The sequence below is a fragment of the Pongo pygmaeus genome, chromosome 9 (genome assembly GCF_028885625.2).
Source record: "Pongo pygmaeus isolate AG05252 chromosome 9, NHGRI_mPonPyg2-v2.0_pri, whole genome shotgun sequence".
Classification (NCBI taxonomy): Eukaryota; Metazoa; Chordata; class Mammalia; order Primates; family Hominidae; genus Pongo; species Pongo pygmaeus.
Window position 1 is genome coordinate 41,631,331 of NC_072382.2, and position 144,179 is coordinate 41,775,509.

A 144,179-nucleotide genomic window follows, 5' to 3' on the forward strand; every position below is an offset into this window, starting at 1 on the left:
ATAAGTTCCAACTTAAGGTCATTTTTTTGTTTATGCATATGAATATAAGTTGTCAGAAGCAGCCAGGTGACTTCTTGAATGCTTTAATGCTTAGAAATGTCCTCTGCAAGATACCCTAAATCGTCACTCTCAAGTTCAAAGTTCCAGAGATACCTAGGGCAGGGGCATAATGCAGCCAATTTCTTTGCTAAGGCATAAAAAAAGTAACTTTTGCTCCACTTCCCAATAAGTTTCTCATTTCCATCTGAGACCCCATCAGTCTGGACATCACTGTCTGCATCACTATCGGTGTTTTGGTCAGAATCATTTAACCAGTCTCTGTGAAGTTCCAAACTCTCTCATCTTCCTTTCTTCTTCTGAGCCCTCTCCACTCTTCCAATGTCTATCTGTTCCTCAATTCCAAAGCTGCTTCCACATTTTCAGATATTGTTATAGCAATACCCCACTTCTGGTACTAATTTTCTGTATTGGTCATTCTTGCATTGGTATAAAGAAATACTTGAGATTGGATAATTTATTAAGAAAAGAAGCTTAATTGGCTCACAATTCTGCAGTATGTACGGGAAACAAGATGCTGGAATCTGTTTAGCCTCTGGAGAAGCTAACATTTATGGCAGAAGGCAAATGAGAAGCAAATGTCTTACATTGTAGGAGCAGGAGCAAGGGAGAGAGCAGGGAGTTATCATACATGACTTTTAAAAAATCAGATCTCTACAAGAACTCACTCACTATCACAAAGAAAGCACCAAGAGAGATGTTGCTAAATCATTCATGAAAAATCAGCCCCCATGATCCAATCACTTCCCACTGGGCCCCACCTCCAACATTAAGGATTACAATTCAGCATGAGATTTGGTGGGGGAACAGCTCTAAACTATACCAGGTTCATTACATAGGCTGAATATATTTTCTGTAAGTGAGCTTGGTTTATTTAGTAAATGGTATTTGAATTCCTTGGTAGTTTTGTTCTTAAAAATAGATTTAGAAAACTTGAAATGGATTATGGAGAATTTAGAGGCATATTGAATTGTCAGCCTGGGTGTGTTTAAATTACTTTAAAATGACCAGTTATTTTCAGCAGCTTTTCCTAACGGATAATATTGAAGTCACATAGAGAAAGCAAAGGATATACCTGTTCTGTTCCATTTTCATGCAGCTTGAAATTGTGCCTCATATTGTTTAATGGTATAGCAAAAATTAAAGAAATTGTGCATTTTATTTTAATTTTCACTTAGGAATTAAGACTTAATGGTCAATGTAAATTTGTTTTCAAATGTCTTCAACTTCTAAGTGTAGCAATATTCATTTTTTTCTTAATGAGCTGAGGGAATGGAAAGCAAAAATGGCACGCAATGGGATGTCTTGCTAAGTTTCTTGCTGTTACACTCACATGCACGATCCCTTACCAGGGAGAGTTATTCAACATTAACATTGTCTGGGGACAATAAAGAAAGGGAATATATAAAAACTAAGCTCTAGAGCAGAGGAGAGACAATAGTGTAAGGATTTTCAAGTTAAGTATGTTTTTGTTTGTTCTTTTGGTTTGTTTTAGAAATTTGGGAAACATTCATTTGTCCTTATTCCCAGTGGTTATCATATGTGTGACATTTGAAGGCTTTCATAAGCTTTTGACATTAGCTTGATTAATTTTATTTTCTAGGTTAATTGTGGTTTGCTCTAATTTGAACCACAGAGCACATGTCCAGAAATATCACTGTGGCTGCACTACATCAAACACTCTGGAAAGTTTGGCTTCATACAAACGTTTCTCCTTACTATGGCATTTTTCAAAAAGAAGCATGTGTGCCAGTAGATATTACAAACCAGGTGAATAGTTTTCACATTTTTTTTCAGACTAAATGACTACTTTCCTTATTAGATAGCTGTTCTATACAATATCTGATCTAAGAACATGGGATAATGTGAAGTATTTTCTTACCATAAAATTTGTGGAGATCTAAAGAAATATTGGGGCCAATTTGTTAATTTTGAAGAAAATAAAGAGAAGCTATGTTAACAGAGGAGGTCACCAAATCAATAATATACAAATATAGATATCCATAATTATGTCACCTTCCTCAGAAAATTATTAGCTTTTGCCTCTGTGATCCCCATACTATTTGGTTTACACATATATTTTAGTCTGTTTCACAGACTAATCTGCATTTCTATTACTTGCATAAAGTTTATTTTATATAATAGATTTTAAGCAATTTGAGGAAAAGGACAATAAGAAAATATTTATATTAAGCACCTCTCCAAATACATGTTAGCAGAAGCTTAATGATAATTATCAAATGAAAACATACAATTTTCAAGAAAGATGGGACTGTATATTTCAACAAATTGGACATTTTCACTTTATAGGTGAAGATATTAAATTTCAGAAAGGATGTGTGACTTGCCCAGAATTGCAGTCAGTTAGAAAACATATCAATTTTGAAAGTATATGTCTAGTGTAACATATACTGATTTACCATCAGCTATATCAACTGCAAAGAGAGACATTGCCATGATTAGTCATCGTTTTTTATCTTTGAACTTTTTTCTTTTGTTATTTGAATTTATGATTAAAAAAATTCAAAACAGTGCTAAATCAGCTTTTTTTTTTGTAATACTTGAGACACCCATTTGGTACACACTGGTATTATTTCAGAAACATGGGCTCAAAATATACCTTTTCAAGCAAATTTTTCTTAATTGCATATTTGATATTTTTCTTTTTATGTAAATAGCAATTGCATGTTAGTCTCCAACTTTTAAATAAATAAATGTTATTTTTTATTTACTGTATTTGTTGGTTCTCATGCTGCTAATAAAGACATACCTGAGACTGGGTAATTTATAAAGAAAGGAGGTTTAATTGACTCACAGTTCAGCATGGCTGGGAGGCTTCATGAAACTTTCAATAATGGTGGAAGGGGAAGAGGAAGCAAACAGGTCCTTCTTCACACAGTGGCAAGGAGAAGAGGAATGAGAGCCCAGCAAAGGGGGAAGCCCCTTATAAAACCATCAGATCTTGTGAAAATTAACTCACTATCATGAGAGCAGGATGGGGAAACTGCACTCCCGATACAATTATCTCAACCTGGTCCCTCCCATAACATGCCGGGACTACAGGAACTACAATTCATGATGAGATTTGGGTCGGGGCACAGCCAAACCATATTATTTACTTATGTGCCTTATTTTATTCTGCTATTATTTTATTTATTATCATTTATTCTTATATTTCTCATGAAAAGAATATTCAGGTCTCCTTTGTGAAAATATATTCAAATTGGATGCTTTATATAAATATTTTTACTTTTATTAGATCTTCTAAAAGTCTCTTTGCCTTGTTGCTCATATCCCATAAACTATTAAATATCAAATGGAGTCAAGAAAAGCTCTGGTGAAACGCAACCCTGACATTAGCTAGGGACCATTGATGATACCCAACTTGAATATTTTCCCATCAAATTGATGTGAAAATGATATCCTGTATTTCAAACAATAACATTTATATGTCTAATAAATATATTAATGATTTATGTTTTTCCAATAAGCAAACAATATGTGTTTTATTTAAATCAGAATCAGAAGATTTGTTTTTATTCTCCCAGTGCTCAAAAATTTTAACTAAGTGAATGCAACAATTTATTTCCAAGTGATAAAAAGAATAATGTATAACTAAAATATATTTATAGATTTTAAGGTAGATTTAGTTTGCATAATTTCCATCCTAATCCCTTTTGAAAATTTCCGTAGAGATAAGTCCCCTTTAATGGGAAAGTACATATTATTAATTATTACTATAGATAAAGTGATTGAGTCAGAACTACAGACATTAATGCATTCCCTTGGAGCAAATGGGCATTCTTAGTCTACTCTAGAAATTTCCATATTATAAACAAATTTTTGTTTTAATCCATACTTGCTTTATCATTTTCTTTATGCATCATTATCCTTCTTCTTCTGGTGCTGTTAGTTTTACTCCAAAAATTCTGTTCTTCTGGTGTACACTCTTGATAGGAAACAAAGTCAAATCTTAGCTATATCATTAATTAGCAGTAAGACTTTTGAGAAGTAAATTAACATTTCTGGATTTCAATACCCTCATCTATATCAAGTAGGACATTGACTCAAAGGTTTGTTTTAGGTCTAAATTTTATTCTATAGCTGCATAAATGTAAATAATAATTACCTGCTTGTTCTATTTAGAATAAATTGACACTGAAGTAAAATACTATTTCTTTCCTGCTTTGGACATATGAAGAAGTGTGGTTTGAGAGATTGGACCACTTTTTGCATTCTGCGTTTGGTACCCATGTTAACATCATTGAATGTTAATGACAATTGAGTTCTTTTTAAGACAGTTTCTTGGTTTACTTTGTGAAACTATTGCAGTGACAAAAACTTTAAAGGAAGAAACATTTTTAAATGAATGTGTCATGTATGTTACATAAATTATAAATAAATCTTCCCCACTCTAAAAGAGAGTGACAATTCTCTTGAAAGTTAGAAAAGTGTATTTTAAAGGTGATTATGTTTCTTCGATCTCCAGGAACTTAAAAATATATGACTTTAACAGAGGTCTGTGTGGTGGCAAATTCTTCTTCCCTGTTTTATACTAGTTACTTATTTAGAAACAGGATTAATCATCCATTTTTCTGGCCCTATCATGTAGTTAGGTTTTGGGCACCCTTCTGTTCTATCTAGTTCTCTCCCCACCTCCAAACTCTCTTCACTTACTTTTGCTATGAGGCAGTGTTTGTATTTCACCAGATACTCGTTACTTATCTTAAAATATATTACACAGGAGAGGCACACAAGTATGGATTTGTACCATTTAGACTAGTTACATATGGCATAACATGGGGAGAACTGTATAGATTCTGGAAACATGAAACCTGTGTTGAACTGCAGCATTTATTATTTATTACATAAGTTATTTAACTTCTTTATATCTCACTTTACTCCCCTTTTCCAAGAAATATAAATTATTTAATCATAATATAATTAAATAATTTTGGATATATAAAATGAATTCAATTTATGAGAAGAAAATATTAGGTGCAGAAATTTTGCTAATGTTCCCAGCTATTCTTTGCTTATCACTGGCACTTAAGGCTGATTTATTAGTTTTCTAGCTGCTTTTCATTATTTATCACAACCTTGAGCTTCCTTAAACTACTCAACACTAATCCCCAGAGAACAGACATCATTCCCTTTCTGTGGTCACTGCTTTACTCCAGACTCTGGTTATTGCAGCTCAGACTTTATGTAATAAGCAGACACAGCCCCAAAAATCTAATTTTGCTTTATAATATGTGTCTGAATCTTTGTTGGCCAGACTGTACCTGATTAACAAAATCTGATTAACCTGGCCATCATTGCTCCAGATGAAATCCTATAACATTTCTTTTTCTGTCCCAGGTAGATATGCCCTTTTGGCTTCATTTATAATTATAGAGCAGAGCTGCAAGAACCTGGAACTTGGCACCCATGGGAACATAGGAATAGATGAGAGGGAAATGGAAATAAAGATCAGAACACAGGTTTTTCCACAGCAGAGGTGCCATGAACGTTTTGCTAGGAGTTGGAAGAGGAAAGCACAATCTATTATGATAAAGTTAATTGTATCCATAAGGTCGTACATATTGCTTACCTTTGCAATGTCCTTCATTTTGAAAAATCAGGTAGGTTTACATTTTCAGGGGACACATACAACAATTATTTATGTTTCACAGCTTCTATGGGTCTTGTTACTTAATGCCACATTTTTTTTTCTTTTTCTTTTTTTTGAGATACAACCTCAGTATGTTGCCCAGGCTGGAGTGCAGTGGCTCAATCTCAGCTCACTGCAAACTCTGCTTCCTGGGTTCAAGTCATTCTTCTATCTCAGCCTCCTGAGTAGCTGGGATTATAGGCACATGCCACCAGGGCCAGCTAATTTTTGTATTTTTAGTAGAGATGGGGTTTTACCATGTTGGCCAGACTGGTCTCAAACTCCTGACCTTAAGTGATCCGCCACCTCAGCCTCAGCCTCCCAAAGTGTTGAGATTACAAGTGTGAGCAGCTGTGCCCAGCCTTAATGCCATGTTTCCTGTTTTTTTTTTTTCTTTTATTTTTTTCTCATTTGATGGGCCATTGGGTTTTCTCTCCTTTAAAATTTAGGAAATTTACCTTATTTGTGTTTTAATATCAGAATATGACTAATGCTGCACTTTTCTTATCATCTTGGTTTTGCGTGAAAGATTTTCCTAATAGTTAAGGAAAACTGAAAGACATACATAGTGGTTTAGAGAAGGCAGAAAAATAACTAATTAAATGAGAGTTATAGGGACTTCTCTTTCTGCTAGGGAACATGACCTTATATAAAGCTCAAAAATGGTTTCAAACCTAATGCTAATTTGTGACTAAACATTCCTTGTATGGTAAAAAGAACCAGTTCTTGCTCATGCACTATAAGTTAGTATCTTTGGTAGTCACCAAAGGTGATATTTATTTCTAGGTGACACATTGAAAAATACGTGTTGATTTGCATTTCTCTGATGGCCAGTGATAATGAGCATTTTTTCATGTGTTTTTTGGCTGCATAAATGTCTTCTTTGGAGAAGTGTCTGTTCATATCCTTTGCCGACTTTTTGATGGGGTTGTTTGTTTTTTTCTTGTAAATTTGTTTGAGTTCATTATAGGTCTGGATATTAGCCCTTTGTCAGATGAGTAGGTTGCGAAAATTTTGTCCCGTTCTGTAGGTTGCCTGTTCACTCTGATGGTAGTTTCTTTTGCTGTGCAGAAGCTCTTTAGTTTAATTAGATCCCATTTGTCAATTTTGGCTTTTGTGGCCATTGCTTTTGGTGTTTTAGACATGAAGTCCTTGCCCATGCCTATGTCCTGAATGGTATTGCCTAGGTTTTCTTCTAGGGTTTTTATGGTTTTAGGTCTAACATGTAAGTCTTTAATCTATCTTGAATTAATTTTTGTATAAGGTGTAAGGAACGGATCCAGTTTCAGCTTTCTCCATATGGCTAGCCAGTTTTCCCAGCACCATTTATTAAATAGGGAATCCTTTCCTCATTGCTTGTTTTTGTGAGGTTTGTCAAAGATCAGTTGGTTGTAGATATGCGGCATTATTTCTGAGGGCTCTGTTCTGTTCCATTGATCTATATCTCTGTTTTGGTACCAGTACCATGCTGTTTTGGTTACTGTAGCCTTGTAGTATAGTTTGAAGTCAGGTAGTGTGACGCCTCCAGCTTTGTTCTTTTGGCTTAGGATCGACTTGGCGATGCGAGCTCTTTTTTGGTTCCATATTAACTTTAAAGTAGTTTTTTCCAATTCTGTGAAGAAAGTCATTATGAGATACCATCTCACACCAGTTAGAATGGCAATCATCAAAAAGTTAGGAAACAACAGGTGCTGGAGAGGATGTGGAGAAATAGGAACAGTTTTACACTGTGGGTGGGACCGTAAACTAGTTCAACCATTGTGGAAGTCAGTGTGGCGATTCCTCAGGGATCTAGAACTAGAAATACCATTTGACCCAGCCATCCCATTACTGGGTATATACCCAAAGGATTATAAATCATGCTGCTATAAAGACACATGCACATGTATGTTTATTGCGGCACTATTCACAATAGCAAAGACTTGGAACCAACCCAAATGTCCATCAATGATAGACTGGATTAAGAAAATGTGGCACATATACACCATGGAATACTATGCAGCCATAAAAAATGAAGAGTTCATGTCCTTTGTAGGGACATGGATGAAAATGGAAACCATCATTCTCAGCAAACTATCGCAAGGACATAAAACCAAACACCGCATGTTTTCACTCATTGGTGGGAATTGAACAATGAGAACACATGGACACAGCAAGGGGAACATCACACTCCAGGGACTGTTGTGGGGTGGGGGGAGTGGGGAGGGATAGCATTAGGAAATATACCTAATGCTAAATGACGAGTTAATGGGTACAGCACACCAACATGGCACATGTTATACATATGTAACAAACCTGCACATTGTGCACATGTACCCTAAAACTTAAAGTATAATAATAATAGAATTAAAAAAAAAGAAAAATTTGTGTTGAAAAATGTTTTGACAGGAATTGGTATGAAAATGGTAGTTATTATTGCAAAACTTTATATAAAGTGATATGAGATCATCCTGGAAAGAATACTTGAGCATAAAGAAGCTTACACAAGTGAGGATAGTAGTTCGAACCGAATCTTAAAAGTTGAATTAGGCTTATCAGGCAGAGAAGAATCATGAACTATTTTAGAAGACGTAAAGCAGTATATGGCAAGACATAAGTAAATGGAGTTATTCTGTAGAATTATATTGGCTTTAGACATAGAGAAGGCTAATTTTCCTTATGGCAGTGCATAGACATGTCTCTAATTTTTTACTCTTTTATATCTATATTTGCAAAACTAATTATTTGGACTAAAAAAGATTATTTGGACTATAAAGTTAAGACTTTCAAAAATGTAGTCATGCAGATAAAGTTCAAACTAGAAACACATCTAAAGTTGCATACTAAGATTAGAAATCATAGGCTTTTTACCCTAATTCCTTAATGCAGTGGATCTCAAACTGAAATATGCAACAAAATCCCCTGAGATGGCTTGTTAATAAAATTAAAAGCACATTCAGGACCTTTAATATCAGAGATTCTGCTTTAGTAGATGTAGGATGATGCCAAAGAGGCAGCTCTTAATATGTCCTATAGTGTTCCCAACGTATTTCTGATGTGAATTTTTCTTTATATAAATATGATGATACATTTGTATTGTTATTAAAATATCAAAATTATAAAAACATTCTAAGAAAATTGACAGCAAAGCTAGCATATATTTGTTTATTTTTCTATGAATATGATGCAAAGGATTGAGGATGTGGTACAGACCCAGAGTTATTCATACTAAGTCCTTACTTCATTGTAAAATCTTAATCTTTTAAGATATCATGTAGTTTTTTAACACTCAAAAATTAAAAAAAAAAAAGTACAGATTCTTTTAGCTGTTGTACACTTAACTGATACACCAATTTACCAATGAGCTCTATTCCGTCTCTAACTCATATAAACCAAGGATTCTAGGCTAGTAATTTACATTCTAAGATATCCGTGGGGTTGTGTGCTTATTTATTAAAAATAAATTGGCCATTCCTAAAAATAATGATTCCACTTGTGCTTGTTATTATAACATAATTCAATTAAGTCAATATATAAGTAAATATTCATCTAAATATGTGCATAATTATAACCAAAAGAAATTTATTTATATGAGGGCTAAAAGGACAGATGAAAGTAAATTAGTAAAAATAATTGCTTCTGATTTGTTGTGAGGAGTATCCATACAAAATTGGGGAAAAAATCATAACAGTGTAGTAATAGTTTGCACTCCAATTGTTTCTTAAATGTTTTAAAATTCTTGTCTATGTAAAAGAAACTTTGATGCATAATATATGTAGTTTGTGCAATAAAAGATGAGATAGGCCTTCAGTTTGTCAACCTAAGAAAAGTTATCATCTGAATTTAAATATGCATCACATAAAAGCTTATGTATTTTAAATTAAAATGTTTGCAAGATATTTGTATTATGTTTAGTGGTCCTTCATTTTAACTAACTTTACCTGTTAACTGACTCATTACTCTTCCTAATCACATTGGATAAAAAGGCTCCTTTGGTCCATCTAATAAAGAGTACACTAAATGATAGAAGTTCACTATTATACTTAAAACAAATAGCTCACTGATAAACTGTAAAAATCAGAAAAGAGAAAAATAAACTTGATATTATTTGGTTTATAATGCATTGATTTATTTCCTAACGTCTCACATAGATAAAATCGATACATTTGAACTCACTAATGTATTAAAAAAATCATTTGTGTGAATTTATTCTGTCTAAAGACAACCATAAGAGAATTATTTGAATTTTATAGACTGTGCTTTCCTTTTGGAAATGTTTTATTGCCAAAGAAATCAGAGATAACAATTTATATCTCAATATAGAAGAAATCATAAAATAGATCCATGGTTAATAGAACTATATACATCTAGTATTTTAAAAAGGAGTTTAAAGATCGGCACATCCTTCTTTTACCAATAGGATCTAGCAAAACAGATAAATTAGAGGAAAAGATCTATTCTATATGGTGTATTAAAAATTAAGTTGCTGTGAATGATCATTTGGATTCATATCTCAGAGAAAGTTTTGAGAGTTTCTGATACGGAAGTACTCTCCCTCTCCTTTTTTTGATATTTCTAATTGACTTCTAAAATCGCAGTTTTTCTAGTGAATTAGTATTTTAGCTGATACCTAAAACAACATTTCAGAATAAAAGTCTAACATTTCACAGCTGATTCTGTAGATTTTCATATAGCCTTACTGAATAAAATACTCATATGCTTAAATACATACATCTCATTTCCTAGAATAAATGTGATGTAGGTTTTCCTTGCATTAAAATGTATATATCCACACAACCTTCTCAGCCTTTGGTGTCTATCATTTTAGTCTGTATTTCCTTGAGATCAACTTTTCAGCTTCCACATATTAGTGAGAACATGGAATATTTTACTTTCTGTGCCTTGCTATTTCACTTAACATAATGACCTCCAGTTCCATTCATGTTGCAGGTGTCATAATTTCATTTCATAATTTGTATGGCTAAGTATTATTCTATTTTGTGTGTGTGTGTGTGTATGTATATATATATATATATATATATATGCCACTTTTTTATCCATTTATCAATTAATGGACATTTAGGTGGAATGCATATCTTTGCCATTGTGTATAGTGCTGCAGTAAACATGTGAATGAAAGTATCTATTTGATGTACTGATTTATTTTCCTTTGAGAATAAGACAGAGGTTGATCCGTGGGTATAAACATACAGTTAGATAAAAGTCATAAGTTCTAATGTCCCATAGCATAGTAAGGTGACTATAGTTGACAATGATGTATTGTATATTTAAAAGTAGGTAGAAAAGAGACCTTGAAGTGTTCCCAACACATAAAAATAATGAATACTCAAGGTGAGGGATGGATAGCCCAAATACTTTGGTGTCATCATTACGCATTCTATGGAACAAATACTCACATGTACCTCATAAAGATGTAAAATATTATGTGTCAGTGAAGAAATTTTATATCCAACATAAAGAATGAGTTAATAAACTATCAAATATATTGCTTAGTTCAAGTTAGGTGTTTAAAATTAGTATTTCTTTCTCTTTCCCTCCCCTATCCCTATAAAGTAAAAGCCTTTGAGCTGTAATATTTATCTGTTTAGCATGTTTGTGGTTTAATGATGGTTGTGATGAAATGCTATGTCTGTAGCTTTTTGCTGTCTTGCCAGAAACAGCCTGTCACCCAGCAAGAGTTTGATGACTGACTCCTTGATTTTTAAGTCAGAAAATAATATCCAAATTGTTTCTGCATTTAACTAATTGGGTCATTAACATTTTGTACAAAATTAATTGCGATTTGGTGGTTTTGCTCTTTGGATTCCTTCTGTGTTAAATTCCCAACCAAATGTTTTTAGAGGTATATGCTTTCTGATTTGTCACTTCAGAATTATTTTGTGATCATCTGCCTAGATCTTCAATGATTGTGGTTGTCTTCTCTACAATTATTTAGTAATAATTATTTATATTTGTTGGCCATGTTGAGGCTTTTCTAAAATAAAATTGTATATAACTGACCTTTCAAGAGTTCCACAATTTTTTTTTAATCTCCAATACATAAAGCATCAATGCAAAGCAACATTTTAAGAGCCTAGTTTAGCTATCCAGACATTTTCAGTAAACTGAAAAATATCTTTCTCTGTTAAGGAGTGGGCATTGATGAATTATAGTGTAAAATCTATAACTATTGCATTTTTCTCACTCTGATTCAAAGTTCTAATGTGAATAGCTGAGGGGAGTTTGATGTAAGTACATTTAATATTTCAAAGATGTTTCCTTTGAGGGTGGGATAGAGTTGAACATATTTTCAGAGTCTTGGTCAGTGTTGATTTACCCACGGCCAGGCATATCGACAAAATTTGAAAGACTGTGAGACAGACTCTTAAATGCAGTGAACTCACTGCAGTGAAGCGTCTCAAAAGAGAGCAATTATCTTCTCTCCTCCAAGTTTAGCTTTGATATTTAATCTCTAGAGTTCATATTTTGGTTATTTCTTTGTATCCTTCTAAGCCAGAACACAGCTGTGCTCATAGCAACTTACTTTCCTGTATCTGGAACTATCACTTGGAACAAATCTTAGAAGTTTACATTGAGTGAAAAATGTCACCTTATTTTAAAACATATCCACCTAATGAGTCACTGCAGATTGAAGAGATGCTGTGACCTTCTCTTAGGGAGCAAGGCAGAGTGGGAAAACCATGGACTGTGGAATTGGAAAACCAAAATTTTAATCCTGTACCAGGGTGGTTTGAAGCAAGTTGGTTTAGCTTTCATATACTTATTAATTAAAGTATATTTAAAGTATATTAGTCACAGCTAATATATACATTTTATTAATATATACTTCTTACTAATTATATTATTGGGGCTATTCCAAAATGGCTCAAAGTCCAACAGTCAATATAGTGTTTTGCATTTCTAGGACTCAGTATTTAATCATCTTACACTGCTCAAGCTGTTACTGATTTGGAAAGCAAGGTCACAAAATAGAACTGTCTCTTATAAGAAGTATTACATTTATTTTATCATCACTTATTTTATGATTTAAATGAGATTATTGAAGTTCTAATAAAAAATGATAGTTTAAATTTCCATTTTACCTGAATATAAAAATAATATTTTCTTATTATCGTGTTTTCCAAAAGGAAGAATAGTATTTCAATATGAATTGGCTTTTTAATCATCATTCCAAAATGCTAGGAATTATGTCAGTAACACAGCATGATAATGCATGATTCAAAAGAATTGGTAAAAATTACAGATAGGTGTTTTCTTTTTTATTTTATTTTATTATTATTATACTTTAAGTTTTAGGGTACACGTGCACAATGTGCAGGTTAGTTACATATGTATACATGTGCCATGTTGGTGTGCTGCACCCATTAACTCGTCATTTAGCATTAGGTATATCTCCTAATGCTATCCCTCCCCCTTCCACCCACCCCACAGCAGTCCCCAGAGTGTGATGTTCCCCTTCCTGTGTCCATGTGTTCTCATTGTTCAATTCCCACCAGTGAGTGAGAGAACATGCGGTGTTTGGTTTTTTGTTCTTGCGATAGTTTGCTGAGAATGATGGTTTCCAATTTCATCCATGTCCCTACAAAGGACATGAACTCTTCATTTTTTATGGCTGCATAGTATTCCATGGTGTATATGTGCCACATTTTCTTAATCCAGTCTATCATTGATGGACATTTGGGTTGGTTCCAAGTCTTTGCTATTGTGAATAGTGCTGCAATAAACATACGTGCACATGTGTCTTTATAGCAGCATGATTTATAATCCTTTGGGTATATACCCAGTAATGGGATGGCTGGGTCAAATGGTATTTCTAGTTCTAGATTTCTCTGTATAATTTTTTAATGTGTAGTGTAGATGGAGAATTGTCTGATCTGAAATTCTGTTTGTGAGTCCAGACTTTGGTATTTCTTTTTTTATTTATATGTTTATTCTTTCATATTCTATTGAAATAGGGCTTTCCTAGAGTCCACATGTTCTCAGGAACCTGTAATCTTATTCTTCATTATCTGTAGGTTTCTATGGTAGTTCTAAGACTGATATTTCTCTCCAATACATTCTTTTGTTTTTTTTGAATCAGAGTCTGGCCCTGTTGCCCCCGCTGGAGTGCAGTGGAGCGATCTCAGCTCACTGCAAGCTCTGTCTCCCGGGTTCATGCCATTCTCCTGCTTCAGCCTCCCTAGTAGCTGGGACTACAGGCACCCACCACTACGCCCGGCTAATTTTTTTTTTTTGTATTTTTAGTAAAGGTGGGGTTTCACCGTGTTAGCCAGGATGGTCTCGATTTCCTGACCTCGGATCCACCCGCCTCGGCCTCCCAAAGTGTTGAGATTATAGGCGTGAGCCACCGCGCCCGGCCTCTCCAGTACATTCTAATAAATTCAGGCTAATTTCTCTCTTTAGCTGTTTGTTTGATGCTAAGGTGCATCCTTAAACTGTACATTCTATTCTCTTTGCATTGAATTACAACGTTGCTATAAATTGTGGCAAGAGGTTTTTAAAATAATTCTTATTGACATAAAAACAACTTTTGAAATGACTTTTGACCTGTAAATACAAACCACTGTCCACTCCCACACCCTAAACTTATAGAGTTTACTTGGATGCTATGCATCCTCTGAAAGTGCACCCCTTTGTGTTCTATAATATGAGCAATGTTTTCCAGGCTGTAGTATTTCTGAACAGAGTTACTTAACCAGTGTCCTTCAAAATGTGTTTCCCTAAATACTTCTTCTGTTCAATATTTGCTTTTATAGGGGTTCTTTGACAGATTAAGTTTGGGAAAAACTATATTCATTTTTTCCCCTTGGAAATTCACAGTACATTAATATACTAAAGGTTCTAGGAAGTATGGGAAGAAACAAACACACAAAACAAACAAAACATTTTTAATGTTGTCCCAACCATGTTTTCCCAGGGTTAATTTAATAGAATACATTTTGACTCTATCATGAAGTACATCTCAATTGTCTTCAGTGAAATGGACTTTAGGAAACGCACATAATGACACATTTTCTATAAGTAATTTGATATATTTTGTTGTTTGTCATTTATATTTTTCAAATTAGACACTTTTAATAATTTTATTTTGATTTCAGAGAAGTTATGTTTTTGCTTATTTCTTGCTACTGGAATTTATTCTTTGATACAAATATTTCACAATAGTGGTAGTATTTATCTTTCTGAAGATATAAAAAAAGTCCTGGTTAATTTTAGTTCCTTACTCTCCATCTGTGTCAGATAAAGGATTATTGTGTTTTCTTAAAATAACTCAGAAAGGTCATGTGAAGATGATATTGGAAGTAGAGAACAGAAAGTCCAGTGCAATATTAGCAAAGCAAGAAACCAAATGCCACGTGTATTTACAGATTTTAAAAATCTAGTCATGCCAAGGATCCTTTAGTAATTGTTCTTATCACATGAATGGCCAGATACTTAATATTTTCATTCAAATAATACCTAAAGATTGACATGCTGGGATATTAATTCAAAAAAAGAACTCCTATAGTACTAGGCTTCATAAAGTTTACAGTCTAATTTGAGCATTTTCAAACAAATGTCAACATACAGCGATACACACTTTTAACCACTGAAGTTAAAGGCCTAAGTGTAAATGTACTAATTTCTAATATATTGCTTCCAGGTTCACTATTTTAGGTTATGTGTGACATGTGTGGGTCAATTAAATATAAACTGCTTCCTTAGATAGCAATTAATATACCCTAATGTATGCTAGTACAAGACAAGCACACAACTGTAGGTAATATTATGGGACTAATATTTATTCATCATTTATTTTGGTATAACATTTATATACTTCCTTATTGAATCCTCATACCAGCTCTACAAAGTCTATAAAGAAGTGACATATACTGCTACTAACCTGTGCATTTTTTAACTTCTTCCAATATGCCCAGTCTTCTGATGGTTTATGATTGGTCAAAGCCAATCAAGACAGTCATGTTCTGGGATGTCTGTGCCTTCCTTAAAGCCAGAGGTTTACCTTACATTTTAATTTACTTTGTTTAAAAATGTAAATTAGAAGGGAAAGATTTGTGCGTAGATAGAACATAAATCTGTAAGTCACTTAATTTACATAGTTATAAAAGTGAGCCTCAAATGTTTTCCATTGATACCATTTATCAAGTACCTACCATATGTCACACAATACATTGTTCCCCGAGCCCCGCTGTCTAAATCCTGGGCAGTATTAACTGAGAGGGAATCTTCTGGGTGGTGGATAGAATCTGAAAATGCTTCTGCTTTCCTAACAAATGGCAACATAAAGAGACCAATCTGAAAGCATCTTTCCTCCTCTGCTCTTTACCATGAGCCCTGTAATAATAAATGTGGACTGGTAGAAGCCATTTGGTGACTTTGAAATAACAAATACTGGGATAAAATATAGCGCTGTAAGAATGATATGGTAGGAACACAAAAACAGTTTGGGTTTATGCTTTCGTCAAAAAGAAGTTCGATCAACAGCAGTGATGTATGGCTTCAGGATTTTTAGTCAAAAAACTGACTCCTGTTTAAATCAGTAATTGTGGTCATTGTTGTTGCATGTAGTTAATTACATTTCTAATAAATGTATTACTATTACATATATGTGTGGAGGATACTAGGGGAACTAAGGACTAGAGACACTAAATGACTCAAGGTTACACCAAAGTAAGTGAAGGAGCTGAGACTTGAGCTAACTCATTCCATTACATATTCTGTATTGTTAAGAGTATAGTACAACCATTCATTCAGGGGATCAAAGGGGATGTTGGAGAAGTGGAGTAGCAAGATCTTCCAATGGGAAAGTTACACTGCTGATATTGAGACAATCATTGTTATTGGAAGACACTTAATGAAGTCTAATCTTGTCCAGAAAAATAAAAAAAACTAACATGCACACATATGTGTGTGTGTGTATATATATATATAAAACTAAAGACTAGGGAAGAAGTAAAGAAGTACTGGAGCTTGGTGTACATTTCTCTGTTTCCATTTATTTTGCCAAAATTAAGAATTTCCCTTGGCTTAGCAAACATTCTTTTCTAGGCTTTTTAAAAATCATGGGTAGGTTGGGTGCAGTGGCTCACAACTGTAATTCCAGGACTTCGGGAGGCTGAGGTGGGTGGATCACTTGAGGTCAGTAGTTTGAGACCAGCCTGGCCAACATGGTGAAACCCCATCTCTACTAAAAATACAAAAAATTAGCCAGGTGTGGTGGCGGGCATCTGTAATCCCAGTTACTCGTGAGGCTCAGGCAGGATAACCGCTTGAACCCAGGAGGTGGAGGTTGCAGTGAGTGGAGATCGCACTACTGCACTCCAGCCTGGGGAACAGGAGTGAAACTCAAAAAAAAAAAAAAAATCGTGGGTAAAAAATTTGTTCTTATTTATGAAGACAATGGGACATCTCTGATCACACTGTGACTTTTCTGCAACCAATGAATGATTTGTTGACAATTTATATGGGCTCTTTACAGAGTCAGCCTTAGTGGGGCTAAGCCAGGTATTGTGCTCTCTGAAGGCCATTCTTTTCTGTCTATTTATACCACCTAACATGGTAAACCAGAAGGGTAAAATAAATTGTGAAGCAAAGCAGACCACAGTCTTCAGTAGCTAAAATATGGACAGTGTGACCTCAGAGGTCATTCTCATCATGAATGTGCATAGATCTGTGATTTTTCCTTGAGCTTAAATGCACTCTGTTGATGTAATTGTTGAAAACTTTATTTTGTTTGAGTGAGTTTTCTACAATTTTCAGCAAGCTTTTCAACTTTTCAAGATTTATTACTGCTATTCCCTTCCATTAAAGTATTCGTTTTCTTTCTTTTTAGTTACCTTATGAATACGTGGGATTCCTTTCCTTTTTTTTTTGTTTTTTGTTTTTGTTTTTCTTTTTCGTTTTGAGATGGAGTCTTGCTCTGTCGCCAGGCTGGAGTGCAGTGGCACCATCTTGGCTCACTGCAACCTCCACCTCCTGGGTTCAAGTGATTCTCCTGCCTCAGCCCCCTTATTAGCTGGGATTACAGGGACACGCCACCATGCCCAGCTAATTTTTGTATTTTTAGCGGAGACAGGGTTTCACCGTGTTATCCAGGAAGGTCTCGATCTCCTGACCTCATGTTCCACCCGCCTCAGCCTCCCAAAGTCCTGGGATTACAGGCGTCAGCCACTCTGCCCGGCTAAGATTACTTTTCATATATTTTCACTTTAAAAATTTGTCAAGCAGTTGAATCAGTTCATTTTTCCTCTAATAAATACTTGTGTGTGTGTATTTTTTTCATGCAGTACAAAATTAAAGGCAGCTTTTAATTCAATAAAATAGCCTAAAATAAAACGTTTTAAAAGTGTAATATTAATTGCTTAAAAATGTAAATTAGAAGGGAAAGATTTGTGCATAGATAGAACATAAATCTGTAAGTCACTTAATTTACATAGTTATAAACGTGAGCCTCAAATGTTTTCCATTGCTACCATTTATCAAGTACCTACATATGTCACACAATACATTGACCCCTGAACCCCACTAGCTGCCAAAACCACTATACATATATAAGAGACCCAGCTACAGTTAGCCAGTTGCTGCTTAAACATTGTCAAGGTTAGGGAAGTCACCATATCACAATTCAACTGACTCTTACAACAAAGAATTTGTTTCACACTAATAATTTGGGTTGAACTTACGTTTCCTTTTTTATATTAGTCAAGTTAGTTGAATTCAATTTAAATTGGTTAAAAATACAAGGTGCCTATTGAATATATTAATTTGGGGGCACATACATACAATCTATACAGGTAGAAGCCTGTAATTTATTTCTTTTTTGTTATAAATTAATATATTTTTAGCAAGTGCTTTTACCTTTTCTAATATCCTCTCCTTTCAATGCGTGTGGATGCTTTGCTAGATCTCTCGCTATTCTTGGCCCATATCAACTGTGAAGGGTTATAAGCATTGTTATTTATATTTGTTTTTGCAAATTGCTCTAAATCTGACATTTTCAAGTGCTCCAAATTAACTTTCAGATATGTCTTAATTAAGTATCTTGATAAATTATTTGTTTCTCTGTAATGGATTTAACAAAATGCTGGCTATTCTGTTCACTTAGGAATGACTGTGATGGTTAATACTGAGTGGCAACCTGATTGGATTGAAGGATGCAAAGTATTGTTCCCGGGTGTGTCTGTGAGAGTGTTGCCAAACGAGGTTAATATTTGAGTCAATGGGCTGGAAAAGCAGACCCACCCCCAACCTGGGTGGGCACCATCTAATCGGCTGCCAGCACAGCTAGAATAAAGCAGGGAGAAGAAAGTGGGAAGACTTGACTTGCTGAGTCTTCCAGCCTTTAGCTCTCTCCTGTGCTGGATGCTTCCTGCCCTTGAACATCAGACTCCAACTTCTTCAGCTTTTGGACTCTTGGACTTACACTAGTGGTTTGCCAGGGGCTCTTGGGCCTTCAGTCACAGACTGAAGGCTGCATAGCTGACTTCCCTACTTTTGAGATTTGGGGACTTGGGCTGGTTTCCCTGCTCCTCAGCTTGCAGATGGCCTATTGTGGGACTTCACCTTGTGATCCTGTGAGTCAGTACTCCTTAATAAACTCCCTTTCATATGTACATTTACCCTATTAGTTCTATCCCTCTAGAGAACCCTAATACAGTGACTTTTTGAAATCTTCCTGACGTAGACACTCTGGGTCTCTGTTCTCTGTTGCAGTCTCCTGTTTTAATGTCAGAGACATTTTGATGCAAAAGTGGGCCATCTACTGTTGCATGTGAAAGACTCATATCTGGATTGCTGCTCAATTAAGAAATAAATGTTTTGCTCCTCTTGCCTATTGTTCTTCCTCACTCTATATAACACCGTTCCATACCTAGTTATTAGCCAAAACATAGCATTGCTACTTTCAACCATTCATAGCAAAACTTTAAGCTTTGACTTTCACACTGAGGACAAGTTTTGTTTAATAGATGTATTAATCCGTTTTCACACTGCTATAAAGAACTGCCTGAGACTGAGTAATTTATAAATGAAAGAGGTATAATTGAGTCACAGTTTAGCAAGTCTGAGGAGGCCTCAGAAAACTTAGGATCATAGCAGAAGGTGAAGGGGAAGCAAGGCACCTTCTTCAGAAGATGGCAGGAAGGAGAAAGAACACAGGAGGAACTACCACACACTTATAAAACCATCAGATCTCATGAGAACTCACTCACTATTATGAGAACACATGGGGAAACTGCCTCCATGATTTAATTACCTCCACCTGGCTTCCCCCTTGACATGTGGGGATTACGGGAATGATGGGGACTACAACTCAAGATGAGATTTTGGATGGGGAAACAGCCAAACCATGTCAATAGATATTTGTTAAATGTGTGGAAAAAGTGGTATGTGAGGTAGACAGCTGTTAACAAGCTAGAAGCAGAATTTTAACATCAGTAATGCCAAGGAACAGGGTAAAGAATTGTGAGTGCTCACTGTTTCTTAAAAGGTGTACTGAATATATGAACATTCATATAATTTGATTTCTAATACCCATTAACTATTCAGAAAAGCTTTCACCTGTCCGGGAAGGTTTTCAAATGGCTTCTTTATTTCCTTAGAAAAATAACAGTAAATTAACATTAGTTTACTATAACATAGCAACATGATTTACATTATCCTCATGTTCGTCTTGAACAATGTTTCAATATTTCCAAAGGCTTTGTAAGAGCCATGCCAACAAACTGGAAGAACAAACCATACAAGCACCTGAAAAGACACTGTGGGAAATGAAATGAGAGAGGTTATTTTTGATAGCTGTCTATTCATGCAGAGCTTTCCTAAGTCAAAACATAAGTTGATTTATGGCAATCCTACTCTGTTTCTCTGCGTTTATAATTATGATTTTTTTTCTTAGATATTTCAAAGCCTTTTGAATCAAGAGAACAAAAATGAGAGAACAAAAGAGTCAAGGTATTTCTTCTTTAGTAACTAAAATCCTTGGGTTCCTTGAAAAGATGTATTTATTTATGTATTTATTTATTTATTTATTTATTTTTGCTTAGTATTTAGCAACCTGGAAAGTCTGCTAGCAAACAGAATGTTATTTTTAAATACAGCACAAGAATGTGGAATGTTTTATTTATTCTACCTCACCTAGGTTCTAAGAAAGCTGTGTTAGCTATTTCTACTCCACAGAAAACTAAATCTTTTTTTGGATTTCTCTACTCTAACTCTAGGTATAATTTGCTTTGGCTGCAAGTTTTATTAAATGCCTCTTATGATGAAAATTATAGTACATAAAACATGGCACACAGCTTATTTGGTCATATCTTGGACCCAGTTATTACCAGTGGTTAGGATGAAGCTACAGATACTTTTTTAAAAAATTAGTTTAATTGTATAGCAGCTTTATATATACATATATATACACACACACACACACGTATATATATGTATATATAAAATATATACATACATACACACACACAAGTATAATTCTGTTTTTCTTTCTATTTTTTTTTTGTTTTGAGACGGAGTCTCTCTCTCACCAGGGTGGAGTGCAGTGGTGCGATCTCAGGTCACTGCAACCTCCGCCTCCCTGGTTCAAGCAATTCCCCTGCCTCAGCCTCCTGAGTAGCTGGGACTACAGGTGCATGCCACCATGCCTGGCTTTTTTAATTTTTTTTTATTTTTTTTATTTTTTATTTTAGTAGAGACGGGGTTTCACCGTGTTGGCCAGGATGGTCTTGATCTCCTGACCTCGTGATCCACCGGCCTTGGCCTCCCAAAGTGCTGGGTTTGCAGGTGTGAGCCACCATGCCCAGCCTAATCCTGTTTTTCTTAGTGTACAGTCAATTAAATGAATTTTGGTATTGTTCTATCTTTTCACTATTTTGTTAGGTCAATTTTCATTGACATATGTTCACATCTATTCTAAAATTTAGCAACAAAGTGTATAACTCAGTTGTTACTTGGAATCACCTAGCCACTATGATAGTAATTGTATCTGTCAACTTGACTGGGATACAAGGTGTTCAGATATTTCATCAAACATTTTATTTTTTGTGCTTCTGTCAGTGTGTTTTTATATAAGATTAACATTTAAGTTGATAGACTGAGTAATCATATTTCTCTCCTAATGCTAGTGGGCCTCATCTCATTAGTTGAAGTCCGGAATAAAACAAAATGATTTATCTTCTCTGGATTAACAGAAACTTCTTCTTCATGCCTGACTGATTTTAAACTGATACATCAGTTTCTTTCCTACCTTTGGAGTCAAATTTCAACATTAGCTATTTCTGGCTCTTGAGCCTGCTGACCTTCAGGCTCGAACCATACCATTGGCTTTCCTGATTCTCAGGCTCTCAGATGTAGACTGGAACTACACTGTCAGTTCTCCTCGATCTCCAGCTTGCCTACTCATCCTGAAGATCTTGAGATTTGCCAGTGCCCATAACTGTATAAGCTAATTCATTGTAGAAAATACACACACACACACACACACACACACACACACCCTATTGGTTCTGTTCCTCTGGAGAACCCTGTCTAATACAGCCACCATGAGCTAACACAAATATATGTGTCACTTTAATTAATGACCCCCTTGGGGACGATTCTCCCTCTATATGGCTAACTCTATTTTGGAGCTCACACCCTAAGCTACAGAAGAGAAGGAAGACAGTGTTACTTAATATTGTGTATTCAATACATAAGATACCTCAAGAAGCTTATGTTAAAGGAATATAAAAGTATGTATAAGACTTTGATAGGGGAGTGACTTTAACTGATACAGATCAGATAGCAAGAGTGTTTCATATGTTACTCAAAAAATGTGGACTTTGCCCTGGAAGTAGGAGTCTATTAAACCATTTTGACATGCTTGTGTGTTTGCAAGGTCACATAGCAGAAATACAGAGTAAAATTGGGAAGTAATAGAAAGCAATAGAGAAAGACTATTGGGAGTTTGGAAATAATCCTGAAATGGAGTGTGCTTTTGCCAGAAGACACAGTAAAAATCCTATTAACCTATAAGTTATGTGTAAAATACAGGAACTTAGGGATCCTTGTGTCCAGAGACAAGCAGTCTATATGAAATGTCATAATTTTGACAAGGGCTACTGATCAAGAGGACAAGGTAGGGCTGTTGTTCGACAAAGCATATGGAGAGGAATATGATTGACAACTAGATGTTACACTTAGGAGCCTCTTTCCCAGATATGATGGTAATGCCACAACCCTGGTCTAAAAAGAGCATAGTAAACAGGTATCTGGTTGTCTCAAAAGTGAGAAACTGGTCATATCACCTGTTAAGTCACTGAAACTAGCAGAGATTGTAGCTGAGGACAAGGGGGATTTAGAATGGATAAAAGAGGAAGCAAATGAGTATAGGTTTCTGCTCAGAGACCAGCTACAGTGGTAGGGGCTCTAGGTCATCACAGTAATCACAGTAACTTTCCTCTTCTGAGTCACCCAAGGAAAAAAAATCTCTCTGGAATTTTGGAGGAGCTGTTGCCCAAACAGATATGAAAAACTGGATGTGAATAGCACAACGGATGAAATAGGGTGGGCATGGAGAGTATCTGCCCAATCATCATCAAGAATAGACTTGTGGTCCCAGCAATCTGCAGACAGCTGCCAGATAACAGATCCATCATGGTTTGTCTCAGCTGCAAAGAGCCACCTTGCTGAAGGACACGCTCTTCCCTGTAAGGCCTATACCCAATTACTTGAGTGGGATTAAATGTTGGCACAACATAAAGCTTTGATGAAACCACTTTGATAGGGGAGTGACTTTGACTGATATAGATCAGACAGCAAGAGTGTTTCATATGTTACTCAAAAAATGTGGACTTTGCCCTGGAAGTTAAGTCTATTAAACCATTTTGACATGCTTGTGTGTTAGAAAGATCACATAACAGAAATATAGAGTAAAATTTGGAAGTGATAGAAAGCAATAGAAAGAGAGACTATTAGGAGATTGGGAATAATCCTTAAATGGAGTGTGCTTTTGCCACATGACACAGTAAAAATCCTATTAACCTACAAGTTACGTGTAAAATACAGGAACGTAGGGATCCTTGTGTCCAGAGACAAACCATATATGCTATATGGGTAGGTGAGACATTTTTGTCACTGTGTTGCATTTTATCTCTCCTTCTACCCAAGACTTTTAAACTTATAGAAATTTCATTAATCTTCATAAGAATTATAAATTTAATGAATACATAACTGCTGGTTGTAATAACATACAATCACAGTATTGTTGTGCAGTTTGGCTATTTGTAGTATTTTGGTTTTCTTTTAATGAGACTGGGCATTTTACTTTGTTTCTGTGAGTTACATTCTGAATAAGTTTCCTAGGGCCATCTTACTAGGTCAAACTATTTAAATGTCTTTGTAGCTATTGCTTCACATTACCTCATTGCTTTTTGAAGTGTTTCTATCAATTTGTGATGCTAGGAGTACTTTCATTAAAACTTTGATAGCAGTAGGCATTACAATTATTATTTTGGTTGTTTAGTTAATATAAAATATTGCCTTGTTATCATATGTATTTTTTTATCTCTCAAATTGGTAAACATTTCAGACAGTGTTTACTATTTGTGTTTTCTTTTAATTAATTGCCTCTCATATGTATAACTCTTCAAAATTCAGCACCAAATAAAGAAGAATAGGCATTTCCTCTATTTGGTAATCTTCCATTACTTTTAATAATAAAAGAAAAACAAAACATCTATTTTGGGGGCATTTCTATTAGGAGAGATACTAAATATATTAAGATAAATGATACCTCCTGATGTAATGATGTGGTGTATGATTGATGACTGAAAAAAATGAAGGAAAAACTCTATAGAGTATGTTTAGGATTTCTTCATATTAGAGGTTCTTAGGCTAAAGTGACTCTATTGACTGTTAAATACCTAAAGGGAAAAATTAAATTGAAAGAATAAATATGACAAAACAGCATTTGAAAGTCTAAGCAAAGGAATAAAATGTTACATGTTGAAATGACACCTAAAAAGCAGATTATAATTCTTCATAAATTCATAATGCAAATAACATGACATTTGTTTTAAAGTATAATTAATTGCACTGTTTTCAGGAAAACATAAATCAAGAGAAGAACAAAACAAGGAAGAAAAATAGAAAAATAATTAGAGAAAGAGATACTGTCAGGAGAACAATAAAAAGATACTTAGTTGTTAGAAATTACTTAAATTCTTATTGTTTTCTATAGTCAATGATGTCTAAAGTCATTAGACACTAGTACTGAGATTGACAAATATCATACCGACTGCTCTCCCCTTCCGTCACTCCCTCCTGAGTCAAGTTACTCTTCTGTATTTCCTTCAACACAACCAGGTACACTCCTGATTTAGGGTTATACGTTAGATTTTAAGATAGGTTAAACATGGCTAACTAGACATGTCAGTTCTCTCTAGAAAGAAGCAGCACTTTTATGAATATTGCTAATCATATATTACCATACCTCAAATACAATATGAAGTAGAGAACATTAGAACCTAAAGGAAAACCAATGAAAAAACCTGCTAAACAGAAAAAGAGTGAAGCATGACCCCCAATTCTGATGAGATCCCTAGGAGCCTGTATTGCAGGGAAAGGATGAGAGTGTTTTGATGGCCCTCATCCCTGCTGCAGCCTGCCAGGATTCTAACTAGGAGAGAACTCCTCTGCCTTCCCAAACCCTGATAGTAGTGTGGGTGGTGACCTGGAGACCCCTTGAGGGCATTGCCCCAGACTGTGAACTCATGCTGGGTCACTCACTCTCTCTCCCTGCAAGACTCTAGTGGCTGTGGGCGCAAAGCCTTCAGGGGGCTGAATCTTGCCCTTGGAACTCCAGCCTTTGTATGTCCACATTCTGGGAGCTTCTGCTGACATTCCTCACTACGTACACAGAGGGTTGCAGCAACACAGTGTGAGCTGGACCCAAAGGAGCTACAGGGTTCCCAGTAATCTACCCCTCAGGAAGTGCCACTCCTAGGAGATAGGAGAGGGCAGCACACCAAAAAGACAGCTCTTGGGACAAAGGAAATCATACCCAAGAGCTCCCTGCTTGGGCACAAACTCCCTGCCCATGCTTCTCTAAGAGTGAAATCCCCTCCAACCGGCTGAGTAGCTTCTGTGCTTCAGTGCAGGCCTAGAGAAGGAGATTCCTCCTCCCCTTCTGCACATTGCTGCAGGCACAGCCTCTATTACTGGCATAGGAAGTTGACATGGTTGAGCCAGAGGGCTGCCTCTCTCAGGCAAGAGTGGCAACTGTGACCCCACTGATGGCATAGCCTCCAGACGTGCACCTAAAACGAAGTTGGGGCCCTCTCCCGCTCTTTACAGTCCTGTAGCACTGCTGCCACAGAGAGCAAGAGAGCCTGAGAGCTCCTGTTCTGGGCTGTGCAAAGTGACTCTGACTTCAGCAGACAAACTGTGTGCTGGGCTTTAAAGGTGAAGGGTTAAATCCCCTTCTACTGGGCAAGCGGGCTGTGCTTGCTGGGACTTAGGAGCAGAGAACAAGAACACTCTCCAGCTTTCACACATCCCTGAAGGCATGGTCCCTGCTGCTGCACTAGAAAGCTGGGGCAAGCAAGCCAGCAGGTGGCCCATCTGGCTATGAGGGGTGATTGCAACTCCACTGGCAGCATGGCCTCCTGGCCTGGGCTTGCACCTTTCCCTCTCGGCATGGAGCTGCAGCGCTGCTATCACAGAGAGCAGGAGAGCCCAAGGTCTGGGTGTTTAGGGCTATGAGCAGAGATTCCACATTGCACCCACTTCCAGGTGCCAGAGAAGTTTAGTGTTGAGCCAATGGGCTGGAGTCTCCCATAGCCCTGAGCCACATTGCAGTCTAGAAGCAAACTGCAGTGCCTAACCTAACCAAATATCCTGAACACTGGGACAGGAGCACACGAGGGAAACAGATCACATTCCTGCCTGCTGAGAAATTGGTGCTGGGACAACCCTTCCTCCCTGAGCAGAGAACTCAGTGACCACACATCACCTCCCAGCTGTTTCTCCAGGGGCTTGGAGACTCCCCTGTGACCCCCACAGGAGCTGCTGCTTGCACCTACCATTGGGGGACCTGAGTTCAGGCTTCCCTAGTCCGGCTCTGCCCAGTTTTACCACCCTCCTCCTAGAGGAAAGGCAGAACCCAGGCCTTTGAGCACTCCAGGGCCCAAGCCACAGTCTAGGACACTGGAGCATTTCTGCAAGATAACAAATGCTAAACATAAACTTTAGTTATCACACCTGGCTCTTATGTGCAAGCGTCGCCTACTGGCCTGGAGATCAAACCGTGGGTCCGTTACACTATCTGCAGACACAAGTTCACAGCACTCAGAAAAAAGACAAGTTTCTTTCCACCTCTGCTACCACCATCTCCACACCATCCTTGCTACCCAGAATGCAAACCAACTCACCCATTGATATACCACCGCGACAACCGGCATTCAAGAAAACCATCACACTAAGGCTATTTATAACAAAGGAAATCATACAGAGTCTTCATCACTGAATGCACTCAGAAGCAAAGCCAAACAGCCTTACCCAATATACGTCAGTCACTTCCTCAAGGAAAACAACAACAACAAAAATTCTCATTGCAAATAAAGTAAATTAAAAAATAAGCAGCAACTGTTCCTCCAGATACAAAGAAATCAGAATAATAATACTGTGAATGTGAAAAAGCAGGATGTTATCGCACCCCAAAAGAAATACAGTAATTCTCTAGAAAAAAATCCTAACCAAAAACAAGTTTACAAAATGTCAAATAAATAATTCAAAATATTGATTTTTAAAGAAGCTCAATGAGATGCAAGATAAATCTTAAAACCAATGTAAGGAAATCAGAAATCAATTCAGGACATAAACTAAAAATTTACCAAGGAGATAGGCACCTTAAGAAAAACAGGAAGAACTTCTCAAAAGGAAAAAAAATTATTGATGGAATTACAAAATACATTTGAAAGTTTCAACAATAGATTAGACCAAGCAGAAGAGAACATCTCAGGACGTGAAGACAGCTCTTTAGAATTAGTCCAGCCATACAAATAAATTAAAATTAATTTTAAAAATGAACTAAGCCTTTGAGAAGTATGGGACCACATAAAATGACTGGATTTATGACTCATCGGTTCTCAAAGGAGAAGAAAAAGTAAAAAGTTTAGTAAAACTGTTTAAAGAAATAATTGATGAAAACTTTCCTAGGCTAGCGTGAGATTTAGACATCCAGATATAGGAGGCCCAACAAACACTAGTAAAATACATTGCAAAATGGACTTAACTAGATACATAGTCATCAGACTGTCTAAGCAAGTGGTTCCCATGGGATGGGCTTTGAGGAAGATAATTTTTCCAGGGACTAGGGTAGGGTGGGGATGGTTTTGGGATGAAACTCTTTCACCTGTGATCATCAGGCATTAGATTATCTCAGGGAGCAGATCCCTCACATACACCATTCACAATAGGGCCTGTGCTCCTATGAGAACCTGTGCTCCTATGAGAACCTAATGACGTTGCTGATCTGACAGGCGGTAGAACTCAGGCAGTAATGTGAGTGATGGGGAGTGGCTGTAAATACAGATGAAGCTTCACTTGTCCACCTACCACTCACTTCCTGCTGTGCAGCCTGGTTCCCAACAGGCCACAGACTGGTACCAATCCATAGCCCAGGGGTTGGGGAACCCTGGTCTGAGATCAACATGAAGGAAATAATGCTAAAATTAGCAGGAGAAAAGCACGTACATCTATAATATTAAGAGTACCCTATCAGAATTACTGACACTCCTTATGTGCACAGTCTGTCTGGAATACACTGTGTTATGTCAAGGGGACAGTGGACATCTTTTAGATGTCCAAGGGAATCAGAGGCAGATACTTCATGTTGACACTCAGGAAAATAAATTAATACAGATACTATGTATTAAAATTTTTCCTGTCTTTCTCCTTGGCTCCTAGGAAGTAACTCCAAACTAAAGGAATTTCCTCAAGTGAGAGGAGTGTTTTTGTTTATATGTAAATTGAATAAAGCATAATTATTGTGCTTCCAGGATTTGCCCATTCAGTATAATATTGGCTGTGGGTTTGTCATAAATAGCTCTTATTATTTTGAGATACATTCCATCAATACCTAGTTTATTGAGAGTTTTTGCATGAAGTGGTGTTGAATTTTATCGAAGGTCTTTTCTGCATCTATTGAGATTATCATGTGTTTTTTGTCATCGATTCTGTTTATGTGATGAATTACATTTACTGATTTACATATGTTGAACCAGCCTTGCATCAGGGGGAGTTTTGTCCAATGGATCCTCATTGGAACTTAAGAAGTCTTGATAAGGACCTGGAATTAGCATCAAATATGGAACTATGTCTCCACAATTTTGTTTCATCTAAGAAATAAAGGAAAAGTTAATATGAAAACATTGGAGGGCTTTAGCAGAATACTGGGGGTATAGAATTTTTAAGAATTAACTTATTAATTAAAAAACCAGAGCTATACTGAATAAAATTTTAAGGATTTAGCAAAATATATGAAAATAATTTGTGCAAACTTTGACACTTTCAGCCTTTGAATGTGTAATATAATAATTCTTAATCAGAAGATATGGTTTCTAGTCATGTTTCTTATATTTGCTCAGCTGGAAAAAATAACCGAGAGTATCTGTTGTATTTTGCATATTTTCAATAACTTTGTTGACAATTCCTTACATAAGGAAGGAAACCAATAATTATTTGTTGGAAATTTGTTACATAAGGAAAGAAAGAAAGATTTGTCTTGCTTTCTTCAAATAAATCTGTCTCTAAAACTTTTCTTAGTATGCATGAATTCACTAAAAGGAAAAAAAAAAGACCTAGCCCTGTGATTTTAAACAATTCTAAAAGAAACCCAGATGAAATAATAATTGTGACTATTCATTGAGCACCTATGAAAATTTGACATTAATAAATTTTAGCTTATTTGTTGACATATTTCAAAATTAATTTTTCTTTTTTATATAAAAGAAAAAATTAACTCTAGTAGGGGATATTCAAGAGATGATTCAAGCAAACAGCTTGTTTAATATGTGTTCCACAGATAGCAATTAGGACATATTTTATCCATAGATTACAGGAAAAAAAATAATCTTGCTTAAAAAGTCATTTGGTACTCTGCGGACTCTGTTAAGGCCAGAGGAACTTCTGTTGTTAGTACCTCTTTATTGTTTTCTAGGTAGTTGTCAGCATATTCATTCTAAGGAAATAACCTGAAATGGTGTAACAGCAATTCTTAAGGGAACTGCATGAACACTTTGCAAAAATCTAACATGCAATGCCACTTAACTTCTCAGGTGTCCTGGGACTGTTCCCAACTATTTGTTCGCATATTTGCTTGCCTCAATCAATACTCTATTAGGTGCAGCAGTTTTGTTGCACTCAGTCATAAAATGGTATGACTAGTTTTTCCATCCTGTTGCTTCATTAAAGGACAAGGAGCACCCCCCGCCCCATGTAATGTTACTAGAATACGATAGACAATAAGTCCATGTAATGATAGTGAACAAAATCAATCTTGTCCAATATTAAATTTAATGAAAAGCAATTCCCACAATTACTAGTAGATCATCTGGGTTTTCTTACTAGTTTAGATTTGTTCAAGGAGCCATTGACACCCGGAATGCACTGCTATATTTTTACAGTGCTCTAAATGACTCACAATTCAAAGTACATATATATATAAAAGCTGCTGAGATCAGTTCTCAGAATGCAGACAAATTATTATTAAGTCAGCTTAGTGAGATATTCACAACAAAATTGTCCTGCTTTATAAGAAATGCCTCACTGAGTTTCACATGGTTCACAGAGTTACAAAGGCTTCTAATATTTTGATTGTAAAGTAATATGCAAAGCACAGTAAATATTCCAAATTATCATAAATGATAGTAATGTCATATTCAATGGGCATAATTATTGTTCATTGACGACAAGGCAGATGGTGTTTTTAAAATTGTTTTGTTAATCTTATTTCAGAAGGTTTTTGATCGAGGTTGACATAAAGGGCATGTCAGGTTGTAAAGTAAAATATTTAATTTAGATGAGAATAAAATGATATAGAGGACTATGGGTGTTGTTATTTTCAAAACTGGTAGACTGGTGATGATATTTGCAGTTTGTCATTTCGTTTGCCTCTGTGGAGTCTCTTGGAAGTTAAGGATGGATGGATGGATAGAAAGAAAGAAAGAAAGATAGATAGATAGATAGATAGATAGATAGAATTTTTATATTCTTATTTTATTCATAGTAGTTGGCATTATTTGAATGTTTAATATTGTTAGGGCATTGTGAGAAAATGTCTTCCCATTTAATTCTCACAACATGTGAAATGTGTAATATTATTATCTTTTTTGTACAGACAAGAAAATAAAGATTTATAAACATTTATGTAACTTATCCAAGGTCATAAGTCTCTAAATGTCAAAAGCAGGTTGCAAATTCAGAATATTTCATTGTCATTACTTTTTAGCTTCATTCACTGGTGAGTGAATTATATGAGGACTCGAGTATTGGATTATTTACTGAACGAGGTTTACAATGCCGTATCTATTATTGTCTTTTTAGCACGAGGCTGATTCAAAGACAGCTATTGATACGAAATTCAGTTTTCTCAGTTTTGTTTCACCTATCTCATCTAAAATACCTATGAAGTAAATCAAAGTTCATATGTGATTCTTAGCCTTAAATTTGAAACATTGTAAAAGTGAATATTTATAATTAAGCATAGTTTTTTTCAAATTTGAAAGAGGGAATATATCAAAATCTCCTAGTACAGTGGCTTATCTATTATGTTTGAATAAGTATTATTTTTCTTTTATGTTTCCTTCATGATTATATGAAAAAAAGAAATTCATGTGTAAACACTATGTCCATGTCATTCCATACCATAGACCTCTAAATCACTAACTGTAACTTACTGGTTTTCTTGATATTATGATTGGTATTGATTTTGTCCATGATTAATTTCTATTCAACTGACATTTTGAAGTATTATACCACATCAGTTTGTGAAGCTTTCCCAGCACCATCTTTGCTGTATGGTTTCAAGTCAGAATGGCCAAAAAAGGAATTTCCATGAGACTTGTCCTGCAGAATAGAAGCAGCAACATTGCACTTGAGAGGCCACTGAAGTTAGATGTAGAACCAATAATCACAAAGATGTTCACTGGGTTCCATTTGAACTAATACTTCCTGACTTCGCATCCAACTTATCTTCCTATGTTCAATACTAGTGGTACCAGGAGCATCGATAGATGCTTGGCTAGAGATTCACAGAGGAAGTACATACACACAGGCAATAGCTCCCCACAGACTTGTATATGTATTCTTCTTTCATGATTTTATTTTATTCAGTTGATCTACTTTTCCTTTTCTGTTTTTTATGATGCAGCTTGTCTACCCAAGCTAGTGCTTCAGACAGACATGTTAAGGATCTTTTCTGCAATCCTCTGATTTACCCTTCCAGACTTCATGTCTCTGTCAACTCCCACTGGTGTGTAAGATCTAATTCATAGATAAATTATTCTTATTCTTAAACATTATTCTTATAATATTTATGGGAAACAAAGAAGTGGTTCTACTTCTTTAGGTGAACCTGAATTAATACAAATGTCCAAAAGTTGTAAATTCAACATTATACAAATATTTTCAAAGTTCCATTAGAGTCTACCTTTTATTGATGTTTTATAAATTTTTATAATAATTTTGATGAATATTATTAGTAAAATTACTTATTACATTTTCACTTTCTTCTTACTAATTCCTCTTATTTTCTCTTAATTACTTAAACCTAGATGTGAGACTTATTTTCCATGGACAAGATTATGCAAATTAACATAAAGGGTCATGTTTCTGAATTCACCCTATTCTAACTTTAATAAATCAACAATGGAGACAGTAGGATGAAAATTTATTATTTTCAATTGCAAGAGTCAGGAACTTGAAAAAAAAGGCTTCTATTGCAACATTAAAATTTAAAGTTTTGAAGGAAGAAGGCATAAAATTTATCTCTAAAAATGAATTATTAAAACAGGAACAAAGAAATTTTCTGTGAGAAAATATTCTAACAGTTCATTGTGTTGCTGGTTGCAAAGTAATATACAATTATTTAAAATAATTAAATTGCATTAAGTGATTATAAAATTAAACTTATTTTGTTCTAGTTTTCCCCTTCTAAGTAGTAAGAGTTGGACCAGTTCTGGAAAGATGAAGATTCACAGGGCTTTAAAGAGTCTGGCATTCTGATCTTTCCAGCGCTAAACCCCTAAGTGATGTTGCATTACTTGACAGTCTTTGAAGATAAATTGGTTAGCTTGCAGTGTATCACATTACAACAGTGTATTCTACTTCACAGCGATCATATTTTCCAATGTATAGAGAAAATACCATTGCACTTCTTGTCCCAGATTAATTATTACTAGTTTCCAATTTCACTCTAGAAATTAATTGAGCAATACATTTCTGTATTTAGTGCTAAACAATAAAATCGTAATTACTACAGAAGGTCTCTAGATCTTACACATTTCAACATGAAATAAAGAGAAGCATCTACTAATACCCTTATAGTCCCCAAAGTAGGCAATGGAAATTGACAAACTCGTAATAAAGGATGGAAAGCAAACTGAAGAGAGGACAACAAAATGCAGAGTGTGTGAACCTTGCAAATAGGGGCCAGTGAAGGGCACTGCAAAGCTGCAGGGACCTGACAAGATAAATAACCCGAAACCAGAAGCTAAAAGGAGTAGAGAACAATACAAAGAATTATTATACACCTGCCAGTTCTTGCAACAGCCAAATAATTTTGATTATGAAAAAGATGAGTGAGAATTTTAAAGCCTTGAATTTACACAGGAGAGACTGAATTTTGTTAGGCTGGTAATGCAATTTTGTGCTCACTCTTTTCGAATAGACTTTCTTTGCTTCTTGTACATACAACACACACACCCCCTTCAATCACAGTCATAAGATGTCTATGTATCCCAGTTCCGAATTCCTGAGTATCTGAGCAATCTGTAGACTAGCCGTTCAACTAACTGTAGCATTCGGGCAGGGTTAGGAATTCTAGAGTCTTTCACCTGGAGGTTGGAAAGAGGGTGAGCTTCCCAGAAAAAAAAAGGTGACATAGTGAATATGCAAACATCCAAAAGATGTCTACTACAGCAATATAGAGTGGCTTATATTGATTATAGTATTTAATCTTTCACTCTTCTCAGTAATTTTTCAGCGCATGATAGTTAGGAGTCTAAAAAGCAAACAAATATTATGCAGTTTGCTCATGGTGTCAAGCAGAATAAATATATTACTCTGAATGATCCATATCTGTATATCATACTCTTTCTTTGAGTGTCAGTGAGATCTTTGAATACGAGGGAGTATCACTTTTGTGATTATGTTACATGGCAAAATCAAATTTTGCAAATGGAATTAAGGTCTCTAATTAGAGCCAATCAAATATGAAATTACCGAGTTACCCTTATCTAGCTAGGTAAGCTTTTAAAACAAAGTCTGGTAGTCAGAGTAACTCTCCCTTGCTCGCCCTGCAGAAACAGCCTCCATAAATTCCATATCTTCAAGGAAATGAATTTTTCTAAAAACCTCATGAGCTTAAAAGGGAACCTGAATTTCAGATGAGTAGCCCTGATTGACACCTTTATTTTAGTTTTGTGAGACCTTGAGCAGAGAACTCTACTATGCCCAGACTTCTGATCTATGGACAATGTGGGATAATAAATGAGCATTGTCTAAAACATCTTTGTTTGTGTAATTTGTTATAAAACTATGTAATACAACCGGATTCACAAAGCTGATTGTCAGGTCTAGGATTTGCATCCAGTCTGAGCTAAATTCAAAGCCTGATAAGAGTCCCAATAAAACAAACATGAAAGCTTCCAATTTGTTGTGTATTGTGTGTGTTTGTGCACATGCGCATGTGCACATGGAAGAAAAACAGGGACAAAAGAACAGCAAGGAAGGAAGAAAAGGAGAAAGAGAAGAAGGAAGTAAAACAGTACTAACCATGTAAACTTTTTCTGGAAGATTATTGTTTCTTCAATTAAGGGCACTAATCATGAAAGACACTACACTTATGCATCAGAGCTTATAAATTGTTTCCTTATGTTACTGGTAAATACTCTAAGAAGACCAATAAAAATTATGTTCTTGTGGGAAAAAGGTTGTTAAATTTCTATCTCCAAAAAAAAAAAAAAAAAGACAGAAAACCATGTTATGTTCAACCAAGGAATGACTTTAGCTTTTCCATACCCTAACCTTTGGATTTGATAAGATTATGTGTGGTACATAGCACCACAGCATATACTGGTAACCTTGGTCTGTAGGACTGATAGTTACCCCTAGGTGCATGTTCTGTTAATGTGTTCCATACATTCTACAACAAAATTTTCTGCAGTGCTATTGTAAAACATAATATGAGTAGCTTGGCAAAGCATGATGAATATTCAATGCTTGGAAGATTGGTTTCAGGGAGAGGGATATTTACGTGTGTCTGTGTGACTGCTAATTATAGCATAACTCTCTTGCACTAATCACAAATTCCAACCTTCTACAATTTGGTAGCCCTTATTTTCTTAAATTCAGATTGAAGATAGCAGAAATTGTTTCCACAAAATGTAATACAATGGTTGACTGGTTAATATTATAATATTAACTGCTTTGAAATGGCACTAAGTCTCATCTACCAGCTGAATGCCGGGTTTTTATAGGCACAAGATGGGGTGAGGTGTGGCCCTGGGTGGTTTAGGAAAAGGCAGGATTCTAGTGGAAAAGCAGAGATATAAGTTCTGACTTTGTGCTGTGGTTTCAGGCTTTTTGCCTTGAAGGAGGGGTTTTGTCAAGGATCCACCCTTTTCTGCCTAGAATTTGTTTGCCTCTTGTCCCTATTAATAGTGATTTTTATTGAAAACCTTTTCTGCAGCTATTGAAATATACATGTGATGAGTCACATTTATTGATTTGTGTATATTGTGTATATTCCAACCTTACATTCTAGGAATAAAGCCTACTTGATTGTGGTGGATGAGCTTTTGGATGTGATGCTGGATTGGGTTTGCTAATATTTTGTTGAAGATTTTTGCATCTATGTTCTTCTAGGATATTGGCCTAAAGGTTTTTGTTGTTGTTGTTGCTGTTGTTATGTCTCTATCAGGTTTTGGTTCCTAAATGTTGCTGGCCATGTAGAATGAGTTAGGGATGAGACCCTTCTCCTCAATGTTTGGGAAAGTTTCAGTGGGAATGATACCAGCTCTTCTTTATACATCTAGTAAAATTCAGCTATGAATCTGTCTGGCTTTTTGTTGTTGGTAGTGGTAGGTTTTTATTATTGATTCCATTTCAGAACTCATTATTAGTCTGTTCAAGGATTCAATTTCTTCCTGGTTCAATCTTGGGATGTTGTATGGGTTCAGGAATTCATCCATTTCTTCTAGCTTTTCTATCTTTTGTGCATAAAGGTGTTCATGGTAGTCTCTGAGTCTGTTTGTTTTTTTTTTTGTATTTCTGTAATTCAGTGGCAATGTCCCCTTTGTTATTTCTGACTATTTACTTGGCTCTTCTCCCTTTTGTATTTTATTTGTCTAGCTAGCTATCTCTTATTAATTTTTTCATAGAGAAATTCCTAAATTATTACTCTTTTGTATATTTTCTTGCATCTCATTTTTCTTCAATTCAGCTCTGATTTTGGTTATTTCTTCTGGTATTTTTTTTTCTTTTTTATCTAGATCCTCTAGTTGTGATGTTAGGTTGTTAATTTGAGATTGTTGTAACTTTTTGGTGTTGGTGCTTAGTGCTATGAACTTCCCTCTTAACACTGCCTGGGCTATGTCCCAAATATATGTTGAATTTTTGTTCTCATTAGTTTCATAGTATTTCTTGGTTTCTACCTTAATTTCATTATTTACCCAAAAGTCATTTAGTGGGACAGTGTTTAATTTTCATGTAGTTGTATGATTTTGAGATATTTTCTTAGTATTGATTTCTATTTTTATTGTGCTGTGGTCTAACAGTGTGGTTGGTATGATTTCAGTTTTTCTGAATTTGTTAAGGGTTTTTTAAATGTCTGATTATCTGATCAGTTTTACTATATGTGCCATGTTGTGATGAGAAGAATGTATATCCTGTTGTTCTGGGATAAAGAGCTCTGTAGATGTCTAGTAGGTCTATTTGGTAAAGCATCAAATTCAAGTTCTGAATATCTCTGTTAATTTTCTTTGTTAATCCCTGTTAATTTGATAATCTGTCTAATATGGTCATTTGGGTGTTATAGTTTCCTACTATTATTGTGTGGAAATCTAAGTCTCTTCGGAGGTCTGTGAGAACTTGCTTTATGAATCTGAATGCTCTTGTGTTGAGTGCATATGTATTTAGGATAGTTAGGTCTTCTTGTTGAATTGAACCCTATAGCATTATGTAATTTCCTTTTTTAAAAATGTTTGTTGCTTTAAAGTCTGTTTTGTTTGAAATTAGAATAGCAAACCCTCGTAATTTCCACTTTCCATTTGCTTGGTAGATTTCTCTCTGTCCCTTTATTGTGATCCTATGGGTGTCATTGCATGTGAGGTAGACCTCTTGAAGACAGCATTAACTATATCTTGCTTCTTTATCAAGCTTGCCTCTCTGTGCCTTTTAAATGGGGGCGTTTAGCCCATTTATATTCAAGGTTAATATTTATATTGTGGATTTGATCATGTTATTGTGTTGTTAGCTATTTATGCAAACTTGTTTGTGTGGTTGCTTTGTAGTGTCAGTAGTCTGTGTACTTAAGTGTGTTTTTGTAGTGGCTGGTAACAGTCTTTTCTTTCCATATGTAGTGCTCCTTTTAGGACCTCTTGTTAGGCAAGTATGGTGGTAAAACATTCCCTCAGCACTTGCTTCTCTAAAATGGATTCTGTTTCTCATTCACTTACAAAGCTTAGTGGCTGGATACAAAATTCTTGGTTGGAATTTCTTCCTTTCAGAATGCTGAATATAGGCCCCCCTCTCCTCTGGCTTTTAGTTTCTGCTGAAAGGTCTGCTGTTAGCCTGACGGGGTCCTCTTTGTAGGTGACCTGTCCTTTCTTTCTAGTTTCCTTTAGCATTTTTTTCTTCCATTTTTACCTTGGGGAATCTGACGATTATGTGTCTTGGGGATAGTCTTTTGTAGTATCTTGTATGAGTTCTCCGAATTTCCTGGATTTGAATTTTGTCCTCTCTAGTGAGGTTGAGGAATATTTTGTGGGTGATATCCTGAAATATGTTTTCCAAGTTGATTGCTTTTTCCCTAGCTCTTTCAGGAATGCCAATGAATCATAGATTTGGTTTCTTTACATAATCCTATATTTCTCAGAGGTCTTGTTTATTCATCTTTTATTCTTTTTTCTTTACTTTTGATTGAATGAGTTAGTTTAAAGAACCAGTCCTTAAGCTCTGATATTCTTTCAGCTTGGTCTATTATGCTGTTAATACTTGCAATTGCATTATGAAACACTTATAGTGCATTTTTCAGCTCTATCAGGTCAGTTTCATTCTTCTTATAATGACCATTTTGTGTATCAGCTCCTGTATCATTTTATTGTAATCTTTATATTTCTTGGATTGGGTTTGGACTTTCTCCTGAATCTCAATGATCTTCCTTCCTGTCTATATTCTGAAATCTATTTCTGTAATATCAGCCATTTCAGCCAAGTTAAGATTCCTTACTGGGGAATTAATATAGTCATTTGGAGGAAAAAAGACACTCTGGCTTTTTTGAGTTGCCAGAGTTCTCATGTTGTTTCTTTGCTATCTGTGTGGGTTGATGTTCCTTTAACTGCAGCGTAATTTGAGTACAGTCAGTAGACTTTTTTTTCTGGATATTTTCAGAGGGCTAAGGCTTTGGGTAGGGTCTTTATTTGTAGTTAAATTACTGTCCTTAGTTCCCCAGGGGGTATATTAGCAAAGTATTTTTGCTGTTGATGTTACACTGTGATGCAGTAGATGGTGCTTAAATATAATGGCCAGTAGGTAGACACTTGTTCAGCCACATGGCTCATCTGTATTTGCTTATGATTGCAGTCATGACCCCCTCAGTGGTCTGAAAGTGTGTGCTCCTCTTCCACTTGAGTGTTGGTTGCAGATCTCACCTTGGCTCTCCTGAGCTGTATACCACTGGTCTGGGGCAAGCTCAAGCTTTATGTTCTCTCCCCAGCTTAGAGGCAGCAGGAAACGGGATCTTGATGATGGTTGTGAGAGAGATTTTTTCACTTGTCTCTTGCGGGTTCCCTAAGAGAGATGCAGAACCACTATCGATCAGTGTGATCAGCCTGGGGTGGGAAAGTTGTGCTGTGGGCCCAAGTTAGAGGGTCTTGCCCCTAAGTAGGGAGGTCAGGGAGGTCAAATAGGGAGGTCATCTGGGAGACAGACTGGCCTCTCCTTCTTAGGGGAAACGCAGCTTGCTGGAGGTGTGGTTAAATCACTCAAGGGGCTTTGCTCCTTCTCCAGTCTGAGGACAGCAAGGATAGTACTACTGTACTATCCAGTGGCAGTGGACAGAGGTATTTTCAGTTGTCTCTGGCAGCCCCACCTCAGAGAAACATGAAACCAGTGTTACCAGGAATGTTCAGCCAGGGGCTGGGTGACTGAGCTGCCGGCTCTAGCTGAGGGCTCTACCTGTTGAAGACAGTGTGATGAGAGGTGGGGTGTTGAGTGCTCCCAGGGAGGAGACACTAGGCTCCTCTCCCTGTGGTGGCTGTGATGTGCTGGAGGCACAAATGAAGCCCTCAGGTTCTTTGTTTCTCCATCAGACCAAAGGCTACCGGGGAAAACCCCTGCCATTGCAGTAGTAGAGGGCCTGTCAGTTGCCTCTGGAAGCTCCTCCCAAGGAAAACCCAGAGCCACTACCTGTGGGTATACTCAGCTTGGGGTGGGGTGGCTCTAGTACTGTCTTGATCTTGGGGGCCCTGACTGGTGATGAATGGGGTAGAGGAGCTCACAGGGAAGAGAGACTGGGCTTCTTTTTGTATAATGGCTGCTGTGTGCTGGAGGTGCTACAGTAATGACCAGGCCTTTTGTTCCTTCCCCAGCCCGAGGCTGGTCAGGGAAGTAGCCCTGCAGTTGCAAAGGCAGAGAAGCTGTGGTTTGTCTCTGAAGTTCCTTCTAACAAAAATTCAGAACTGCCTCTGACTGAGGTGTTCAGGCAGGGGCAGGGTAGTTGTGCTGTAGTCTCAGGCCGGGATGATCCACCCAGTAAGAAGTGAACCCACATGGGAAATAGTCTGACCGGTTTTTCATGGGGTAGCTACACTGTGCTGGGGGTCCACACCAGTCTCTAGTCACTGAGCACCCTCCAGAGCCGGAGAGTGAAAACTTTGAGGGCTGTGGGGCAGCAGAAATGGTGGTCTGCCTGCTCCCTCTGGGAGATCTGTCCCAAGAAAATGCTGAACATCATTTTAAATGTACCCATATTCCTTAGTGTAACACCAGAGAAAAAAGTCATTTGTCTGTAAGTAAATAGTTTCCTTTTTATATGAATGTTGAATATTTCTACTTAACTACCTCCTAATAAAATAAATTTAGGTTAAGTAAGATGCTTAAGTCATTATTTAAAATTTTACTAGTAAGAGTTGAAGGTGATCATCTTTAATAAATTATACCATGACATTTCTCCGTAGTCTATCATCAAAATAAGTTGATATTGTTAATAAATTATAATTGGACATCACAGTTATGATAAACAATAAACTAATGTGTATTTTTAACACAAAGTATTCATAGTGGAAATTCAATGTGTTTGTTGCACACGTTATATGTTTTTTACTTAGTGAAATAAATGATGATACGACTATTCCTCACAAAGCAACTGTTTTTTGCCAAACAACTTATATGTATATATATATATATATATAAAATATATATATATAAAATCCTAATAATAACCTTATGAAGTAGGCATTATTACACTCAACTTACAGATGAGGAAGCCCAGACAAATATGTATAATGTTGCTGCCTTTTGTAGGCAGCAGATTAAATATATATTTACCAATACCAAAAGAGATAATTAAGACCAATGTAAAATGAAGTCACTGAAACAATGAGAACATAAGCCCCCATATAAAATTAGAATACATGCAAATATATATTAGAAAACCATATGTAATGATGCTATATACATATATAAACATATGTGTGCATATAATGTTATATATAGGCGTGTATATATATGCAGTAATCGTAATGTAAGCATGTGTGCATATGTGCGTGCATGTGTAAGTATAGAGAAAGATCTCATATTTTAAACATAAGGTTTAGTAAGTTTTCATATTAATATCTAGTGCTTCCCCTCTAGGTAAAAACTAAGACCATTGCGCAGATATCACAAAGGAAAATAGCACAGACCTGATGTTACCAGCATCTTTTATTTTTTTTCTAATTCATCAGAATTTTATGTCACCCATTAATCTTCAAATTCTCATATCATTTTACATTGAAATGGCACTGAAGCATCTGCATTAATTAAAAGAAATCTGTCTCTCAGCATATAGTAGATCAATCAAGATCTTCACTGGGTGTATTGACTTGTCTAGTGTGGTCCTTACTAGCTACTGTGCACATTCGTTAAATCATAAGATGAGGAGAGTCTGCTCTTCTTTAAGAATGCCTGTCACAGCTATCTGCACCACCTCCTCTGTGGCTCAGCAGCTTGGAGAGATAATAGAGGCTGTCTTTTAGCAGGAGGATCATATCTAAACAGAATTATCTCTATAAAGTGATTTTATTCTCTGAAGAAGTTATTGCACTATTATTTCATGTATTATTAAATCAGGTCTCCCGTGCTTCTCACCGCAAATGCCCAGGGTTTTGTTGTGTAATTATCAATTCTCTACTTCTACATGAAATAAAATTGTAAATAATAATACGAATTATGCTCATTGTATTATCTGCAATGTGCTTTAAGCAACTTCAGTATAAGTAGTGTACAATGTCCGTGTGTGTGTTCTTTTCTCTATCTAGGGAAGTTAATTTTGGAACCTTGCCAATCAACAATATACTCTCCAGGGATATTGTTCTACAAGTGCTTTAATATGGCTATATAATTTTCACTAGACTGTGCTAATTATAGTAAGTGATGATAAATATTTTTTCATTGATGAAATAAATGATATTAACATTTGTGGATTTGTTAGAAATATTGTACTCTGTACTCTGACATTAATAAGAATGTAAAAATCTAGTTAGTTTTAGCAGCCAATTTCCCCATTGGTGCTCTTAGTCTAGAACTCAGATGTGGTTCTTTTGTCCCACCACCTACTAGAGCTGTGCAGTCCAATTTAATAGAAGCCAGCCACATGAAGCAATTTAAATGTAAATTCACTAAGATTAACTACATAAAATTTAATATCTATCACACTAGCTACATTTCAAGTACTGAAAGGCCACAGGTACCTAGTGGCTACAGTGTTGGATAGACAAGATATACCATAATATATTTTGATCACCTCAGGATGTTCTATGCACAGCAATGCACTGGAGAATTGATATTACCTAATTTGACCATAAAATTAGCTGAGATGGCTGTTATAAATTGTTGCATCTGCCTCAAGACTACTTTCACACAAAGTTTTTGGTGGAGTTCTCCTGAGTTTAAGATCTAAAATTTCATCAAATTTAAACAACAAGGCCATATAATTATTGTGTATGAGTGCATATGTGTATGTGTATGTGTGTTGGTGTCTTCTTGCTATTGAAAGTTTTTAGGCAAGCTCTAAGCTGAAACTTTATTCCATTTAAACATGTTACCTTACATGGGGATAGTGTCTAAGAATCCTCAAACCATAACTCTATAAAACCAATGAAATCTATTAGCTATCTATTGCTTCCTAGAAAATTACTCCAAAGCTCCGTAGCTTAATAAAAGTTTTTTTATCTCATTGTTTATATAGTTTAAGAATTCAGGTGTGACATCTGAATTTGAATCACAGTGTCTCCCAAGTTTACAATCAAGGTGTTGATTGAAATCATCTCAAGGCTTGATGAGTGGAGGATCCACTTCCAGGCTTACCCAGTTGGGTCTTGTGAGGTCTCAGGCCTGGCTGTTGGAAGGACACATCAGTTTCTTGCCACATGGGCCTCTGCATAGGGAATGTCACAGTGACATATCTAGATCCATGAAAGTGAGAGGAAGAGAATGAGAAAGAACAGGAAAGGACAAGCAAGAGAAGATCATAGTCCTTCTTAACATAATCTCAAAAGAGATATTTCATCACTGTTATAGAATTTTATTTGTTATAAATGAATCACTAGGCACAACCCACACTCAGAAGAGGATTACACAAGGACATTGATATTAAAAGGTGAGGTCGCTGAAAACCATTTTAGAGGCTGTCTGCCCCATCTCCAAAAATAACACATGGTGGTGAGGTTCAAATTGGCTCATGTCAGTTTACAACAAATAGAAATAATAGACTGCATCCATAGAAGGATTACTAGGAGATGGACACTGAACTGAGCACTTTATTTGCATTGTCACATTTAATCCTTGAAAAAGATTATGAAGGAGGTAATATTCTCATTCTTCTGCAAAGAAAAATAAGACTTAAAAGTATGCATATGCACAGAAAAACATAAAATTGCAACTATTATACAAACATAAATTTATGATTTTGCATAGCATCATAAAAGGCTTTTCCTCAGGATTTTAAAAATATTTATAGTAACTATAATTTAACAGATGTGTAGTGACATTTGTATTAATGCATAAATTTCAGTGTTATGTAACTCAATTTTTCATAATTTTAAATTATATACTAGTGAACATTTCTGCACATAAAGTTTTCTGCTTCTGTTTTGCTATAATTGTTGGATAAATCCCTTGGTGACAAATTTTGAAGTAATTAGAAATATTGGTACATATTGCCTTGTTGTTTTTTCAAAAAGCCTATACCACCTTACAACGCAAAAAGTATAGGCATGCTCCAATTTTACTGTGTTTTGGTAGCAATGGCTTCACCAATTGTAATTTTTAATAATGTGTTAGTGTAAAAACCAGCTCCTTGATATACCTTTATATGCATAATTTGATCTCAAATATACATTTATACGCATTGTCACTTAACAAAGGTGAGTATTTTCACTTTTGTATATTTACTACCTGCCTTTCTTATGTCAACTGATCATTTTGCATACATGTCATTTTTCATATTTTAGCAACAAATGTGGGAGGTTACATTTTGTCATTTTCTCTAAACTTGTTAATCATGACCTGCTTGTAAGAATTTAAAAAAACCAAAAGACTTCACATGGTATTTCTATTTGCAACATTGTTACATCCATTTGAGTTAATGACACATAATAACACAATGTCAGATATGTAAAAGATCTCTGGGAATGGTGGAATAAAAAACTCCCAAAGCACTTTCTATGTTCCCATGATTCCAGAAACTCTTTTCGTAAAGCTGCTTTTTTGACAAGGCTTAAAATATTTAAAAGGCAGAATCGAATTGAAAGGATAAAGTTTAAAAACTAGAATTTAAAAGGCAAAGGCAAAGAACAAAGCAGGTTCATTTCCCATCAATACCCATTTTAAGACAGACTATAATTCTCCAGAGTATGTACTGCAAATAACACAGACAGTGGATTTAAAATGTAATTGATTGCAGTGTTTGCAGGAAAAGATAATCCAGAGATTGCCAAAACAATGGTGAGGCATAAAAGAGAGAGAGAGAAAGATTTTGGCAAAAGAAGGATTGAAAGAGATTTTGATTTGTTAAATAAATTATAGACCCTTCATTTACCTTATCCCATTTTCCCTCTAGTTGCAATACTTAGAAATATAAATAAGGTACCAGAGTTAGAAACTACCACAAGTTAGCTAGACCACATTATAACATTATTTTGTAATAATTAAACATACTTATTTCTCACTTGTAATACAAAGCAGAAGGTAAGAGCTGAAGGAATACTCTGAATGAGTAGAAAATCTTCTGTAAGTTTTCATTTCCTGCTCTGACTGAGAAAACACATCCCTCACAATCTGATTCCTCCACTGAGGGTGACTCACTTTCCTTAGCAACATGGAATAGAAATGTCTCAGCTAATTTTGCCATCCATCTAATGTGGCTAGATATAAGTATTCTGTCCCTAAATCTGTCAAATCATCAACTTGGATACATTTTTATATCTGGGGAAGATAGAGTCTTAACATGAATAAATATAAGTTCTGAAATGTTTGGATTGATTTTTGAGGCAGAATGCAGACTGGTGGTATGGGATTTTAATTGTCCTGCTATACACTAAAGTTTTACAAGGGACCAAAGTCAGACAGCCACGAGTTTGAATCATAACTCCATCATCTTCAGTGCTATGGCTGTTAAAGTGCTGGGTTTTTTCCCCCAACATATAAAATATTGAGAAAATGCCACTTGAGGGACTGGCAGGATTAAAATCTGCTTTGTAGTGGAAATCTTGTAAAGGAGCTAGTCCTAGGAAGCAAAATGATGCTGTCAAATGCAGTGTTTTCCTCCATTTCATTTGTATTTAAAAGATGTTGATGTTGGAAGTTGGTGGCAATAAAGCTAGGGTGAATTCTCAAGTCAGATCTTTATGGCTGAGAGGTCTAATAATATCTAAAATCTTTTCCTCAGCGTGAGATTCATAGTAACAACAGGAGGAATTTATGCAGACCTGTCCTCTCTCATCAAAGCTGAAAAAACTGAATACATGGAAGGAGAAGAGACTTGCTGAGGTTCCACAACCAGAGACATTACAGGGAGGCCCACACTGGGTTATTCTTATTCCCCAGGTGTGCATTTTTATATTTACCATCACTGTTCCTCTGTTTCTTGGATAATTGCATAACCCTTAAATCCACTTATATTATGGAAACACAAATGTCTCAGCATAGCTATTCAATCCACGTAAAGTATTCTTGGAGCAATGTGTCCGTTGGAGATAGCTAACAGAGTGCAGAAATAAAGATAAAAGCAGATACTAAATTTCTCTTCACTGATTAATCTATGAATCTACAACAGAAGAGAAATAAAATTTCTCTTCTCCCCCTATGAAATTTAATAAAAGCCTTTATTCTATTTGACAATTTTAACTTTCTTCTCCTTTTCTTTTTAAAAAAAGCATAAACACTTTCTTGTTCAATGTGTGCCACTCTATTAAATGGTGAACCTCTAATTAAGTAGTAAAGCCAGCCACAACTTTTACAGGTATTCTTTCATGTTACCGAGGAAAGAAAAGGGTCTGGGAAGCCTTAGTTGAACTACAAATTGAGACAATATATTGGAAAAAATACTTTTATATATCTAAAATTAAAACATTCATATTCTTTGGCTTCATAATCCCCATGGAAAGAAATTTACCTTCAAATATAGTCTGATTCCAAGTTCTCAACCTTCAATTCTCAGTTGAAATACAAACACACACATATAATCAGAATTAGCAGAGATTTTTATTGCAAAATTAATCTTTGTGAATAAAATCACAGCATTAATTCATTCTAAAACTTTTCTTTGTAATTATAGCATTTAAAATAAAAAACTGATTGTTGGTGAGGATGTAGAGAAATTGGAAGCTTTTCGTACTTTGCTGGTGAGAATGTAAAATGGTGCAGGTGTTTTAGGAAACAGCCTGGTAAGTCATCAAATATTAAATGTAGATTTATATATGTCCCAGCAATGCCTAGGTGTATGCCCAAGATAAATGAAAACACTCATAAGTATACATGCAAGATGAGTGAAAACATATGCTCATGCAAGCTATATACCTGGTTATTCATAGCAGCATTATTCATAAGAGCCAGAAAGTGGAAACAACCCCAAATGCTCATCAGCTAATATATTAATAAATATAACATGGTCATATTATTTGACAATAAAAAGAAATGAAGTAGTGACACATGCTAAACCAAGCTAAGTCATGAAAACAAGATGTTAAGTGAAATAAGCCAGTCCCAAAGACCACATATTGTATGATCCATTTATATAAAATGTCCAGAATACAAACATCTATAGAAACAAAAACTACATGATTGTTTGCCCAATTATATATAGATCTTGCAATCTGACTCTTAAGAAACATTTTTTAAAAATTATTTTTAAGATTGAGGGAGTGCTACCCTTTTATAGCTGAAATAACTAACTACAAATTACTTAGTCGGTTTGCTCATTTTTTTATGTTAGATTGCATTATCCAGAAATTTTACAACAAAGTTAATTGTCGTAGTAAGTGTGGTATATGGGCAAGATAGGGATAAGAACCACACTTTAGAATAATTTAACAGTACTTCAGAGAAGCGATTTGTCTAAGGCCTCACTTCTAACACAAGTTATGAATAAAACCTGATCACAAATTCTTTGCCAATACTCAGTCGACTGTTGAATTTATATGGCATAGAAGTTATTCACCCCTTCCATAATATGTAGGGCAATACGACCTTTAAAAGACTTTCTACATCTCAGAATTTATGATCCTGTCATTTCACTTTTTATTACTTGGAGGGTCTTATAATGTTGAAAGTGAGGATAGAGAGAGGCTGAGAACAACCTTCAAAATAAATGAAAGTTGAATGTTATACCCTTTCTGTAAGATGAAAATTGTCCGTACATGGAAAGCAGAGTATGTAGTTCTAAAATTTTAAACCTGATATGAGAAAGATCCTCCAATCTTTTCTCATTTAATTCCACTTCTCTGGTCCTATAATAACTATTTCGAAGAAGAATAAATACTCTTAGTATAAAGTCCAAAATTAACTTAAAATAAGTGACAGATTAAATCAACCTACATTTTATTAGAAGTATATTAATATTTTATTTGAATAACATGAGAAGATGCAATCTGTGTGTCTAGAGTTTCCTCCCTCAAAATCCTGGCAATAATATTAAAAGCTTGAATGAACTGATAAAGCAAATATGATCTAAGTGATCTAAGCCTATACCTTGGGTTAAATCAGGCCACGGACTCATGCCGGAATTGGTACAGAGTCTAAGGTAAGTGATATGCTCGAAACAAAGAGATAGATAACCAGATGTCAGACTTCTGAGAGCAGTGGTGGTGTCTGATACATTTTTATAACCCAAGCAACTTAGCTCAGGCCTGGCACATGGCTAGTACTCTGTATTTAGGGCTTTAAATTCAGGGATCCTGAAAGAGAGTTACGAAGTTCTGTGTCTCAGGAACATCCAAAATGTAGAGGCACAGAACCATTAGAATGAGAAGGAGGAAAACTGAAGAACCCATGATCATCAAAGTACATATGAGGAAAGTGGCAAACAGAGACAATTTGAAACAGAGAAGTGAGAAATACAAAAATATTCAGAGACAGGACTGGGAAAATATACATTGAAATGCTATTAGTCTCATGGTATAATTGCTTCTTTCTTTTGCTTTTTATTTCTTTTTCATTTTTATATTAAATACTTAATTTTTTACAGCAGTTTTAGATTCATAGCAAAATTGAGAGGAACATTTAGAGATTTCTCAAATATCCCCTGGCCCCACACATGCATAGTTTCTCCCATCATCAGAATCCCTGACCAGTGTACAGTCATCCCTCTGTATCTGTGGAAGATTGGTTCCAAGACCTCCTTTGGAAACCCAAACCCAAAGATGATCAAGTCCCTAATACAAAATGGCATAGTATTTGCATATAACCTATGCATATGCTCATGTATACTTTAAATCATCTCTGGATTATTTATAATATCTAATATAATGTGAATCCCATGTAAATTGTCATTATGCTGTATTGTTTAGGGAATAATGACAAAGCAAAAAGTCTTCACACGATCAGCACACACACACGATTTAAAATACACATTTTCTATCTATGGTTGGTTGAATTCACAGATGTGGAACCCATGGATACAGAAGGCCAAATATAGTACATTTGTTACAATTAATGAACCTACATTGACACATAATTTATCCAAATATCATGGTTTACATTAGTGTTCACTCTTGTTGCTGTATTCCCTATGGGTTTGGACAAATATTTAGTGACATGTGACTGCTATTATGGTATCATATAGAATAGATTCATTGTGTTTAAATATTCTATGCTCTGCTTATTCATGCCTCGCTCCCCATTAACCCCTGACAAGTGCTGATCTTTTTCCTGTCTCTGCAGGTTTGTCTTTTCCAGAATGTCATATAGTTGGAATCATACAGTATGCAGCCTTTTCAGATTGACTTCTTTTCACTTAAATATACGTTTAAGTTTACTTCATGTCTTTTCATGGCTTGATAGCTCGTTTCTTTTTAGTACTAAATAATATTTCATTGTCTAGATTTACCACACTTTATCTGTCTATTCACCTACTGAGAGATATCTTGGTTGTATTCAAGTTTCTGCAATTATGAATGAAGCTGATGCAATATAAACATCCTTGTTCAGATCTTTGTGTAAACATAAGTTTTCAACTCCTGTGGGTAACAAGGAGTGTGATTACTGGATCTTTTCTATTTTAATTTCTTTTTGATATTTGTATGAAGTGTCTCATGTGAAACATTATATCACTGTGTGTTCCACGATCTAAGCTCTGCCTTCCTCTCTTCCTTTATCTCTTTTCTGAACTAGCTCCTTGCCAAGACATCCACACTGACATTCTATTTCTTTCTCAGGTATACAAGAGTCTTCCATCTTAAGCCTTCTACTTACTCTTCCCTTTTTCCAAAAAACTCTTACCTCAGTTTTTTTTTTTTTTGGTTGGATCTTCTAAGTTCTTCAAATCAAAGAAATGGGCAGGCATGAGGAGATCTCCTTAGCACTCCATCTAATGAGCCCATTCCATCATCTCCCACCTCCAGCCAGCATCTGTGAAGTTACTAACATATCTTTTTCATGGCACCTATCAATGATGATTTTTAGTTTACTTAGTTATTACCTTTATTTCAGTCCCTGAAAGAAACTTCACAAAGCAGGGACTTTGTCTAACTTGTACATTCATATATGTCCACACCTAGGATAATATCTAGCTCCTGGTAAATGATCATGAAGTGATTGCTGAATAAAAATGAATAAATACATATTTGCTGCAATTTTTATATTCTGTTCAAGTAAATTAGAAAAATACCAATGTATTAAGATACAAACATGGACACTAAGGAAGATACTCTAGTGTTTAAGTTGCATCCTCTAGCATGGTTGTCTAAATGTACCAAATTGATTTAATAGTTGTTCAAATAACTATCTCTGAAGTAAAATAAGGGCTTCATTAGTGGGACTATGGTGGGGGTGGGTAGGTGAGGATCAGTATGGTTCTCACTCTGCCTGAAGTCAGGTCCAGTTTGGGAATTAGCACTTTTGATTGTTGTGCCTAGAACAGAGCAAAGGATGCATGATGCTGGTGTTCAGAATGAGGAGCTGCGAAACAGAAAAGACAGAGTAACAAGGTTTGGAAGGTAGAATCTGGATATGCCTTCTAAGGGAAAGTAGCAACAAAATAATAGCCTCCCTTGTCATTGGTGAGCAGCTATTACTTGCTAGGCATCTTGAATAGCTCATGCTAGTCTTGTAGCAGACATTATCTCAATCCTTATAACACAAACCTAAGACAGAGGCAACATGATTACCTCTTATAACCAGTCTGAAGGTTGTGATAGGATATACTATGATGGCAAAATTATGCTTTCTCCCTTCATTTGTCTCAAATGCATATGAGGCTGTTTAGTTAGTTGTGATGGAAATCATTTAGAAACAACAGAAATCCTCTTTGGTAACTTTTCTAAGACCTCTTTTCCTCTAAGCAAACATTAGCAGAAAACACCATGCTTTCATTCTATCGTGATATAATCTGAATCCACCTAATCCACTAAAAAAAATCTCCCTGAAGCACAGTCCACAAGAGAGGAAAAAAGGTGAATCAACAATGCAGAAGAAAAAATAAAACTGTTTTTTTCTTCTAAAAATTTTCCCCTCTCTATTTAGCCATCCAGTTGATTATCCATTTATACTCAAACTCATTCTTAGCTTGGGATAGAGTTTACCATTAAAACTGAGAAATGTAATCAACATGGACCTGGCATAGATACATTGTCAAAGTCATTAAAATGCCTACAAAAGTTACATAGAACCACACTCACCCCTCTGTCCACAGTTTCTATTAACTCCCCTCTTTTAAAATCTGTTCCAGAAACAGCATTTTCTTTGCTGTTTTATAAATATACTAGATATGCTTTGTTTTTATGCCTTTACTCCGATTCCCCACCCCCACCCCTTGGCAAGGAATGTTCTTGCTCAGATACCCACAGGACTCACTCTCTGCTGTTCTTCATGTCTGAGCTCCACTTTAAGCTTCTCAAAGAGGCCCTTCTCTGACTATCCCTTTAAAGTTACAACTCATTCCTCCCCTTCAACTTGTTCTACTTTTCTTTGTCCATAACATTTATTAACTCTAATATACACTATAGTTTATTTATCATGTTTATTGTTTCCTGTGTGTCTCCGCTTCCTCCTGCTAGAATATAAGCTCAGTTAATACTGGGATCTTTATCTTCTTTGTTCCTTGATGTATCTCAGCTCCTAAAACAGTGAGAGGTTTACAGTAAAGGCTGTCAGTTGCATGATGGAATAGTGAATAGCTTTCCTTTGGGCTAAAGAGCAAGTACTGCCTAATCAGATAATAATTATGACATCTTAAAAAGTCCTTCAGAAAAAGATGTGAGAGATACAAAGAAAAATCCCCAGCAGTAGTCTCTAAGATCAAGACTGTAATTTTTCCCTTGAAGAATTGTAGTGCCTTCTGGGCTGAAAAAACAGACTGTCATCCCACTGAAGAAATGAGTTCTTTCAATACAGGCACAACATTGAAAGGAAAATATATGAGCAATTTAATCTGAGCCTCCTTAGAGTTTTTTCTCCTAGAGACTGCTTATTTTCAAAGAAAGGAAATGAGAACACAAAATATGAATTTTTCATGTATTGATATCATGGTAAAGTTCAGTGTTGGTTTCAATACTGACTCTCCAACACACACACACACACACACATATCACTCTCTCTACACTCAGGATTTCATTGGTAATGACTTAATTAACAAACTGGTAATCTTATCACACCATTATATTTATACATATGACTAATTAGAAAGCATAAATTCATTAGATGTATAAACACAGTAAAATCCCTTTCTACAGTCACAAATTATTAATTATTGTGACTAGGGCAGAGATAATGGAAATATTAATGTTCTGACTATCTTGGTCTGAGACAAAGAAAAAGTTCTAACTACCTTGATGCCTGCAATAGTAACCATGACACAATGTGAATTTCAAGTTTGCTTTTCCTGTCTACTTCTGTGACCTGTATACTAGATTTTATTTATTTATTTCTTCAGATGGCACAGTGTGCTCACATATTGTGACATCTCCAGCTCAGTAGTCATGAAACAATCTGTTTTGCAAGGAAAATAAATGCAAAGTGTGTGGTCACCACTTCTTTTCGTTGTATATATGTAAGTATATGTGCCTGTGCTTTCTTCCTGTCTCCCTCCATCCTCCCTCTTTTCCTTCCTTCCTTCGTCTTTTCCCCTTCCCTTCCCTTCCCCTCTCTCTCTCTCTCATTATAGAATAACCTGTAGTTTCACTGAGACTTCTTTTCATAGTGACCAGATTTCTGATCCAATTTATTGTCCAATCACTTATACCCTCCCTGTAACAAACACATATAATAATTTATTTCCTGACTTAAAGGATGCTAAAAAGTAGCTGAAGACATGTAGCACAAATGTATGAATAATTAAATAATAGCAGAAAGGTCCAGAGTGTGGTGGATGTGATACAGGTAGAGTTAAGCATTGTGGTATAATGATGATGATGATGAATATAGTAACTGGAGAGTATTTAAAATGTACTATACACAGTCCTATGTCCTTTACATGTAAGTCTCTTAACAGCTTTATGAGAAATATATTGAAATAATTCTCATTGTTCATGTGAGGAAACTGATAACATAGACGTTAATCAACTTGCCAAATTTACGTAGTTGGAGACAGATAAAGCCAAGGTTTCAGTCCAGATCTATCTGCCTCAAGAGTCAAAGCTTTAAATCACATTACTTTGGATGAGAAGTAAAATAATCAGAAGTAGCTTCCTGTAAAGCTAGAAATTGAGTGGTCCTGAAAGCCATTAAAATTTAGCTTGGTAGAAGGGACAGGAAAGAAAAATAGAAGCCCCAGCTTAAGGATAGTAAAGTCAATTTATCACCTCTATAACATAACATCATCCTACAGCTTTCCCTTGGCCAATGATTTTAGGGACCAGCACAGGAAGTCATTTGAAAGTTACTATAAATAAATATTTCTGCTTCAATATTTATTTCTGCTCACCATGAATTGGATGAGGAAGAATTTGTCAGAAATTAGGTTTATCAGTATGATCTAATATTACAGAAGTCCCAGGGTTACTGAAAAAGATTTGAGGAGAAGGGTTGATTCCTTTCTCTCAGTCTCATTGTATAAAAATAAAAAAGAAAAATTAACTCACCATATCTAGCCAAGTGTATGAAATCTTATTTCAGTGCCTGAAGAATTCATCATTTGTCAGACCAGCTGCATTTCTGTACTGTTTATAATCTAAACCAATGCAAACAAAATTTTTAGTGGAAAAAACTGAAGAAGCAACTCAGATTAATCAACAATGTTGTAATGGGCAAAAAGTAATATGTTTAAAATATGAGTTATAAAGAGCTTAAGGAAGATGAGACATGATAAAGTTTTAAGAGGCAAACACTGGCATTTAATGAGTCACAGGTTTGTTTGCATTAGTGATGGTAAGAAGGCTACGACCCTTCAGGAGGAAAATCAGCAACCATCGCCTACTACCAAGCTACATTCGCTAGTGCAGACTACTCACTTTTGTCTCTACCACAAAAAAACAAGTCAATTTCAAGTTGGCTATTTTGCATTAACAAAGAAGGGGATTTTATTTAGATATATTATCATAAGTTGTGGCAAACTCTGCCTACTATTTGTTTTTAAGAGGAAAAAAGTTTTCCTTGGACTAAGTAGCTGGCACAATCAACCTGGAGATAAAATAACATGAAACTTTATGCTTTGCCCTATGGTTAGTTGTGAGCATACTGCACTACCACATCCCATCACAAACACACACACCTGTTAAATTCCTTGAAGTTAGTTAATATCTTAATAGCATTTATAGTAGTAGCCCCAGTAGCCAGAAACACTGGTGCATACGTTGTATGTGCTCAACATGAAAGAAATTAAAATATTTTCTTCTGAGAAATACAGATTTCACACAAATATTGTGAGTGTTATTTTGATAGATTAAAAATGATCTTAGCTTCTAACAAACAGGAGAAAAACTGTAAGAGGAACAATAGCCTTTATTCTTCTTAGCCAAGTGGTCTTGCTTTCCAGAGCTGTATAATGTCCCTAAGTTATCATGAAAATATTTTTGAACAGTAACACTGTCTTCTTAGCTTTTATGCATCAGATCCCACCTTGTTTATGCAATTAAATATTTGCACCCATTGTTGTCTTTAACAATAAAGGCTTTATCTGAATTCACCTAAATATCATGCAATTCAATGGTTTTCCATACAAAAATGGGCAAATGAGAACACTTGGATTCCATAGCAGCACTGGGTGACTCTGACTTTGGCTTAATAATTCAATTAGAAGGTAAATGAAGGATGCAATAATACAAAGCACCATGATTCAGCTATGATGATCACAGAACATTTTCTAAATGCTAATGTCCTTCCTTTGTGAAATCTCAAGAAGTCTTTTTGAAGTACTTTGTCTTTACAATAATTTTCAGTTTATATTGTTCTGTGGTTATTTCATGCATTGTCTCTTAAACACACTGAGGATACAAGCAAATAACATAATAGATGAAAAAACACAGGTAATAGAAAAATGTGTGTAGATGGCAGAAAAATATGCTACAGTGACAGTTAATTTTGGCTGTCCACTTGACTGGATTAAGGGCTACCTAGACATCTGGTAAAGCATTATTTCTAGGTGTGGCTGTGAAGATGTTTCCAGAGGAGATGGGCATGTGAGTTGGTGGATTGAGTGGGGAACATCCACCCTTAGTGTGGGTCCGCACTATCCAATTGTCTGGGGACCTAGATCCAACAAAAAGACCGAGGAAAGACTAATCTCTCTCTCTCTCTCTCCATAGCCCCTTGCAAAGCAAACAATCAAAAACCAAAAAGCTAGGTCAGCCTTCTTCTATTGTCCTTGGACATTAGAATTCCAGGCTCTCCAGCCTCTGGACTTGCACCTACCCTCCCCAACTCCCTGTTCCAGTTTCTTAGGTCTTTGGCCTACTAATTTCTAGCATAGCCCTGAACATTTTATGGTACACTGGAAATTCTATAACTGAGGAGTTCCTCCACTACCTTGTATTGTCTTGGTTGATATAATAGTGATTGCAGTTAAATATTTACTGCATAGTTATGTGTGCCTTGAAATCCCAATATGACTTCATGCTATAAAGATATTGTATGGTTGAAAGAAATTCTAGACATAAACAACACCAAGGATAATAACTAAGTAGCAACACAGATTCTAGAATAGATTTTTTGAGCTACTTGGAAAATTGTGCTGAAAACCCTCTGAAGCACTCTCAGACTTAGAAGGATAGACTGTTGGTAGATGTTAGTGATATCTCCCATGGTCATAGAAGAGGATATTTGTGACCTAGGCACCAGATATTTGATGCCACATCCTTTAATTTTTAAAAACAAATTTTTATTAACATAAAATTTGCATAATATAAACTTCATTATTTTAACTATTAGAAAGTGTACAATTAATTGGCTTATAGAATATTTGCAATGCTGTATAATCATCACCACTGTCTAATCATAGGACATTTCCACCATTCCAAAAGGAACTCCTTGCCTTGTCATTTCTCCCTTATGCCCATCTCCTGGCAACCCCTAATCTACTTTCTTTTTCTATGGGTTTGCCTATTCTGGATGTTTTATGCAAATATCATTATAATATATTGTCTTTCATGTCTGGCTTTTTTAACTTACCATAATTTTTTACAACATTGTAACATATTCAGGACTTAATTTCTTCTTATAACTGAATAATATTTCATTGCATGGACACATCATTTTTATTTATTTATTCATTAGTTACTGGATTCAGTTATATACTAGGCAATTGAAATTTTCTTTTTTTTAATTATCATTATAATTTAAGTTTTGGTATACATATGCAGAACGTGCAGGTTTGTTACATAGGTATACACATGCCATGGTGTTTTGCTGCACTCATCAACCCATCACCTACATTAGGTATTTCTCCTAATGCTATCCCTCCCCTATCCCCTCACCCCCTGACAGGCCCTGCTGTATGATGTTACCCTCCTTGTGTCCATGTGTTCTCATTGTTCAGCTCCCACTTATGAGTGAGAACATGTGGTGCTTGGTTTTCTGTTCCTGTGTTAGTTTGCTGAGAATGATGGTTTCCAGCTTCATACATGGCTCTGCAAAGGACATGAAGTGATTCTTTTTCATGGCTGCATAGTATTCCATGGTGTATATGTGCCATGTTTTCTTTACCAGTCTATCATTGATGGGCATTTGGGTTGGTTCCCAGTCTTTGCTAAAAGTGAAAAGTGAAAAGTGCCACAGTAAACATATGTGTGCTAAAAGTAACACTTTTAGCACACATATGCTAAACACTTTTTGCTAAAAGTGAAAAGTAAACACTTTTTGTAGTAAATACTTTTTGCTAAAAGTGAAAAGTGCTGCAGTAAAAATATGTGTGCATGTGTCTTTGTAGTAGATGATTTATAATCCTTTGGGTACATATCTAGTAATGGGATTATTGGGTCAAATGGTATTTCTGGTTCTAAATCCTTGAGGAATTGCCACACTGTCTTCCACAATGGTTGAACTAATTTACTCTCCCACCAACAGTGTAAAAGTGTTCTTATTTCTCCACATCCTCTCCAGCATCTGTTGTTTCCTGGCTTCTTAACGATTGCCATTCTAACTGGTGTGAAATGGTATCTCATTACGGTTTTGGTGTGAATTTCTCTAATGACGAGTGATGATGAGTTTTTGTTTCATATGTTTGTTAGCCGCATAAATGTCTTCTTTTGAGAAGTGTCTGTTCATATCCTTCACCTACTTTTGGATGGGGTTGTTTGTTTTTTTCTGGTAAATTTGTTTAAGTTCCTTGTGGATTCTGGATATTAGCCCTTTGTCAGATGGGTAGATTGCGAAAAATTTCTCCCATCTGTAGGTTGCCTGTTCACTCTGATGATAGTTTCTTTTGCTGTGCAGAAGCTCTTTAGTTTAATTAGGCCCTATTTGTCAAGTTTGGCTTTTGTTGCCATTGCTTTTGGTGTTTTAGTTGTGAAGTCTTTTCCCATGCCTATGTCTTGAATGATATTCACTAGGTTTTCTTCTAGGGATTTTACGGTTTTCGGTCTTACATTTAAGTCTTTAATCCATCTCGAGTTAACTTTTGTATAAGGTGTAAGGAAGGGGTCCAGTTTCAGTTTTCTGCATATGGCTAGCCCATTTTCCCAACACCATTTATTAAATAGGGAATCCTTTCCTCATTGCTTGTTTTTGTCATGTTTGTCAAAGATCAGATGGTTGTAGATTTGTGGCATTATTCTGAGGTCTCTGTTCTTTTCCAATGGTCTATACATCTGTTTTGGTACAATTACCATGCTGTTTTGTTTACTGTAGCCTTGTAGTATAGTTTGAAGTCAGGTAGCATGATGCTTCCAGCTTTGTTATTTTTGCTTAGAATTGTCTTGGCTATATGGGCTCTTTTTTGGTTCCATATGAAATTAAGGTAGTTTTTTCTAATTCTGTGAAGAAAGTCATTGGTAGCTTGATGAGGATAGCACTGAATCTATAAATTACTTTTGGCAGAATGGCCATTTTCACAATATTGATTCTTCCTATCCATGAGCATGGAATGTTTTTCCATTTGTTAATATCCTCTTTTATTTCCTTGAGCAGTGGTTTGTAGTTCTTGAAGAGGTCCTTCACATTCCCTGTAAGTTGTATTCCCAGGTATTTTATTTTTTCTCTGTAGCAATTGTGAATCAGATTTCACTCATAATTTGGCTCTCTGTCTATTATTGGTTTATAGGAAAGCTTGTGACTTTTGCTCATTGATTCTGTATCCTGAGACTCTACTGAATTTGCTTATCAGCTTAAGGACATTTTGGGCTGAGACAATGGGGTTTTCTATATGTACAATCACTTCATCTGCAAACAGAGACAATTTGACTTCTTTTCTTCCTATTTGAATACCGTTTATTTCTTTCTCTTGCCTGATTGCCTTGGCTGGAACTTCCAATACAATGTTGAATAGAAGTGTTGAGAGAGGGCATCCTTGTCTTGTGCCTGTTTTCAACAGGAATGCTTCCAGGTTTTGCCCATTCAGTATGATATTGGCTGTGGGTTTGTCATAAATAGCTCGTATTACTTTGAGATATGTTCCATCAATAACTAGTTTATTGAGAGTTTTTAGAATGAAAGGATATTGAATTTTATCTAAGGCCTTTTCTGCATCTATTGAGATAATCATGTGGTTTTTGTCAATGATTCTGTTTATGTGATGGATTATGTTTATTGATTTGCACAGCTGAACCAGCCTTGCATCCCAGTGATGAAGCCTACTTGATCATGGTGGATAAGCTTTTTATGTGCTGCTGGATTCAGTTTGCCAGTATATTATTGAGGATTTTTGCATCGATGTTCATAAGGGATATTGACCTGAAATTTTCTATTTTTGTTGTGTCTCTGCCAGGTTTTTGTATCAGGATGGTGCTAGCCTCATAAAATGAGTAAAGAAGGAGTCTCTCTTTTTCTATTGTTTGGAATAGTTTCAGAAGGAATGGTACCAGTTCCTCTTTGTACCTCTAGTAGAATTTGGCTGTGAATCTGTCTGGTCCTGGGCTTTTTTTTTTTTTTTTTTTATTGGTAGGCCATGAATTACTGCCTCAATTTCAGAACTTGTTATTGGTCTATTCAGGGATTCAACTTCTTCCTGGTTTAGTCTTGGGAGGGTATATGAGTCCAGTAATTTATCCATTTCTTCTAGGTTTTCTAGTTTATTTGCAAAGGGGTATTTGTAGTATTCGCTGATGGTAGTTTGTATTTCTGTGGGTTTATTGGTGATATCCCTTTTATCGTTTTTTTATTGTGTCAATTTGATTCTTCTCTCTTGTCTTCTTTATTAGTCTGGCTAGCAGTCTATCTATTTGTTAATGCTTTCAAAAAACCAGCTCCTGGATTCATTGATTTTTTTGAAAGATTTTTGTGTCTCTGTCTCCTTCAATTCTGCTCTGATCTTAGTTATTTCTTGTCTTCTGCTAGCTTTTGAATTTGTTTGCTATTGCTTCTCTAGTTCTTTTAATTTTGATGCTAGTGTGTTGATTTTAGATCTTTCCTGCTTTCTCCTGTGGGGATTTAATGCTATAAATTTCCCTCTAAACACTGCTTTAGTTGTGTCCCAGAGATTCTGGTATCTTGTGTCTTTGTTCTCATTGGTTTCAAAGAACTTATTTATTTCTGCCTTAATTTCATTATTTACCCAGTAGTCATTCAGGGGCACGTTGTTCAGTTTCCATGTAGTTGTGCAGTTTTGAGTGAGTTTCTTAATCCTAAATTCTAATTTGATTGCACTGTGGTCTGAGAGACTGTTTGTTATGATTTGTGTTCTTTTGCATTTGCTGAGGAGTGTTTCACTTCCAATTATGTCGTTAATTTTAGAATAAGTGCGATGTGGTGCTGAGAAGAATGTATATTCTGTTGACTTGTGGTGGAGAGTTCTGTAGATGTCTATTAGGTCCACTTGGTCCAGAGCTGAGTTCAAGTCCTGAATATCCATTTTTCTGTCTCATTGATGTGTCTAATATTGACAGCGGGGTTTTAAAGTCTCCTACTATTATTGTATGTGCGTCTAAGTCTCTTTATAGGTCTCTAAGAACTTGCTTTACGAATCTGGGTGCTCTTTTATTGGGTGCACATATATTTAAGTTAGTTAGCTCCTCTTGTTGCATTGATCTCTTTACCATTATGTAATGTCCTCATTTGTCTTTTCTGATCTTTTTGTGGTTTAAAGTCTGTTTTATCAGAGAATAGGATTGCAACCTCTGTTTTTTTTTTTTTTTTTTTTCCATTTGCTTGGTAAATCTTCCTCCATCCCTTTATGTTGAGCCTATATGTGTCTTTCTGTGTGAGATAGGTCTCCTGAATACAGCATGCTGATGGGTCTTGACTCTTTATACAATTCGCCAGTCTGTGTCTTTTAATTGGGGCATTTAGCCCATTTATATTTAAGGATAATGTTGTTATCTGTCAATTTGATCCTGTGATTATGATGCTAGCTGTTTATTTTGCCTGTTAGTTGATACAGTTTCTTCATAGTGTCGATGGTCTTTACAAGTTGGTATGTTTTTGCAGTGGCTGGTACAAGTTTTTCCTTTCCATATTTAGTGCTTCCTTCAGGAACTCTTGTAAGGCAGGCCTAGTGGTGACAAAATCTCTCAGCATTTGTTTCTCTGTAAAGGAATTTATTTCTCCTTCAGTTATGAAGCTTAGTTTGGCTGGATATAAAATTCTGGGTAGAAAATTCTTCTATTTAAGAATGTTGAATATTGGCCCCCACTCTTTTCTGGCTTATAGGGTTTCTGCAGAAAGATCCACTGTTAGTCTGATGGGCTTCCCTTTGTGGGTAACCCGACCTTTGTCTCTGGCTGCCCTTAATATTTTTTCCTTCATTTCAACTTCTGATGATTATGTGTCATGGGGTTGCTCTTCTCAAGGAGTATCTTTGTGGTGTACTCTGTATTTCCGTAATTTGAATGTTGGCCTGTCTTGCTGTGTTGGGAAAGTTCTCCTGGATAATATCCTGAAGAGTGTTTTCCAACTGAGTTCTATTCTCTCCATCAATTTCAGGTACACCAATCAAATGTAGGTTTGGTCTTTTCACAAAGTCCCATAATTCTTCGAGGCTTTGTTGGTTCCTTTTCATTCTTTTTTCTCTAATCTTGTCTTCATGCTCTATTTCATTAAGTTGATCTTCAATCCCTGATATCCTTTCTTTTGCTTGATTGATTCGGCTATTGATACTTGTGTATGCTTCATGAAGTTCCTGTGCTGTGTTGTTAGCCCCATCAGGTCATTTATGTTCTTCTCTAAACTGTTTATTCTAGTTAGCAATTCCTCTAACCTTTTTTCAAGGTTCTTAGCTTCTTTGCATTGGGTTAGAACATGCTTGTTTTAGCTCAAAGGAGTTTGTTATTACCCACCTTCTGAAGCCTACTTCTGCCAATTCTTCAAACTCATTGTTCCCTTGCTGGCGAGGAGTTGTGACCCTTTGGAGGAGAAGAGGCATTCTGGTTTTTGGAATTTTCAGCCTTTTTGCCCTGGTTTTTCCTCATCTTCATGGATCTATCTACTTTTGGTCTTTGATGTTGGTGACCTTTGGATGGGGTTTATGTATGGACGTCCTTTTGGTTGATGTTGATGCTATTCCTTTCTGTTTGTTAGTTTCCCTTCTAACAGTCAGGACCCTCTGCTGCAGGTCTGCTGGAGTTCGCTGGAGGTCCACTCCAGACCCTATTTTCCTGGATATCACCAGCGGAGGCTGCAGAACAGCAAAGATTGCTGCCTGCTCCTTCCTCTGGAAGCTTCGACCCAGAGGAACACCCATGAGATGCCAGCTGGAGCTCTCATGTATGAGATGTCTGTCAACCACTGCTGGGAGGTATCTCCCATTCCAGAGCCATGGGGGGTCACAGACCCATATGAGCAGGCAGTCTGTCCCTTAGTAGAGCTCAAGCACTGTGCTGGGAAATGCGCTGCTTTCTTCAGACCCGGCAAACAGGAATATTTCAGTCTGCTGAAGCCACGTCCACAGCCGCCCCTTCCCCCAGGTGCTCTGTCCCAGGGAGATGAGAGTTTTATCTATAAGCTCCTAAATGGGGCTACTCCCTTTCTTTCAGAGACCCCCTGCCTAGAGAGGAGGAATCTAGAGAGGCAGTCTGGCTACAGTGGCTTTGCAGAGCTGTGGTGGGCTCTGCCCAGTTAGAACTTCACTGAGGCTTTGTTTACACTGTGAAGGGAAAACTGCCTACTCAAGCCTCAGTAACGGCGGACACCCCTTCCCTCACCAAGCTCAAGCAACACAGGTTGACTTCAGACTGCTGTGCTGGCAGCAAGAATTTCAAGCCAGTGAATCTTAGCTTGCTGGGCTCCATGGGGGTGGGAACTGCTGAGCCAGACCACTTGGCTCCCGGCTTCAGCCCCTCTTTCCAGGGGAGTGAATGGTTCTGACTCACCAGCATTCCAGGCACCACTGGGGTATGAAAAAAGCTCCTGCAGCTAGTTTGATGTCTGCCTAAATGGCCACCCAGTTTTGTGCTTGAAACCCAGGGCCCCAGTGGCATAGGCACCTGAGGGAATCTCCTGGTCTGCGGGTTGTGAAGATCATGGGAAAAGTGTAGTATCTGGGCCAGAGTGCACTCTTCCTCATGGCATAGTTCCTCAAAGCTTCCCTTGGCTAGGGGAGGGAGTTCTCTGACCCCTTGCACTTCCTGGGTGAGGCAATGCCCCACCCTGCTTCCGCTCACCCTCCATGGGCTGAACCCACTGTCTAACCAGCCCCAAAGAGGTGAGCCAGGTACCTCAGTTGGAAATGCAGAAATCACCCACCTTCTGAGAAAAAAATAACGTTTATAGTAATTATTTATTAGTGTATTTGTTACTTTGATATATTTTTTAGCAGCTTTGATATGCATATTTAGCTCTAGATTTTTCATGGTAATAGAAGAGCTTTTACAGGAACTATTTAATTTTTTCTAATGGAATGAACATGTGAAATAACCTTGGCGTCACCACATATTTCTTTTTTAAATCCCTTTTATGTTCAAAATTTGACACCATGAAGAAAAAATTAAATCCAGGGTCTGCCCAGAGTGGGCAAAGAGGTACCAAATGAATATATACGTAATATAAAGCAGAAAATGTCTATACTATTAAAAATATCATGTATAAATTATTATTAATAACACTCAGCCTCTAGTATAAAACGAATACTTTTTATGTTTGATATTGATCTACATGGTACAGAAAAGCCTCTCTGTAATAGAAGACAGGTGTCTGTCCGAAGAGATTGATTGGCTTCGATACCTAAAATTAGTGACTTTTCATAGATATTTCAAGGCAACAGCTCTCACTGAGTTAATACCTACACTATCCTATATCAGGTCCATTCTACATGCTTTCTCAAATTTCATCTTTGGAGAGCAACAGTAAGCACAATATAAAGTAGTTGTTCAGTTATTCTTTGAGGAATTCAGTCAAAATTATTAGTTAGGTATCCTGGCTAAAGGCAATCTAGGTACCCCATCCTTCACTTACTCATGAACTCATTGGCTAAAAGAAGCTATAGCCTCTTAGTGTGTCAGAAATTGGTGGGTTCTTGATCTCACTGACTTCAAGAATGAAGCTGCAGACCCTTGCGGTGAGTGTTACAGTTCTTAAAGATGGTGTGTCTGGAGTTTGTTCCTTCTGATGTTCAGACGTGTTCAGTTTCTTCGTTCTGGTGGGTTCGTGGTCTCGCTGGCCTCAGTAGTGAAGCTGCAGACCTTCACGGTGAGTGTTAAAGCTCATAAAGGCAGTGCAGACACAAAGAGTGAGCAGCAGCAAGATTTATTGCAAAGAGCAAAAGAACAAAGCTTCCACAGTGAGGAAGGGGACCCCAGTGGGTTGCTGCTACTGGCTCGGATAGCCTGCTTTTATTCCCTTATCTGACCCCACCCACATCCTGTTGATTGGCCCATTTTTCCAGAGAGCTGATTGGTCCATTTTACAGAGAGCTGATTGGTCCATTTTGACAGGGTGCTGATAGGTGCATTTACAAACCTTGAGCTAGACACAGAGGGCTGATTGGTGTATTTACAATCCTCTAGCTAGACATAAAATTCTCCAAATCCCCACTAGATTAGCTAGATGCAGAGCACTGATTGGTGTGTTTACAAACCTTGAGCTTGACACAGGGTGCTGATTGGTGCATTTACAAACCTTGAGCTAGACACAGAGTGCTGATTGGTGTATTTACAATCCTTTAGCTAGACATAAAGGTTCTCCAAGTCCCCACCAGATTAGCTAGATACAGAGTGCTGATTGGTGCATATACAATCCTCCAGCTAGACATAAAGGTTCTCCAAGTCCCCACCCAACTCAGGAGCCCAGCTGGCTTTGCCTAGTGGATCCCGCGCCAGGACCGCAGGCCGAGCCGCCCGCCAGTCCTGTGCCATGCACCTGTACTCCTCAGCCCTTGGGTGGTCGATGGGACCAGGTGCTGCGGAGCAAGGGGAGTGCGGGAGGCCACTGCAGGGGGGGCTCGGGCATGGTAGGCTGTAGGTCCCAAGCCCTGCCCCGTGGGGGGGCTGCTGAGGCCCGGCGAGAATTCGAGCATGGTGTGGGCAGGCTGGCAGTGCTGGGGGACCCGGTGGCCCCTCCGCAGCTGCCAGCCCAGGCGCTAAGCCCCTCACTTCCCAGGGCTGGCAGCACCGGCTGGCCGCTCTGTGTGTGGGGCCCGCCTAGTCCACGCCCACCTGGAACTCACACTGGCCCACAAGCACCGCACACAGCCCCAGTTCCTGCCCACACCTCTCCCTCCACACCTCCCCGTAAGCAGAGGGAGCTGGCTCCAGCCTCAGCTAGCCCAGAGAGGGGCTCCCACAGTGCAGCAGTGGGCCGAAGGGCTCCTCAAGTGTGGCCAGAGTGGACTCCAAGGCCGAGGAGGTGCTGAGAGTGAGCGAGGGCCACCAGCACGTTGCCGCCTTTCATTAGGATACCCAGTTTACCCATAGTTTTTAAATATGGCCACACCCATCTGTAATTGCTACATGTGAAAGTCAGTTGGGGTAGCTTGCCCTTGCCAAACAGAGTGACATATGCCTTCTTCCAGACTCAATATACTCTTTCCCATTCCAACACAAGATTCATAATACTAAAACTTTAGAAAAGAGTATGTCCAGCCATTGTGTTCCAATGTAATGTATTCTGAGGAGAATAAGAATATAAACAGCCTGGCATGTGAGCCCCTGACTGCCTTGCCTTTTTGCATCTTCCTGTTCAAGACTAGATTGATATTTGTAAGTGTGGCCATTTGTCACTTCTTTGTGCCTGTTCCCTTCAAAGGCTAAGTTTCTAGGCAGCATTGAATAGTTTGTGCCAAGATTTTGTGATTGTTCCTGCTCTCTATTACTTTCACTGACATCAAGGCTTTCTCCCTGATTGATTCCTCTCTTCAGAAATGCTAGGTTACTTTCAAAATACATCAGAGTAGGAATGCTTTGAGACATACTTAAACAAGCTATATTACTCATTGCAAAAGTTATTGTTTTTCATAATTATGACAGATTGAAGATGGCAGAAAATTATTAGACATTACCCCCTACAAAGAGATAAAATTTATCTTTCCTCTCCTTGCATTTTCACCTGCTTTAGTAAATTCTTTTGACATTGGATACACTGGAAGTGACATTATGAGCATTCCAAGTTAGGTCAAAAGAAGCTTGCAGGCTGGGTGCAGTGGCTCACACCTGCAATCCCAGCTCTTTGGGAGGGTGAGGCAGGTGGATCACCTGAGGTCAGGAGTTAGAAACCAGCATGGCCAACATGATGAAACCCTGTCTCTACTAAAATTAGAAAAATTAACCAGGCATGCTGGCGCACACCTCTAATCTCAGCTACTCGGGAGGCTGAGGCAGGAGAATTGCTTGAACCCAGGAGGCAGAGGTTACAGTGAGCCAAGATGGCACCACCACACTCCAGCCTGGGTGACAGAGAAAGACTCCATCTCAAAAAAAAAAAAAGGAATCTTGCAGCCCCAAAGAAAGCTGCAGTGTTAATTATTTAATATGCCAAAAAATATACAATTTCTATGTCACCTTTTTTTAAAACTATATTGCTTCATTTATATTATCAGCTTTAATAACATTATAAATTATTTATTTGTTAATATTTATTTGCCTATTTTACTAAGATCTATTTGAGTACTTGCTAAGATTATTTTGCCAGGATTTCTTGCAATATTATTTTTAAAAAGCAAAACCCACTCAAACCAAAAAAACTTACCACAAACCATCATTTAGTGTGAAAAAGTGAAGATGAGGAAAAATTTAAAACCTTGTGAAATTAAAATACAAGATTCCACCCAAATTTGTCTAGCTTAATGAGTCCTATTCTGTTCTTTGTAGCTTGAAGCTTCCTTAATTATTATCAACTAATAGCTACTACAATATTTTGTTTTCATTAATTACAAAATGAAGCCAATTTATTACAGAGTTAACTTTGAAAGTCATAGTTAATGCTGTTTATTAGGTGAACTATAGTCATTTATGATAGTAATTTAATACAAGGCTGTAAAAATTATGCGAATGATTAAATAAACTATTATTTAAATCTTCTATTAGTAATTTATGTATCATAAAATTTTCTAATGGTGAAATAAATATTCATTGTTAAAATTATGTTTTCTAAAATTTAAAAATACCAGGAAAAAAATGTACTACAAAAAAAGAAAATGAGCAGCACAGGTAGAGCTCTATTTTGTATTAGCTTTCATTTCTAACTTTAAAAGAAAATTCAAATTTTATATAGCATTAACTAGACAAAAAATGTTTGGTGTTTATATTCAAAGCAGTCTAGTTTCTGATAGAAGAGAAACTAGATTAATAAAATTCCTAGAGCTATGTATCTTATGGTATAATTATGGGCTAGAGGCCTAAGAGATGAGATCAAGAATATTAAGAAATATTTTAAAAGTTGCTATTTTTTTTTACTTTTATGTACATAATCTCATGGATCCTGGACACGTATTTGTTTTTCTCAGTTTTACAAATAAACATTCAATACTCACCACTCAGAGACAAGAAATGCATTTTAAATTCTCATAACTATCAAATGAATGAGGTGAAGTAAATTACTTATAACATTAACATTTAGTTATAACAAAATGTCAGGCATTACCTAGAGACTGAGGATGGTGAAGTAAACAAGATCAAGTTATTGATTTACAAAACATATATTTTGTGGGGAGCAGAGGCAATAAATAAATCAGTAACTAAATTACTAGTACCACATGAATCCTGGAAAATACACAGATAAGGTACAGAGAGTATAGAATGATGAAGGGAATGCTTTCACTTTAAGCATTTTAAGAACAAAAGTCCTATCTAAAGAGGGAGAATTTGAGCAAATTATGAAAAGCCCTGGGGGCAGGTAGACCAGCCTGAACCCCTTAGCAGAACTAAGCTTGATGTGGTCCAAACTTCAAGAAGACCTACATGCCAGATCAGAGAGAATAAAAGGAGGAGCTGTGGGAATTTCCATCTAAGAATTTACCAGTGGCCTAATCCTGTCTAGTCCAGTTGTGATTTTGGCCAGTATGAAGTAGGTTACGATTGGGGCGAGGGTATTAGTTATTGCAGCAGTCCAAGAGGAAGCTGATGGTGGCTTGAAAGAGGCTGTAATGGCAGCGGTAATGAGAAATCACTGGTTTTAGTATATTTTTTCAACTCTTCAATTCTTTTATCAATTCCTGCTGAAACATTGGAAATTATAAGGAATTAGAGAAAGTAAGGTGTATGTTTTAGACACAGCAAGTTTACATTAATTAAGATGTGAACAAGTAAGGACTAATTTTGTTTTCTGTTTGGTATATTTTTGTCAGGGAGTCAAATAAATGACGAGTTCTCTTCAGAAATGTTAAGTTACTTAGATGTAGACATAACATGATGTTTTATCCATTTAATTAATAGCAATATGCTAACATACAGAGGTTACAAATTAAAATTTTAAATATATTGAGGAATACACAAAATAATGCAAGCTCTGGAATTGGACCATTGATATTTTTAAGTAAACTTCATATTCAAATTGGATAATATACCATATTATTAACTATAGTCACCATGATATGCCATAGATCACCAGACCTCTTTCCTCCCTCTAACTACAATTTTGTACCCTTTGATCAACATCTCCCTTTCTGCCCCCAGCCTATGGTAACCACCATTGTATTTTCTATCTTGCTTTTCTCCCACCCACTAATCTCCTGCTGATGTCCCCTTTGGTCTAACTGCATTCAGAATCTGAATGCTAAGGAACTCAAATGATATGATCCATAAAGGTCACATTCTGGAGCAAAGGAGATGGTGAAAGGTGGAGAGAGGACCTAAACAGCAAAGGATAAATGCCAAGCACAGTGGCCTTTTATTTCTGCGCATTCTGCAATATACCTGGAAAACCCACACTACCTACTCACCCACCAAAATATTACCTATGGGTTTTGTATATTAGAAACAGACCAACTAATCCTCACTTTTTCTAAAAATTTGCTATTTAAAGTTTAAAACTCTCAATTTTGAGACTGCCTAAGTGAACTACAGTGTTACAAGTATCCAATAGAGTTGTTATTCAGGGAAATAAGCATCAGGAAGATAATCATTTGTCAGAGACTGTGTTTTGCTTTTTCATTCTTTTTTAAAAACACTGCATACACACACACATGGTAATTGCATGCTAAAATTACATCAATTCACAGAAATCATCATGGACAAACTGAAAATTCACAATGCTTCTTGAATTCAACACAAAACTGAATTTTCGCAGTATTCAAATAAATCTTCAATTTGTAAAGAAACAGGTGTCTTGTGGAAGAAACAGCAGTTGAGAATCTGCTCACCTAGGACAGATGCTTCTTGCTGCCTCATAAGCTTATAGGAAGATATAGGTAACAAATTTTAATGAATTGCTGATAACTAGGTGTGGGTTAGCATGAGGTTGGGTTTATGCCCTCTTATTTGTGTTTATATAAGGGTTTATGCCCTCTTACATGTGTTTCTCTACAAACTCTACCAGTGCTCATAGAGAAGAACAGGGAGAATCTTGGAAAAGATATTCTCATGGTGATCCTGGGAGAGAAGAACAGCAGGCATTGCTCAAACTCTGCCAGGATCTAGTTCCGCTACATCACTATAGAGCAAATGCCTTATTCTGCATGTGGCAGAGCAATAAAAGGTGTCACCTTGAAGGTACTGATGGAAACCCACTGCATCATGGGGAGGGGGAAAAGGACATTACTATCCCAAGAGAGGGACAGAAATACTTGTTAGATCCACGCTACATATAGAGGAGGAATAGAAGCACATGTGAAGGCAACACTTCGAAATCCAGGAACACAGAGATGGCTTTCAACTCATGTTAATGAGAACATTGGAGAATGCTCACCATCCTGCTAGCCCTGAAAAATTCTACTCCCCACCACCAGTGTTCCCTTAAGAGTAAGATGTGGAAAACAACTTACAGGCTACTGTCTGTCATGAACACAGACACAAACACCCTTAAGTAAATTTTAGGAAATCAATATTTAGCAATATATATAAAAAATATTCATGATCAAATGAGTCAAGTAGAATTTATCCCAGGAAAGAAAGAGGTGTTAACATTCAAATACCAATAAAAATAGTTCATTGTATTAAAATAAATATATTAGTGAAGGTATAGAAAGCATTTGAAAAAAAGTTTACTATCCTTCAATGATAAAAAACTTTTTTAAACAAAGGAATAAAGGGGAATTTCCTCAATCCGATGAAGACCATCTGTGGAAAACCTATAGCTAACATCATAATGATGAAAGACTGTTTTCATCCTAAGATTGGCAATATAGCAATGATGTCTTCTCTTATCACTTTATTTCAACATTATATTCATGGTCCCAGCCAATTCCATAAATCAAGAAAAAATAAATAGAAAGCATGCATATTAAAATGAAAAAAGTATAGCTGTATTTACTCATTGATGGCATTGTCATAAATAGTGATTAAAACTAAAAACTAATCATAAATAGTGATTAAAATGCCCTTCACATAAAAAGAAAAACGTACCCTTCACAGTACAATAAAAATGACCTTAGGCATAAACATTTTAAACAGTCTCCCAAAATATTTACACAAAAAATAGAAAGTTATTGCTGTGTGTAATTTTATAAAGCCTCAATAAATAGAAACTTATACTGTGCTCAATAGAACTATAATAATTATTAAAATCATAGGAATTAACAAGCTATGGTACATTCACACAATGGAATATTATTCAGTTATAAAAAGAAATGAGCTGTCAAGCCATGAAAAAACAAACTTAAATGTATATGGCTAAGTGAAATAAGTCAATATGGAAAGAATACACACCGTATGATTTGAATTTTAAGGCATTCTACAAAAGGCAAAACCAAGAAGACAATAAAAACATCAGGGATTACCAGAGGTTCTGGGGGAGGGAGGAATGGATGAATAGGTGAAGCATAGGATTTTTAGGGAAGTGAAACTACTTCATATTATAGTCTAATGGTAGATACATGTCAATTTATATTTGGCAAAGTCCATATAATGTACAACACAATGAGTGAACCCTAATGTAAACTATGGACTTTAGTTGATAATCATGTTTCAATATTGGCTCATCAGTTTTAACATATGCACCACACTAATGCAAGATGTTAGCAATAGGGAAAATTAAGAGCGGGATAGAGAGATTGAGGCTAAAGGAAGAGGGTGTTAAGGTAGGATTTGAGAAGTCTCTGTAATTTCCACTCAATTTTTCTATAAACCTAACACTGATGAATATAACAAAGTCAATTACTTTGTTAAAATAGTTTTTCTTTTTGAATCTATAAATTCAATCAATGTGAAATCAACTTCCAATGTAGATTTTTATAGACATTAACAAGGTGATTCCAAAGTTTACATTTAAATGTAAATGACTTAAACTAGTCAAAGTATTTGGCAAAAAAAAAGAACAAATTTCAAGTACCAACAGCACATAAATACAAGATTTACTATAAAGCTATTATAATCAAGGAAGTGTAGTATTTATACAGAATAGACATAGAGATCAATGAAATAGTGTTCAGAAGTAGATACACATATATGTGAGCAATTATTAACATGGATGACTGAACAAATCAATGAAAAATAAATACTAACTTATTTTATTTTATTATTATTATACTTTAAGTTTTAGGGTACATGCGCACAATGTGCAGGTTTGTTACATATGTATACATGTGCCATGTTGGTGTGCTGCACCCATTAACTCATCATTTAGCATTAGGTATATCTCCTAATGCTATCCCTCCCCCCTCCCCAACCCCACAACAGTCCCCAGAGTGTGATGTTCCCCCTCCTGTGTCCATGTGTTCTCACTGTTCAATTCCCACCTATGAGTGGGAACATGCAGTGTTTGGTTTTTTGTCCTTGCGATAGTTTGCTGAGAATGATGATTTCCAATTTCATCCATGTCCCTACAAAGGACATGAACTCTTCATTTTTTATGGCTGCATAGTATTCCATGGTGTATATGTGCCACATTTTCTTAATCCAGTCTATCATTGTTGGACATTTGGGTTGGTTCCAAGTCTTTGCTATTGTGAATAGTGCCACAATAAACATACGTGTGCATGTGTCTTTATAGCAGCATGATTTATAATCCTTTGGGTATATACCTAGTAATGGGATGGCTGGGTCAAATGGTATTTCTAGTTCTAGATCCCTGAGGAATCGCCACACTGACTTGCACAATGGTTGAACTAGATTACAGTCCCACCAACGGTGTAAAACTGTTCCTATGTCTTCATATCCTCTCCAGCACCTGTTGTTTCCTTTTTAATGATCGCCATTCTAACTGGTGTGAGATGGTATCTCATTGTGGTTTTGATTTGCATTTCTCTGATGGCCAGTGATGATGAGCATTTTTTCATGTGTTTTTTGGCTGCATAATTGTCTTCTTTTGAGAAGTGTCTGTTCATATCCTTTGCCCACTTTTTGATGGGGTTGTTTGTTTTTTTCTTGTAAATTTGTGGGAGTTCATTGTAGATTCTGGATATTAGCCCTTTGTCAGATGAGTAGGTTGCAAAAATTTTCTCCCATGTTGTAGGTTGCCTGTTCACTCTGATGGTAGTTTCTTATACTGTGAAGAAGCTCTTTAGTTTAATTAGATCCCATTTGTCAATTTTGGCTTTTGTTGCCATTGCTTTTGGTGTTTTAGACATGAAGTCCTTGCCCATGCCTATGTCCTGAATGGTATTGCCTAGGTTTTCTTCTAGGGTTTTTATGGTTTTAGGTCTAACATGTAAGTCTTTAATCCATCTTGAATTAATTTTTCTATAAGGTGTAAGGAAGGGATCCAGTTTCAGCTTTCTCCATATGGCTAGCCAGTTTTCCCAGCACCATTTATTAAATAGGGAATCCTTTCCCCATTGCTTGTTTTTCTCAGGTTTGTCAAAGATCAGATGGTTGTAGATATGTGGCATTATTTCTGATGGCTCTGTTCCATTGGTCTATATCTCTGTTTTGGTACCAGTACCATGCTGTTTTGGTTACTGTAGCCTTGTAGTATAGTTTGAAGTCAGGTAGAGTGATGCCTCCAGCTTTGTTCTTTTGGCTTAGGATTGACCTGGTGATGCGGGCTCTTTTTTGGTTCCATATGAACTTTAAAGTAGTTTTTTCCAAATCTGTGAAGAAAGTCATTGGTAGCTTGATGGGGATGGCATTGAATCGATAAATTACCTTGGGCAGTATGGCCATTTTCAGGATATTGATTCTTCCTACCCATGAGCATGGAATGTTCGTCCATTTGTTTGTATCCTCTTTTATTTCATTGAGCAGTGGTTTGTAGTTCTCCTTGAAGAGGTCCTTCACATCCATTGTAAGTTGGATTCCTAGGTATTTTATTCTCTTTGAAGCAATTGTGAATGGGAGTTCACCAATGATGTGGCTCTCTGTTTGTCTGTTATTGGTGTATAAGAATGCTTGTGATTTTTGTACATTGATTTTGTATCCTGAGACTTTGCTGAAGTTGCTTATCAGCTTAAGGAGATTTTGGGCTGAGACAATGGGGTTTTCTAAATGAACAATCATGTCATCTGCAAACAGGGACAATTTGACTTCCTCTTTTCCTAATTGAATACCCTTTATTTCCTTCTCCTGCCTAATTGCCCTGGCCAGAAGTTCCAACACTTTGTTGAATAGGAGTGGTGAGAGAGGGCATCCCTGTCTTGTGCCAGTTTTCAAAGGGAATGCTTCCAGTTTTTGCCCATTCAGTATGATATTGGCTGTGGGTTTGTCATAGATCGCTCTTATTATTTTGAGATACGTCCCATCAATACCTAATTTATTGAGAGTTTTTAGCATGAAGGTTGTTGAATTTTGTCAAAGGCCTTTTCTGCATCTATTGAGATAATCATGTGGTTTTTGTCTTTGGTTCTGTTTATACACTGGGTTACATTTATTGATTTGCATATGTTGAACCAGCCTTGCATCCCAGGGATGAAGCCCACTTGATCATGGTGGGTAAGCTTTTTGATGTGCTGCTGGATTCAGTTTGCCAGTATTTTTTTGAGGATTTTTGCATCAGTGTTCATCAAGGATATTGGTCTAAAATTCTCTTTTTTGGTTGTGTCTCTAATACTATCATTTTTAACAATAGTGTGGGGAAATTTATTATTCTTCTTCAATAAAGAATAAAATAACTGTCAGAGTCAAAATGAAAACATTTAAAAAATGGAATTGAAATTATAGTGACTATACATTAATTCCATATTTCTTAAATAAGACACAAAAAGCAAACATAAAACATAAAATAAGAAACATTGATAATTAGACTTAAATGAATAGGAAATCACTATGCTATGAAAATATATGTGATATATGTACCATGTATGTGAAATTATATAGTACACTTTATATAATTACAGTATAAATATGTGATATATTGTACTACACATTTATAAAATATCCATATAGTATAATACATTCCAGCAAATACATGTACACACACCACACATACACACACGAACATTTGCACACACACACATGCACAGACATTTATAGTTTAATAATGAGAAACAACTAAATAAAAGAATGGGCAAAATATTTGATCGGACCCTTAACTAAAACAATATAAGATGGCACACAAACATCTGGAAAATGTCCAAGATCATCAGGTTTCAGGAAAATGTTCATTAGGACCACGATAACACACTATGACACACCTATTGGTTTGAATAAATTAAAAATTACTGAAATCACCATATGCTGGGGAAGATTGAGAGGAACTCTCATATATTGCTGCTGATAATACAACGTAGTATGGAAACCTTCGAAAATAATTTACAAACTATTTTAAAATTAAAATAAATATACAATATGACCCAGAAATTTCACCTATAGGTATCTACTCAAAATTAATAAAAACACGAGTAGACACAAAGACTTGTATTCAAGTGTCCACAGCTGCTTTATTATAACAGCAATGATCTGAAAATAACCAGAATGTTCATGAAAGGTGAATGGACAAATAAATTATGCCCCATCTCTACCAAAACATAAAAATAAACCATCCACAAAGCAAAAGAAAACAAAAATTAGCTGGGTGTGATGGCATATGACTGTACTCCCAGTTACTAAGGAGGCTGAGGCAGGAGGATTTCTTGAACCCCAAGGATTTCTTGAGCCCAGAAGACGGAATTGGCAGTGAGCCAAGATTGCACCACTGCACTCCAGCCTGGGTAACAGAGAGAGACATTGTCTCAAAAGAAAAAAAATAAAAGAATAAGAAAAAAAAAGAATTTATGCTATGTTCATACAATGAATGCTAATTAGCAATAAAAACCCTGAACTACTGATACAGTCAACAACATATAGATTCTTACAAGCATTATGCTGATAGTAGACACAAAATACTGAATCATATGTGATTTCATCACATGACATTTAATAGAATCGAATTCACAAGGATAGAAAGCAGGTCAGTGATTGCAGCACTGTGGCAAGGGAATCGTTGGGGTGATGAAATTGTTGTATATAGTGGATGATTAAGCAATTGTGTATGTTTATCAGAACACATAGTATTATACACTCACAAATAGTGAATTTTATTTTGTGTAAATTATACCTAAGTAAATATGATAATCCCAAAATATAGTTACACCATCTCAAGATCTCTGAAACCATCCTGGATCCCACACCTCTAAAGGTACACATTCAAATTTTCCTTGATTTCTGTGGGATGTTCTAATGCATTTCTCTTTCGATTAAACCAAAAATAAATAAATTAATTGGACATACAAAAATAATACAATATGCATTTACATATTTTCTAATGAATTATTTATTTTTAGACCAAAATAGAAAAGTTCACTTGGAAGGAAACTCAAAAGAACAAAGATAAGCATAAATTTAATATATAAATATATATTTATATTATATTCAGATGAATTTAATGAGGGAAAGAAATCATTAGAAAAGTAGTAGTATCCAAAGATGAGCTGAATGACAACATCATGTGAAATTAGTAGCGAAGAATATAGCCCATTATATGTATTTTATTTATTTTTAGTGAGCTTGAAACAGAAACACAGCCAGGCAGATTGAGAACCCATATAGCAGACCACAGAGTGTCCACATGCAGTAAACTTTTGTTTTCTTTATACAGTAATTTTTGTTTTATGTAAACAGATTTTACTTTTTCTCTTAGACTTTACTGTCTTTTAAGAAAAACTATATATTTTACTTGTATTTGGGATTTCTAACAATATTCTATGAAATTATCTCTCCACACCTCCCCAATATCAAGAGTAGACTCTATGTAAATAATCGTAATTACAGAAAAATTAGAGCAACAACTTTGGTAAAATCAGACACCTACCATTAGTGAAATTATAGCACAAATGAAATCAAGTGGTGGAAAAGAGTGAACAATGTTTGTAGAATAATATAGGTTAAAACACCCATATGTTAATCCTGCTTTTATACCATTATTTGCATAGCCTTGGACAAGTCATCTCACCATTGGGAGCCTGAATTTCTTCATATGTAAAATGAGTATAGCAAACCCTACCATGGGAAAAAGAGGGAAGCAGAAGAAAGCTTTTTCTATACTCCTAAATATTAAGCGCATGCTAACATTAGTATTCTTAAAATAAAATGTTATTCATATAATGCTTAATGTTAGCATACACTCAATACTTATTCTTAAAGTAGACTAACAGCAATATTAATAAGCCTATGAGTAGTTTGAGAATTTCATAGAGCTGTTGATTCTTCTACGTGAAATATATTCAAACACTATCCCTTCTCCCTGGATAAGATATGAAGTTACTTTAAAACAATGAATCATGGTAAGATAAGATGTGCTTCTAGATGAGCTAGTGGTGTTTGTTTACTGAAGCCACTATTTTCACTCTGGCATATTTGAATAGTTGCTTAAATCTTTGGCAGCACAATAGATTATATATTATTCAGGGATTGGCCTAGTGAGTGCTTAATGTAAGTAGTTACTACCTTAACCTAAGAGAGAAATAATGGCTAAAATGTATAATCAAATCCTCATCCCATCACAATTCCTACTTTCCTACCCTCAATATTTTAGGAAGTTTTGAAGGTGATTATATTTCTCCTCATCACCTCTGGCTCAAATTTTCTTCTTCTACTGTAGTTTTTATTTTCTGCTATGCTACTTCCCACCTCTGTGATTTCAAAAGGATGACAACTCAGATAATGTTAAGGGAACTGAACAAAAAGAAAGTTTTTCCATGACCACTTTTTCTCTAGTCTCGATGTGAGCTCTTAGAAGCTATTTTGAGCATAGTACAGTCTAGATTTCCACAACAGTTTTTCATAGTTCACCTCACTTACTTTTGTAAGTATCAAATGAATGTGATTTTTATGATAAATATTAAATTCTACATCTTAGATTTAAGAATCAGGTGGTTAAGATATATATTAATGCTATAAAATAAGCAAGGACATTTCACAGAAAAAATTTCAACACCTGATCTTCTTCATCTAGACAAAAAATGCTGCCATTTCCATGTTTAATTGCTTAATAGTTCATAATTTTGACTTCTTTGACTTCTTCCTCATCCATTATTTATTTGGTAAAAATGTTTTATTCTTCTTTGTTAGTTCTACTTAAATTCTTTTTTTTTTTCTTTTTTTTTTTTTTTAGACGGAGTCTCGCTCTGTCACCCAGGCTGGAGTGCAGTGGCATAATCTCGGCTCACTGCAAGCTCCGCCTCCCGGGTTCACGCCATTCTCCTGCCTCAGCCTCCCAAGTAGCTGGGACTGCAGGTGCCCGCCACCAGGCCTGGCTAGTTCTACTTAAACTCTTGAATTTCTGTTTGCAAATCTACACGGAAAAGTGTCTTCTCTGTTTATTTTTAATCCATTTTCAGGCTATATTGTTGTTCTGGGTGACATAACCACCAATCAAAATATAAATATTTCAAATGTCAGCACATTGAAAAGTTTGACTTAAATAATGTCCATCACCTTTATTTTCCCTCAATTACAGTATACATCCCAAAACCACAAAGTTTGCAAGCTAGCACCAACCCTTCTTATTCTTAACTTTTCCTATAGCTAAAAAAATTATTTCTTAATAATGGTGCAAAAAATTACCAATCTAATTTTAATTGGTAGGAACAATTTAGGAATAACTCATTTTCAGCCCATCGTTGACCTACCTGTAAGAAATAGCAGTTTATTCACAGTGGAAGCAGTGCTATACCAAAAAGGAACAATTATTAGAATTTCATATCTAACACACATTCAGAGTTTCCAAGTTGTCAGCAAAATCATGTGCAAATTATCAGCAGGCTAAAATTAGCAAACTTGATAAAGATAAGTGCAATAAACTCTACACAGCATGGAAATCTCACTAAGTGTAAAACACAAGTTTAGATTTTGGACCTTTGGTAAATAGGCCTATGGGTATATTTTTTCATTGTGATGCAGTCTGTCCAAACCACTTTATTATTGGCCTAAGATAATCACTGCTTATGTTTATATGCTTGGTTATTTATAACATAATTAGATTCATTTTTTAGTATGTAAAGCAAAGAATGTCTCCCGAGGCTCAAACTATTTTCAAATTATTTCTTGCTCTTTGGAGCTTAGTTGTCTGTGAGCTTGCAGGCTTTCATATAGAATGTTTTATTTCTGTTTTAACTTTTTTTCTTTTGATTGGAATCTCAGCTTAAGTGCTTATAAATGCCACGATTTTAGTTATTTAACAGAGAAATAATGTGAGATTGACTATAAAAGGGGTATAATGCTGATATGGAAGTTTGGAGAGTATAATGTGGAATTTTGCTTTCAGTCTACAAAAGGCAAAGCCACATCAAATTTGACAGAACTCAATATTTTAAATTCTCCTATTGTCCCTATCTCATCCAGCCAATTATTTCTCAATCTCATAACCATTATTTTTAATAGAGTAGAACATGAAATTTGATAATACTCATATGTTATTAAGGCTAATGGTTAAAGGATATTAAATGACTACCCCCTCCCCCACCCCGACAATCACTATTCTACTCTCTGTTATGAATTTGTCTTTTGCTAAAATTTCAAATATAAGTGAGATTATGCAGCATTTGTCTTTCTGCATCTGGCTTGTTTTACTTAGCTTAATGTCCTCCAATTCATCTATATTGTCATGAAAGCCATAATTTCCTTCTTTTTGAAAGATAGATGATATTCTGTCATATGTATATACTCTATTTTCTTTATCTATTCACCTGTTGAATGCCACTTACGTTGTTGCCGTATCTTGGCTATTGTGAAAAGTACAATAAATATGAGTGAAATTACCTTTTCAAGGTAATGATTTTATTTATTTTAGATACATAACCAGAAGTGGGATTGCTAGATAACATGGAAGTTCTATTTTTAATCTTGGTGAGAATTTGTCATACTGTTTATAGTGATTATACCTAAAACTCTACCTTTAACTCAGACTACAACATGCACATAAGGACTCAATGCCTATTGTGCCTAGTATTCAAGGTCCCTTCAGGAATGAAAGTTTGGACCAACTGATCCCTTTATACCTCAACTATTATTCCTACCTTGTTTGATACTAATTTGCTTTAATTCATCATCCTTCAACATTTCACTTGTTCCTCAGATCTAAAGAAATTTTCCCTCTGTGGTTTTGACAGTGACCCCTGATTGTTTAAATCACTTTTGCATTAGTTCTTCCTTTACTGCCGACCACCTGGTCAATTACCTTACCTACTACAACTATAACTCTTAGGACCGAAGCTCAGCATCGGTACACAAGGACATTATCCTTTTTTGTTATTTTCTTGTATCATATAAAGAAAAATCAGGCATCTATAGATAATTCCTTCTTCTCTGTTTAAATACCGAAGGCAAAAGTTGTGTCATTGGTTACTCACTGCCATGGACTGTGGAAGGAACTTCTTAAGTTGTTTTCTCACCTTCGGCTTTACTCCCACTAAAATGTTTATAACACCCAATGTGATCTATAAATTCAATGCAATCCCTATATGTTTTGCAGAAATAAAAAAAACAACAACATAAAACTCATGGAACCATATGAAGACCCCTAGTAGCTAAATGAAGACCCTCTAGTAGCTAACTTCTTAAATGGTTTCCTCACCTTCAACTTTACTCCCATTAAAATGTTCATATCACCCAAAATGATCTACAAATTCAGTGCAATCTCTGTAGAAATCCATTTTTTTAAAAAAATGTAAAAAATTGGGCCGGGCACGGTGGCTCACGCCTGTAATCCCAGCACTTTGTGGGACCAAGGCGGGCGGATCACGAGGTCAGGAGATCGAGACCATCCTGGCTAACACGGTGAAACCCTGTCTCTACTAAAATACAAAAAAATTAGCCGGGCATGGTGGCGGGCACCTGTAGTTCCAGGTACTCTGGAGGCTGAGGCAGGAGAATGGTGTGAACCCAGGAGGAGGAGCTTGCAGCGAGCCAAGATCGCGCCACTGCACTCCAGCCTGGGCGACAGAGCGAGACTCCATCTCAAAAAAAAAGAAAAAGAAAAAATGACGTAAAGCTCATATGAATACCCCTAGTAGCTAAATCAATCTTGAGAAAAAAAGAACAAGTCTGCATCTTACTTTCTGATTTCCAAACATACAACAAAGTTACAATAATTAAAATAGTTTATCAGAGATATAAGAACAGGCATATAGACTGATGAGTAGAATAAAGCCCAGAAATAAACTTACACATATACAGTCAGCTGGCCTTTGACAATGGCGCCAAGAATCACCATGGAGGTAAGAATAGTCTAACAAATGATGCTGGAAAAACCTGAAAATCACATGTGAACAGATAAAAGTGGACCTTATCTTACACAAAATACAAAACTCGAGTCAAAATGTACTGAAGACTTAAATGTAAAACCTTAAACTGTAAAATTCTGGAAAAACACATTGGGGATCATCTTTATCACAGTCTATTTACAATGATATCTTGGCTATGACACCATATAACATAGCGAACGTAAAAGCAAACATAGACAAGTAGAACCATGTGTGTGTGTATGTACGTGTGTATGTGTGTGCGTGCACACTTAATTTTAAAGTTCTGCAGATATCTGTTTAATATGCTGCTGTCTTCTCTTTTGAATATATACCTAGCAGTGGGATTACTGGATCATATGCTAGTTCTATTTTTAATTTTTGAAGGACCTCCATACTGTTATCCATAGTGGCTGCACTACTGTACATTCCCACCAACAGTGTAAGAGGGTTTCCCTTTTTCCACATCCTTATCAGCATTCATTATTGCCTGTCTTTTGGATAAAAGCCATTTTAATTAGGGTGAGAGGATATCTCATAGTTGTTTTCTAACATTTCTCTGATGTCTAGTGATATTGAACATTTGTTCATACACCTGTTGGCAATTTGTATGTGTTTTTTTGAGAAATGTGTATTCAGATCTTTTTTTCCCATTTTAAAAACTGGATTATTTAATTTTTTCCTATTGAGTTATTTGAGCACCTTATATATTCTGGTTTTTAATCCCTTGTCAGATGGGTAACTTGAAAATATTTTCTCCCATTCTGTAGGTTTTCTTTTTATTTTTGTTGATTGTTTCCTTTGCCATGCAGAAGATTTTTAGTTTGATGTGATTCCATTTGATCATTTGGTTTCTTTGGTTGCCTGTGCTATTAAGGTATTACCGAAGATATCTTTGCCTAGACCAATGTCTTGAAGAGTTTCCCCAATGTTTTCTTTTAGTAATTTCACAGTTTGAGGTCTTGAATTTTATCTACTTGATCTGATTTCTGTATATGGTGAGAGAGAGGGGCCTAGTTGAGTTCAGTTTCCCCAGCACCATTTACTGAAGAGGCTATCCATTCCCCAGTGCATGTTTTTAGCACCTTTGTTAAAAATGAGTTTCCTATAAATGTGTGGATTTATTTCTGAGTTCTACATTTAGCTCCATTGGTATATGAAATTGTTTTTATGACAGTTCCATGTTGTTTTGGTTATTAATGCTCTGTAGTATAATTTGAAGTAAGAGAATGTGATTCCTTCAGTTTTCCCCCACTCGGGATGATTTTAAGCTATTCTCTTTTTTTTTTTTGTGGTTCCACAAAATTTTAGGATTATTATTTCTATTCCCATAAAAAATGTCATTGGTATTTTGACAGGAATTGCATTTAATCTGTAGATTACTTTTGGTAGTATAGACATTTAAACAATATTTGTTCTTGTAATTCATGAATAATCTAGCAATTTCACTTTTAAGTATATATTAAAAATAAAGAAAATTATACTGTATATATATACTGAGTATACTGAGGAGATAGCAGCACTGCCATATTTATTGCATCACTATTCACAATAGCCAAGATTTGGGATCAACCTAAATGTCCATCAACAGATGAATGAATAAAGAAAATGTAGTACATATACACAATGGAATATTATTCAAACATAAAAAGAATGAAATTCTGTCACTTGCAATAACATGGATGGAACTCGAGGACATTATGTTAAGTGAAATAAGCGAGACACAGAAAGACAAATTTCACATGCTTTCAATCATATGTGGGACTTAAAAATTAAAATTATTGAACTCAGGTAGAGAGTAGAATGATGGTTACCAGAGGCTGGGAAGGGTCGTAGAAAGAAGGAAAAAATTGGGAATGGTTAATAAGTGTAAAAATATAATTAGATGGAAATGATAAAATCTAGTATTTGATAATACAATAGGGTGACTATATTCAATAATTATTGTATATTTTAATATAACTTAAAGAGTGGAATTGGAATTTTTCTAACATAAATGACAAATGCTTGAGGTAATGGATACTCCAGTTACCCTGGCGTGATTACGTACTAAAGCATCACACATACCTACAAATATATACAGCTATTATAGGACTGTAATAATTGAAAATAACGAAGCTTTAAAGAGTAAAATAACTTGACAATAACAACAATAGCAGCTCTCTTTAGCAAGAAAAACAATCAACAGTGAAAAGATAACCTATGGAATAAGAGTAAATTGCAAACATCAGATAAGGTGATAACTTTCAAAGAAACTCCTACAACTCAACAGTAAAAAAAAAAAAAATGTATAAAGAGAGCTGTCAGATTAGTTTTTTTTTTAAATAGAGCTAAATATAGCTATTTTCAATGACTCTACATTCTTTAAATACATCGATTAACATTAAATTACAAAATGTATAGAAATTGTTTTTGAATTTGCATTTAAAATATTTTATCATCATGTCCCATATTACCTTTCCAGATATAAATATCCATAAATGGGCCAAAACAAAATATAAAAATTATAATTATAAACTTTCCAGAAGGAAATACAGAAGATGTTTTATGATATTTTTGACCAGGTACAAATATTATAAAATATAAAAGAAGTAAAAAAGACTAATTTTATTTCATTTAAATTAAAATATTTTCTCTTGTATATGGCATTGTTTAAAGCTTATAAAGCTATTTCCCAAGGGGAATACATAGATCTGCCAAATGCCTGCTAACTGAACAAATTTTCATTCATCTTACTGTTTTGGCTCAAATAGTCTTGCTAACCTACAAATTAGTTGCTAATCCTCCCCTACTTTGTACCCTTCAAGACTCCCCATTCAGCATATTATTGAATTTTCCAAATAATATAACCTCAGCCTTTGGCTCTGTTCAAACATGCCGCTGCTTACTTTTACAACTCAAAGTTCTGTGTACTATCAATCAATGGCTGATACACGACAACTCTGCATTTTGAGATCTGCTTCTTCCTTAAACATAGTTTAACTTTCTCTTGTGTTCTAACACCTACTCTTCATTCTATAAACTTGGCAATTTCCACTTAGTTTATTTGTTACTTCCTTATATTTCCATCCTTAATTTTCCCCAGCTCATTAGAAATTGTCATCAAGTACAATGTAAAATTACTTGTTGATCCTTTGACACTTTTCTTGACTGTAGACCAAAGGCCACTAACCACGACCTTCATGTTTTGTTTTCTGAGTACTTAACTTGTGAAAAATAGCACACATGGACAGTTTAACAAAGTGTTCTTGAAGAAAACCTAGTAATCCAAGTTAGCAACTGTAGGAACCAGATTCTTGATATAGATGTAAACTTGACCTGAATATATACATCTAATAATACCTACAGAAGTTTCTAACTTTTGAAATTTATATTCACAACAAATAGATTTATAAAATTTACTAATTACTAGTTTGACATGAGATTACATGTAAAACATCAACAACAATACAGTTGACTACTGAAAAAACTTTATAGAAGGGATCTGGAAGACTTTCATGTTCTTATTATCTGGATGCTAGTAAAACCCCTGTGCAAGCCTCAGGAAATGATTTGTGTTGTGCTCTCCTCCCAAATTTTATTTTCTTTGCTTTATACTTGTCTCTCTAATTCTGTTCTATATGAATATCCCATGGGTTCTTACATAATCTTGACTCTGTTCTGGACTGCTATGTTTCCATTTTAGGATACTGTTGAAGACTATTAGTAAAACCACACAAACTAAAAGTTCTTTTAAAATAACCGGGTATCAGGTAAATGGCTGCTGAGTGGGTATTGCAAAATGCCAGATCCTTTTTTCTGTCTCTTTTTCATGAGGAATGGATTCAAGGTCTTTTACCTAGACTACCTTTGCTGGGAGACTTCTCTGTCTTCTGGATTCTGTGTATAATAATCAATATGATTCACCAAGGACTGGGCAGAGTTATCTAAAAGGCGGCTTTCTCTTACTCCTTCTGAAAAACTCCCCATGGCTTCTTATTCCCAATTTGAGAATCTATTACAGACTTTTGTGTGTGTGGGAAAACACTTATAAATTTTCTTATGTCATCTCAACTGGGCTTTTTCATTCATCAAAACCTGCATCCTTGCGTGGAGCTGACATGCCTGGGAAACATGAGTCAGTCATAAGCTAGAAGGAGAGATTTCTGTATTCTTCTGAAGCAATTTTTCTTTTCTTATTTAAAATTCTCTCTGTAAATCTAAGCTATTAAACTTCTCTCTAAAGTTTCAGCCAATGTATGTCTTGAGATTTCCCCATAATTCCAATTTTCTAGGAGTTTTTTCTTTTCAGTAATGGTAATTCATTTGATAAACCAAAATGGATTTTGTATTTATCTATTTGTAAAATTTTAACCATAGTTCATATTGAAAAAAATTCCTTTTTCACACCATGCGTTTCAATTTGGGATTTCAAAGACTCTGGTCATCATATCTCGAGGATATATTCTCCAGTACAAAAAAAAAAATGAAGTTGATTTTCTTGGATACTTGCTTTTTGATGAAAGTACAGTGCAATAATAGCTCTTAAATTCCAGAACTGATTTGGTTTTCAAAATATACAGGATTATTCCCTGGGCATGAAAGACATTGTGAGTGTACTAATTACAATAAAAAAATGGAAGGATGACTGTTCTGTTTTAGCACGTCAAGCAAGAAGCATCCTTGAGTCACTGCCCAGACAGAATTGGCCAAAAAAAGGCTTTAAGGGCACTGACATATAATCTTAATTAGACAAATCACATCAAATTTCCAGTAATTCAAAAGGGAACTACAAAGTCAATGCTTCCTTGGAAACATACTCTACCTGTTTAAATGACAACTATCAAGCCTAGAGGTTATGTCAATGTGTTACTTGCAGATGGCTACCTTCTCTCTGTATCAAAGCACAGTCTCTCATCTGTGAAAGTCTGTGTCCTAATCTAGTCTTCTTATAAGAATGCCAGTCATAATTGGATTAGCACCCACTCCAGTAACCTCATGTTGATATGATTAGCTCTTTAAAGGTCTTATCTCCAAATGCAGTGACATTTTGAGGAACAGGATTTAGGACTCCAATATATGAATTTTGTAGGGATACCATTTAGCCCCTAGCAGTCTTCTCTAGGGTCAGTTCACTTGCCTAGTAGTTGAGCAAAGCGAATTTTCTGAGTCACTTAGAAACTCTATACTGCCCCTTTCATGGCAATGACCTGTATAGTTCAGAGCTTCATGAGACTTCTAGTCTATTTAAATTGTATCTGAGGGAGGCTTCTGTCTTTTAACATTTATCTTTTTTTTTTTTTTTTCTGAACTTACCATCCCCAGTCAAGATGAAAATCATCACAAATGCAGCAACTTTTAAATTAGAAGACCTGGGTTGCCTATGGAGGGAGCCATAACAGTGCATCATGATGATGGAATGTTTTTTGTATTCTAGAAGATATTTGACACCAGAGTTCTGTATTCTAGAAGATATTTGACACCAGAGTTCCATGTTCCATCAGCACTCACAGAGTCTTTCAGGAAAAAAAAAAACAAAAAAAACAACTATGGATTAGTTATTTTTCTTACATGTGTAATTTTCTCTGTTAACTTTAAACATGATTTGCATATCTCTAATACTAGACTACACTATACTGCTATACCTAAAAATAAAATCTTTAAATAATGTTAGTGTTATATTCTTAAACAATAATTAAAGAGTAACAACTGGATGATGTGGCATTCAGAAACAGCAGATACTGACAAACTAAAATTTTCGTTATAATCTAGGTAGAGGTTTGTTTCTACCTGGCTGACTTATATATTTTGGAAAGTACACAAAAACACAACAGAAAGTCGAATAAATACTTAGATATTCAGACAATTTGTATTATTTTCTTAGAAAGAAAGAGTTTATAAATGGTGTTAAGGATGCCAAAATGTTTTCACACCTTTTATTGTGCCCAGTAACTATAGGCCAGGAAAATGTGTTTGGAAAAAACCATTATCATTTGAGCTAGAGACAGTAGTGAATTTCATTATTTATAGACACTCTCTTTGACATTTCAATGTGTTTTGTATTTTGTAATTATCTAAGAGCTTCATTATTTACCCATTTTCTTGGCAAGATTCAAAAAATCTACGTACGTATTTGAAAAAAATGCAATAATCAGAGCCAGAATTAGGTATGCAATGCTAAAATCACAATTCACATTCAGGAAATATTTGTAACATTGGATTGGAAAACTGCCTAAAAATACCACTTTAAACTCCAGAGGGCAATATTTCTCAACCTGAGCCAGAATCCTTTAGAATTTCGGGAGATGAGTGGCGTTCATAAAATAATTTTTAACTAGCTCCTCAGGAAAATATTCCTTCCCACTAAAGTTGAAGAATTTTATTAAAGAATTTTATAATGTTAGGTGAACCACACAATTATGCCCCTGAAAGTTATTTCAGCTCCCCATCTCCCATCATAATCCTAAACCCAGTCAGTCACTATGTGTGACAAGTTCTATTATCCTCAAATTTAATGATATTCCTTCCTTCTTTTCTTTTTCCCCCTTTATTTTATTTTATTTTAAGCTCTGGGATACATGTGCAGGATATGTAGGTTCGTTACATAGGTAAACATGTGCCATGGTGGTTTGTTGCATCTGTCAACCTATCACCTATGTATTAAGCCCAGAATGCATTTTTTTTCCTGATGCTCTCCTTCCTCCCACCCTCCGACAGGCGTCAATGTAATGTGTGTTGTTCCCCCTCCTTGAGTATATGTGTTCGCATTGTTCATTTGTTTTTTTCCCATTTATAAGTGAGAACATATGGTGTTTGGTTTTCTGTTCCTGCATTAGTTTGCTGAGGGTAGTGGCTTCCAGCTTTATCCATGTCCCTGCAAAGGACATTATCTCATTTCTTTTTATGGCTGCATAGTATTGCATGGTGTATATGTACCACATTTTCTGTATCCAGTCTATCATTGATGGGCATTTGGGTTGATTCCATGTCTTTACTATTGTGAATAGTGCTGCAATAAACACATGTGTGCATGTGTCTTTATAACAGAATAATTTATATTCCTTTTGGTATATACCCAGTAATGGGATTGCTGGGTCAAATGGTATTTCTGCTTGTAGATCTTTGAGCAATTGCCACACTGTCTTCCACAATGGTTGAACTAATTTACATTCCCATCAACAGTGTAAAAGCATTCCTATTTCTTCACAGCCTCACCAGCATCTGTTGTTTTCTTACTTTTAAATAATTGCCATTCTGACGGGCATGAGATAGTATCTCATTGTGGTTTTGATTTGCATGTCTCTAATGATCAGTGATGTTGAGCTTTTTTTCATATGCCTGTTGGTTGCATAAATGTCTTCTTTTGAGAAGTGTCTGTTCATGTCCTTTGCTACTTTTTAATGGGCTTGTTTTTTTCTTGTAAATTTGTTTAAGTTCCATGTAGATTCTGGATATTAGACCTTTGTTAGATGGATAGATTACAAAAATTTTCTGTCATTCTATAGGGTGTCTGTTCACTCTGTTGATAGTTTCTCTTGCTATGCAGAAGCTCTTGGGTTTCATTAGATCCCAATTGTCAATTTTTGCTTTCATTGCAATTGCTTTTGGTGTTTTAATCATGAAATCTTTGCCTGTTCCTATGTCCTAAATTGTATTGCCTAGATTTTCTTCTATGTTTTTATAGTTTTGGTTGTTATGATTAAGTCTTTAATCCATCTTGAATTAATTTTTGCATAAGGTGTGAGGAAGGGGTCCAGATTCAGTTTTCTGCATGTGGCTAGCCAGTTCTCCCAGCACCATTTATTTAATAGGGAATTTATTCCCCATTGTTTGTTTTTGTCAGATTTGTCGAAGACCAGATGGTTATAGATGTGTGGTCTTATTTCTGAGTTCTCTATTCTGTTTCATTGGTCTCTCTCTGTCCCTGTACCAGTACCATGCTGTTTTAGTTACTGTAGCCTTGTAGTATAGTTTGAAATAAGGTAGCGTGATGCTTCCTGCTTTGTTCTTTTTGCTTAGTACTGTCTTGGCTATATAGGCTCTTTTTTGGCTTCCTTTGAATTTTAAAGTAGTTTTTTTCTAATTCTGTGAAGAATGGGATTAGGATTTGGTGTTCTACCCTTCCTTTTTTCTAACATCATTGCCGGTGCTATAATTCAGGCTCTCTTGATTTCTATTTTGATTCTATAACAATTTTCTAATTAGCCTGTTTTCATCTCACTTTAATGTCTCATCAATCTACTTTTCATTCAGGACCTAAATTCTCCTAAAGGGCAAATCAAATCCAGCCAAACAGCCACTGCAATTGAAATGAAAGAATGACTGTTCTTCCTGTGTTGGAAGGAGACAGGACAGGGAGGATTCTCAGAGCAACCCACTCAAGTAGTACGGTTGTTCTTTATTCTCCGGAGTCGTCAATTCAATGAAATAGAAAGTGAAGCCTCTGGGGGTGGTCAGGTGTGTGTTAACAAATACAATACCTAGAGAGAAATTCTACAGCTCTTACTGTGGGAGCTCTCCATGATCCTCATGATGAATCTGAAGTTTGTCTCACTGTACATGAAATCTGTCCGAATCTGACCCCTGTTACATCTCCATTATTCTTGCTTTTGGGTCAAGTAAATATTATTTATAATTGCATTTTAATTTTTCTGTTAAATTTTACTCAATGCTTCTTTGCATTGTTTTATTTTATTTTACTTTATTTAATTCATTTTATTTTGTGGTTGTTCTAGGAATGAAGATGTATTTTCCTAAATTTTTGCAATCTATTTATAATTAATATATAATAATACCACTTCATCTCAAATGTAAAATCTTTGAAAATGCACTTACATACTAATATGGTTAGGCTTTGTGTCCCCACCCAAATCTCATCTTGAATTGTAATCCCCAGGTGTTTAGGGAGAGACTTGGTTGGGAAGTGATTGGATTATGGGGGTGGTTTGTCCCATGCTGTTCTGATGATAGTGAGTGAGTTCTCATGAGATCTAATGATTTTATGAGCATCTGGCATTTCCCCTGTTTGTATCTCTCTCTCGCCTGCTGCCATGTAAGGTGTGCCTGCTTCCCCTTCCATCATACTTATAAGTTACCTGAGGCCTCTCAGTCATGTGGAACTGTGAGTCAATAAATCTTTTTGTTTATAAATTACTCAGTCTCACATAGTATCTTCATAGCAATGTGAAAACAGATTAATACATATCCTCTCTATTCTTTGTGGAATGTTTCTTATATGCACTATATCTACATATGCTGCAAAATTCACAAGACAATGTCATATTTTTTGTTTAATTATTGGTATGGATTTTAAAGAAATAAATAGAAAACCTAATATATTATATGTACACATTTGTTTTTATTTACTTCTGAAAGTCTGATTTTCCTTTTTATGTTGTTTCCCCTGACAAGCTTTCTTTATTATTTTGTGTATTGTAGATTTGTTAGCACCAAATCCTTGCATTATTTATGACATTATTATTTGAAAGGTATGTACACTGTGTAAACAAATCTGTTAGAAACACACAAATATGTGTGTATGTGTATTTCATATACATATATGTATACACATACACACACACACACACTGTACAGTTTTCCCTGGATCTTTGGGTCTTCATTTCTGAGGGCTCTCATGTCATATAAAACTTTGACTGAATATATTTGTTACGATTTTCTTTTGTAGAACTCTCTTTCTTTCATTATATGGGTGTCAGCTATGAACCTTACAATGGATGAGGTTAAGATATTACTTACTCTATCCAAAACTGCCAGCATTGCAATTATTTTTGTTAATAGGTTTATGTTACAAGCAAGGTTTATAGTGAAATAAGCAGAATGTGAAGTTACACCAACAATATTGCCACAACTTTATCAAAAGTTCATGTAAGCCACTCACCCCCTGCATCCCACAACACACGTATACTACAGAGAAAGGATTTAAATTAAATGCACTAAAATCTCAACAGTGGATCTATAGAGGTAGGAATATCAGTGACTTCTTATCTTTCACTTTTTATAGGGATTTTGATTGTCAGGGTTGACAAAATTCACTGTAATTTGCCCTGCAGTGTTGAGCAAAGACAATTCTTGCTTTGTGTTGACTCTAGGACCACAAGTCCCTTGAAAACACCCTATGTCTCTTGTGTGTGAGCAAGTACTTTCTTTTTTATTGCCGTTTTCCTATGAAAAGAAGGAAGCCAAGCTGACTTTTCCAAGGTCATTCCTTAAAGTTTCCAAGACACTTGAGTCTCATAATAACCAAAAGTGGATCTAGAATTATCTACCTGGTGATAGAAATAGCTTTATGAAAAGTCCTTCTACCACGGTGTCAGTAGTACTCCAAGGTAAAAATGTGAACTATTAATACGTTTATAGAAAAGGACACAGAGAGATCTTCTTAGCAAAGGTGGCTTACTAGAGTCAGCCAGAAAGAGCTTCTCTCACAGAGACCAGACCACCAAGAAGACTAGAACATCCTGAACAGATTCTAGGAAAGGAGGCATTGAGAGTAAATGGAGGAAGGATGCAGACCCCAGGCTGAAAGGAGAGGAAGCTGGGAATGCTGTTTGGGATTGCCAACTACTAAGACTCATTTCTGGCCTTGACTGGCTCCTGGGGAAGGGCTGAGTAAAATAGGCATGGAGTGGCCCACTCTCACCATGGACCTCCAGAATACTACCTATATGACACCCCACAACCACCACAGACATTTGAGCTGAAAGGGAAAACTTCCAGGTCAGTTGTCAAAGACAGAACGCCAGCCTGAATAGAGCCCATTGGGTTTGGTGTGGAAATGGCTTCAGTGAAGCATAGCCATGGATGCCCATCCCTCAAGGCTTGCCATACTCCCATAGGTAGGTTTAGCCTTTGTTGAGTGACAAATCTGAACAAAGAAGGGATATGTTGCCTTTGGGATGCAGCCAGTCTGATCTGAGTGTCCCTCTGTGTGCTGGCCTCTCCCAGGGTCCCTGCCTGCCTGAACCCACTTGCAAGGCATCCTTAGTTGCCCCACTGAAACACGTGCCAGTGGCTATGACCATGGCTTTCTCAGAGGCAGACCTTGCCTTGTTTTGCAGACAGAGCCTTACTGGCATGCACCTGCCCACACCCTTACTCCATCATTTTGCCACCATGCACAGAAGCACGGACCCCACCGCTGCCCCAGCGCTAGTGCATACTGCACACAGGACCTATTGCCTCCCTACCATGCACTAAAACACTTTTGACAGAGTGTTGTTGCCAGAGAACTGGGAACACTTTGGCCCCTTCAAGACAACAGGTGTTAACATTCATGGCCAGAGAAAAAAGCTTTTCTCTAGCCTCAATGGGACACAGAAAAAATGTGGGCCTTGTCTCAGCCTCCCAGAGATAGAATATGCAGTCCGAGCATGCTGAGCTGAATGTTGGCCCTCTGAAATTACCCAGAAATGAAGCAAATTACAAAACCCAACTTGTACTATAGTTAAACACTAAAGGGCATCAAATAATCTAAAAGCAAAAAGGCCCATACAAAGGACAGCAATTTCAAACATTAAAGGAACATCAGTCCACACAGATAAGAAAGAACCAATGAGAGAACTCAGGCAATTCTAAAAGACAGAGTGTCTTCTGTCTTACCTCCAAAAGACTGCACTAGCTCACCAGCAATGGCCTTAACCAGACTGAAATGGTTAAAATGACAGACATAGAATTCAGAATCTGGATGGCAATGAAGCTCACAGAGCTTCAGGAGAAAGTTGAAACCCAATACAAGGAATCTAAGGAATCCAATAAAAATGATAGAAGAGCTAAAAGATGAAATAGCCATTTTAAGAAAGAACCAAAATGATATTATAGAGCTCAAAACCTTACTACAAGAATTTCGTAATAGAATTGGAAGTATTAATAGCAGAATAGACCAAGCTGTGGAAAGAATATCAGAGCCTCAAGACTAGTTTTTCAAATCAACCCAGTCACACCAAAATAAATGAAAAAAAAATTAAAAATGAACAAAATATCTGAGAAACATAGAATTATGTAAACAGACCAAACCTATGACTCACTGACATTCCAGAAGGAAAGAGAGAGAGAGAGAGAAGGAGAACAAACAACTTGGAAGACATATTTGAGGATATTGTCCACAAAAATTTTCCAACCTAGCTAGACAGGTCATCATGCAAATTCAGGAAATTCAGAGAACCCCTGTTAGATAGTATATAACATGACCATCTCCAAAACACATAATCAGTAGATTCTCCAAGGTTAATCTGAAAGAAAAAAAATTTACAGGCAGATGGGGAGAAGGGACAGGTCACCTTCAAATGGAACGCCATCAAGCTAACAGAAAAACTTTTAGCAGAAACCTTACAATCCAAAAGACATTTGGGCCTCTATATAGCATCTTTAATGAAAAGAAACTCCAACTAATAATTTCATATCCAGCCAAACTAAGTGAAGGAGCAATAAAACTATTTTCAGACAAGCAAATGCCTAGGGAATTCATTACCACCGGATTTGCCTTATAAGATGTCCTTCAGGGAATGCTAAACATGGAAACAAAAGACTGTTACCTGCCACCACAAAACACACTGAAGTACATAGCCCACTGACACTATAAAGCAACTATACAATCAGGTCTATATAACAATCAGCTGACAGCATGAGGACGCGATCAAATTCTTACCTATCAATAATCACTTAGAATGTAAATGGGCAAAATATCCCACTTAAAAGGCACAGCGTGGCAAATTGTATAAAAAAAAGCAAGGTCCAGCTGTAAGCTGTCTTCACGAGATTCACCTCACATACAGTGACACATATAGGCTCAAAGTAAAGGGATGGAGAAAGATCTATAAAGCAGACAGAAAACAAAAGGAGCAGGAGTTTTTATTCTTATGATTGACCACACTCTGCCACAAAGCAATTCTAAGAAAACTTTACAAAGGAAAATTACACCAACCACACTATTGAGCCACAGCATAATAAAAATAGACATTAATGCCAAGAAGATCTCTCAAAACTATATACAATTACATGGAAATTATACAACCTGCTTCCGAATGGTTTTTGGGTAAATGACAAAATTAAAGCAGAAATCAAGACATTATTTGAAACTAGTGAAAACAAAGGTACGTCATACAAAGAATCTCTGGGACACAGCTAAAGCAGTGTTAAGATAAAAGATCATAGCATTAAATGCCAATATCAAAAATTTAGAAGTATCTTAAATTAGAAACTTAACATCACACCAAAAGGAACTAGGAAAACAAGAGCCAACCAAACTCAAAGCTAGCAGAAAAAAATAAATAACCAAAATCAGAACTGTACTGAACGAATTTGATACACAAAAATCCATACAAAAGGTCAATGAAAGCAAAAGTTTGTTTTTTAAAAGAATAAATAAGATTGATAAACTGCTAGCTAGGCCAAAAAAGAAAAAAGAGAGAAGCTCTAAATAAACATAATCAGAAATGACAAGGGTGACATTACTAATGAACCCAAAGAAATACAATGAATCCTCAGAGACTGTTACAAACACCTCTGTGCACACAAATTAGAAAACACAGAATAAATGAGTAAATTCCTGGAAACATAAAACCTCCCAAGATTGAACCAGGCTGGGCACGGTGGCTCACGCCTGTAATCCCAGCACTTTGGGAGGCTGAGGCAGGTGGATCACGAGATCAGGAGATTGAGACCACGGTGAAACCCCGTCTCTACTAAAAATACAAAAAATTAGCTGATCCTGCTGGCAGGCCCCTGTAGTCCCAGCTACTCGGGAGGCTAAGGCAGGAGAATGGCATGAACCCAGAAGGCTGAGCTTGCAGTGAGCCCAGATCGTGCCACTGCACTCCAGCCTAGGTGACAGAGTGAGACTCCACCTCAAAAAAATAAAAAATAAAAAAACTACCAACAAAAAAAAGTCTTGGAGCAGACAAATTCACAGCCAAATTCTACCAGATGTATAATGGAAACCTGGTACCAATCCTCCTGAAACTATGCCAAAAAGCTGAGGAGAGACTTTTTCCTAATTCATTCTATGAGGCCAGAATCATTCTGATACCAAAACCTGGTAGAGACACAATGAAAAATGCAAACTTCAGGAGAATATCCCTGATGAACTTAGACACAAGAATCCTCAACAAAATACTAGCAAATCAAATTTAGCAGGATATCACAAAGTTAATCCACCATGAGAAAGTAGGCTTTATTTCTGATATGTGAGGTTGGTTCAATATATGCACAATAAATATGATTTATCACATGAACAGAACCAAAAACAAAAACCACATGATCTTCTCAAAAGATGCATAAAAGTTTTTGATAAAGTTTAACATCCATTCATATTAAAACCATCAACAAACTAGGCATTGAAGGAGTATACCTCAAAATAATGAGAGCCATCTCTGACAGACCCACAGCTAATGTCATACTGAATGGGAAAAAGCTGAAAGCGTTTCACTTGAGAAATGGAATAAGACAAGTATGTTCACTCTCACCACCTCTATTCAACATAATACTGGAAGTCCTAGCCAGAACAATCAGGCATAAGAAAAACACAAAAGGCATCCAAATAGGAAGAGATGAAATCAAATTATCTCTCTTCTCAAATGATATAATTGCCTACACAGAAAACCCATAGTGTCTACACAAAGGCCACTAGAACTAATAAACAAGGTCAGTAAAGCTTCAGGATATAAATTAATGTACAAACAGCAGTGGCATTTGTACACACTGATAATGTCCAAGCCAGGAGCCAAATCAAGTATGCAATATCATTCACAATAGTCACAAAAACAATAAAATACTTCCGAATACAGCTAACCAGGGAGATGAGAGATCTCTACAATTAGAATTACAAAAGACTGGGTGGAGCCAAGATGGCAGAATAGGAACAGCTCCAGTCTAGAGCTCCCAGCATGAGCGACACAGAAGACAGGTGATTTCTGCATTTCCAACTGAGGTACCGGGCTCATCTCACTGGGGAGTGACACTGGGGAGTGTTGGAAAGTGAGCACAGGACAGTGGGTGCAGTGCATCCAGCATGAGCCAAAGCAGGGTGAGACATTGCCTCACCTGGGAAGTGCAAGGGGTCAGGGAATTCCCTTTCCTAGTCAAAGAAAAGGGTGACAGACGGCACCTGGAAAATTGGGTCACTCCCACCCTAATACTGCACTTTTCCAACAGTCTTAGCAAACGGCACACCAGGAGATTATATCCTGTGCCTGGCTCGGAGGATCCTAAGCCCACGGAGCCTCACTCATTGCTAGCACAGCAGTCTGAGATCCAACTGCAAGGCAGCAGTGAGGCTCGGGGAGGGTCACCCACCACTGCTGAGGCTTGAGTAGGTAAACAAAGTGGCCAGGAAGCTCAAACTGGGTGGATCCCACCGCAGCTCAAGGAGGCCTGCCTGCCTCTGTAGACTCCACCTCTGGGGGCAGAGAACAGCCAAACAAAAGGCAGCAAAATCCTCTGCAGACTTAAATGTCCCTGTCTGACAGCTTTCAAGAGAGTAATGGTTCTCCCACCATGCAGCTGGAGATCTGAGAACAGACAGACTGCCTCCTCAAGTGGGTCCCTGACCCCCGAGAAGCCTAACTGGGAGGCACCCCCAGTAGGGGCAGACTGACACCTCACACGGCCGGGTACTCCTCTGAGACAAAACTTCCAGAGGAATGATCAGGCAGCAACATTTGCTGCTTACCAGTATCCGCTGTTCTGTAGCCTCCGTTGCAGATACCCAGGCAAACAGGGTCTGGAGTGGACCTCCAGCAAACTCCAACAAACCTGCAGCTGAAGGTCCTGACTGTTAGAAGGAAAATTAACAAACAGAAAGGACATCCACAACAAAACCCCATCTGTACGTCACCATCATCAAAGACCAAAGGTAGATAAAACCACAAAGATGGGGAAAAAAAAGAGCAGAAAAACTGGAAACTCTAAAAATCAGAGCGCCTCTACTCCTCCAAAGGAACGCAGCTCCTCACCAACAACAGAACAAAGCTGGATGAAGAATGACTTTGATGAGTTGAGAGAAGAAGGCTTCAGACGATCAAACTACTCCGAGCTAAAGGCAGAAGTTTGAAACCATGGCAAAGAAGTTAAAAACCTGGAAAAAAAAATTAGACGAATGGCTAACTAGAATAACCAATGCAGAGAAGTCCTTAAAGGACCTGATGGAGCTTAAAACCAAGGCACAAGAACTATGTGATGAATGCACAAGACTCAGTAGCCAATTCGATCAACTGGAAGAAAGGGTATCAGTGATAGAAGATCAAATGAAAGAAATGAAGTGAGAAGAGAAGTTTAGAGAAACAAGAATAAAAAGAAACAAAGCCTCCAAGAAATATGGGACTATGTGAAAAAACCAAATCTATGTCTGATTGGTGTACCTGAAAGTGACGGGGAGAATGGAACCAAGTTGGAAAACACTCTGCAGGAGATTATCCAGGAGAACTTCCCCAATCTAGCAAGGCAGGCCAACATTCAGATTCAGGAAATACAGAGAACACCACAAAGATACTCCTCGAGAAGAGCAACTCCAAGACATAAAATTGTCAGACTCACCAAAGTTGAAATGAAGGAAAAAATGTTAAGGGCAGCCAGAGAGAAAGGTCGGGTTACCCACAAAGGGAAGCCCATCAGACTAACAGCTGATCTCCCAGCAGAAACTCTACAAGCCAGAAGAGAGTGGGGGCCAATATTCAACATTCTTAAAGAAAAGAATTTTCAACCCAGAATTTCATATCCAGCCAAACTAAACTTCATAAGTGAAGGAGAAATAAAATACTTTACAGACAAGCAAATGCTGAGAGATTTTGTCACCACCAGGCCTGCCCTAAAAGAGCTCCTGAAGGAAGCACTAAACATGGAAAGGAACAACTTGTACCAGCTGCTGCAAAATCATGCCAAATTGTAAAGCCCATCGAGGCTAGGAAGAAACTGCATCAACCAATGAGCAAAATAACAAGCTAACATCATAATGACAGGATCAAATTCACACATAACAATATTAACATTAAATGTAAATGTGCTAAATGCCCCAATTAAAAGACACAGACTGGCAAATTGGATAAAGAGTCAAGACCCAGGGAGGAGCCAAGATGGCCAAATAGGAACAGCTCTGGTCTACAGCTCCCAGCATGAGTGACGCAGAAGACTGGTGATTTCTGCATTTCCATCTGAGGTACCGGGTTTATCTCACTAGGGAGTGCCAGACAGTGGGCGCAGGACAGTGGGTGCAGCGCACCGTGCACCAGCTGAAGCAGGGCGAGGCATTGCCTCACTCGGGAAGTGCAAAGGGGTCAGGGAGTTCCCTTTCCTGGTCAAGGAAAGGGGTGACAGACGGCACCTGGAAAATCGGGCCACTCCCACCCTAATACTGCACTTTTCCAATGGGCTTAGGAAACGGTGCACCAGAAGATTATATCCCACACCTGGCTCGGAGGGTCCTATGCCCACAGAGTCTCACTGATTGCTAGCACAACAGTCTAAGATCAAACCGCAAGGTGGCAGCGAGCCTGGGGGAGGGGCGCCCGCCATTGCCAAGGCTCACTTAGGTAAACAAAGCAGCCTGGAAGCTCAAACTGGGTGAAGCCCACCACAGCTCAAGGAGGCCTGCCTGCCTCTGTAGGCTCCACCTCTGGGGGCAGGGCACAGACAAACAAAAAGACAGCAGTAACCTCTGCAGACTTAAATGTCCCTGTCTGACAGCTTTGAGGAGAGCAGTGGTTTTCCCAGCACGCAGCTGGAGATCTGAGAATGGGCAGACTGCCTTCTCAAGTGGGTCCCTGACCCCTGACCCCCGAGCAGCCTAACTAGGAGGCACCCCCCAGTAGGGGCAGACTGACACCTCACACGGCTGGGTACTCCTCTGAGACAAAACTTCCAGAGGAACGATCAGACAGCAGCATTTGCAGATCACGAAAGTCCGTGGTTCTGCAGACACCGCTGCTGATACCCAGGCAAACAGGGTCTGGAGTGGACCTCTAGCAAACTCCAACACACCTGCAGCTGAGGGTCCTGTCTGTTAGAAGGAAAACTAACAGAAAGGACATCCACACCAAAAACCCATCTGTACAACACCATCATCAAAGAGCAAAAGTAGTTAAAACCACAAAGATGGGGAAAAAACAGAGCAGAAAAACTGGAAACTCTAAAAAGCGGAGTGCCTCTCCTCCTCCAAAGGAACTCAGTTCCTCACCAGCAACGGAACAAAGCTGGACAGAGAATGACTTTGACGAGTTGAGAGGAGGCTTCAGATCATCAAACTACTCTGAGCTACAGGAGGAAATTCAAACCAAAGGCAAATAAATTGAAAACTGTAAAAAAACTTTAGACGAATGTATAACTAGAATGACCAATACAGAGAAGTGCTTAAAGGAGCTGATGGACCTGAAAGCCAAGGCTCAAGAACTACATGAAGAATGCAGAAGCCTCAGGAGCCGATGTGACCAACTGGAAGAAAGGGTATCAGTGATGGAAGATGAAATGAATGAAATGAAGCGAGAAGGGAAGTTTAGAGGAAAAAGAATAAAAATATGGGACTATGTGAAAAGACCAAATCTGTGTCTGATTGGTGTACCTGAAAGTGACGGGGAGAATGGAAACAAGCTGGAAAACACTCTGCAGGATATTATCCAGGAGAACTTCCCCAATCTAGCAAGGCAGGCCAACATTCAGATTCAGGAAATACAGAGAACGCCACAAAGATACTCCTCGAGAAGAGCAACTCCAAGACACATAATTGTCAGATTCACCAAAGTTGAAATGAAGGAAAAAATGTTAAGGGCAGCCAGAGAGAAAGGTCGGGTTACCCACAAAGGGAAGCCCATCAGACTAACAGCAGACCTCTAGGCAGAAACCCTACAAGCCAGAAGAGAGTGGGGGCCAATATTCAACATTCTTAAAGAAAAGAATTTTCAACCCAGAATTTCATATCCAGCCAAACTAAGCTTCATAAGTGAAGAAGAAATAAAATACTTTACAGACAAGCAAATGCTGAGAGATTTTGTCACCACCAGGCCTGCCCTAAAAGAGCTCCTGAAGGAAGCACTAAACATGGAAAGGCACAACCAGTACCAGCCGCTGCAAAATCATGCCAAAATGTAAAGACCATGGAGACTAGAAAGAAACTGCATCAATTAATGAGCAAAATAACAAGCTAACATCATAATGACAAGATCAAATTCACACACAACAATATTAAGTTTAAATGTAACTGGACTAAATGCTCCAATTAAAAGACACAGACTGGCAAATTCGATAAAGAGTCAAGACTCATCAGTGTGCTGTATTCAGGAAACCCATCTCATGTGCAGAGACACACATAGGCTCAAAATAAAACGATGGAGGAAGATCTACCAAGCAAATGGAAAACAAAAAAAGGCAGGGGTTGCAATCCTAGTCTCTGATAAAACAGACTTTAAACCAACAAAGATCAAAAGAGACAAAGAAGGCCATTACATAATGGTAAAGGGATTAATTCAACAAGAAGAGCTAACTATCCTAAATATATATGCACCCCAAACAGGAGCACCCAGATTCATAAAGCAAGTCTTGAGTGACCTACAAAGAGACTTAGACTCCCACACAATAATAATGGGAGACTTTAACACCCCACTGTCAACATTAGACAGATCAATGAGACAGAAAGTTAGCAAGGATACCCAGGAATTGAATTCAGCTCAGCACCAAGGAGACCTAATAAACATCTACAGAACTCTCCACCCCCAATCAACAGAATATACATTTTATTCAGCACCACACCACACCTATTCCAAAATTGACCACATAGTTGAAAGTAAAGCTCTCCTCTGCAAATGTAAAAGAACAGAAATTATAACCAGCTGTCTCTCAGACCACAGTGCAATCAAACCAGAACTCAGGATTAAGAAACTCACTCAAAACTGCTCAACTACATGGAAACTGAATAACCTGCTCCTGAATGACTACTGGGTACATAACAAAATGAAGGCAGAAATAAAGATGTTCTTTGAAACCAACGAGAACAAAGACACAATGTACCAGAATCTCTGGGATGCATTCAAAGCAGTGTGTAGAGGGAAATTTATAGCACTGAATGCCCACAAGAGAAAGCAGGAAAGATCCAAAATTGACACCCTAACATCACAATTAAAAGAACTAGAAAAGCAAGAACAAACACATTCAAAAGCTAGCAGAAGGCAAGAAATAACTAAAATCAGAGCAAAACTGAAGGAAATAGAGACAAAAAAAGCCCTTCAAAAAATTAATGAATCCAGGAGCTGGTTTTTTGAAAGGATCAACAAAATTGATAGACCGCTAGCAACACTAATAAAGAAGAAAAGAGAGAAGAATCAAATAGATGCAATAAAAAATGATAAAGGGGATATCACCACTGATCCCACAGAAATACAAACTACCATCAGAGAATAGTACAAACACCTCTACGCAAATAAACTTGAAAATCTAGAAGAAATGGATAAATTCCTCGACACATACACTCTCCCAAGACTAAACCAGGAAGAAGTTGAATCTCTGAATAGACCAATAACAGGCTCTGAAATTGTGGCAATAATCAATAGCTTACCAACCAAAAAGAGTCCAGGACCAGATGGATTCACAGGCAAATTCTACCAGAGGTAAAAGGAGGAACTGGTACCATTCCTTCTGAAACTATTCCAATCAATACAAATAGAGAGAATCCTCCCTAACTCATTTTAGGAGGCCAGCATCATCCTGATACCAAAGCCGGGCAGAGACACAACCAAGAAAGAGAGAATTTTAGACCAATATCCTTGATGAACATTGATGCAAAAATCCTCAATAAAATACTGGCAAAATGAATCCAGCGACACATCAAAAAGCTTATCCACCATGAGTAAGTGGGCTTCATCCCTGGGATGCAAGGCTGGTTCGATATACGCAAATCAATAAATGTAATCCACCATATAAACAGAACCAAAGACAAAATCCCCATGATTATCTCAATAGATGCAGAAAAGGCCTTTGACAAAATTCAACAATGCTTCATGCTAAAAACTCTCAATAAATTAGGTATTGATGGTACGTATCTCAAAATAATAAGAGCTATCTATGACAAACCCACAGCCAATATCATACTGAATGGGCAAAAACTGGAAGCATTCCCTTTGAAAACTGGCACAAGACAGGGATGCCCTCTCTCACCACTCCTATTCAACATAGTATTGGAAGTTCTGGCCAGGGCAATTAGGCAGGAGAAGGAAATAAAGGGTATTCAATTAGGAAAAGAGGAAATCAAATTGTCCCTGTTTGCAGATGACATGATTGTATATCTAGAAAACCCCATTGTCTCAGCCCAAAATCTCCTTAAGCTGATAAGGAACTTCAGCAAAGTCTCAGGATACAAAATCAATGTACAAAAATCACAAGCATTCTTATACACCAATAACAGACAAACAGAGAGCCAAATCATGAGTGAACTCCCATTCACAATTGCTTCAAAGAGAATAAAATACTTAGGACTCCAAATTATAAGGGACGTGAAGGACCTCTTCATGGAAAACTATAAACCACTGCTCAATGAAATAAAAGAGGATACAAACAAATGGAAGAACATTCCATGCTCTTGGGTAGGAAGAATCAATATCGTGAAAATGGCCAAACTGCCCAAGGTAATTTATAGATTCAATGTCATCCCCATCAAGCTACCAATGATTTTCTTCACAGAATTGGAAAAATCTACTTTAAAGTTCATATGGAATCGAAAAAGAGACCACATAGCCAAGTCAATCCTAAGCCAAAAGAACAAAGCCGGAGGCATCACGCTACCTGACTTCAAACTATACTACAAGGCTACAGTAACCAAAACAGCATGGTACTGGTACCAAAACAGAGATATAGATCAATGGAACAGAACAGAGCCCTCAGAAATAACGCCACATATCTACAACTATCTGAACTTTGACAAACCTGAGAAAAACAAGCAATGGGGAAAGGATTCCCTATTTAATAAATGGTGCTGGGAAAACTGGCTAGCCATATGTAGAAAGCTGAAACTGGATCCCTTCCTTACACTTTATACAAAAATTAATTCAAGAAGGATGAAAGACTTAAATGTTAGACCTAAAACCATGAAAACCTAGGCATTACCATTCAGGACATAGGCATGGGCAAGGACTTCATGTCTAAAACACCAAAAGCAATGGCAACAAAGGCCAAAATTGACAAGTGGGATCTAATTAAACTAAAGAGCTTCTGCACAGCAAAAGAAACTACCATCGGAGTGAAGAGGCAACCTACAAAATGGGAGAAAATTTTCACAACCTACTCATCTGACAAAGGGCTAATATCCAGAATCTACAATGAACTCCCACAAATTTACAAGAAAAAACAAACAACCCCATCAAAAGGTGGGCAAAGGACATGAACAGACACTTCTCAAAAGAAGACATTTATGCAGCCAAAAGATCCGTGAAAAAGTGCTCATCATCACTGGCCATCAGAGAAATGCAAATCAAAACCAAAATGAGATACCATCTCACACCAGTTCGAGTGGCAATCATTAAAAAGTCAGGAAACAACAGGTGCTGGAGAGGATGTGGAGAAATAGGAACACTTTTACACTGTTAGTGGGACTGTAAACTAGTTCAACCATTGTGGAAGTCAGTGTGGCGATTCCTCAGAGATCTAGTACTAGAAATACCATTTGACCCAGCCATCCCATTACTGGGTATATACCCAAAGGACTATAAATCATGCTGCTATAAAGACACATGCACACATATGTTTATTGCGACACTATTCACAATAGCAAAGACTTGGAACCAACCCAAATGTCCAACAATGATAGACTGGATTAAGAAAATGTGGCACATATAAACCATGTAATACTATGCAGCCATAAAAAATGATGAGTTCATGGTCCTTTGTAGGGACGTGGATGAAATTGGAAATCATCATTCTCAGTAAACTATCGCAAGGACAAAAAACCAAACACCGCATGTTGTCACTCATAGATGGGAATTGAACAATGAGAACACATGGACACAGGAAGGGGAACATCACACTCTGGGGACTGTTGTGGGGTGGGGGGAGAGGGGAAGGATAGCATTAGGAGATATACCTAATGCTAAATGGTGAGTTAATGGGTGCAGGACACCAGCATGGCACATGTATACATATGTAACTAACCTGCACATTGTGCACATGTACCCTAAAACTTAAAGTATAATAATAATAAAAAAGAGTCAAGACCCATCAGTGTGCTGTATTCAGGAAACCCAACTCACATGCAGAGACACACATAAGCTCAAAACAAAGGGATGGAGGAAGATGTACCAGGCAAATGGAAAACAAAAAAAGCAGGGGTTGCAATCCTAGTCTCTGATAAAACAGACTTTAAACCAACAAAGATCAAAAGAGACAAAGAGGGCCATTACATAATGGTAAAGGGATCAATTCAACAAGAAGAGCTAACTTTCCTAAATATATATTCACCCAATAAAGGAGCACCCAGATTCATAAAGCAAGTCCTTAGAGACCTACACAGAGAGTTAGACTCCCACACAATAATAATGTGTGACTTTAACACCCCACTGTCAACATTAGACAAATCAATGAGACAGAAAGTTAACAACGATATCAAGGAATTGAACTCAGCTCTGCACCAAGCGGATCTAATAGACATCTACAGAACTCTCCACCCCAAATCAACAGAATACACATTCTTCTCAGCATCACACCACACCTATTCCAAAATTGACCATGTAGTTGGAAGTAAAGCACTCCTCAGCAAATGTAAAAGAACGGAAATTATAACAAACTGTCTCTCAGACCACAGTGCAATCAAACTAGAACTCAGGATTAAGAAACTCAAAACCGCTCAACTACATGGAAACTGAACAACCTGCTCCTGAATGACTACTGGCTACATAACGAAATGAAGGCAAAAATAAAGATGTCCTTTGAAACTAACGAGAGTAAAGACACAACATACCAGAATCTCTGGGACACATTCAAAGCAGTGTGTGAGGGAAATTTATAGCACTAAGTGCCCAGAAGAGAAAGCAGGAAAGATGTAAAATTGACACCCTAACATCACAATTAAAAGAACTAGAGAAGCAGGGGCAAATACATTCAGAAGCTAGCACAAGGCAAGAAATAACTAAGATCAGAGCAGAACTGAAGGAAATAGGGACACAAAAAACCCTTCAAAAAATCAATGAATCCAGGAGCTGGTTTTTTGAAAAGATCAACAAAATTGATAGACCTCTAGCAACACTAATAAAGAAGAAAAGAGAGAAGAATCAAATAGATGCAATAAAAAATGATAAAGGGGATATTACCACTGATCCCACAGAAATACAAACTACCATCAGAGAATACTATAAAGAACTCTATGCAAATAAACTAGAAAATCTAGAAGAAATGGATAAATTCCTCGACACATTACACCCTCCCAAGACTAAACCAGGAAGGATTTGAATCTCTGAATAGACCAATAACAGGCTCTGAAATTGAGGCAATAATTAATAGCTTACCCACCAGAACAAGTGCAGGACCAGATGGATTCACAGCCGAATTCTACCACAGGTACAAGGAAGAGCTGGTACCATTCTGTCTGAAACTATTCCAATCAATAGAAAAAGAGGGAATCATCCCTAACTCATTTTATGAGGCCAGCATCATCCTAATAAAAAAGCCTGGCAGAGACACAACAAAAAAAGAGAATTTTAGACCAATATCCCTGATGAACATCGATGTAAAAATCCTCAATAAAATAATGGCAACTGAATCCAGCAGCACATTAAAAAGCTTATCCACCATGATCAAGTGGGCTTCATCCCTGGGATGCAAGGCTGGTTCAACATACGCAAATCAATAAACGTAATCCAGCATGTAAACAGAACCAATGACAAAAACCATATGATTATCTCAATAGATGCCTTTGACAAAATTCAACAGCCCTTCATGCTAAAAACTCTCAATAAATTAGTTATTGTTGGGACGTATCTCAAAATAATAAGAGCTATCTATGACAAACCCACAGCCAATATCATACTGAATCAGCAAAAACTGGAAGCATTCCCTTTGAAAACTGGCACAAGACAGGGATGCCCTCTCTTACCACTCCTATTCAACATAGTGTTGGAAGTTCTGGCCAGGGCAATCAGGCAGGAGAAGGAAATAAAGGGTATTCAATTAGGAAAAGAGGAAGTCAAATTGTCCCTGTTTGCAGATGACATGATTGTATATCTAGAAACCCCATCATCTCAGCCCAAAATCTCCTTAAGCTGATAGGCAACTTCAGCAAAGTCTCAGGGTATAAAATCAACGTGCAAAAACACAAGCATTCTTCTTATACACCAATAACAGACAAACAGAGAGCCAAATCACGACTGAACTCTCATTCACAATTGCTTCAAAGAGAATAAAATACATAGGAATCCAACTTACCAGGGACGTGAAGAACCTCTTCAAGGAGAACTACAAACCACTGCTCAATGAAATAAAAGAGGATACAAACAAATGGAAGAACATTCCATGCTCTTGGGTAGGAAGAATCAATATCATGAAAATGGCCATACTGCCCAAGGTAATTTATTGATTCAATGCCATCCCCATCAAGCTACCAATGACTTTCTTCACAGAACTGGAAAAACTACTTTAAAGTTCATATGGATCCAAAAAAGAGACCACATAGCCAAGTCAATCCTAAGCCAAAAGAACAAAGCAGGAGGCATCACTTTACCTGACTTCAAACTATACTACAAGGCTACAGTAACCAAAATAGCATGGTACTGGTACCAAAACTGAGATATAGACCAATGGAACAGAACAGAGCCCTCAGAAATAATGCCACATATCTACAACTATCTGATCTTTGACAAACCTGAGAAAAACAAGAAATGGGGAACAATTCCCTATTTAATAAATGATGCTGGGAAAACTGGCTAGCCATATGTAGAAAGCTGAAACTGGATCCCTTCCTTACCCCTTATACAAAAATTAATTCAAGATGGATTAGAGACTTAAATGTTAGACCTGAAACCATAAAAACCCTAGAAAAAACCTAGGCAATACCATTCAGGACATAGGCGTGGGCAAGGACTTCATGTCTAAAACACCAAAAGCAATGGCAACAAAAGCCAAAATTGACAAATGGGATCTAATTAAACTAAAGAGCTTCTGCACGGCAAAAGAAACTATCATCTGAGTGAGCAGGCAACCTGCAGAATGGGAGAAAATTTTTGCAATCTGCTCATCTGACAAAGGGCTAATATCCAGAACCTACAATGAACTCCCACAAATTTACAAGAAAAAAACAAAGAGCCCCATCAAAAAGTGGGTGAAGGATATGAACAGACACTTCTCAAAAGAAGACATTTATGCAGCCAAAAGACCCATGAAAAAATGCTCATCATCACTGGCCATCAGAGAAATGCAAATGAAAACCACAATAAGATACCATCTCACACCATTTAGAATGGTGATTATTAAAAAGTCAGGAAACAACAGGTGCTGGAGAGGATGTGGAGAAGTAGGAACACTTTTACACTGTTGGTGGGACTGTAAACTAGTTCAACCATTGTGGAAGTCAGTGTGGCGATTCCTCAAGGATCTAGAACTAGAAATACCATTTGACCCAGCCATCCTATTACTGGGTATATACCCAAAGGATTATAAATCATGCTGCTATAAAGACACATGCACATGTATGTTTATTGTGGCACTATTCACAATAGCAAAGACTTGGAAACAAGCCAAATGTCCAACAATGATAGACTGGATTAAGAAAATGTGGCACATATACACCATGGAATACTATGCAGCCATAAAAAATGATGAGTTCATGTACTTTGTAGGGACGTGGATGAAGCTGGAAACCATCATTCTCAGCAAACTATCGCAAGGACAAAAAAACCAAACACCGCATGTTCTCACTCATAGGTGGGAATTGAGCAATGAGTACACATTGACACAGGAAGGGGAACATCACACAGTGGGGCCTCTTGTGTGGTGGGGGGAGGGGGAGGGAGAGCATTAGGAGGTATACCTCATGTTAAATGACGAGTTAATGGGTGCAGCACACCAACATGGGATATGTATACATATGTAACTAACCTGCACGTTGTCCACATTTACCCTACAACTTAAAGTATAAAAAAAAAGAAGAATTACAAAACACTGCTGAAAGAAATCAGAGATTATACAAACAAATGGCAAAATATGTCATGTTCATATGTATGGAGAATCAATATTGTTAAAATGGACATACTTCCCAAAACAATTTTCAGATTCAGTGCTATTCATATCAAACTTCCAACATCATTTTCCACAGAATTGGAAAAAAACAATTTGTAAATATATATGAAACCAAAAATGAGCCCGAATACCCAGAGTGATCCTAAGCAAACAGAAAAAAGCCAGAGGCATTACACTGCCAGACTTCAAACTATACTGCATAGCTACAGTAAACAAAACATCATGATAGTGCTACAAAAACAGACACATAGACCAATGCAACAGGTTGGAGAAATCAGAAATAAATCCACATACCTACAACCCATTTGACTTTTTCCAAAGTCAACCATACCAAGCAATGGGGATAGTACTCCCTATGTGAAAAATGGTGCTGGGAGTACTGGCTAGCTATATGTAGAATATTGAAACTGGACTCCTTCCTTCTACCATGTACAAAAATCTACTCAAGATGGTTTAAAAACTTAAATCTAAAACCTAAAGCTATAAAATCCCTAAAAGAAAACATAGGAAATACCATTCTGGACATAGGCCTTTACAAAGATTTCATGACAATGTCCTCAAAAGCAATTTTAACAAAAAACAAATAAATAGACAACTGGGACTTAATTAAACTAAAGAGTTTCTGGACAGAAAAATAAATTGTCAACAGAGTAAACAACTTACAGAATGAGAGAAAATATTTACAAACTATGCATCTGACAAAGGTCTAATATCCAGAAATTAAGAAACTTAAACAATCAGTAAGCAAAAAACAAACAACCTCATTAAAAATGGGCAAAGTACACAAACAGCCACTTCTCAGAAAAGGACATATGCATGGCCAACAAGCATATGAAAAATGCTCAACATCACTAATCATTAGAGAAATGCAAATCAAAATCACAGTGAGATACCATCTCACACCAGTCACAATAGCTATGATTAAGAAGTCAGAAAATAGCAGATGCTGATAAGGCTGTGGAGGAAAGAGCACTCTTGTATACTGCTGTTGAGAATGTAATCAATTCAGCCAATTTGGAAAATACTTTGTCAACTTCTCAAACAACTTAAAACAGAACTCCCATTCAACCCAGCAATCCCATTATTGGGTATATGCCCAAAGGAATGAAAATTGTTATTACATAAGACACGTGCACATGTATGTTCATTGCAGCACTACTTGAAGTAGCAAAGACATGCAATCAATGTAGATGCTCATCAGTGGTGGACTGGATAAAGAAAATGTGGTACATTCTCACCAAAGATTACTATGCAGCCATAAAAAGGAAATCATGTCCTTTGCAGTAACATGGATGCAGCTGGAGGCCATTATTCAGGCAAATTTATGCAGGAACAGAAAACCAAATCCTACATTTTCTCACTTATAAGTGGGAGCTAAACATTGAGTACACATGGATGCAAAGAGGGTAACAAGAGACAATGGGGCTTACTTGAGGCTGGAAGGTGGGAGGAAAGGAGGATTGAAAAACTCCCTATGCTCACTACCTGGGTGATGAAATTATTTGTACATTGAAACCCAGCAACACACAATTGACCCATGTCACAAACCTGTACATGTACCCCCGAACCTAAAACAAAAGTTGGAAAGAAAAATAAAGAAAATGACACAGAAAGCCAATTAGTTCCACAATTACCTACACAATATTATGTTTAGTTGTTCAATATAATTACAAATTTTAAAGGCTATAAATGTCCAGGGAGGCATTCCAACAAACATTACATTTGCATTTCAGTTTTACAGATTTCAGTTTTACAGATTTCAGTTTCACAGGGAGTAATCGGCATGCCTCATATTTCTTAACACCTATTGTCCACTTGACCAAGAAGTCACGTGGGCTTAGAAAGAAAGATCCTTTCTGAAAACTAACAGAATCTCATACCAGCCAGAATCCTTCCCAAAGCCACACCAGAAGTCCCCTTTTTGTCTCATTGTGACTTTATAGAATTTGTTTTTCTTTAAGGTGGTTTCCACTTCCCCAGTCGTTGTGCTCCTAATGAACCAGTATTACCTATCACATGGAGGGAACAGGATATTGCAAGGATGTTATTGTTCTTGCTAAGAAACACCTTCTTCAACCAAGATGGACAAAACAAGGTAGGGTGATACCACAACCAACCAACCAACCAACACATGCCTTCTTATTTCCAGGTAGCCCCCTTTTCCCTTGGAAGGGGGCAGGACAGGAAAGCCTCTCTTGGAGCCATTTACTCAAGTGGCATCATTGTTTTCCCTTCTCCTGTGCTCTCTCATCAATAGAATTGACAGTGAAGCCCCTGAGTGTGGCTGGGTGTTTGTTACCAAGTATAATTCCTAGCCAGGAATTCTTCAGCTTCCACTGGTTCGTCATTTAGCCATCACCTTGTTCCTCCAGGGGACTGTTGAGATGCTAAAAGAGGATGGTTTATGGATTCCATCAGTTTACCGGCTACCAAATTAAGTAATGTTTCAGAACCACAGAAATATTAGAGACATAAGTGAGATGCTGCTGGCACCCTCTTCTGAGATTTTTGCTGTCAATATATTGTTCCATCTAAATGAGTCCCCAGTGCAGAAGGCAGTGAAAGCGATTGGAAATATGATCAGCTTTAGTGACACAGACACCAGGTTTTCAGTGCCAGCTCTGCTGTTTACAGACTGTGTAATCCTAGGCAAGTCAATCTTTCAGAGCCCCTATTTCCTCTTCTTTTAAAAATTGGGTATTTTCTCCTAGCAATTGGCTCAACAGAAATGTTTGTACAAAGATATATGTAATTGTTTGTAATAGCAACAACAACAAAACAAAACAAAATGGCTATCATTAATAAGGGAATAATATTATTTTGGCATATCTGTATAATTAAATAGTATGGAGGCATTATGAAAATAAAAGGTGACTCTATGTACCTGGACATAAAAGGAAAGCCAAGATAATTTATAAAATGAGCAAATAAAGTAAAAACACATTATAGAAATCTATGTGTGAATAGACATGTGCTTATGATACTTATGTAATGTATATACATATGAATTTATAGAAGTTTGAAACAGTGTAACAGTGTGTAACTGTAAACAGCTGTAATCTAATATCTAGTCTGTGTTCAATTTATTATGCTTACATTAAAAAAGGACATTTATATTACTGATTTGTTTAAATCTGGGTCCAAGCAAGGTTCACACCAACACACACACACACACACATGCAAACACAAACATGTGGCTGACACATCTCCTAAGTCCCTTTTAGCTTAAAAGCAATTCTATTCTGTTATTTTATGCAACATATTTGTTGAAGAAATCCAGTTATTTGTCCTGGGGAGTTTCTCGTATTCTGGATTAGCCTGTTTATATCTTTAAGGTGTTGTGAAAATTCCTGTTATTGCCACTCAAGGCCCTCCAGTGGGAGATGTACAGGTGGAAGACAGTGATATTGATGATCCTGACCCTGTGTAGGCCTAGGCTAATGTGTAGGGGACTTAATTTTTAACCTAAAAGTTTAAAAAGTAAAAGGAAATACATAATTTTAAAAATAGGCAAACTTATTGAATAAGGATGTAAAGAAAGAAAATATTTTTGCACAGTTGTACTATGTGCTTGTGTTTTAAGCTATGTATTGTTACAAAAGAGGAAAAAGATTTAAAAATTACAGTTTACAAAGTAAAAAATACACAGTAAGATAAGGTTAATTTATTACTGAAGAAAGAGAAATCATTTTAAATTAATTTAGTGTCGCTTATGTGTACAGTGTTTATAAAGTCTCCAAGCCAGACGCAGTGGCTCGTGCCTGTAATTCCCACATGTTAGCAAGGTGAGGTGGGAGATCAACTTGAGGCTAGGAGTCCAAGACCACCCTGGGAAACATAGTGGGATATCGTCTCTACCAAAAATGTAAGAAGACATTAGCTGAGTGTGTTGGCACAGGCCTGTAGTTCCAGCTACTCCAGGAGCTGAGGTGGGCAGATTACTTGAACCCAAGTAGTTGAGGCTGCAATAAGCCATGATCATACCACTGCACTCCAGCCTGAGTGACAGAATGTCTCAAAAGACAAACAGACAAAAAGTCTCCAGTAACATTCTAGCCTCTCTCATCAATTCACTGACTCACCCAGAGCAACTTCCAATTCTACGAGCTCCATTCATGGTAAATGCTCTATACAGGTATACCTTTGCTTTATTTATTTTTCTCAATTTTTTTTTTTAAACAGAGTCTTATTCTAATGCCCAGGCTGAAGAGTAGTGGCTCGATCTCAGCTCATTGCAACTCTGCCTCCCGGGTTCAAGTGATTCTCCTGCCTCAGCCTCCCAAGTAGCTGGGACCACAGGCATGTGCCACCACACCCAGCTAATTTTGTATTTTTAGTAGAGATGGGGTTTCACCATGTTGGCCATGCTGGTCTTGAACTCCTGACCTCAGGTGATCCACGCGCCTCGGCCTCCCAAAGTGCTGGGATTACAGGCATGAGCCACCACGCCCAGCCTTTTTTTTTTTTTAATTTTTTTTGACCATATTTTTACTGTACCTTGTCTGTTTAGATACACAGACACTTACCATTATGTTACCGTTGCCTACAGTATTCAGTACAGTAATGGGCTGTGCAGGTTTGTAGCCAGGAGCACAAACACATATTGTAGTTAACTGTACCATCTACATTTGTGTAACTATACTCTATGGTGTTTGCATGGTGAGTAAATTGCCTAACTACACATTGCTTAGAATTTATCCCCATTGTTAAGCAATGAGTTACTGTACCTTTTATGTCACAAATATTAGAGTAATCATGAGAAAGGCATATACAGGAATATGCTGGGGGCAATGAGTAAGACAGTCCAGTAAAATTAGTTATAACTGAAATGTTTTTATAAGTAGATGTAAATAAATAGACCTAGGAAACTATATTCTGCAATTTTATATTTAGAGAGAAAAATATTTGGCTTTGGATAAAGACATGTGGTTTTTGGTTATATAAATGTTGCAGAAATCTTTAAGTCCTTAACTCTTTCAAATTTTGCTGGAATCGTAACCAGTTCATTAAGTAAGATAATTTCCTCTTCTATTTTCCTTAATAACATTCGTCTTCAGTTTCTTCTTATTTTGACCTTGGATTAATCAATATTTTACCTTTTTATTCTACAGCTTTATGTAAAAAGAGGATGAAATGGAGAGAATGGGTAAAATTACTAACTAGATTTCACTTCATTTATTGCACATTCATTAAAGCACTTAGCAAATAAAAGGCTCAAGTCACAAAGGTGTACTCATCTTAATGGTTAGTTTACCTAATACTTTATACTGCTCCTCTGATACCATCACCTTATCCATCATTTCACCATCAAATTGAACAGTTTCTTTAGGTTACTGTGAATCTACTTCATTGGTTTGCCCTAAGGTTTTACTCAGGTCTTTTCAGTAATTCCATAAAATTCTTCTAATAGCAGTCAATTAAAAAAACACACATGCAAATAAGCTTTATTGAAAAATAATTTCAATACTTACCATAACATTTTAAAATTATAATGTACAAATTGGCACATTTTTGTATATTTGTAGGGTTGCACAACTGTTATTGCTATTTAATTTTAGAACATTTTCATTGACTCATAAAGAAACCTTGCACCAATTTAGTAGTCATTCTCTATTCTCTCCTCCTCCCAGTCCCTGAAAATCTCTAATCTACTATCTGTTTATAGGGAATTGCCTATTCTGAGCACCTTATTAAACATCTTATTAAAACAGAGTTGTACATGTTGTGTTTTATGAACAATTTCTATTATTTACCATAATATTTTCAAGGATTAGAAATGTTATAGCATATATTCTTCAGTTCTGTTTTTTGCTGAATATATCACATTCTGTGGATATATCACATTGTATCCATTTATTCATCAGTTGGTGACCATTTATTTTGTTTTATTTTTAGCTATTATGAATAATTCTGCTATATGCCATTCAGATATAAATTTTTTTGTGGATGTAGGTTTTCATTTAAATTGAGTATATACCTGCAATATTATTAGGTTATGTGATAACTCTACGTTTAACATTATGTGGAACTGTCATACATTTTTGCAAAGCAGATGCAAGTGTTTTACATCTTGACCAGCAATATATGAGGGTTTAATTTATTCACATCCTTGCCAGCAATTGCAGTTGTTCACGTCTTTTTTATTTTAGAAATCTTAGCGAGTATGAAGTAGCGTATGATTGTGGTTTTCTTTTTTTTTTTTTTTTTTTTTTTAGATGGAGTTTCACTTTTGTTGCCCAGGCTGGCATGCAATGGCACAATCTCGGCTTACCACAACCTCCGCCTCCCGGGTTCAAGCGATTCCCTGCCTCACCCTCCCGAGTAGCTGGGATTACAGGCAAGTACCACCACACCTGGCTAATTTTATATTTTTAGTAGAGACGGGGTTTCTCCATGTTGGTCAGGCTGGTCTCGAATTCCTGACCGCAGATGATCTACCCGCCTTGGCCTCCCAAAGTGCTGGGATTACAGATGTGAGCCACTGCGCCTGGCCATCATTGTGGTTTCCTTGCCATTTCTCTGATAATTAATATTGTTAGGCACCATTTCATGTGCATATTGCTCATGGTATTTTATAATTAGAGATTCAGTGGTACATGTGCAGGTTTCTTTCATGTGTATACTGTGTAATGCTATGGTTTGGGCTTCTAGTGAACCCATCATCCAAAAAGAGAACATGGTTATTTGTGGGTTTTCCAGAGGTACTCTTGATATGGTTTGGCTGTGTCCCCACCCAAATCTCATCTTGACTAGCAGCTCCCATAATTCCCTCAAGTTGTGGAAGGCACGCAGTGGGAGATAATTGAATCATAGGGGTAGTTTCCCCCATACTGTTCTCATGGTAGTGAATAAGAATCAAGAGATCTGATGGTTCTATAAGAGGAAACCCCCTTCACTTGTCTCTTATTCTCTTTTGTCTGCCACCATGTAAGACGTGCCTTTCACCTTCCACCTTCTGCCATGATTGTGAGGCATCCTCAGCCATGTGGAACTGTGAGTTCATTAAACCTCTTTTTGTTAATAAATTACCCAGTCTCGGTTATATCTTTATCAGCAGCGTGAAAACGGACTAATACAACTATTCCAGGTTGAGGAAGCTCTTTATTGTTCTTACTTTTTTTGAAAGTTTTAATCATGAAAGCGTGCTCAATTTGTACAAGCATTTCATTTTTTCTCTTAAGATGGCAATTTGATTTTGTCCTTAATTCTATTGATATGATATGTTACACTGATTGATATTTAACTATAAAACCAAATATATACCAATATATATTAAATATTTATTCTCTAAACAAGTAGGCAGGGATAAAATCAGCTTTAAAATAAGAGATTCTTCTTATTATGAAATTTAAAGTCTCAGAAATATGGGGTATGATTACTCTGTTATGCAGGGTGTAATGTAACAAATTTCCAAAGAAACTATGAATCATTAGACATAGGAGAGATCATCTGGCTAAGGCTGATGTAATCAGGGAAATTTTGGTGAAAAAAATAACAACTAAGCTGGAGTTTATACATAGTGTTGCATAAGTTAGGGAGAGGTAAGACTGAAAAGTAAATTGGAGTAAAATCTTAAAAATGTTCAAAACAAAGCTGAAAACATTTTGTGTATTGGACAATAAGCAGTTGTGAAGGTCTCAGAGTAAAAGCTAGGTATAATCAGAGTTGTAAGAAACAAAAGTCAACCTGACTTCTGTGAGAGATACAGAAAACTAATGAGAAGAAAGGGCCAGTTAAGAGACCACCAAGACAGTGGATGTCCAGCCAAGAATAAATAAGAAGGCAATCACCAGGGAGAACATCAGATCAATTTGAACAAAAGCTTTCTGTTGACTTTCATCAGACTATTGAAACGGATCTATGATGTAGGACTCTGACAGAAAAGAGGTAAGATTTTAATGAAAACACATATAAATCTGATGTCACACGATCCTGTACTGAATTGTACATATTTAGTTATCCTGTTGAAAGTAAGTTTGTACGTCAATCTAACTATAATCTTGTTGAGATCCTTTCAATACTTCTTCCATTTTATCATTACTACAGTTCATAGATATTAGGGATATAACATAAAACATTTTCCATGCTAAACTTGGTTCACCCTGGAATTATAAAATAAAAGGGCACTAATGATTTCCCTTTTGCACACAGACATATGTTATACCATCATACATAAATTTCAATAAAATATGCATAATTGAAAAAGGACTATGAAAATGTGTGTTTATACAGAGTATGTGTAGTTCACAGAATGAACAGTTAAATCTAGTAGCATGTGTCTCTTCTTCATGGATAACTCTGGAATTAACATTTCTGTAGAAACAATTCCATTTTTTTTCGCAGAGTTGGGAAAGCAAAATCTAGCAAACATCTAGCTAAAGACAAATCATCCATACTTTAATTGTCAACTTTCCAGGACATTTGCTTTTCTTTATTTCCATGGTAAAGTCATTCTTTTTTCAAGTGTCTCTGGAGTTGGCTAAGAAAATGGTTTCACTGCTGGACATGAAATTACCACCTTCTCCCTTAATCTAATTGTATAGTAATGCCTTTGGAAGTCATTTTTGTAACGAATAAAATTTCTCATTACACCCAATCATTTAGAATATCAGGGAAATATGTTGTTATGCATAAATTGTCTGCCAAATGTCAGACATTGTGCTTAGTGATTCATATTTGTCGTCCTGCTTACTACATGAGAAAATCCATGGAGAAATATATTGCTGTACTCAATTTACTTACAAAAGAATTAAAACACAGATTATGTCACTTGCCAAAGTCACAGACCCAAGAAATGAAGCAGAAATGTGGATACATGTAAGTCCGATGGCATAGCCTAGTTGCTTCTATTGTAATAGAATAATTTGAAATAAACTTTTATTGAACATCTCCCAAGATGATAGTTCAGAGTTAGTCATTGCTAAAGAGAAAGTGATTTTGTATTACTAGCCTCTCTCTTCTAGCAGGATAATAGATACATGAAATTGCATGGCTCTGTACAGGATAATCTTTCCAATGAGGTGTATTTTTAAAATCATTCTATCTTCTCAATAAGTAATTCTATTGATTTTTTACCACGGTCTCTCAGCCTTCTAGAATATTTTTTCATCTTTGCCCATTGTAACCATTTTTTGATTGCCATAAGAATATTTAACATAAATTATCTCTTTTAAAACATTAAGGGTACAATACAGTGTTAACTATAGGCACAGTGCTGTACAGAAGATCTCTAGAACTAATTCATCCTTCATCGCTGAAAATTCATGCTCACTGAACAGCAGGTCCCCATTTCTCCCTTTATTTGGGCCTTGGCAACCACCATTCCACTCTTTGTTTCTATGAGTTCAAGTATTTTAGATACCTCATATAATTGGAATTGTGCATTGTTTGTTCTTCCATGATTTAATGTACTTAGTACGATGTACTCAAAGTTTATGTTGTCACATATTGCAGAATTTCCTTCTTTTTTAGGGCTGAGTGGTATTCCGTTGTGTCTGTGTGAGTATATATCTGAATGCCACATCCTTTCATCACATCAGGGAGATCACAATATGTTTTGTTCACTCCCTTCCCCCCATATTATCAACTTCTTCCTTCCTGTTGTTAAAATTCATATGAATCTACACATCCAGGATGTACGTATGTTCTCTAATACATTTTATATAAAAGAACCAAAAAGAAAAAACAAACAAGAAACAGAAATCTCATTGTTGGACATTTGGGTTGGTTCCAAGTCTTTGCTATTGTGAATAATGCGGCAATAAACATACGTGTGCATGTGTCTTTATAGCAGCATGATTTATAGTCCTTTGGGTATATACCCAGTAATGGGATGGCTGGGTCGAATGGAATTTCTAGTTCTAGATCGTACCATAAAACCTAAAGTATAATAATAATAATAATAATAATAATTACAATAAAAGAAAAAAAAAAAAAAAAAGAAACAGAAATCTCTTTCAACTCATTTCATTCCTCAAGTATGATCCTCTTTCTTCTCTTTCACAGCCAATACATGTATTTATTACTTCTGTGTTTTTATCTTTTATTCATTAATTCATTCCAATTGGGTGTCTTCATCTTCATTCCATGCCAGCAACTCTCAATGATGTCACCATTGGCCTTTTTGCCACTACATCATTGGATAATCTTAATCACCATTTTGTTTACACTTTTAGCAGCATTAAACACTACTGTCTAATAGATTAGTGGTGAAAAAATATTCCTCTGATTTAAACACACCACATTCTTTTTTATTTCCTCTTACATCTCTAGCTTATTCTTCTATTGAATACTCCGAAAGTCATTTAGATACCCTCTCCCTTGACTCCTACAATAAAACCTGGAAAACTAAACTAGCCTATTTCTTTAGACTTTTTATAGCTAGCTGTGACTAAACTATATATTGCTAATATGATCTGGAAAATATAATTTAGTCAGAAGTCTCTGAGGGAGGTTACATTTTCACTTTGCCCATTATGCTCATCTCTGCTTTTACTGACTGACCCACATATTCCATTTTTTGTAGATGGCAGCAGTTACTCTGAACACGTGAAGATAGACGCCATATGGTAAGGATTATAGAGCAGAAAAATAGAAAGTGTCTAGATTCTTGATGACATTCTTTGACAACTGCACCAGCCTTGGGCCACATATTCCAAGATTTCTTATTGTGCAAATCAAATTATTATGTGTTTAAGGTTGCTTTTTCAGTTTTCCTTTGTTTATAGCTCAATATATGTCCCTTGATCCTAACGTCTTCATTTTATTTCAATCATTCTAAGGATACGTTAAAAAGGCTCACGCATTGATTACAAAAGCCTTATAGGATTAGGCATTTTCTTAGACTTCCACTCTGTTTGTTTCACTACTCTTCATAATTGGCTTCCTTTTTGTTTGTTGCATTTACCATATTCTAGCCTGTCTTTGTATACACTGTTTCTTCTGCCTGCAATTCTTTCCTGTACTCATACCTCAGTTTAATATCATTCTTTTGGAAAGCACTTCTGCCTCTCGAAGTAAATTTCCTTGTGTTTCTTTTCATTCACCATTGTATCCTCAGTACATAAAGTTGTGTCTGATATCCAGGACATATTTAGTAAATAATTTCTGACAAAATTGAAATAGAGTGATATTGGATTCCCCCCATAGATGTTACTGTTCCATCTTGATTTTCCTATTCTTCAGCTTGCTAACCTTCCCTATGTATCAATTTTTATAGTGTGATACTGTAAATACTATCATAAGTTTAGTTCTTCAAGAGGCAGACGACTGAGACTGAATTTAGCAGGTAGGTGTTTTATTAGGGAGTGCCCTTGTAATCATCACCTTCATAAGTGAGTGGAAGGAGGCAGGAATGAGCAGAGGAAGAAGTCAAGTCCAGTTGTGTTTTAAGTCTAATGACTGTCTTGACCTATACGCCAGGTATCTCTGGAGCTAACGTATCTCATCAAAGTTTTCTCTAGTGGGGCTGAGATGGACCTGCCTTCATCTTTTAACATCAATTAATCATTGGATGCAGACTGGCTATTCGGAGGTATCAGAGCAGGTTATTGTAAAGTCAGAAGCAGCTTCAGTGTTGGTATTTACAGGTAGCTTTTTGTTTACTTGATGAATTTGATTTTGAATGGTTTCTCTCAAGTTGCATGAACCTCTACTAAATTTAGTTTCTTTACTGAGTGCTTTCATTGCAGTAATGATTTTAGCTAGGACAGAAAAAGAGACATGTATTTATTTTATTATATGCTGAAATTGAATAAAATCTATAGCTTTTTATCAGTTTCCTAAAAATGGACTGGGAAACGGTATGTGCGGGAAGATTATGGGAGGTGCATCTAGAACAATACTTATGAAGGAAAGAAGGAAGTGAGATGAGGCAGAGGGAAAATGTGAAATTCTACCCCCGATCATGGAGGTAATGTGAAGTTGGGTGGCTCTCCAGAACTGTCCTGAAATAAGGAACAGGGGCTGTGCCTTTCCATCTCCACATTCATCAGTTATTGAATGAGGGCTACCTCCTAGGATAAAACAAAACTTTTGGAGGTAGCTTTTTGAATCCTCTCATACCTTCCATGCTTATTAGACTTTAATGAATATGTTAACCAATAATCTTTGTCAAATGTACATTGAATTTTTATTTTCTCTACTTAAAATGTTTGTTTTGTTAGCTTCCTTTATAAACTGAAAATAATAATCAAATCCTTCAATACAGTCTATATGTGATCTGTGCCACTCTGCCTTAACTCATTTATTTGGATGTGTCAAATTCTTCATATCCATAAGACCTTTAAACCTGCTATATTCTACCAAAATAAAAAGTATTCCATAGGACAGTATTATCCAGAAAGAATTAAGCTGACTCATATTCTAAGCCCAACTTTGCTGCAGTGGTAAAACTGTGTGCCAAGCCAAATCAAGATAGCAAGAATCTCTTTTTTTATATATATATATATGTGTATATATATATGTATATATACATATATATGTATGTATACATATATATGTATGTATACATATATATGTATGTATACATATATATGTATGTATACATACATATATATATCCCATTACTAGGTATATAACCCAAAGATTATAAATCATTCTATTATAAAGACACATGCACACTTCTGTTTATTGCAGCACTCTTTACAATAGCAAAGAGTTGGAACCAAACTAAATGCCCATCAATGATATACTGGATAAAGAAAATGTGGCACATATACACCATGGAATACTATGCACCCACAAAAAAAAAAAGAATGAAATCATGTCCTTTGCAGCGACATGGGTGAAGCTAGAAGCCATCATTCTCAGCAAACTAACACAGGAACAGAAAACCAAACACTGCATGTTCTCACTCACAAGTGGGAGTTGAACAATGAGAACACATGGACATAGGGAGGGGAACATCACACACCGGGGCCTGTCGGGGGTGGAGGTCAAGGGGAAGGAGAGCATTAGGACAAATACGTAATGCACGTGGGGCTTAAAACCTAGATGAAGGTTTGACAAGTGCAGCAAACTGCCATAGCACATGCATGCCTGTGTAACAAACTGCACATTCTGTACGTGTATCCCGGAACTTAAAATTTAAAAAAAGAGGAAGAAATATTAAAATGGCATTGTATAAATTTACGTTTTGAATTAAATTCAAACATACAAGGAACTGATTTGTATGGTATGCTAAATATATTTAGAAAAATTGATTCATGAAAATCATAAGCTGTAGATGCATAAAAATTACATTTTAAAATGCTCTATCAGAAACTTATTCCAATATTGTCACAACCTATGAAAATTCTTAATAGCTATTATATTATTTGGAAGATTCTTCTCAAAATTAAAATCGTAGAAAATTATATGTGATCTTACATCTACTAAGATCAACTGATTTTTTTCAACTACCTCAAATGAAAATAAATTTCTAGATGCAGAAATATTAATTACCAAAAAATTATTTTAGAAAAAAATCTTAGAAGAGTCTTATAATCAATCAAACTATTGATTTACTAAAGTGGAATGATTTACTTTCTAATATAAAAACATGATACCAAAATATGTTTATGCAATTTTTGTTACTTATGTTATTCATATATATCACCCTTATGTTTTATAAGGATTCAAGTATTTGTAAAGGAAAAACCTGTGTGCTTAGTAGCTTTTATGATACTTTATTTTATCTCTTTAATGACAGCCTCTGGCTTTTAATCTTATACTGGTCCCTCAAATTATGTAGCCAGTCCTCTCTAAATCTTAGAATGTAAGTAACTTTTATTAAAGCCTGAGAGAGAATTTACTAGGCAGACGTAATTTATACTATGGAAATTTCTCATTATGTTGTAGCTTTTTGTGGGATTCACAGAGTAAAACAGTAATAATAGGTAGAATTCAAGTTCCAAAATCCTACCTTTCTCTCATCCATATTATATAACAGCGTAAGTTTAAATACAAGTAAATTTGAAGGTCAATTTTTTTTAATTTAAGAATTTTGCAGGAAGATTTAGAGTGCTGAGCAATATTGTATTTTTTTCTGAACTTAGGTCTGAGGAAATGTATTGGTGTATGTTCTCTGCTTATGACTTCAAGTCATCACCTTTACGGCTAGTAATATGGCCCTCAGATAGAGCCCTAGTTTCAAATTCAAAATTTTCTTTCATTTATTAATTCAGTGTATAGCAGACATGCACTAAATATACAAAGATAAATCAGGATGGTGTCAATCTGATGGTGTGCACACAGTAGGCAAGACAGGTGAATAAACTGAGAAGGAAGGCACCGTAATAAAGTGCTGTGACAGAGCTAAGAACATAATCATAGAGGCAGGGAGGCAGTACTCAGTGCACAGTGGGATACAGGGAGGGAATCTCAGAAATAACCCTGGTGCTGGGGGCTGAGACTCGAAAGATTGGGAGACGTCATCTAGTTGAAGAAAAGGGAAAACTATACTATGTAGAATGCCATGTTGTACAAAGGCAGGGCATGGTGCATTCAGGAAGTTATCACCAATCATTACTTTGGTTAGAACACAGCTGTTAAGGAAGGGAGTAGATCTACCTACTACAATAGTTGGGCAGGGATGTGCCCATCTTCTGGTTACTTCTCCTTACCTAGACACCTGATTCCTATATTTCCTGGCCCTCCGCAGTTCCCATCACTCCTGGGGCTTCAGTTCCAATTCAGAGAATGTCTGATTCTGGTTCACAAGTTATCTTCAATCTACTGATGATGTGAGGTTTCACACCCTAGTTTTTAACTACTTACTTTGGGTTTCTCTAAATTTAATGTCTGTTCACATTTTCTTAACCAATGATCATGCAGTCCATAAAGAATGGTTTTGGCTAACAAGTGCAGTAATAGAAACTGTAAATAAGAATGTCTGTTATTTGGGTATTTTATTCACTTGTTTTGAATCTCAGGTGTACAAACTTGGACTAAGTATGATTTTATCTTCATGACACACTCTTAAGCATTGATCCATCCTGGTCCACATTATTCATTTATTGAACGGGAAAAGTAAAACTCAGTAAAAATCAGTCTGAATCAACTTGATTATAATGAAACTGATTATTACTATGAGACACTACAGACAAAAACTGAAGCACAATAATCTTTTGTTTTTAACCCTTATCTTTTTACCTGAAGGGAGTAAACATACACACATTTGACTGGATCATTTTGATATAACATATTGGCACAATGATGTTTCAATCATCAATACTACAGTAAATAAATCTTAAAAATAAATGTCTTTCTACTTAACTATAACACCATTTTTTTATAACCAAGAAAAATTTTTAATACAACATAATAACTAGTCAAACTCAGATTTTCTTAATTTTCTCTTAATTGTTCTTTATAGGTATACAGCAAATGTACACACACATGCACCCTGCCCCCTGCTCCCCTCAACAGGACTGTGTTCATCTAAGTGATTCTTGCTCAAGGTAGCCAATGTATTTACTGCCATTCGGACTCAGGCCCTGGTGTCATCTGAAGACGTTACAGTTTCTACCATAGTTTAATTGGTATGAGTTAGACTTCAGGCCTAGTCAATTTTGGGCTCTGTATAATCTGAGTCTGTGATAGTCCAAAGTAGACAATAGGTCAAAAGAGGACTTTCTCTTTCCATAGTAGCCTTAAAAGCCCTTCAAATTCTATTCACTGATTCATCTAAAGTAAATATATACAAATATATTTTGGTAACATTATACTTTTTATTTTTACAATTGCGAGATATCTTAAAACTCAGAGTTATTATATTTAAAAAAGAACATACTATAAAACAAAATTCAAGCAATTTACTGAATTTGTAAAATGAAGAAGTAAAAGGAATAAAGTTTTTATTTTCCCATTAGAGCTAAATGAATTTTACCACACTCCTGAACTGTTCATGTGCAAAATAATTTTTAAAGTGCGTCTTCAAAGTTATAGCGTGACCCATTGGAAAAGGAAATTTCAATCAAAAAGAAAGATATTTTCTGACTTTAATAGGGCTCAAAAACATGGGAAATGGAGATCTACGTCACTTTCTCAGAAAGTGTGTCTTTATTTCTCCACTTAAAAACAGACACCCGAGATGAAGCATTAACCAAGGAACTTGGTGTGTGCTTTAATTTCATTTCAGATCACTCTAGTCAAATTGTACTCCTTCATGTACTATCATTTTGTTATTCACAGAATATTACTCTTCTGTCACACGTCACTAATTTTATTTTTCAAGGTCAGGCACTTCAAAGAAGTCTAAGATGAGTCACTAATGAGCACAGAGCAAATGACCAGTATTGCTTGAAATCTTCATGGAGGAAGCATGCATGGTGTGGTCAGAGGAATATATCCAAACTACTAGCTGACATCCTTCAGCAGAGAAAACTCATTTCATAGTTTAATTATGACAGTGATTTGACAGGCATTATATCATGAGAGAATTCGTCACCATAAAGTAGGGGTGTTATATATGCTGGTTATTTGGCTCTTTTATTTCAAAAATTTTTTTCTATCTCCGTGTATCTCAGACACATAAAGGGCATGTCTGAAAGGTTGCAAAATACGTGTTTTTCTGAAAGTGGTGTGACATCTTCACTTTATATCAGTTACGACTTCTCTACACATTTCTAAGTATATGTCAAATAATTTGGTCATTCCCTTTGGTTTGACTGCACACACAGAACTTCTATTCACCATTGGAAATGTCTGGAAGTAGCAGTGATATATTGTGCTGAAAGGGAGTCACCAATCACCATGTGTTCTAAATCAGTTCCTTTACCAGACAAGGAAGTTAAAAGGAAAGTAATTGTTGGATGGCATATAACTGTTAATTTTGTAATTTGCAGCCCACTCTCTTAAAAACAAACAGCAAAAACAAAAGGCAACTTCTTCTGCTACTTTGCAATCAATTTGTTAACCATCCTAACACTTACTTCTGTAGCAAGTACATTTGAGCTGTACATTTTGTCCACAGGGATTTCTAAAATGATGGTGAGAAAGACATGAGTCAATTACTTGGGTTAGTATCAAAATCAGTTAATTCTGCATGAAACCAGAGATATTAAATCCTAATCTTTATACATCATACAGAGAATGTGCTGTAGTAGCACATTCAACCATCCCACTGGCTGTGAGGAAATACATCCCACTGGCTGTGAGGAGATACTAATGGGCAGAGGAATGTTCTCTGAAAAATTTCCAATATTTATTGCCAGGAGTGGTAATTAATCTCTCTTGCTAAAGTCACTTTATTCCAGTGAAACTTTAGCTTCTAATTCCAAAGCTTAGAGCAGAATGTTCAAAATTTGAGAAGTGTGACAAATTCTCACAATGAACTTACCTCCTGCTCACTGGCTCATTAGCACTATAATTCATCATGATCAGGAAATTTTGCAGCATTTTCTCTTGCAAACCAAATGAGAGTATTCATACATTGCAGCTGTGACTTGGGACCCACACATTGAAACAAAAGCTGTGGCAGTTGGGGTGACAGACTGAAGCATTCCCAAAACAGAAATAGATCAATAAAAACCTCACTTAAAAATAAAAAAAAAAATTTTAGTAACAATATTCAAATAAATTAGAAATTACCTTCTAAAGAAGAGCAGAGAGAGAGAGATGCTCTACTAGTCTCATGATCTCAAACCAAAAGGGATTTTGTTCTGTTGATCAAATTTAATTGAATAAAGAGGCCTTAATTATAGTGAGTGATATCTATTAGGACAAAGATTTTTCATTTTTTAAAATAGCTGTCATATTTACATTAGAATTAGTTATTAAATGTTCTCCTCTGTGCATTTAGAATATTACAAAGCTATTTGTTTGCATGTATAGTTTGGTAATTAAAAGCATTCTCTCAACCTATGATCATAGGAGACATTTCTTTCAATCACTTTACCTCTCTGTTTTTGGAATGTCATTATAAGGCATGTTTTATGCCTCTTTTCTAAGTGAGCCAGTTTTCAAGCTGAAAGCTTCAGAAGGCAGTAGAGTTATATTAAACCACAACAGTCAGCAAACATGTATTCCTGTCAGGGGACTCTCTCTCCAATCATACATAGTGTTGCCATGGATTTTTATCTTATACAGAATGTCCATGTGACCTCCATATAGGGGGTGAAAAGTTTCTCTCTCTTCTGATCTGTCTACTGAGACTTTTTAGTAGTTATTGGGGGAAGGGGTGGAGTTCAGTATCCATCTCCTTTCCAAATAGCATGCTGATTTTCTTTGGAGAAATTACTCCTGACTCCCATATTTATATAGCATTGCTGGATAGAATGCTTCTCATTTCGGAAACTTACATCTTCACACAACCCTGACAGGGAAAGAGGGCAGGATCCTGACCTACTCTTGCCTAGCCATATATTCCATGTATATATTTTAATCATGAATAAAGAAATATAAAATAGAAGAAGTCTTTCTTCTTAGCTATGGCACTATGGCCAGGGTATTCCTCTATGCATTGTAAACTATAAATTTACTGTCTCACTTCTCAAAATGCAATATTCACCTTCAAGTCATAAATAATTACAAAGAATCTAGGTCACAAAAATTATAGAATATGAAAAATTTTGATATTACATGTTTTCAATATAAATAACACTTTAAAGAAAAAAATTCTATGATGATATACATTGTACAGCTTATTCTGCCAGTAGGAATGTTCCAGAATCTCTGAGTATATTTTTATTCTATCCTTTATTATAATATTCTTATAACAAACATAAGGCCAAACATTACATGAAGCTAATTTCATTAAAGCCTGGTGATGTGACTCCTCACCCTATCCCATTGTTAAAACTAAAATATCCCTAGCCATCGCTTAAGACTCTATTAGAGAGTTCTGTTATTACTTTTCCATTTTCAATTATTTTACAATTACTTTGTAAAGGAAATCTTAATCATGCCATCTAAATAATTAAGGGTCACAAAGGTGAAGTGCTAAATTGAGTTAAATAATATTTTTTAACCTAGCAACAGGAGTTCTGAAAATGTGAAAGGGGTAAAATAATTGGGGTAAGGGATTATCCAAATGAAGAGGATAGCTTTAAAGTGGCAGATTGTCACTGCAGATTCATAGACAAGAGTTAGACCATGTTTTATCCAAAAACAGAGTTAAGAAGATTGTGTAGAAAAACTACCCAGAGATAACATCATAGTCGAAATACAATCTGGGTTTAGGGACAAAGGCCAAGGGGAGATGCAGGAGGACATATGCTACGGAATGTGATTGTTGGTTTATCAAGATGACAACCTAGCATGACATGGGCATGCCCTCTAAAAATTAAACAAATAGACTTTTTAAACTGCATTGGTATGAAATTAATAAAAAACAAATATCCAGACAGGCCCAGGGTCCCCCTGCTGTGTGCTGTACTCAGCTTGAATGTTATTGGTATATAGAAATACTACTGATTTTTTATATTGATTATATATTCTGAAACTTTACTAAAGTTTCTTATTAAGTCTGAGTCTTTTGAAAGAGTTCTCAGAGTTTTCTTGTTATAAAATCATGTCATCAGTGAACGGAGGTAATTTGGCTTCATCTTTTCTAATTTAGATGCTTTTTAAAAATTTATCTTACTTGATTGCTTTGGCTATAGCTTCCAGTAGCATGTTGAATATGAGTGGTGAGAATGAACATCTTTGTTTTTTTCCAGTTCATAGGAGGAGTCCTTTCAACTTTTCTCTATTAAGTATGATGATAGCTGTCAGTTTGCTATATATGTATCTTATTATTTTGAGGTATATGCCTTCAACGTCTAATTTGTTAATTATTTTTATCATGAAGGGATGTTTAATGAAATGCTTTTTTCCGCATCTATAACAATTATTGTAAGTAATAAATGTGGTTTAGTTTTTAAGTCTGTTTTTGTGGTGAATCCCATTTATTGATTTGTAAAGGTTTAACCATCCTTGTATTTGCTGTAATAAAACCCACTTTATCGTGATGAATTTTCTTTTTGACGTGCTGTTGGATTCCATTTGCTTGTATTTTACTAAGGATCTTTGCATCTATGTTCATCAGGGATATTGGACCGCAGTTGTCTTTTTTGTTGTTGTTGTGTCTTCAACTGATTTTTTCTATCAGGGTAGAACTGGTTTTATAGAATGAGTTGGGGTACAATTCCTCCTCTTTCATTTTTGGGAATATTTTCTGTAGAATTGATACTAGTACTTCTTTGTACATCTGATAAAATTTGTCTATAAATCCATTGGATCCCAGTCACTTTGGTTAGAATAATTTTTATTTCTGATTCAATTTCATTGCTTGTTATTGGTCTGTTTAGGATTTCTATTTCTTTCTGATTCAGTCTTGGTAGGTCGTATACTTAGAAATTTATCAATTTCCTCTAGGTTTTCTAGGTTGTATGCATAGAGATATTCATAGTAATCTCTGAGGATCTTTTATATTTCTCTTTATCAGTTGTAATGTCACCTTTATCATTTCTGATTGTGTTTTTTGAATCTCTTCTCTTTTTCTCGTGATTAAACTAACTAGTAGTCTATCGATTTTGTTTACCCTTTCAAAGAACAAACTTATACTTTCTTTGATCTTTTGTATTCTTTTTTGGTCTCAGTCTCATTTAGTTCTGCTTTGATCTGTGTTATTTCTTTTCTTCTGTTAACTTTAGATTTGATTTGATTTTGCTTTTCTAGTTCTTTGAGATGTGACATTTGTTCTTTAACTTAAGATTTTTCTATCTTTTTGATGTAGGCATTTAAAACTACAAGTTCTCTTCTTAGCACTGCTTTTGCCATATTCCAGAGGTTTTGGTAAGTTCTGTATCTATTTTCATTCATTTCAATTTTTTTTTTATTTCTGCCTTAGTTTTGTTGTTTACTCGTCATTCAGTAACAAGTTGTTTACTTCTCATGTGTTTCTGTGGTTTTGAGAGGTCCTCTTGGCATTGATTTCTAACTTTATTCCACTGTGGTCTAAGAAGATATTTAATATAATTTTGATTTTTGAATTTATTGGGACTTGCTTTGTGGTCAAGAATATAGCCAATTTTGGAGAATATTCCATGTGCACATGAGAAAAATGCATATTCTGCAGTTGTTGTGTAGAATATTATGTAAATGTGTACTAGGTTCATTTGGTCTAGAGTCCAGTTTCAGACCAGCGTATTTTTGTTGACTTTTTGCCTCAATGATATTTCTAGTGTTGTCGGTGATGTTGATGTTCCCCACTATTATTGTATTGCTGTCACTCTATTTTCTTAGGTCTAGTCGTATTTGTTTTCTGAATCTGAGTGCTCAAGTATTGGGTCCATAATATTTAGGATAATTAAATCTTCCTATTGTATTGAACACTTTATCATTATATAATGTCCTTCTGCATGTGATTGTGTGTGTGTGTGTGCGCCTGTGTGTGTGCATGTGTTTACTGTTGTTGGTTTAAAGTCTGTTTTATCAACCGTTATCAACCAACTGTTGTTGGTTTAAAGTCTGAATAGTTATTCAGCTTGATTGTGTTTTCCATTGGCTTGATATATCTTTGCCCACTTCTTTACTTTCTCTATGTAGTCATCTTTAACCATTAGATTCATCTCTTGTAGGCAGCAGATTGTTGGGTCTTATTTTTTTAATTCACTTTTCCAGTTTACATCTTTTAAGTACAGCATTTAGGCAATTTATGTTCAAGGTTAACGTTGACATGTGAGGTTTGTTCTTGTCATAGTTTTGTTAGCTAGTTGCCTTGGAGTCTCAACTGTGTAACTGCCTTATAGGATATGTGAGCTCTCTACCTACATATGCTTTTATGATGGACAATATTGTCCTTTCATTTCATGTTTAGAACTCTTCTGAGCATTTCTTATATGACCAGCCAAATAGTGACACATTCCCTTAGAAGTTGCTTGTATGACAAAAACTTTATTTCTCCTTCATTTAAGAAGCTTAGTTTGGCAGGTATGAAAGGAAAATATCTTGGGCTCCCAAAATCACTAAGCTAAAGGGAAAAGTCAAGCTGGGAACTGCTTAGGAAAAACCTGCCTCCCATTCTATTCAAAGTCATCCCTCTGCTCACTGAGATAAATGCATATCTGATTGCCTCCTTTGGAGAGGCTAATCTGAAACTCAAAACACTGCAACCATTTGTCTCTTATCTACCTAGGACCTGGAAGCCCCTTTCCTGCTTTGAGTTGTCCTGCCTTTCCAGACTGAAACAATGTTCATCTTACATATGTTGATTGATGTCTCGTCTCCCTAATATGTATAAAACCAAACTGTGCTCTGACCACCTTGGGCACATATCATCAGGACCTCCTGAGTTTGTGTCACAGGCACATGTCTTCAACCTTGGCAACTCTGGCAATTAACTGAGACCTGTCTCAAATTTTGGGAGTTCAGACAGGATATAAAATTATTGACTGACATTTGTTTAAGGATGCTAAAAATAGAACCCAAATCTCTTATGGCTTGTAAGGTTTCTGCTGAGAAGTCCACTGTTTGTCTGATGGGATTTTCTTTACAGGTGATTTGACACTTCTCTCTGGCTGCCTTTAAGATTTGTTCTTTCATTTTTGCCCTTGCATAGTCTAATGACAATATGCTTTGGTGATTTTCATCTTGTATAGTATCCTCCAGGTATTTTCTGAAGATCTTATATCTGGATATCTTCTAGCAAGATCTGTAACTTTTTTCTGAATTATTCCCTCAATTGTGTTTTACAAACTTTTTACTTTTTTTCTCCTTCAAGAATACCTGTAAGTTGTAGACTTGATATATTTACATAGTCCTGTATTTCTTGAAGGCTTTGTTCATTTTTAAAAATTCAACTTGCTTTGTTTTAATCTGCCTGGGTTAATTCAACAAAACAGTCTGCAAACTCTAAATATGTTTCTTCCATCTGATCTGGTATATTGTTAAAGCTTTCAACTGTGTTTTGAAACACCTTCAGTAAATTTTTCATTTCTATAAGTTCTATTTTGTTCTGTAAAATATATCTACTACATCTTTCATCTCCCAAGTTGCTGTCCTGATTTTATAATGTTAGTTTCTAATTTTCTCTGGGATCTCATTGAGCTTTCTTACAATTCATATCTTGAAATCTTTATTTCTCATCTGAAAGTTTTCATTTTGTTAGTATCTATTGCTAGAGAGCTAGTGTATCCCTTTGTGTGTGGGGGGGAGGCGGGTGTATCACAACATTCTGTTTCTTTATGGTGCTGGAGTTATTGTGCTGGTTCCTTCTTGTCTGTAGAAGCTGTCACTTATTATTTTTGCATTACTTTAATTTAAATGGAATTTTTTTTCCTTTCCTTCCTGAAAGTGTCCCTGTCATGCAGGTTAGGTGGCATCCTTTGGCTTTGCACCTATTGGTTTTAGGGATCCAAGGTATTATATGAATTTCTAGGCATGAAGAGTCTTATTGTAATGGTTGTCTCAAATGCTAGTTGTTTGTCCATTGTAGTAAAGGCATGCTGGACACATGGTCAGGCTCACTGACTTCTACAGAGATGGGGAGGTGGACATCTTGGAAGGCTTATTCCCCAGTGCTGTGCATTGCTGTCAGCAGGAATTATACTGGATTTTTTAGTTTGCCCTAAAGGCCAGTAGATGGTTGTTGCAGATTAGAGCCAGGTGAGCACTGTACACTGACATCACCAGATGTTGTAATAGGAAATGCAATTTGATCTTCAGGTCAGTAGGCGACACTTGCAAGCAAGAGGCAATTGCATACAAAATAGCAGTGAAATTTTTTACCTGGCCTTTGTTGATTGGAGAAGGTACCAGGGTTACCCTTGGGACACGGGAACCTGGGGCACTCAGGGATTCCATCCTACACTCTACAACCTAAGCAGCTGGAAAGTGCAAAACTGGGTGAGATTGGGTTGGGTGAGCCTATGATCAGGCTTTCTGTGGTGGGTCCAACTACCAACCTTGGTGGGTATCTAGTGGTAGACAGAGGATAGTGAGTGAAATGGAGGTTGGTTTGAGATGTGGAGACACAGACAGGATCAAGTTTTACTGGAACCATGTGGACCAGATTTAAGAGTCTGTATTTTATTCCAAGAGGACCAGAAATCCACTGAGGTATTTTAGGCCAGTATGTACATGATGTGATTTGCCTTTAAAAAAGGGCACTCTGGATACAAAATCAGCGTGCAAAAATCACAAGCATTCTTATACACCAATAACAGACAGAGAGCCAAATCATGAGTGAACCCCCATTCACAATTGCTTCAAAGAGAATAAGATACCTAGGAATTCAACTTAAAAAGGACAATGAAGGGCCTCTTCAAGGAGAACTACAAACCACTGCTCAATGAAATAAAAGAGGATACAAACAAATGGAAGAACATTCCATGCTCATGGGTAGGAAGAATCAATATCGTGAAAATGGCCATACTGCCCAAGGTAATTCATAGATTCAATGCCATCCCCATCAAGCTACCAATGACTTTCTTCACAGAATTGGAAAAAACTACTTTAAAGTTCATATGGAACAAAAAAAGAGCCCGCATTGTCAAGTCAATCCTAAGCCAAAAGAACAAAGCTGGAGGCATCATGCTACCTGACTTCAAACTATACTACAAGGCTACAGTAACCAAAACACCATGGTACTGGTACCAAAACAGAGATATAGACCAATGGAACAGAACAGAGTCCTCAGAAATAATACCACACATCTACAACCATCCGATCTTTGACAAACCTGACAAAAACAAGAAATGGGGAAAGGATTCTCTATTTAATAAATGGTGCTGGGAAAACTGGCTAGCCATGTGTAGAAAGCTGAAACCTTATACTTTATACAAATATTAATTCAAGATGGATTAAAGACTTAAATGTTAGACCTAAAACCATAAAAACCCTAGAAGAAAACCTAGGCAATACCATTCAGGACATAGGCATGGGCAAGGACTTCATGTCTAAAACACCAAAAGCAATGGCAACAAAAGCCAAAATTGACAAATGGGATCTAATTAAATTAAAGAGCTTCTGCACAGCAAAAGAAACTGCCATCAGAGTGAACAGGCAACCTACAGAATGGGAGAAAATTTTTGCAATCTACTCATCTGACAAAGGGCTAATATCCAGAATCTACAATGAACTCCCACAAATTTACAAGAAAAAAACAAACAGCCACATCAAAAAGTGGGCGAAGGATATGAACAGACACTTCTCAAAAGAAGACATTTATGCAGCCAAAAGACACATGAAAAAATGCTCACCATCACTGGCCATCAGAGAAATGCAAATCAAAAGCACAATGAGATACCATCTTACACCAGTTAGAATGGCAATAATTAAAAAGTCAGGAAACAACAGATGCTAGAGAGGATGTGGAGAAATAGGAACACTTTTACACTGTTGGTGGGACTGTAATCTAGTTCAACCATTGTGGAAGTCAGTGTGGCGATTCCTCAGGGATCTTGAACTAGAAATACCATTTGATCTAGCAATCCCATTACTGGGTATATACCCAAAGGATTATAAATCATGCTGCTATAAAGACACATGCACACGTATGTTTATTGTAGCACTATTCACAATAGCAAAGACTTGGAACCAACCCAAATGTCCAACAATGATAGACTGGATTAAGAAAATGTGGCACATATACACCATGGAATACTATGCAGCCATAAAAAATGATGAGTTCATGTCCTTTGTAGGGACATGGATGAAGCTGGAAACCATCATTCTCAGCAAACTATTGCAAGGACAAAATACCAAACACCACATGTTCTCACTCAAAGGTGAGAATTGAACAATGAGAACACATGGACACAGGAAGGGGAACATCACACACCGGGGCCTATTGTGGGGTGGGGGAGGAGGGAGGGATAGCATTAACATGTTAAATGAGGAGTTAATGGGTGCAGCACACCAACATGGTACATGTACACATATGTAACAAACCTGCACGTTGTGCACATGTACCCTAAAACTTAAAGTATAATAAAAATAAAAAAATAAAAAAATAAAGAAGGGCACTCTGGCAGCTGTATTCAGAATAGATTGATCAAAAAGTTACTGGAAAGCAATTTGGCAATATGTATCAAGATCCCTTGCAAAGGCATAAGAATGATACAATGGGCTTTGGGGACTGAGGGAAAGGGTGGAAGGGCGACTGTGTATGTAGGGGACTGTGTACACTGCTTGGGTGATGGGTGGACCAAAATTTCAGGAATCACCACTGAAGAACTTATTCATGTAACCAAACACCACCTGTTCCCCCAAAACCTATTGAAATAAAAAAAAATAAAGATACCTAAAATAATTACTATACATACAGTAGTATAGAACAAAAACTGGTAAAGTAGAAGATTTCTATTAATTTCGATGAGAAATATGAAGAATTTCAAATTTTTATTCAATTATTATTATTTTTGAGGCAGAGTCTCGCTCTGTCGCCCAGGCTGGAGTGCAGTGGCGCGATCTCGGCTCACTGCAAGCTCCGACTCCCGACTTCATGCCATTCTGCTGCCTCAGCCTCTGGAGTAGCTGGGACTACAGGTGCCCACCACCACGCCAGGCTAATTTTTTTTGTATTTTGAGTAGAGACGGGGTTTCACCGTGTTAGCCAGGATGGTATGGTCTCCATCTCCTGACCTCGTGATCTGCCCGCCTCGGCCTCCCAAAGTGCTGGGTTTACAGATGTGAGCCACCGCGCCAGGCCTATTCGTTTATTTTTTGCCCAAGATTCAAATAGTCACAGGTATGATTTATCTCCTACTTCGGGTTTTGTTCCTGCACTATGTTTAGTCATGCCCAGTCTTCGCCGGAATGACATATTGCAGAATTGGCCCAACCAGCCAAACACAGGTGCATTTTCATTGTCAAAGTTGATTGAAGTATTATGTAAATGAACTCAAAGGAGTAGTGAAGGCAAAAGAGAGATATCTATGAGATTAAAATGTATCTTAATCTACACATACAGAAAATAACAATGGTTGAGTACATATACATATATATGCTGAATTAGGAGAGAGCTGAACTTTTAACTCTTGTTTTAAAGTTGTATCTATATGTAAATTTAGCATGTTCTTTCCTCTCCCTGGACCTGTTTCTTCAGTCTGTGATAGGGCAGATCTGTATGACACCTTCCTATTTAGTTAGGCACAGAATAAGAACACATGGGCTTGTGAAACCAAAAGGAAAAGCTTTTTAGTTAGGTATTACATTCATCAATACATATATTAAATCTAATCACTTTAGCAATTGGAAAGCAATTAGGGATATTTAAATGAATAGTTTATTTAATGGTGCTCTAACAGAGAAAACAGGTTTTCTTTTCATCACTTGTGTTCCAGAACCCTTTCTCTATTTCTTTTGATATGTTATCTTTGTTTTGCTACTGTACTTATTTATATTTTACAGTAAACAAATTTATTGTATTTCAAAACGTGTCAGTATTATTTGCATTCGGTATAGTAGAAGAAATATATAGTCAGTGTTTTTCAAAAGTGATTTCAAGGAAATATAAACTGTTTGGGCCCCTGAATATACCTTTTAATGCCATTCAAAATGTTTTTTCTTTCATTTTTATTTTTCCCTTTAACCATTTTAAGACTAGACAATGAGACAGTGGCATCATGGAAAACTCCAAATCCGTGTTGATGGAAAAGAATGTTGTTTCTTTGCTTTTTTTCCTTTTAAATGTACTATTGAAAACAACTAACTACTAAACACAGAACATGCTTAAATGAACCTTCTGTACTTAGTGCTGAATTTTGAAAAAGTACATGAACATGAAGAGGCAATTAACATAAGAAAGGCAGATACTAAATTACCCTTGTGATTGATCAAATAAATATGTATTAAAATAATCTCCCAGCACCCGGTTTTATCCTAACCAAATAAACATAATTAAAATTATAATACCCGTTGGGCCATAGATTTATTGTGATTGCCATGGTGAATTGTTATATTCTCTTGAAAAGGCAAAAAGGTAACACGTAACAATATGTATACAGGCATTTATATACTCAAATCTAGAAACCTGACTCTAGGAATTTATAATTATAACTCAATAAAAGCCCAACAATTTAATCTGGAGATGAATTCTCTATGATTAAAAATTTTATAAAATGCAATTAAAATGTACTTATACTATATTATGAAAATGATACATTAATACAAACAGCTGTTATATTGTCATTAAATGTTTAATTATTATGAAGTCAAAGCAGAACAATGAGAGGAAGCGTGGGCTTTTAAAATGCTATCTAAAATCATAAATGACTTTATATGAATATAATGATTATGCTTACATAAATGTATATCCCTGTGTGTAGGCTTGACTCACCTTTATCCTTCTAAATATAGGGGTAAAATTTTATCTAAATTCTGGGTTTGTTGTGAGAATTAAATGTGATAATACATACAACATACTCAGGGTAGTATCTGACTCATGGCAAGCCTTCAACAGATGCTACCTATTACTGTTATTATTATAGTGAACTGATTTAAGTCAGGTTGATCTTCACAGGATTTATGTCCTTTATTGTAGATATTATGGGTTTCTTATAATGCCTAGTAGATGACTGGTTGCTGTATGCAATCTGATCAACTGTATAAAGTATCATGAAGTTGCTCTCACATGGTAAGTCATAAATATATTAAATAATAATTATAGTTTTATAACAGCATAGAAGGATGGTAGGAAGATATGACCACAATCGTATTACTAGGTAAAATTGTTTTAATTAATTCAAATTTCAGTTTAAATTCTGCTGTAAATAAAATATTTATTAGCAAAAACGGCACACATCTGAACAAGTATTTATACAACCTCTTCTTGTAAAATTGACATGGAATCTCATTTTCTGGCCTAATCTGAACCCTTGGGTAAAAGATCCACTCTTAGGGTATAAGCTGTTAAACTCACCTGATTCTTATATCCTTGGCTATATAAGAACACAATATATGTTCTTATATTTTGGTTATATAAGAACACAAAATGTGTGCTATTTCTATGTAGACTACAAACTTTATACCACTAATAGCACCAAGTTTTTTTAAAAAAGTACTGCTATCATATCTACAGCAATTGCCAAACGTTCTAGGGAAGACCTTATAAGCCATAGTTGAATGTCCTCATAGTACAAATGATTAAAGAGGTTATCTGTCAGCTAACTGCTCCTAACATAGAGATCAGAACCAATTAACACACTTAGAAATATTGTACTGACTACATTAAAATGCTTTAAAGCAAGTTACAGATTATATAATTGTCATGATCATTTTAATAATGATTATTATTGTAATTATAAAGCAATATCTGAATGCAGTGGGAGATCTTGATAGCAATTGAATCAGTTAATTCTGTATAGTAAAACCTCCACGGAAAGATTATTATATTTACCTATAATGGTGCCAAAAATTTGCATGAATACTGCTAAGCTTCAAAGAATTTGGTGCAGAGAGCACTTACAAATATTTTTGAAGAAAAGAAACTCCTAAATTTCAGCCCTACATAAACGCAATATTAGGAATCAGGATAGAGAAAGCAATATAAGTACCCGACGAAGATGCTGCTTGTGCTGCTATAGACCCAGACACAAAGATTTCTTTATAATTAGTATAAAATCCCCAGGACACCAGCCCCCCTCAATACCTACTTTCACACAAAATATACAAGAGTCAGAAGATCATCGGCAGGTAGCACGGAATGAGGTTAAGTTAGAGAAAAGAAGTCTGGGTAGAGTGAGTTCCATGCTGTTTTCTTCTGTATACCCACACACTAGACTCACCACTTCTGTTTCAAGAGGGACTTGGGGATTGATTATCATGTTAGAACTCAGTGTTGTTTTCAAAATTTAGGGTCTATCTACAAAATTTTGTAAAATGTGTTTATTCTAATTCTACAGAACAAATTCAATTATTCATGTAGTGCTTTCTGGTGATTTTATATGCTATTGAGTCAAATATTCCCTTCTGGTGGTTTTAGTGATAAATATTTAAGTTTCTATCTCCTTTTGGGAGTGATATTCTGGTGCCTCCAGAGGCTGGTCAGTCAGCTCATTTTTTGCAAAGAGTGGCTATTTATCTGCCTTTTATTACATTTTTCTAATGTAGGTGAGAAGTGCCACCTTAACTGACTTGTCTAGGGAACTTCATTTCAGTCACCAGCCAGGCTTCCTCAACCTTCAGGTGCCCTTTTCCCTCCTCACTTTCTGAGGTTCAGGCGCCTCACCCCATCCCCAGAATTTCAATGTTTTGTGAAGCAATGTAGATAAGCCTCTGAGTGGTGCTTTCACACTCATCTAATATATTCTGATTCTAATTTAGATAATCATGTTAGTGTAAGAGATTTGTGGTCCATTTTCCCTTAAAACAACTTCATCTCTCTCATTTATTTAAAAAGGTATTATGGGAATAATATTTAAGTGAAACTTTCTGTTATGGAAGATAGAAACTCCTGCACTCTTGAGAGTTCTTGTTCTGCCTACATAAGTTTGAGGATGGATGCTCTTTTTAAGCTAACAACGTGTTACCTACAGGATGACACAGTGTGGTGTTAAGAATAGAAAGTTTTGTGCTAGAGAGGCTGGGGTTAGAATCCTGGTGCTGTCACTATGAGCTTGGGGACTTTGGGAGAGTTACTTGTCTTATTTTGTGTCTTAGTTTCTTCATCTATAAGTTGAAAATGGAAAGATGCTTCTTTCTTTTTTGGAATCAGGGTCTTGCTCTGGTGCCCAGGCTGGAGTGCAGGAGGCACAATGTTGGCTCACTGCACCCTCGACCTCACAGGCTCATGCAATCCTCCCACCTCAGCCTCCCAAGTAGCTGAGACTACAAGCATGTGCCACAGCACCTGGTTAACTTTTTTTATTTTTTGTAGAGATGTAGTCTCGCCATGTTTCACAGGCTGGTCTCCAAATCCTGAGTTCAAGCGATCTGCCCACCTTGGCCTCCCAAAGTGCTGGGATTATAGGCATGAGCAACCTTGCCTGGCCAATGATGCTTATTTCATTAGATTATTAATATTAAAAAGTATATAATTTCCTGGCACATAGTAATTACTTTTAAAGTAATACCTTCAATTTGTATTGAAAAATAATTTTTTATAATATTATGTTGGTACAAAAGTTATTGCAGTTTTTCCCATTGAAAGTAGTAGCAAAAACTGCAATAACTTTTTCACGAACATAATAATATCTTTAATAATATCTTATTTGAATACATTAAAACATATCATATTGAAAATGCATTTTCCAAATTCTTTGTAGTAAACTCCTTTTGTGTTTTCTAACATAACTATTGTATATAATTATAGTCCTTATCAGTGACATGAAGATCGAGCTGATTAATAATTTTAATTATATTGATCACAGACTAGTAAGAAATCCTGTGGGAACATGGTAGTAAGAGGTAAAGCAATGAATTAATCATTTTATTTAATCAAAATACATTTAAGTAGAGTCCTTTATTTAAAAAATACAATAAAAGCAAATTAAATTTGTGCATATATATATATGGCTATCTGAAGTTATGCTGAGAAAATATCTGTACTCAAATTATGTTCTAGATAGGTCTTATCGTCAAGAAAAATTAAAAGGTTACAATAACAACTTAATTCTTAGCTCTGCATTTTGTATTATGTCAAAGGTGTGACTTTGGTTGGCATAGTTAAAAAGCAGAGATATGATCACATCAAGAATAACATCATGCATTTAATAAAAATCAGTAGAAACCACTTCTGTTATCATTTGTTCTCAAATTCTGGAAAGTACAGGAGTGACTTGGAATAAGGAACACTGTCTCCCTACCCCTTCAGTATTCCACTCAGCAGTCTCACAATTCATAAAATGTATCTTTGTTCAGCCATCTCAGAAAATATGAAACATTGCCCATTTTCAAATGGAATTTATATTTATTATGTGTTTCAAATGAAATTTGTACTTATTACTGTGTTTATATAAATATCCCATTTTCTTTATATTGAAATGTTTTGAAGCAGTTTACAAGACAAACTCAATGGGGATAAAAAGTGCTATTAAGGATAAAATCAGAAAGGAAGCCCTGGAAGGTGATGTGAGAAGTCAGAAGGTGATTTCAGTATCCTCTCCATGGAGAGTCTGATAGTTAGAACTCCATAATGGAAACCAACCTCACGGTTTCCTGGCAGATGAAGTAAAATGGGCAGAGTTGTGGTTTCTTGCTCTCATTTCCTGACTGGCAAGATGAAAATAGAAAAATTGATCAAGTCAGAAGTGGTGATGGGGTGTGGAGACTCAGGGACACACACTTTGCTCTCATTTGCACCAGCCAATGAGAAATTCTAGTGTCCCAGCCATCTGCTGTTCTTATATGGCTTTCATGATTGGGAATAATTATAACAATGATGCACTTAGCACTTTGTGATAACCTAGTGCTGCTGCCTATAATTGAGCATGTAATGTGCTGCGCAACACTGGCACTCTGTTGACATTATATTTACTTAAATTCATATGTTAAATAATTTTTTTTCTGGAAACAGGATCTGGCTCTGTCACCCCAGGTTGGAGTGCAGTGGCATGACCTCAGCTCACTGCAACCTCCACCTCTTGGATTCAAGCAATCCTCCCACCTCAGCCTCCCAAGTAGCTGAGACTATGGGAGCATGCCACCATACCCTGCTTTTTTTTTTTTTTTTTTTTTTGGAGAGATAGGGCTTCACCAAGTTGCCCTGGCTGTTCTTGAACTATTGAGCTCAAGTGATCCACCTGCCTCGACCTCCCTGAGTTTTAGGATTATAGGTGTGAGCCACAGCATCTGGCTTAAATACTTTTTTAAAAAAACAAAATGTTAATAAGATACTTTGAGGAAGATTATGTGTTTTTATTAACATGAAGACAACACAGGGTAAATAATGGCTCTGACATGTGCTAAGAAGGTGAAATGTATTATCTACTTTATAAACTCTTTGGAATGCATGTTCATTTTATTGAAGAAGAAATCAACACTAACAAAGGTTGAAACTTGTCCTAGGCCACAGAGCTCATCACTGACAGACCTGGGACTTGAGGCCAGATTACTCTAATTCTAAAGCACATATATTTTTTTTTTTACCTTTTTGTTATTAAAATTTCAAATGTTTAAAATGCAAACACAAAACTGTATTAAATCTTCATGTATTCATCACTCAGCTTCAGCAACTATTGATAGCCTGTCATCCTTATTTCATATATATTAATACTTCTATCCAGTCTCCATTAACACATTTTTTTTTTAAAAAAAGCACAGTTTGATACTAACAGAGGGAACATTGATTGGCTATCAGCCATTTCTAGTTTTGTGTGAGAAAAGACTTTAGGTATTTTCTGAAGGCCTTTGGATCCCTGAGGGTGGAGGGAAGACCCAGCAGTGTCGATGACTGACGGTCATCAGTAATGTGACCCAGCACCTCCACCAGGAGGACAGTTCTCTCTCAGCAGAAATCAGTTGTTTTATATTATTTATTCTATGGAGATTTTATTTTCAGTGGAGGACGTTGTGAAAATGCATGTCAATGTCTCTTATAAAATGTGATTTTTAAAATTTGTAACCTACAAATTTGGATGATTATGTTAGGATTTTTACTAACACAATACTCACTTAGGCTATAAAGTCAAATTATCTTAATTCAAGAACATGTTGATTAGGAAAATTATTTTGAATGGATTTTTGTTGCCAGTCCAGTGTGTTTAATGTTTGTTTATGAATGCATCTGCATTTTTATATCTGATCTATAATTGAGTATTTTCATTCTAAATCAGCTGAATTCTGAGCAATTGACGACTCAATTTGCTGAATGCCTTTGCAAGCACAATCCATATTTTTAAAAGCCAGGAATGGTATCTTGATAAATTCAAACCAGCCAGTCTGCTGTGTTAATATGTAACTCTCAGACTCTGTGATTTGACTGCAGAATAATACTTGGATTTCAAGCATCACACAATTTTCTTTCTTATGTAACTCATTGTTCTGTCATTTTTTTTCTGACACAATTCAGTAATATGTGACTAGCCACATTATCTAACATTTTAATTAACAAGTCCATTCAAATTTCTTTATCAATTTTAGCATGGATTTAAATGAATTAGCATTTGCTATAATCTTATGATTCATTTAATAACACAATAAGTCCTTAGTCATTTTAATTATCTTTTTTTTTTGACGAGGAATCCAAAGACTTAGAAAAGCATATAACTTGTCCAAAGTCATACAATTAAGAAATGTACGAGCCAGAAACTCTACTCAAATTATTCTAAAACCAGACCCCTTGATTTGATGCCTCTTCATATTTGTTTTATCTTTCATTGTTGAACCAAATTATGTATGAAATCCTAAAGAATAAAGTTCTAAAATATATCTTGCACCTGTGTTTTCCCATCCATTTCTGTAGTAATGGCTCTAGTTCAAGCCATCGACCTTATTTGAGCTGTACACATAACCTCCTTAACGGTTTCACTGTTTCTTTTTTCCCCTTTTCCATATTGACTTAAAGATAGCAAACAGAATATTCTTTTTTATTCATGATATTTTCCTCCTGAAGAAATGTCTTTCTCCCTATTGCCATTAACCTTTGCTTAGAGGTCTCAAATCTTAATGCCCATAATAATTGTCAGGGTAAGTGTTAGAAATGAAAATTGCCAAGGTATGCCTCCAAAACTTTCTGTCCAAGAACTTTATTTTGAGCTTAAATTCACTTCACTTCAATCCATTTAAATGCTATGTTAAATATTCATAAAAATCTTTAAAAATCTGGCCTGTATTCTTTCCTCTACATACCAGCTCAACCTACCCATGTCTTTGGTTATCTATATTTGGTTCAGTTCTTGGCTTCCGGTGAAAACACTTAACAAATGTTACTTTGGCTTCTGAATTCATTTTTATTTCTGATAAAACCCATCCAGCCAGATGCATATAGTTTTTTTTTTTTTTTTTTTCACTTGCTCTTTCTTCTTTCTTCTTTCTTGGGGAAGAAATTAAGACAGCTAGCTGGCAATCCATGTACTCTTTTTTTCCCCAGGTTATGCCCTCAGATGAAACTGTAAAAGAAAAGTGACTGCATTAGTGGGGGTTCTTCTGAGAAACAGACCCAATGGGATATATATTAGAGACATATGAAAGATGATTTGCTGTAAGGATTGGCTCACATGGTTACGGAGGCTGAGAAGTCCTGTGGTATGCCATCTGCAAGCTGGAGAGCCAGGAAAGCTGATGGTGTAGTTCAGTCCAAGTCTAAATCCCTGAGAATCAATCAAGAGGTCATATGATGTAACTTTCAGGCTGAGGCCAAATGTCTGAGAAACATGGAGTTGCTGGTGCAAATTCTAAGGTCCAAATGCCTCAGAACCTGGAGTTCTGATGTCCAAGAGCAGGAAAAGATGGTTGTCCCTGCTCTAGAAGAGAGAGTGAATTCGCTTTTCCTTTACCTTTCTGGCCTATCTGAACCCTCAGCGAATTCAGTGGTGCCCACCCACACTGGGTGAGGGCAGATCTTCTTTATTCAGTTCACTGATTAAAATGTCAGTGTCTTCCAGAAACACTCTCAAGTAATGCCCAGAAATAACGTTTACCAGCTACCTGTGTATCCCTTACTTTAGCACAGACAACATCTAAAATTAACTATCACAGAGACCAAGTCCAATGTCTTTGTGGAGACAATCTCTGGGTAAATGGACTAATGGAATTTACTAGGAGAAATAGACTTTATTGAATGCTCTTAGGAAGATACTTCTGACTAATGCATTACTTATGGAAAAGAAACTCAGAGTCTATGAGGCATACACTGGAGAATGTCTTGTAAATTATACATCTCTCAGGAAACAAAAAGTAAGATCTTCCATAATTCGAATGCTCTACACTGTGTGAGATAACCTGAAAATATCACTTAGCATCTTCATCATATTGAGGAACATGCATGATATTGGAGGGAAGGTATTGGGAGCTACCTTCATGTTCCAGGCCTTTTGCTGCCTTGCCGCCTTGCTGCCTTGCCTATACCTCTTGATTTCCTATGTTCTTGAAATTGCCACTGAAGAATCTGTGATTCTCATCCTTTCCTGTTCAAAATGTTATTATGTATATTGGCTCAACTTTCTTATTTTGCTTTCTGTTTTCTTTTCACTAGTTCAAATAAAACTGTTCTTCTGTGGTTGCCACCAAAACTGTACATTGCAAAAACCACTAATTTATGCATGACCGTTTACTACACGTATTCGTAGTCATGCACTGCCCTGTCTCAAGTTTTTCCTCTTTAGCGAGAATGCAGTTAGATCCTCCTCTATCTTAGGATCTCTCCTTTCCAAGCAAAAATTCCATAGGTCTATGAAAATGATAATCCTGTTAATTTTTCTTCTCAAAAATGTCTTCATTCAAACTCAACTGTCACGTTATACTTAAAGCCATCTCGGTTATCACATTATTTTTGGGAACAGTGTTTAATTTGTCCCTCAGAAAGTCCAAGTTGTGTGACAGTGGTTTTCTTTCTCTTATTAAATATATAAATCCAAAGAGATGTTATTGCAAGTATTAATAGCTTTCCTAGCCATATCCTCTAGTCCATAACTGTAATACATGATAAATTCATATTCTTCCCATTTAAGAAACATTGGTTATATTTTGGATAATTGATATGATAATCATCAAATATTATTTGCAACTAACAGACCTTAATGTTCTAAGGTCAAAGCTGACCTCTTGGCTGTTTTAGAATATTCAGTGGTAGATCTAGTTTCTTTCACCAGAGTAGACAATGTATTTAAATTAACTACATATTTCAGGACACAGAGATGAAGAATTGTACATTATTAACATCTTCCCTTGTTTTTATTGTTGATCACTGTTATTTATGGATGACATATTTTATTCCAAACTGATTTCAACATAACATTTTATTTATACTGAACCAAGGAGATTGCCAATGACGTGTATTACATATGAAATTAACATTTTAGTCATATCTATAGCATCTTGTCATATATAGTTTATATTTGACTGAGTAAGAGTAGGGGTTCTGAGAGCTTAAAAGCAGGTCTAGGGACTTATCCTATTTATAAATAGCCACACAGACATCTGTAAAAGTTACTCTCCCTAAATTTAAACTTAACAATATTGAGCATCTTTCATGCCTTGTAAAGCCACTCAAATTATACGTTGTACAAGCCCATAGGAAATGTGATTCCCTAAAATACAACAATGCATCACTTTGATAGA

The 144,179-nt window shown here is 36.3% G+C and overlaps 1 long non-coding RNA gene across 1 annotated transcript; it reads right to left on the bottom strand.

The window, feature by feature from the left end:
• Nucleotides 1-38,592: 38,592 nt before the first annotated feature.
• On the bottom strand, nt 38,593-85,282 carry LOC129007832 (uncharacterized). Its single transcript, XR_010127729.1, has 5 exons — nt 85,164-85,282; nt 49,971-50,068; nt 42,761-42,858; nt 39,981-40,121; nt 38,593-38,983 (listed from the first exon to the last, which is right to left on the bottom strand). It is a non-coding gene; the product is annotated as an uncharacterized LOC129007832 (long non-coding RNA).
• Between the last annotated feature and the right edge of the window lie 58,897 nt (nt 85,283-144,179).